Raw genomic sequence first — 144,179 nt, forward strand, 5'->3', positions numbered from 1 at the left:
TTTAACATAGTCCAACTTTTATCCTAAAGTTACTTGTCCAAATGTTTCCATCAACTATACCAAGAACAATTTTCTTCACGTACTACTACTCCTACTAATAAAAATATAGGGGCATGGTTATTTTAATGCATCTGGAGAGATCTGCTTCTATGCTCACAATATTCAGCAATAAGCAAATGGTGAATGGCTCTGTTACTAGGGATGCATATTCCACTCAGATTTGGAGAGATTTCTCTAATTGGTGCAATTAGTCAATTGTATTCCTCAGAAAATGGCTATGGATATTTTATATTTAACTTGGTATAACCCCATCACCCCGAAGCCACACAACTTAAATAGCAAAATAAAACAAAAACCTTTTTAACAAGTCTTAGAGTCCTAGATTTCTGCATGAAACAAATTTTCAAAAGTACCTTAAATAGTTATAATTTTCAACATTTAAAAAAAAAATACATTGGCACAAAACTATTACCCTATTGCTCTTATTTACAATGAAAGCAATTTGAATTAGAAAACAGGAAATGTTACAATTTTTCTCCCCAGTTTTTTTAGCAAATAGTAAGAAAATATTTCTCCATAAAATCCGACATCCATAACACTTATCATTTTATATGATATTATGCCTGAAACACATTTTCATGTTTTATACAGAATGAAACACATACAAAAATATTTTTCTTTTCAGCTTGATGCAGATCCTCATAACCCAATGCAAAGCAATTAGCAGTATTAATTTTTAGGTCATATAAAATATTAGTAAAATATTAATAGCATAGTGGGCAGATGTACTTTGAATATTCATTTCAAAGACATAAAGATACTTTTATTATTCCATTTATCTAATTTAGACATTTAAATTTCTTTAATTTAATTTTAATTAATTTTGTGACCCTACCAAGGAAATATAATTTCAAAATGTATTTGTTGGCATGGATTAGTAAGTCTTAAATCAGCTTGGAGGTAAGACATTAAGATGGTTAAAATTTCTGTCTCTATGTTGCATAAACATACCAAATACCAAAATTTTGCTCCAACATTACTGTATCTTGGTGTAGCAATGTTTCTTGTAGATTTAAATTACCTTGGCAACCAACAAATCTGAGTGTATGTACAATATTAATAATACACATTGCTGAGCCATCCGATTTTTCCCTTCAACAATCTTACAAAGAGACAATTTATATATTTAATGATCTTACTATTGCACATATATATTTGCAATAGTAAAATCATTAAGTGGCTTAATTAATGGTATAATAGGTATAATAATTTAATATATTTTAACTTGTTCCAAATGCAAACCAATCTTGCAAATAACCAGCATGATGGTATAGCAATTAAAAATAGTATCTAAGTCAACACCCACTTTCCAGTTACAAAGCTTCTTTTTAAGCAAACATGACTAGATGTACGTTTATTATTTGCATTTACCAAAAACTAGCAGTAGTAAGAACGACCACTGCAGACATTCCATTAAAAGGTTTACATTGCTTACACCAATGTGTAAGACAAGTTTAGATGACTGCAGACCTTCGATGCCTGTTCCCACATTGCACTTTATTGTATGAAACTCCTCTTCAATCTCTTATTTCTACAGATAATAACAGTCCATCAAAAGCCTGTGGATCTTTCCGTTATTTCATCTACAATAATCTTGATTCCATCACTCCCTTCACTTTCACTGCTGTCAGAAATAGAAGTGCATTTCGCATTTGCTTCAGTTTGTGAAAACACAACTACATTTCTACAGATTGGAAAAAGCTCTTTTAAGAATGTGGTAGTTTTACAAGATTCAATCTTGCTTGAACCACAAGATGGGTAAAAAAAGAATAGCTGATCAGTTCCTTGATGGTAGTACTGTGGTGTGCATGTGTGTGTGTAGGCAATAAAGAACTATTAAAGAAATATGCTAGATTTGGTTTGTGAAGAAACAGTACTGCTTAGCTTACAAACCTATTTAAAACAAATGTAAAATATTTTGTTAACTCCTTCATTTCACATCATGGCATAGGGTTATATAATAACATTTAAACTAACTGGGAATTTCCTCAATGCATCATAGTTGGATCGAGGCATCATGTACCTACAGTACAGAAGTTTCTCCTATCCATGGAAGACTCTTAATCTAAGGTGAGGGATTCCTCTGTGGAAGCAGTTATGAGAAATAGATACCTCTATTTCCAGCCCTCTACAAGTTCTAAGAAAGTACAACTGACAGCAGGAAAAGGGGATTTGGAGAAAGTGCCTCCTGATCTATTGACATATCTGTAAGTTTCTCCCACTACAATATAAGAGTGTGTGTGTGTGCATATCTATACATATACACATACATGCTCATTCACTCTCTTTCTATACATGCACACATACACACAAATGCATTTTATAAACTTCATATTCTCATTCCATATTCTGCATATCTCACTTTAAAAAAAAACACCTGGCAGCAAATCAAAATATTTAACTACAGACAGATTTAAGTTCATAAAGAATTAAATTGTCAATGTAAATAGGGAAGGATTATTCATTGCCTAGTGGGTTTTAACTGCCTAGAAACATTTCTGAACGAAACAAAAAACAAACCTATATGCAATCTGTTCAGCTACTGCTAATTCCAATGGTATATGCCAATTCCTGAATAAATTATCACAGAAAGACCTAAAGAGCTTATCGGAAAGCTCTAGGGGACAATGATAAAACTTCAATGAAACATTTTTCTTTTTAAAAAAAATATAAACATCACTTAAGAAACAACAAACATGAACTTGGAGAAAAATAACTACGATAGGGAAATCTCACCGTAGATCTTCACATTTCAAGCAGAAGATCAATACAATTAAAATGTTATATCCTAGTCAAGTTACTACTTTTCAATGCGAGGGAAAAACAGAACAAATTCTAAATCAATACATTGACTTTCAATTATAAATTGCTAGCAGTTTACCAGTTGAAAGGAATGTGTCAGAATTTCCATTTCAATTCATAGCAGTAAACGAAGGTTATATACTTAATAGGCTAGAGTGCTTTTGCTACCCACAGTAAATGTACCCATAGGTACTTATAGAGACAAAAGGAACAGCATTTAGGAACAGTATTTTTGTGACCCCTTACTGTACCATATTCTAAGCACCAAGGATCATATTTCAAAATGAATCTAATTATGATAGCTTCCCCTTGAGGGCCACAAGTCCCTTGCCATTAAGACATACACTGTAAGTCTCAAGGCACTTAAGGGGTTAAGACAAAATACACACATTCATTCCCATGGGTAACCCATCAATGTTTCAGAACAAACTGGTGCTATAATCTGCTGAGAAACAGAAACAGAACGTAGTAGTACAAAGAATGTTCATATACCAACTAAACAAAATGTTGGTTCAGCGGGCCACTATGCAGCTATTATTGGGTTAGATCATACTGCAGCCTTCCATTAGTAATCAGGTTAGGTTCTAGAAGGGCACAGGGAAAAATGTGCTGTTTCAGTAGGCAGTGTTAATAATAAAAGAATATTGCTAATATTTCACCAAAATAAAAGGTAGCAAATAACATGACAACTTTTGCATTGGAAGAAATAGCTTTGCATGTATTGTGGTAAAGAATGAAAGTATTCCAAGCTTCTTTTTTTTCCTTTTTCTTTTTTGTAGTATTTCGAACAAAAGGGCTATATGGCACTGCAACCAAGTCTGGAAAATTATCCAGAACTCATGGAGTTCATTAATTCTGTGGCTTGTTTGAAGCAAAGCATGAATGGAGTCTTTCAACACAGAAAAATCATAGTGTTTTAGAGACTGATTTTCAGTTTTAACTTAAAGTGCAATAGTGCTGAAGTCCTTTTCAGTTCTTCATTATTTTCAGACATCATTTATTTCAAGAAACATTATAGCACAAGTACAGTTTGTGTCTTATGTAGAATATTCTCTGAAATCTTCTTTTGCTTCCTATTTGTTCAGTGATGTCTTTAAAGGTCTAACAAGTTCTTCTTTGTATACTTTCAAAATAGCCTCACAAACAAATCTGTATTGACTCTGGGGGGAAAAAAGTGAAATTATTTATATGGCAAAATGAAACATTTTAAAGATTAACAATAAACTTTCAAAATACCAATTGTTCAAAATATTTAAGTATCTAAAACTCTTAACACCAATGAGAAATGTAGTATTCAGAATCTAAATCCCATATTCCTTTTAAGAAGCAAATCTGAACTCTTCCACCTTTGAATGATATTCTTTGTATATTTTATGCTTAATACCTTATTAATTACTCTTCCTGATTAATAGAATTAAGAACTCTAGTTTCTTTAATATATAAAAACTCTACTTATCCTGCTATTTGCTGTATGAACTACTTTCCAAATTAAAAAAATAGGCTAATTACAAACAAAATTCAGGGTGTTTGTACTATATTTTTTGATATTTGCAATAATATAATTTTCATCTGTGCACAAAAATCAACTTTAATTATGCCAGCATAAAGCATTAGCTCATCATGATTTCATTAGCTAAGTGTTGCTTGATTAACTAGACTAGTTTTTCTTTAACATTAGTGTAAAAAGCCACTTGTTGTTCCCTTTGCCATCTATCCTGAAGGTCATTACATTGCAATATTCTATAGCTTTAATGAATAGCACTTTATTCCAAGACCTAACTTTTCAGATTTTAATTTGCATATATTAATTACTGATACACTAATGGTATGTCTAAAGTCATTTCATTATCAGTTAGGCAGCAAATAACTTCATTAAACAAACAAATTAAACAAACAAGCAAATCAAGTAAAATATGTGATTGTGACAGGGGAATCTAGAAATCTGATTCAAATACTGTACTGATTTTAAAATAAGAACAATGAAAAATAAGATAATGCCATCTTGTGGATATTGTGTGAAAATGTGCACATTTGCAAAGGAAAAGTAAACTTAATTCTGATTCTAATTTTATTAGTACCATATAACTGAAACAACAGTGTACTAACTTATTCATATGTATTTACTTACAAGATATAAATGGTATAGTACTGATTTTGTATTTGTTATGTGTGTCTTTTTCTCTTAAAACTACTAGTTAGTCAATAGTATCTAGTAAACTCTTTGAATTAAAGCCTATACTTCTATGATGACATGTTATCCTGAGCCAAATACTATAAACATAAAGGAACACACACCATAAGAAAACTGTGAGTAATACAAGCAGCCAAATAGGATTAACATATTTTTCAATTGTGTGCAGAAAATTAGGTTGTACATTAGCCAACATTTTTGCTTTTAGGAAATTATAGGTAAGCTGCAATATGAGATACATGGTTTTTTTAAGATTAAATTCACCAGAGTATAAGAATCTGGCAGGCCTTCAAATGTGAAATCTTGCTTAATATGCTTATATGCAAAACAGAGTTTCATGTCCATGGTATGAATCCATACAAACAAAAGCAATAGCCCATATTTGCAGCTGGACTTTTCTGTCTTCATATGTCTTTTTAAAATCTGTTCAACTGTTAAAACTGTGATGGCACATGTGAGGGAACACGCAGAGCCCTCTCTCTGGGCACGCAAGCCGTTGCCCCAGCTCAACTCTGCTGCACCTGTGCTTGCGCGCCTCCCGCCAGCCAGCTGGTCTTTGGGTCTCTGCCGTGCATGCATGGGGGCGGGGCACACACGGGAGTCACAGGCATGCACGTGTGCGGGGGCTTGCATGTGCATACGCAGGGGGTGTGGGGAGGTCGCAGGTTGCATTTTGGGGATGCGCACGCACTTTGGCCGAAAAGGTTAGCCATCACTGTGTTGGAAGAATGTGGTATGAAGCAAAGAATCTGCAACAAGAGGGAGAACTGGCAAAAATTCAAATGGATCATCTTGGGTAAAGAAATTTTTTGTTCACTTACATCTGTTGTCTTAAGACAGTATCTTTTTACCATATGGGATTGCATAATTAAGAAAAGGCTTTGGACTATTTAATACAAGTCTGATTGTGCAACTGGTTTTAACATGATTTAAAATCATTATTTCAGATGGTCTTTTCTGGAAGAGTTAACTCTGTATATAAAACTCAACTGTCCTGCAATGCAGTATAAAACAACTATCCATAACTTATAACAGTTGGTATTATGAAGATTTGCACAATCAGCTGGATGTTTAGATTGCATTGAACACTTTTATCTACCTATCAAGACTTTCTGAAGGACCTGGGAAAGGCAGATATTGTTTGATGGTATTAAGGATATTGTCACAGCCTGTAGGTTGTTCCAGGTAAAGCTGCCCTGTGCAATTTTCAATGACAATGGTGTTCAGATGGTGCTCCAGTTGTTTCGGAATTGCATCCAAAGCACCTATTACTACTATCTTTGCTTTCTTTTGCCATCATCTTTTTGAAAATCTTTGTATTTTGTGATTTTCTCCCCCAGCTATTTTAATAACTATTGTGATTTGCTTAAGAAAAACATTGCAAAATCAGGTGCGATCATGTGATCCTTCACTTAAAAACTTCAAGACTCAACAATAAATTTTCTAGTCACTGTTATGGTCAAAAGTTGAGCACTACTGTAGACTGGACTATAGCATTCCCTTCCAACAAAAAAATATGGTTCCTGGTATGTTATCGGTAATAGTTTATTCTGTTTAGCAACTTACAGGTGTTTGGATCATCATTGCCCTTTGATCTCTCATTGTTCTTACAATATCCAAGGGATAAACAGGTTGATTACATTCAATAAGACACATTGCTGTTTCCATTGTAATAAGAACTCCAGTTCGTCCAATCCCTGCACTGCAAAGGAGAGAAAGGTTATTATTTTCAAATCTCATACTTTTAAAATGTTTAAAATAGTTCTATAATATATATAAAGGATATACATACATACATACATACATACATATATACATACATACATACATACATACATACATACATACGGTCATAATTGTCCCAAAGGTGCTTTTTCAAAGAAAAACAAGAAAGTCCAGTTGCCTTTTGAAAAAGCACCTTTGGAGCATAAATTACCACTAAAAATAATTTGTCACACATTATAGTAGATTACTTTGGGAAATTTGTAACTCTGAAAACTAAACACTTTAAAAAAGTACAATTGTGTTGAGGGTTCCATTATTTTAATAATGACATTAATTTCATAGCAGCTAAAATAATCAACCATAGTAACATTCCTATACATGGCTCCTTGTGCACACACACACACACACCTTGGCTTTTCCATTAGATCAAACCTCTTCCAGTCTTTCCCATTGCCTGGCATTCTTATTTGACCACCCTGATGTGAAAAAAATTCTATTCTGAGGATGGGCTTTTTGTTTTGCTCCAAAGAAACTAAACCCTCCTTCAGCGTCTTTCTTCCCAATCAGAGGTGGGGGAGGGGAGATAGAGGGACATGGAGCTTGGGCTCCTGTTTGGTTTGCCTCATTTGTTTGAGTCTTCCTTTAGTGGGAGATATTTTTTAAGGTGGGGGAAAGCAATTGCCTGCAGACTAACAATAGGATGTGTGTGTGGGGTGGGTGGGTTTGCTGCTGCTTTTATTCAGGAAAAATCTAACAAAGGGTGGAAAGAGGTCCAAGGAGAAACAAGGATGAGCAGAATGGCACATCTTACTTGGGCTCACTTTGGTTGGAACCTTTCCATTCAATTCCTGGAAAGTTTTACTTCTGCAGATGTAGCTGAGATGCATTTTGGCACGTCCTCACTCTGGAGCTGCTTGCCATCCTATAAGGCAGGCAGGCTGCAGGGCCGCTAAAAAGGCAGAGACGGGAGATAGGCAGATAAAGGGAATTGGAGACAGTCCCCTGCCTTACTGAGGTTCAGGGCTGGGAGGAACAATACCTAGTATGACTTGGATTGGGATGGGTACTTGTTTAATGATCCAGGATTCTCGGTTAACAGTAGCAACAGGGAGTAGCACATTGCCATCCATATCACATGATATCTCACTTTATGATCACATTGCTTAGTGACAGAAAGTCTGGTCTCAATTGTGGTCAAAGGTTGAGGACTACTGTATCTAGTGCAACACAGGATACTCAAAAGTAACCAAGGAACATATTATTGACTAATTACCTTATTTAATTGCTTATCTCAATGTCATCCTAACTTTTGTGTGTCTCACATCATTAGTCAGAACATTGCACAATGAACTAACATTATCAGCACTGGAAAAGAGGCCACAGGAATTTCCATAATGACAGAATACCTGCAATGAACAATAACAGGTTCTTCTTTCCCAGCCCTTCTTTTCCGGACAAGACATACAAAATCTAAGAAATCACTGGAATCATCAGGAACTCCATGATCAGGCCATGCTACGTACTGGATCTGAGTGAGTGGACGATCCTCATTTTTCTATTGAGACACAATATTTTCTCTAAAATAAATAGGCATTCAATATTCTCCTAAAACATACTTAACTTTTGAAGTAAATTCCGCACCAGTGCTTTAAGTTATTAGTGTCATGTGGCATATAATGACATGACATGAAATGAAACGCAAAATCATGGAAAGGATAAGGCAGAGATTATAACAATTGTAAATTATAGAATTGTAAAACCAACTATATTGTTGAGCTGATTTTAGATAAGAATTTATAAAGCTCCCTTCAGAGATAAAACTGAAAAATTAGGCCTTGGTATTCATAGGAATTGCATACCAACATTCACACATGAATAACAAAATCCCAGTTAAAAACTTATTCAGCCTATGGGAACAGAGATAATCAAGTTCTGGAGCACTTCAGTGTTTCTAGAGTTATGAACATCTTGAAAATATAGTAACTAGTATATGACTTGGAAAGTAATCAGCTGAAGGTCCATTGGTTGGATCAAGGAGGCAGTGCTGGACAGGAAGTAAGCCATTTTCAGGTCTGGATGGGGGCAACCAGGATTGCCAAGGGTACTCTCAAAGGCTCTGAAGGCAAAATATCTCTGTGCTCAAACAGAAAGATATGCATGCACCTTTTCACAGATTACTCTGCTGAGCAGCATTTCCTCTGTCCACAGGTTGAAGGCCTTTTCCATTTGTTTCAGATGGGAAGTGGACAAACAGAACAGGGCCTTATGGATAATGGCTTTCCTCTTTTTTTATGAAACAGAGAACAGAGTCAGTGATTTTGTAATGCTCCAAAGCAGATGCTGTGCTCTTACATCTACATCTACTTTTCAGCAGAGCATTTCCAAAAACCTATCATTCAATTATTGCAGGAAGTACAAGACCATATGAAGTATGTTGCACCTTAAAACTTTCATATATGAAAACTGAAAAAACTGTAATAAATGGAAAAAAAATCAAACTTTGAAAGCCCCCCTCAGATTACAGGTAGTCCTCAACTTATAACCACAATTAGGACCAAAATTTCAGTTGCTAAGTGACACAGTTAACAGAGTCATCACTTAACTAAAACTGACTTTACATCCATTTTTACTGTGGTTGTAAAGTGAATCACCATAATCACTAAGCAATTCACTCTGGTTGTTAAAGCAAATCTGGGTTCACCAATTTATTTTTGATTGTCTAGAGCCAGCTGGGAAGGTTGCAAATTATGAACACATGAGCACAAGATGTGGCAAACCATTGTAAATGTGAGCTGTTTGCCAAATATTTAAATTTCCATTTTTTTCAAGGCTATCATAACTCTGAACCGTGATTAAATGAATAGTCATAAGTCAAAGACTACCTTTCTCTATGAGGTCCTGGTTATAGTTTCTTTAGCTTATGTCTAAATCTAACTCTTGTACTGCTAATATGAATGTGCTTTTCTTGTTACTGCTACCATACTAGGACTTGTTCCACGGACCGGTGCACGTCCGCGGACCGGTGGTTGGGGACCCCTGGTCTAGAGCCAGCTGGGAAGGTTGCAAATTATGAACACATGAGCACAAGATGTGGCAAACCATTGTAAATGTGAGCTGTTTGCCAAATATTTAAATTTCCATTTTTTTCAAGGCTATCATAACTCTGAACCGTGATTAAATGAATAGTCATAAGTCAAAGACTACCTTTCTCTGAGGTCCTGGTTATAGTTTTTTTAGCTTATGTCTAAATCTAACTCTTGTACTGCTAATATGAATGTGCTTTTCTTGTTACTGCTACCATACTATTAGTAGATGTGTTTAAACATCATTTCTTATTCTTTAAAAATTATTTTTGGAATAAATAGCAAAATAATTAAAATCTAATAATGATAATGATAATATTGACAATACAATAATAATAATGTATTATTATTCCTTTGTTTGAAATAAAATATTAGCAATAATATGCTAATGTTTTAGAATTCTCTCCATTGTGACAGGGAAAAAAAGTTAAAATGATATGGAAGAAATGAAGTTATATGGCGAGTTGACTTCCAAGAGTAACACTGACTAACAATCGAGAAGTAAACAATACCCCAATCAAGGAATCACCAACTCAGACAAACAAACTGACAGTAAACAACAGGCTAATAAGGAACCAGCGAGACCATCCCACCAACACCGACAGTACAAACCACTACAACAACTCCATTTCTAGAAGTGATGATGTTACTTAGTTTGATAATGAAATGTCTACAAGAAAACAACCAAATTCAGAGAATACCAAGGACCCCACAGTTCAACCAGGACCTACAAATATTCTTTTCCTCAGTTGCATTCAATTAATGGATTTCACAAAATTGGATCAATTAAACTGAATGTCTCACCTCCAAGTTAAATAATGTCATCTCTCTGAAGACATAGGCAGGATTTCCTTCTTCTGAATGACAGGTGACTTGGAAATTCCCATATAAAGAGCTTCCGCCAGGCTCTGGCCAGTATTGATGACATTTTACCTAAAGTCAACAGATGATTATTATTGCTATTATGGTTCATCACATAATCAGCTACGTTCAGACTGGATTTGGTATTTTTATCCACCTATCGAATCCTTCCCAGAGACCTGGGATAGGTAGTTTGTTGGGGTTAAAAATACCAGGATGTAAGCAGTTCCAAGTAAAGCTGCTTTTTGCAATGGACTAATGTAATGGTTGCAATGGACATGATTTTGATGTTATTTTTATTGTTACTGTTATTGTTATTACTACTACTACTACTACTACTACATACAAGTAGTCCTTAATATAGAACATAACTGAATTTATGTTGATGATGCAGGTCACTTTTAGAAACTAGTAGTATAAAGTAAAAATAAAAAAATATATAGTAATGCAATTTTATATTCCTCAGATGATCAATCCTAGTGATAGCCGTGTTAGATTTGGTTTAACTGGATAAGATTCTTTCATATTTTATAAGTACATTTAATATAAGAACACATGCTTTTCAACCTGTTGGAAACTGATTGACATTATTATTAAGTATCCTCATAATACTGATTATTTCTTTTTCTTAGCATTGCTTGCAAGTCCAGGGTTGTTGTTGTTTTTTTGAGTATTGATCTATTGATTGCAACAAGATTTCACCAATCAGCTTGTCACCCAAGCCTGAGCATCTCATGGGCTGAGTGGGACTGGTCCAAAGTCACTCAGACTGCTTTCATGCCTAAGGTGTGGCTAGAACTCACAATCTCCTGGTTTCCAGTCTGTTGCCTTCATCACTACACTAAACTGGTGCTCCATCACAATATAAATGAATTTGATATCACTAATTTGTTCACTCTGCAACATGTTGCTCAAAGCAATTACTAATAAATGGAAGACTCAGCATAAAATATTATTAAATGTAGGATGTATAATCATTCATATTCTTGAAAAGGTTAAAAAAAATAGACAACTAGTACTGGTCTTGGCCCCCTCCAAAATCTTCTAAAAATACAATAGCATTTATTGTCTTTGTCCAAGAACTAACTCAATACACTACGAGTAGGTTAAAGAAAAAAAAGGCATTATCACTTGTAAAAATGATCTTTAATAGGCCAGAACAAAATCTTCTCTGAACATACAAGTTGCAGTAATATATTAGAATTCTCACAGGTAAAAATCCTTATTTTTTGTTTGATTCCAGAGGAATTTTTTGTTTGATTCCAGAATATTCAATCAAGACATAAAGCTGTAACTAATGCAATGTCTTAAGATTCCTTTTTGAACTAAATGGCCTGGCTAAATCTTTTAGCCATGTCCATATATTTTAAACCTGAACATTCAGAAAAGAAGTTTCAAACTAACTCATAACTTGTTATTTTAAACTTATTCTTAAACCAAGAATTAGTTTTCCATTTTTAAGACTTATTTCATTTATACTTAATTACTTAATTTATAATTTATTTTGACAACCTTCCTGGAAATGTATGGTATGAGTCCTCTTTTTCTAGTAATGAATGTTTCTTAAGAGTGAATAGTACATAGTTCTAAACAGTATACTACAGCAATTTATCTTAACATGGGATCATGGAAAGATAACATTTCATTTTTTCCCCATTTTAATGTAGAGCTATGGCATACCATCATAGCACTATTATAAAATGTGATCTATGTTGCACAATTTTACCTAATTCAATTTGAGAAAATTATTAAAAATGACCAACACCAATATTTAATCAAGTAATAGTTCAATCTCAAATATTGACAGTTTAGAAAGAAATTTTTTTCAAATAAAACCCAGTCTTTTGGCATCTAGTAGTTGTAAAAGTTACAATTGAGGACTTACTCTGCCCCTTTCCACTTGAGTAGTTAACATAACAACCATCGAAGAGCTTTGTTCCCAGATCATCTGCCAAAAATCTGGGCAAGTGTTGGGCAAAGGACCTTGACAGGCAATGTATTTATTGATTATACTAGAAGAAGGAATTTCCATCTAAAAATAAAGACATTTGCAAAAACCATTTAGAAATGTCAAAATTTTACATGCTCTTAATTAGATCAAACTTCATTTCAAGAGAAGGCTAGAAAATATATTAAAATATGTACAAGAGTTTCTGCATCTATAGTGAATGCAGGAACTTTGACCACTGTGTAACTTATTGAAGTAAATTAAATAACTATTTCTATAGTTTTACATATAAAACATTGAGCTACTTTACCTTGGAAACAAAAAATAAAAGAAAAAATATAAATGCCAACTCACATTTATATAATTTGCATTGATGTAATCTTCATTACTGTTTAAAATGACCCGTGTAGCATCATCTGAAATAAAGATAAACATTTAATTTTCCAAATAACAACTAAAGGCAATTTGTTTACTTACACATAAAATAGTACTTACAAGGCGAAATGTCTCTGTATCTATTTTTGGAAATATTTTGAGGTAATTTGGCACATGACATTGTCATCCCAGGCTTCTTCCTATAAAGTTGCTAAATAGCAACAGATGATTAGATAACAAAAACAGAATTTCAGTAATGAGACAGCATGTACAAGTAACATAACAATTCACAATATGTTCCTGCCTACCTATATATTATAAAGTAGATTTATTTATTTATTTGTGTTTATTTATTTTGCATTTAAATTGTATTGTAAGTTAAAGGTAAAGGTCCCCTCGCACATAAGTGCTAGTTGTTTCCAGGTCTAGGAGGCGGTGCTCATCTCCATTACAAAGCTGAAGAGCCAGCGCTGTCCGAAGACTTCTCTGTGGTCATGTGGCCGGCATGACTAAATGCTGAAGGTGCACGGAACGCTGTTACCTTCCCGCCAAAGTGGTCCCTATTTTTCTACTTGCATTTATACATGCTTTCAACTGCTAGGTTGGCAGAAGCTGGGACAAGTAATGGGAGTTCACTCCGTTACGCAGTGCTAGGGATTCAAACTGCTGAACTGCCGACCTTTCTGATCGACAAGCTCAGCGTCTTAGCCACTGAGCCACTGTGTCCTTGCACTGTAAGTTAAAGACCCTTAATTGTATGAAATAAAAACACCAATGGTACAGATTTTTAAAAATACAAAAATAAAAAATGCCATCGGTCCCTGAACACTTTAGGACAGTGGTGGTGAACCTTTTCGGCACCGAATGCTGAAATGGGAGCATGCGCGCGCACCAGAAAACGGAAGAGCAGCTTCCTGGTGCACACATGTGCGTCGGCCACATGGTATTCTGGTTTGCACATGCAAAGACTAGCTGGCTGGCACGTGCATGCGCGCCAGGGAGCTGCTCTTCTGGTTTCTGGTGCTCCCACATACGTGAAAACCACCTGGCCAGCGTGCATGTGCACGCTGGAACCAAGAAAAGCAACAGGTGATGGCTGGCATGCCTGGAGAGATGGCTCTACGTGCCACTTCCAGCACGTGTGCCATAGGTTCACCATCACAGCTATAGGAATACCTGTTTTAAGTTGTTTGTAGATGCCAATTAGGGATGAGGCCAACCTAATTTCAGCCAGGAGACCTTTCCAAAGGCCAGCACTCTCACTGAGAACTCACCTCCTGACCTCTATCTCTTTCACTTCCTAAAAGTGGGGACCCACTAGTTACTTTTTTTGAAATTATCATATAGTTTGGGTTGATTTTAGTTGGGAAAGGTGGTCCTAAACGTAGCCTGATGTTAAAGGCTTTTAAGGTTTTACAAATTAAAACTAACATTTTAAGTTTCACTCAGAAGTTTACTGATCCACAGAACAGCCTTGTGTTAGTGAATTCATGGGCTGCTATGTTCTGGACTATTTGCGGCTTCTGAATGGTTTTTAAAGACAGCTCCAAGTACAATATGTTACAATAGTCCAGATGGATGGCAATACCAGCATGAAACACTGTAAGGTCCTCTCACACAAGATAGGACACTATTGTAGTATTTCTCTCTGTTCCCTCCCTTTCATCTGAACAGATGTGGCTTTTTCGCAATGTCAGATATTAAGAAGAAACAAATGAACAAAACTGAAAGAGCAGTCCTGTAAAAATAAACTATCCACCTCTGCCTTAAAGCATACAGTTTAGATTAGACCAAGGTAATATCTAATCTACATTTGCAGATCTACATTTCCATATATTTTGCAATGGATACAGATATTTATATAGCTTTGTAGTAACTCTGTACTCAATAATAATATTATTATTTTATTCAATTGGGAATGTATAAAAATTAGCTAGGGAATGTTCAGAGAAAGCTACATTTATTAAAACGTTTGTCTTCAATGTGGGGACTTAGATTAATTGGATAATTATGCTATCCTAAAAATTAAAAAAAAATCTAAGAAAATAATTTCAATGAAGCAATGCAAATTGTTTGCCAGGTATTCCTTAACCTAAATTGAACCTGTGGCTTTTTAAAAATCCAAAATTCTCAGGTAGGAGGTGCACAAACAAACATAAACTCTAGAAATACATTACTTACATCAAACTGAGCCAAGACTGTTCCAGTGATAAGCCCTTCTGCTTGCTGAAACATTGATTCTCTCAGAGCATTGTCATCCTGGTGAATTCCATCAAGTGGGGACTTGTCAGGTATGTACTGGAAATCTGGCTCACTTTCTAGCTTTTCTTCTACTACTTCGTAAACAGCTATAATAAACCAAAAGTAGCAGAATTACTAAGACAAGGAGTCAAATTGTATTGTTTGGAAACAAATATATTTAGGTACTGCTTTTATTGAAAACATGACATTACAGCATGGTATACAAGATCTAAGTATTGTGAATAAAATTAGGCGTGAGGACACCGATTAATTTTTGTTAGGATTTAAGCGGTCCCTTTTTGCAGACAACTATTAGCATATATCGGTACAGGAACTTAGAAACATGAGCTTCAAAATAACATGAGAATCTATTTTAATACTTTACATGAGAAACCAACTGCCTTTGGATTTTTTCCAACTGATAGCCAGCTGGCAGAATACTGCTGAACTTTTTGTCTAAACTGGTCAGATAAGAACTGGTGCTTGAGCTCTTTTTCCACCTTTCTTCCCCATTTCCCTTTCTTTGGATATTCCATTTTAGACTGGAAACTGGGAGACAGTGACTGATAAGCACTAAGCTAGAAAGCAGGAGTCTGTGAGTTCAAGTTCCATCTTAGCCATGGAAGCCAGCTGGGTGACTTTGGGCCAGTCACTGTCTCTCAGCCCAACTCATCTCACAGGGTTGCTGTTGTGGGGAAACTAGAGGAAGATGTGTTGGATATTGTTCCCCGCTTTATTTATAAAAATGATAAAAGGTGGGATGTCAACAAACACATTTGTATATTGTTCTTGAAATATTTACTATTCTTGGAACTTGAAAAATGCTCCAAATAGGGTCAGCATCTACATCTCAGATCCTGACCTTTCTACAGGTGGCCCCTGATTTTGATCTGTAATCAAGTATCCTGATACTAAGGAACACAGGATCTTTCTCCGGCCTTCCTCACATCAAGAGATTCCATATTAGGGTTTACTCATGAGTCACCACTAACTATCAGGGAGCCTCCAGTTACTTCTTCAAACTTCTCTGCAAAGCAATAATAAAGCTTACAAGATATAAACTTTTGACTGACAAAATGATTTACACTATTTAGCCAGATGCCATTACTCTAGATCTATATTTATATATAGACTCAGTCTTTATCCTCAGCTAAAAAAATACTGGAACAAACGAGACATCACTCAGATTATCGGGACCTATGGGACTCCAGAGTCTTTGAGAGGCTCCTTGCAGCCTTTCCAACTATGAAATCCAAATGACTTGGGCTTGCTCAGACTAACTTGTGAAATTCAGAGTAAGTCATCACAGAAGGAATTATGGGCTAGGTCCAGTAGAAATTCAAATATTTCAGGTAATTATTCTCGCTATATCCTTATAGTCTTGAAATCTCTTCAGAGGATTCCTTTAAACCTTTATAGTAGATCTAGGAATCACACAGTAGAGAAGCATCACCTACCCAAGATTTGAGCAGGCGAAAAGAAAAGATGTCATTTTGCTAGATTTCATGGTATTATCATTTAATAATTATGCTCCATATGTTTCCTGTCTGAAACAGCATGCATTTGACACTTATGTGCCAGACAGTATTTGTGGAAAACAAGCATATTTTATTAGTACTGGTTAGAACAAAAACAAAACTGGAAAAAAATGTGGAGGAGGAAATTATGGTTTTTGCTTTTTAATTTGAAACTCTTTCATTTAAACTAATGCTGCTTTTAGCAGTTTGACAAGTTAAAATAGAATACATAATCAAGTTTCTTTGTAATGGCCACAATATAGAAAATTGAATTCAAAACACATACACAAATAATGAATTAAAATTATACTTTCTTGCTTGTTGACCAAGTGCAGCAATTTCAACCTGCTTAGCTCTTTTTATTTCTGGTTATATTTTTCTACTAAATGTTCCTATATTGTCACTGAGCAATAAACCAGAATTAAGTATTTCATACTCAGCCAACAAGATGCCACAATGGGTTACACAGAAGCTCATTAAGAAAATGTTATATTCATCTGGCTTAGAGAAAAGTTAAAAATGAGATACTTAAATGTAAAATGCACTGGTTCAGACTATAAGTCACATTAGGTTCAATGAGGCTTGCTTCCAAAGAAATGAATATAAGATAGCATTCTTAATTTTGGAACACTAACTGCCCAGAGCTAAAGCAGCTATAAAAAGTAAAGGAAGATTTCTTTTTAAAAAGTGGAAATTTTGCCAAAACGATGAAAGCACAAAGGTCTGTAACTTTCATTAAGATGAGCAACAATTTATTGGTATAAATAATAAAAGAAAAAATTATGAAATGATCAGAAGCAGGAAATAGACAAGATAGGCATTTCTGTAAGGATAATAAAATTTGAATAAAATAGAAATAACTATTAGAAAAAAATCTATGGTTTGATGCATTCAAAATATTTATCATTTCTTAGTAATCTATTTCAATTAATATCACCAGAAGAGAATTAAAAAATGTTGCAAAATGCTCCAGGAAAGTAAAATTTCTTCTTTAGGAAAAAGTAACTTATGAAAAGATACATCAGACATATGCATAAAATTATTAATGAATAAGCAGGAAAAGTTCTCTCTACAGACATAAAATTGATAGCTTTAGATTTGGGCTGGGGAAGAAGAAAACTTATTCATGTATCAATTCAAGGAATACAAAGCAGCAAACCATGATGATAACTATGGATGCCCATGGTTCTTTAAACAAATTAACAGTAAATACCTGAAAGAAAATCTTGCTTATAAATAAGCGATATGGGATGATGAAATAAATGTGTGTAACTTTAGAGAGGGTGAAGTTACTAAATTTATTTACACTTCTTGTGACGAAGGTTCGAAATCATTTCTTTATATATTTTCTCCTTATTCTCTTTTTCTTTCCTTTATCTTGAACTTTAGTTTCTCTGTACTCTAAATTTAGTTCGTATATGATTTTACTATTATAAACAAAATTATTTTAAAAATATATGCACTATGTAGAACTATTACAATTCTGAGTAGTGTTTTTAAACTAAACAATTATTCCAAAGTAATAAGGCATAAAATAAGGAGTCCATGTGGATTTTATTCCCCTTGTTATTGCCGACTATAGGGGATGGTGCTCATCCCTGTTTCAAGGCCATTGAGCCAGTGGTCTCCAAAGACATTTCCGTGGTCATGTGGCTACCATGACATCATGGACACTGTTACCTTCTCAATGAAGTGGTACCTATTTATCTACATTTGAACACGAAATGGTATCTATATATCTACTTGCATTTGTATGCTTTCAAACTGCTAGGTTGGCAAAAGCTGGGCCAAGGACAGACGCTCACCCTGTCACATGGCACTCAGGTCTTGAATCTAGCTGCTGGTTTTTCACCCAACAAGTCTAAGCCACCCTAATAAAGCATAAAGACGAAAGCAAATTCTTTCTTATATTGTGTATGCTGAATTAATTTGTCGTATCTACAATGTTCAACAATCTCAACATTTGAACTAGAAGATTAGGACAATTATATAATGTTCACAGAATTATTTAACCATTGTGTACCCTATTAGAGGTCAAACACTGACTTGGCTTTTTTTTTCTTAATACAGAAAACACGCTGATAATTTAAATTACATTAAAACTATGGATATATAAGGACAATAGCAGTATAAATCTCACAAATGTTCTAATAAAAGCATAGCATAACAGGAAAAAACAAGCATGTTTTATACAGGTAAAATTACTCACCATTGGGTCGAACTAGGAGCACAAGTTCCCCTGAGTGCCGCTCACAGCTAGCTTTAATAAACATAACAACTTGATCGTGGGTGTGTTCTGATATATCCCTGCCATTAATCAATACAACCTGGTCTCCTTCATTCAAACGAGGGACACAAACATCTGCCTGCAACATGAAACAAAGTTTTATTCTAGCAGATATGAGAGGTGCCTTTTCTTTTTAAATTAACAGCTGAAAAACAGAAAATGGAGATACTGAAAAATGAGATATAATGCAAAATCACAGTCCAGTGTACTTGGTTGTGCATACTTGGTTCAATATACTTTCCCCACTGGAGTAGTTTTAGGAAACATTTTGGAAGCTTTCACTTTTTTTTAATCAATTGCAGATTTGTAGCAGCATGTGAAAAGCCAGCATCATATAATATTTTATATGAAATGGACTTGTTTTCACTAACCATTACTTATCAAAAACAGATTGAACTATACTTATGCAATAACAGAAGCTTTTAATATTTCTCTCAAGGCTGTGTTTGGAGAGGAAAAGCAAAAGAGTACACTCAGTATCATTATATTATGTTATGTACTTCAGAGTTACACATCTAAATTCAACTGTTAAATAATCCAGTTTATGTCATATCAACATAACAGACACAAAAATATTGCTTACTTGTTCATTATTACTTTTCATATTTATATGTTGCCTTTTCAGAAAAAAAAGTTTCTGACATTTCTTGAGATTATCCTAATAAGTTCTAAAATATTTTGTTCTGTTTAAGAATAAAATTGGATACTAAAATAAGGAAAGCTAGGTAGATAAGATGGATAGATAGGTCCAAGCTACCCGATGAACTGTCTTGTCCTACTCATGCCAGCAGAGAGGACCTACTTTGAGTCCTATTGATCAAAGAACTCCAACTATTGGGATCCAGAAGAGCCTTCTCTGCCGTAGAGCCTGCACTTTGGAACATCCTATCCTGTAAAGTAACTTCTGTTCTCACCCTCCTATCCTTCCACAAGAGCCTGAAAACCTGGCCCTGCTGGTTGACCTGGGGACCCAAAGGAGGAGAACCACACTGGAGGTGGTAGCTACTAGATCAGTCAAACTCAATTTCACATCATGGTTGTGTTTGACCTCGGAGGGCTGGGGGTGGTGGTGGTCGTGGGTGTGTGTGTCTATGGTGGGTGTAACATGGGACTCTTGTCAGAAGCACCTGTGGTGATCAAGCGCTAAGGCAGGACTTCCCGGTGACCCCCCCCCTTACTCTCATTATAATCCTTCCTTCCTCCCTCCCTACTTTTTCCTTACCTCTTCATTCTCCTTTCTTCTTCCTTCCCCTCTTTCCTTATTTCTCCTTCCTTGCTCTCTTCCCATCTTTTTCTTTGGCTATCCTATTTTCCTTTCTCCTTTCCTGTCTCTTCTTGCATGCTCAAATGCAAAAGGAGAAATATTTCTCCTTTTGTTTTTAGTTTACTTTGATAGCCCTCTGCCAGCGAAAACGGAGCATGTGGCCCCCAGTGCCCCATTTTTGGCCTGGATGGCCTCCTGCAGCCCTCTGCCAGTGAAAACAAAGCCCAGGAGGGCCGCACATGGCCCCCAAACTCCGTTTTCATTGGCAGAGGGCTGCAAGAGGCCATCTAGGCCGAAAATGGGGTACGGGGGGGGCATGCACACCCTCTCAAGCTCCATTTTCACTAGCGGGTTGGTCCTTTGCTGTTTCCAGGCCGGCCCCACAGTCCAGATCTAAGCACCCTGCAGGTCAGATCCGGTCCGTGGGCCTTGAATTTGACACCCCTGTACTAGATTGATAGCAACCCCCCCTTACCCCCTTACCCCTGTTTCTCTACCCACCCATCTTTTGGGTTATCATATTGATGTATTCTAGTTGTATTGCTTTTTCATTGTTTATTTTATGGTTCTATTATTTTATTTCTGTTCTGTTTACACTTTCATGTTCTTTCTTTTTTTTTTTATAATAAACCACTTACAGTAGCCCCACAACAAGATAGGTAATAAATACATTTAACAATAAAACAATAAAAAAGATAAAATTGTACAATAACTTTTCAGAGTTCCCTAATGTAATCGTTTTAACATATTATTCACATATCACAAACAGAAATTTTGATTATTCACTAGCAAAGCACAGAATAATCTATTTAATACAATTAGGATTTTAACTGAACTACAATAAAAATAATCCTTTAACTATCCTTACCCCTGATCTTTAAGTCAAATGTTAAGGTTAGCAGCCCCTGACTATCCTGACTTCCACCAATTGTTTAATATCATTTTAAAAGAATCTAAATAATTGGGATCGTTACCTCTAAAAACATGAAAAGTGCTTATTTTTTTTTATCAGTTTAAAGTTTCCTGCATTTAGTTTTGTTGGAAGACCCCCAAATATTGTATTAGAGGGAGAAAATATTTTCTCTACATTTTCCATACCATTTTTAATGTTGCATCCTTAGACAATGTTCACTTTACCCACTGTGTTTCCAACACTTTAAGCATTACACAGAATCTTATAGAGCTGGGATATTGGAGCAAGGTGAATATGAACTTAAATTTCTACAAATGTGGTCCTTGACTTACAAACGCAATTGGGATTGGATTTCTGGTAGTTAAAGTTATTATGGTAGTAAATCAAAGCAACATGAGCAGACCAGAGTTTATATTTTTTACTGCTATCATTATGTGACTCATCACGATCTATGGTCATTAAGCAAACACCATATTAGTAAATGAGAACTCCTTCTTCTAAAAGGGTATTTTTTTGCCAGAAACTGGAAAAACCTTTGCAAATCACAATGATGTGATCATGGGATGCTACAACCTGATCCTAACACTGTGCTGATGCCAAATGCTTGAAATACGCTCTTGTGAATGTGGGAAGGGTGTGTATGGAATAATAGCTTATGACATCCAGAAATGCTTTTTAGCCATAAAGCACCTGTTCTGGTACTATTGTAATTTCAAGCAGTTATTAAACAATTGATTATAAGTCAAGGGACCATCATGACTTATATTGAAAATTGATGAAGTATACAGAAGGGGAAAATTATAAACCAAATACAGGTAGTCCTCAACTTATGACAACTGAGCCCCAATTTTTTGTTAAGTAAAAAATTTGTTAAATGAGTTTTGCCTCATTTTACAACTTTTTTGCCATACTTATTAAGTGAATAGCTGAAGTTGTTAAATTAGTAACATGGTTGTTAAGTGAATCTGGTTTTCCCATTGTCTTTGTCAGGTCGCAAAAGATGACATGACCCCAGGACACTGCAACCATCATAAATATGAACCAGTTGTCAAGCATCCGAATGTAAATCACATTGCACCACGGGGATGCTGCAATGGTCGTAGGTGTGAAAAATGGTCATAAGTCACTTTTTTCAGTGCCATTGTAACTTCAACCAGTCACTAAACGAACTGTTGTTATAAGTTGAAGACCACCTATACCTATTTACTTTTATGAGCAACTTTTACTTTTACATTCCATTTTACGTCTCTTTTTTTATATGCATAAACCTCAAGAAACAATACAGCAAAGTATTAAGCATTAAGCTTAACACAGAAAACTTATTTAATGCGCTTTGGAGGTGTTAATGCTATACTCGATTCTAGAGGTACAATTTAAGTAATCTTATGTTCAATAACATTATCATTTCAGAAACCATAATTAATAGTGATATAATTAATATTAGATTTTTAATCTTTAAAGGTTTGTTTCCTAACTCATCATAGTAGAATTAGAATTATTAGAATTAGAACTTTATTGTCATTGTACAAGTACAACGAAACTGTGGATGCACCCCAGCAACTGTTCGCAATATAATAAAACCAAAGCACTTAAAAATGAAGATAAGAAAGATAGAGTACCCACGTCTCCATTTGGAATTTGAGAATACAATATCTACGAATATACACAAAATATACATCCAACACTGACTGTAATGCTTAGCCGAGTATAATACACAAGAGATGGATTGTACTGTAATATGTTATTATACATCTGAATAGGTATTGAGATTTCACAACTTTTCACATCTTAATGAGGTAGTGACTTCGTGTTTATTTGCGGTTCGGATGGCCCAAGGAAAGAAACTATTCATTAGTCTAGCGGTGTGTGATTTTATTGACCTAAAACACCGTCCAGATGACAGCAGGTCAAAAAGATAATTGCCAGGGTATGAGGGGTCTTCTATAATGGCCTTGATTCTGTTTGGCTAAGTCTTCCAGGAGGCAGAGGCACCAATGATCTTTGAGCTGTGTTTAGCAGTTTTCTTGTCCTCAAATATGGATGAAAGCCAAAGATCCAGATCCTGCAGAGTGCAGCGCTTGAGCCTTCTTCACTATGGCCTTGGGTTAGGGGACCAGAAGATATCAGCTGAAATATGGATGCCAAGGAATCTGATCGAGGGACAGTTTCCACTTGTTCTCCGTTGATGATGAGTGGGTCGTGGTCCTGTCCATGTTTCCTGAAGTCCATAGTCAGTTCTTTGGTTTTATGGACATTCAGTGACAGATTATTCTGTGAACACCAGATAGACAGGTTCTCTACTTCTGCCCTATATGCCATCTCATCCTCTCCAGAGATGAGACCAATCATGGTCGTGTCGTCCACAAAATTTATGATGGTGTTTGTTGCATGGCTTGGTGAGCAGTCAAAGGTGTACAAGCCATATAGCAGGGGGCTCAAAACACAACCCTGGGGGGAACCAGTACTGAGTGTAATAGTGGAAGAAAGGTGGGGGCCAAGTCTAACAGACTGTGGTCTGTTTGTCAAAAAGTTCTTAATCCAGGAGCACGTGGGGGTGGGGACCTGCAGATTATACAGTTTGGCTACTAGTGTATCTGGGATGATAGTGTTAAACGCAGAGCTGTAGTCCACAGAGAGCATCCTCACATAGCTCTGATTGTTCTCCAGATGACTCAGCGGTCTATGAAGTGTGATGGCCACAGCATCCTCTGTAGATCGGTTTGCTCTATAAGCAAACTGATTTTGATCAAAGGAGTAGTAATAATCTTTGGTTAATATATAAAGCAGTCCTTGCTTCATAACTGCCCTGATAAGTGACTGTTCAAAATCATGATGGTTCTGAAAAAGTAACTCTATGACTGGTCCATACACTTACTACTCTCAGCATCTCCGCAGTCACAAGATCTGAGATTCTGGTACTTCAAAACCAGTGGACTGTCACAGCATCCCATGGTCACCTGACTGCCATTTTAATACTTTACAGCTGGCTTCTGATAAGCAGTCAATACAGACACCAGCAGTAAAATCACAAGTCACGGTCTCACTTAACAATTGTGGGTAATTTGCTTAACAACAATGGCAGCAGTGAGATCATAAGTCTCAATCAGTTAAGCAAGCACCATATTTATTACATAAATACCACTGTATCTAAATTATATAATGTATTACTTGCATCTTATAATACAATAAAATACTTAAAAAAAATCCTAAGAACTAAGAAGTTTTTTAAAAATCTCCTTTGATTAGGTATATAAAGTAAATTCTTACATCCCAAGTTTCCATTTCCAATGTTAAAATGATGCATCAGAATTTGCTGTTATGAAAACAGTTTTAAAGAAATAAAAAATTAAATAAAAGTACTACATGTTAAGCATATGTATCATTGCAAACTTTCTCTAATCAGACTTACAGGTGTTCCTGGGGCCACCCTAGACACTATGACAGGCATCTTCTGGTCATATCCACCCTTTGAGAGAAATATAAATAATGAAACAAATGTAAATAAAGAAACTCGAAGTATTAAAGTAGCCAAAGATATAATAAAATTTTTAATACCTTTACATTGAAACCAAATCTGCCATTTTCATCAGGTCTTATTCTGATCAGAACAAGATTGTCATGAGGAATCCCACCATTTGGCTGCAAATGAAAACAAAGTAATTTGGGTAATGAAATGCCTGTAAGAAAACAAGCAAGCTCAGAGAGCATCAAGAATCCCTCAAACAAAGTATTGTTTACTCTAATGTCAACTTCTATTAAAGAGCCACAGCTGAATTTTAAAAAGATGTATAATTTCTTATTACTAAACTAATTTTTAATAATTGGAGCTCAATTGTTTTTCCTGGAGTTATGATCATGTAAGCAGAAAATTATACAGGGAAGACAGAAAGAATATGTAATCTGATTTTAAACATACTAGGCTACACTGGAAAACAATCCAGAAAACATAGGTTGAGCCCTTCTGCTTCTCAGAGTCTTTCAGCTTTCTGAAATAGACTTTAGATATGTAGAGAGGAAGGAGAATCTTTTCCTGATAGACAGACATGGCTGAATGCTCAAAAACAGGGATTCAGTATTTGGAGTTTTAGATAAGTACCTACAGATTGCAGTTCACCATGATATCCCATTGCTACGGAAGAACTGTGTGCAAAATAAACAGAAACATAAACCTTTTTTTCCTTCTAGGCAAATCTCTTTAGTTTTTGGTAAGGTTTTTGCCATTGCCTCTTTCCTAGGGCTGAGAGAAAGTGGCTGGCCCAAGGTCATCCAGTTAGCTTTGTGCCTAAGGCAGGACTAAAACTCTTCTGGTTTCTAGCCTGATGCCTTAACCACTACATCAAACTGTCTCTCCAATATGTAGCTAATACAAATTAACATACAAGTAGCATTTAACAGATTTATAAACTACAATAATTGAAATCAATGTACATAAGCCCTATAGTTATTAATATATTCAAATCAAACAAGTGTGGAAAAAAAAATCTTACAGTAGATTTTTCGGGAGACGAGGAAGAATCATCATCATATGTTTCATTTATATGGTTATCCAATTCTATCTGTGAATGTGAATAATGAATTTGGTTCCAACTATTCTTTTTAGATTGTTTAGGTGGCAGTGCAGGTGGTTGGCCATCTATGGGGGACTCTTGACACCTACATGAGAAAATAAAAACATGAGAAATAATAACATGAGAAAATAAAAAAGACATTGTGAAAGTTTATTTACATGTTAAAAAGAATGCATTTCTAAGACAGTTTCAGAATATGGGTGTGAGAATTATACTACCTCAGCAATTGACATAAATAACTAATAGAACAGAAGATGGTACCTAAATGTAACATGATTAGAAGCTGGTCAGGGGAAAAAAGGTTTCCTATTTGCTTCTGCCCACTACAGCCTGCTATATCTTTGAGAAGAATTTCTTAGAAAAAGGCCACAGACCCAAGAAGGACTTATGTAGGCCATAAGGCACAGATGTCAAACTCGCAGCAACACTTTGCCATCATGTGACATATCGCAACATTTTTTTCCTTCATGGAACTGGGGTGGGCGTGGCTTGCCTGTGATGTATCCGGCCCACGGGCCACCAGTTTGACACCCCTGCCATAAGGCATTGCAGTGGGAAGAAATCAGGTAGATAGTTTATACAAAAGCTGTAATTTCTGCATATAATTTATCGAAATCTAGACCAGTCTTCCAGTGAAAACACTAATTATTGCATATTGTTTATATTCATGATTTCAATTGCAAATTAGGAAAAAAATGGAACTTGCAATCAAATATTATTTTGTGCACATATTGTTTCATACTGTTTTATTTCCCTTCACCTCAGTATCCAAATCTGGTCAGTTTTCCAATCTTACTTAATATGTATATTTTTTCTTAAATGATAAATTTTTCCCTGTATGTTTCAGTTTATGTGCACGTATATATGTCTATACTTCTGAGCTTCCCAGAACATAGTAATACAATTCTCTTGCAAAGGATTACTTTTGCTAAGTGTCACAGACATATACATAGAGGTGGAGTTCATTATTACATATAGGATAGCTTCATAATACACTTACTTATAGGAAGTCCCCCCCCTTAAAAACAGTATTTTCACTAATACTCCTAAATTAAAAATGTAAAATTAAAAATAGGGTCAACAGAAATAGTTCTCTTTTTAAACAGAATTGTTCTATATATATTAGACAAGAAATTTTGTTCCAGAAAGTTAATTCTGCTACTTTCTATTAAGCCACATATATACTTTATATTCTACTTCAGGGTTTCCAATGATATTTTAAGTAAAAACCCAGTTTATCATGTGCTTGCATGACAAAGAATGGCTGATTTCATTTCATTAAGAAAAATATCTGGGTTTCCCCTTTGGCATTTTCCAAAGGGGTGGGGGCACGTATGCTGTTTGTGGCAATCTCAGATTAAATGATAGATCAATGTTTCCAGATATGCTCAGGAGGAATGGGGAAGGAAAACCATAAACGTTTACACCATAAACCAGGAATGATAGCTTATCCAACCACACCTACATCCAATGTTACTGAAATCCAAATGCACAGTAGAAATCTTTATGCAGTGTCTTGTAAAAACAATTGGCCTGATAATATACTATTATTTTGCAATTTAACAAATCTGTACAATATTTCATCTGTAGTTTACATGTTGCTAGACATTCTTTTATCTAAAGTCTTAATGACAATTCATTTATTCACACTGCAAAACTGACAATTTCAATACAATTCCCACAACAGCATATTCAAGTACAAATAACCAAGGTTGTCACTGACTTGTTTTAAGATTCATTTAAATTAGAACGCTTGTGAATTCACTATTTTCATATAGAAATGCAAAGTACAAATGATTTAACATATTGCTACTGATTTACAAACCAGCATGCAATTTTTCTTCCCAATTTTCATTGTAATCTGATTAAATCCTGAGAATACATTTCCTTTACAATACCCAGGATATTATCGTGTTTAAATTCTTTTTCAAATTGATACGGTAAACAACATTTACAACGTATACACAAAACTGGACTAATATACTATGATTCCAAATGTAATACATTGTAATATATTACCATAATAAAGTGTGAGTATTAAAAATAAACTAAAAATAAACTTCCTAATTTTATTTTTGCCCAGTTAGCTATTAATTTTCTTTGAATGTTTAAAACAATGGATGTTTAAGTGGAATATTTTGAGTGAAAGTACCTTTCTGTATTGTTTCTTTCAACAATGTGCATAATCAAATAAACAAATGTAAACTTCCTATTCAGCTAAGTGCTATGTCACACAAATCTGATACTGCACCTTCCAATGTTACTATATCTCTTAAGCACAAGTAATTATTAGTACAATATATATATATATGGATTCTAATAATTTTTCCAGCAACTACTTTAAAAGAAATTCAATATGTGGTATTCTAACATACTAATATTGAGTCATGATCCATTTTATCCAAGCAAAAAATGAGAAATAATTTCTAATTGTTTAATGCATATTTAATATTCATATGGCTATTTGAGTGTGCGATTTTCCACTGTTTAAAAATATTTACAGAACTATATAGTAGATAAGTATTATCTCCTACTGAACGTGTGTGTGTGTGTGTGTGTGTGTATGTGTGTGTGTGTGAGAGAGAGAGAGAGAGAGAGAGAGAGATGGTTACTAGATTGCTTATATGAGACCTTATAGATTTATGAGATTTGCTATTAGTATGCTATATATTTATATTCTATATAAAATTAGATCCCTTATGTTACTTTTGTTCTTACTTACAAAGTATAATTAAATATAAAAATGAGATCTGCCAACCTTACAGCTATATGGAAGAAATATGGAAGTGCCTACTATCCCTGTCCTATTGTTTCTTTTATTTTTCTTATATGTATCCATTTCATATATTCATAACTATGTTTATACTTATACCTATTATCTTGTAAGCGATTGACAAATCAAATAAATCAAATAAAAAAATATATGGAAAGACTATATGTCATAGCAGTACAAAATGTATTTGCAGGATTACAAAAATCAAACTTACGGTGATGATTCTAGAATTATACTATTGGCCTGTGTAGAAGAAGGCGACCGATGATTTGCAAATACCTCACTGGGTGAAGTATGGACTACATGGTCTACTAAATGTCCAACTGAAGATGGCCGAAAACGGTTTCCCTCTTGAGTAAATGTGGAGTTGCGACTGAGCATGGAAAGAATAGTTATTCATTAACCTATTAGTAAAGATTTGTAAGTTCTGTGCTTTTAAATAGTTTTACCACATTTTTAAAAGAATAATCAAATCAGTTTCTATAAATACTACTGCTTGCACTCCTAAATGCATGCTCTCCCATTGGTGTGAAAAGCAGTCAATTAGTAGTAGTAAATCAAAATTTGTAAGAAATATATTAGAAATCAGTAAGACATTTGTCACCACAGTACTGAAGGCTATCTGTAACACTGACTGACATCTATGTAAATGATATATGTGTGGCATACATCAATAGATAAGGAACCAACATGAATCCTAAACAGTGTCCTAATATTACAGCCTTTACTCCTGTACAAATATTATTTTCCTTCTGAAGGATTTTTGCAAGATCTTTATTTAAATTAAATAAAAAAAAACCTGGTCTCCTTCCTTTTCATGTAGTTTGTTAGAAAAAGAGGAAACTGAAAAATAGCCACACAAAGAGGACCTCCCTGATTGTGGTTTAGCTTGTACAGGAAGTAAAATTCATTACCTTTATAGACAGATAATAGTATTTGTGCAGAGTTCTGAGTTCAGAAATACAGTCTTCTGCACTGTCTGATTCTGTAAGACTATTTATGTAACTAAATTATTGGAAGTTCCATTTGAACAGAAAGAGAAACCTGGATAGATATGTTAAACTATAGTTCAGTTATATAAATGCCCTGGATAAACTATAGGCTTATATAACTGAAAAAATGTGAAAGCATCTACTTCCTGATTTAAATCAAACATAGTTTGTCATCATATTTAAATCCTAGTTAGCTTAATCTATTGTTTATTTCAACACATCTCACTTTCCTGTTTCCAATTTTCTGCTCCTCACAGCAGGTTAGATGGGATAAACCTATGTAACCTAAAGTAAGCCCAGATTAGCCACATTGTGCTAAATTATGCTATAATTTTTAAGGAAAGCCACAATGTAATCAAGAAATGAAAAGGACAAACTATGGGTTATTCAAGACAAAAAACAGTCGTTTTAAACTGATTTCATCAAAATAAGTAATATGACTTGAATGATGCAAAATACAATCAAATGTTATGTCTAGAAGCACTCTCTTAAATACAGTGAAATCTAGATACAAGAGATATTATACAACTATAGAAAATTTGTTCAAAAATGGTTTAGATATAGTTAAAATTAGGTCTATTACACATAATATTAAAGGCAATATTATCCTCATCCTTAATGATGCTTTATATTTACTTCATGCCCAAATAAAATCTGTCAACTAGATGTGAAAAATATTCTTAAATTATTTATAAATAAATCAAGATTTTTTTTTTCCAACCATGATATACTGTAAAATCTCAAAGGGACAAAGATCAGGTATATCTGGTTTAATTATAATTCTGAATATTATTCTATTAAATTTAACATACTGTTTACATCTCACAGTAAAGGGTACTGAATAAAATTATTATCAGTGGGAAGTTTTCTTTTCACAGAATGAAAGTGGGAAATGCAAGCACTTTTTAAAAAATGTAATATATTGAGCTATTAGCTAAATCCTGCCTCAGTTACGTGTGTGCTTCACTGTGACATTATTTTAGCACACCAGGGAAGAATGTTACAACGATTTACTTTTATTAATCAAATGAGAAACAGGTAATCTGTTGCAAAGGGATTATTCAATTTTACTTACTGATTAGGGGTTCCAGGTGGAGAGCGGGATGGTAAACTTTGAGTTTCTAACCTGTCATCAGACAATGAATTTCTGCTGACAACCTCCCAGTCCATCCCACTTATCAATTTGCGAGCCAAAGGTTTACTTGGGGATCTAAAACAAATTTATACAAAATTATGTAGAATGATGTATCTGAAACTATTGGAAATTGAAATAAAACAATAAAACTAGCCTTCCTCTTTATAAGTACTGATATGCAGTGCATGTTATTTAACCATTTCTTCCAAAGATAGACAGATTCTCATGGGACTATTCACAAGAGGAGAAAAAAGCCAAATGCAATGAGAAGGATAACTAAAGACAGAACAAATTTATTGCTAAGGGCTGAGAACCATCTAGAGTGCCACATATGGGGTGGGTGGAGTGGGGGTGGGTGGAGGGGAGGAAAGCTGTTTGTGAAAAAAACAGCTTCTTTCTTTTCTTTCTTAACTCTAAATGAGTCTTTCATTGCAATTACTTGCATAATTTACAGCTACATTCAAACCAAACCACTTGCAAAGGAGAAGTCTAACCAACTTTATTATTAATAGCATGGACACAAAAATCCAGACTTTTAGAAGAATTCTATTTCAAAGTTACAAGCAGTGCTGAAATTTGTGGGTTTCAAATGCAGTGAACACATGCAACATAAAAAACAAAGACATGTGACACATTTGTGCATTAAAAAATTCCAACTCTGAATAAAATTTAAGAATTTTTACTGACTTAGTTGAACTATAGCTGAATATGACAATTTTTAAAAATCTAGCCATAATGTAGCTGTGAAAGATACAAGTGATTACACATTTTTCAACAACTCATAGAAATTGATTTAAATGTGTGATACACAGATTTATCTAACAATCATTATAACATCAAGTATATTTATTTACGCGAATGTTCATTCTTAGTATCCATATTTTACTAGCTCAAATGTTATTGTTTTCTAAAAAAATGTTGTTTCAAAAGTTTAAAAAAACAATAAAACTACCCTACTGCTATGAGTTAAACCATTCTAAACTGCTTTTAAGGACAACAGGGATAAGCACTGTTTTCTACAAAACTTGATCTGTTCATCCAAAATATAAAGAAAAAGAAAAATATAAGGCAGCCTGGATAAAAATGTTACTAACTTTTTACAAATTAAATGATCATGTATTTTCTTTCTTGGAATGATGCAACTCTTCAAAAAACTCACCTTAATGATCAAACAGAAAATTGCTTCTGTAACTTGATAAGCCAGGCAAAAACACTGAACTGTCAAACTACATTTAGAGCATTATTAAATGTTTGAAACTCACAGTCCCACCCACTCATGTCTGTTACCAAAACTTCCTGTTCTTTGTGGAAATTTCAAAGAAACATTTGCCACATTACAACAGTATGTCTCTACTACCACAGCTTTATATAGTTTCCTCTTCTAATACCAATGTCCTTAATGTCCATTTAATAACTAATCAAAGACAACGGCAACATGACTGACAAGACAACGATGATAATGCTCACTTTGTAAAGGTTAAGGTTTGGACGCAAAGAAAGGCTCCACTCTTCTTTAGTGTAATCAAGACAACATTACTGAACCCTTAATAATTTTTGGGATCTTCCATAAAATATATACAGTAATCTACTCTTCTGGCTTTTAGATCTTCTTTTCATAAAGTTTGTCTTTGGCATCTGCAACACATCTTTTCCTTTGGAAAATCCATTTAAAAATCCATTTCTTTCTTTGTATTCTAGCACAATAGCCTTTTCTGAATTTCTAGGGTAAGTATATAGGGTAATCCTTGACTTACAACCATTCATTTAGTGACTGTTTGAAATTACGACAATATTGAAAAAAGTGACTTCTAGCCAGTCCTTGTACTCATGACTGTTGCGGTCACATGATAAAACTTTGGGAGCTTTGCAACTAGCTTGTATGGTTGCAATATCTTGAGATCACAGGATTGTCATTTGCAATATTTCTAGATAGTTTCCAACAAAGTCAATAGGGTCAAAGTCAATTGCTTAATGACCACAGAGTTCATGCAATGACTACAGTGCTTTACTTAACAACAGCGGCAAAAAGTTGTAAAATTGAATGTGTCTCACTTAATGACCACCTTATTTAGCAACAGAAGTTCTGGTCCCAATTATGGCTCTTTCTAGGGATGATGATTACCAACTACCTTTTAGAAGCCTTGGGCTGGTTCTGGTTCTTTCTCTCTTCATCTGCTCTGCATGGTCTAGGAACACTCCTCTCTGACCCTGGGAATCCATTTGCCATTTGATTCTTCCTTCATGTTGAGAGAGTCAAAGCTTTTCACTCAGTTCCTTCGATCTGATTTTCTCCTTCTATCTCTCTGTTGCTTTCCCCCTTTTGCTCACTTTCTTCTATGGTAATCTTCATTAACTTGACTAGAATTTTATTTTTTATTGCCTTTCACCTGAAATTGCTTTTCTGTTTTTGCTACTGGTAACCATGGAGGGATATTTTACAAAATAGTTAATAGTGTACAACTGTTAGTGTCCAGAGACTGCAAGTTTGAGAAACTGAGGCCCATAATAAGCAACTCCATATCAGTCCATTCCATTTTTCTTGTGATTGAAGAGATGGGATAGTTGACCTTTTAAATTCAGATTTCAGTTATTGTTTCTATTGGTAGAAATTATTCAGAAATTATATTGCTAATTTTTGGCAATGAGTTATTTTTAAAGATTTTTTAAAAATACAGCCTTTATTTATTTTTATAAATAACTCAAGACAACGAACAGACTCAGTATACCTTCCCACTCCTATTTTCCCCACAGCAACAACCCTGTGAGGTTGGTTGAGCTGAAAGAGAGTGACTGGCTTAAGGTCACCCAACCTGCTTTTTATGCCTAAGGTGGGACTAGAACTCACTGTCGCCTGGTTTCCAGAGTGTTACCTGAACACTAAACCAATCGGATCTAGATAAACAATGAAAAAATGCTCCACAATATCACTTTTGAACTATATTTCTGGACAAGTTTATGGCCCAACGAGAATAGTACCAGGAGATGGAGATATTCTAGAGGGAGTTAACTGAGCAAACAGAGAAAATAAGTTCACTATGTGTAAAGAATAAATGGAATTCTGATTTTTTTCAGATCAGGAATTCCACTGGATCTTACTCAACAATGCTGAAAGCCAATGGAGTCTTGGCTGGCATCAGTTGGCATGTGTCAATGGGAAGTATGGCAACAAACCCAGTCCTGCTCCTTCTTTCATGGGTCTAAATTTTTATGTGTCAAGAGAACTTCTATCCAGGGTTATTATACCCAAACAATTTTAAGAGTATGGAGAAATCTAAATAAGAGGCTATATGAATATGTTTATCATACTGCATGCAAATCACTGTAAATTGCTTACCTGGCAAACACCCTGTCCTTGTTTGCCCTTTCTTTGCCATATTGTACAGACTGGACCTCTGTTCTCCCACTGAAAGGAAAGTGTAATATTGAGATTGTAAAGAAAAATGTAAGAAGTACTTTACTTGTCTAAAATAAGAAAATAAAAGAATTCCAAAATGAAGAGTAAAATTTATAATTGTATTGCCAGCAATAAACAAAGAGACCATCTTCCTGTAATCCTACAAATATTTTTAATGTATATTTCATATCTGTATTACTTTAACTGTATTGCATTTAGGGATACCCATCTGTCCTGAATTTATCTAAGTTTTTAAAAGTGTTGGAGAACATCGTCGTTACAAATATGACTTCCGCTCAGGTATTTCTAACTGGGAGATTCTGAGACCTGAACACTGCCTTAATTATATGCTATAATGATAATTATAGCAAGTCTTGGTACTACCTATTTCCCTCCTTGGTGTGACCACACAAAGTAATCAATAAATTTTCCACCTCATTTTAAACTGCAGCCAAACTGGGGGAGTCACCAATGTTTGTAGGCTAACATAGTTCAGACTAAACTAGTCCTTTGTCAGGAGTGTAATATCTATGTAGCAACCTCAGCTTTAAAAAAAAATTCATTAGACAGAAATATGCTTGGATGCAGTGTGGGTGACTAATCTGTGCATCCAGGACTGAATGCTCCTGGTCTCCTTTTTGTAACCCAGTAGTCATGTGTATGGTAAAACCTGCTGAAAGAGCAGTTTCCTTTTATATTATAGAAATATGAATACTGCAGGGTAAGCTAAAGTATACAAATCGGTTTAAAAAGCAAAAATAAAAATAAAGAAAACTTCTAAATCTTCCTCTTGCACCCAACCTCATCTATGCGTATAATATATGCTCCCAAAAATGTTGTGATATTTGGCAACTAAAAGATATTGCACTTCTTTGGGCTACCGAATTAAGAACATATGCTATTTCAACAGCATATTTTTTATTTTATTATATTTATATATTTTATGGTAAGTTTTCAACTATAACATTTATTTCATTTTTCTTATATCATCACATGAAATACAGATGCAACTTACCAGTACCGAAACTTTGACCCTAAAGTAAAATAATGTGCAAAAAAGTTCTTCTGAGGTGGCAGTGGTCTGTCCAACCGGAAAAAAGTATGATGTTCTACACAAGCTTTCCATAAATTCTTACATGCTCGGTAATTCACCATGTTGAATCCCAATAAAGTTTCTCTAGATTCATGCTAGAAAGAAAGGATTAATATTTGTTAGTCAGTTCCAAAGGACTCTTATTTAAGTACTACAATGTATGTAAGATGGACATATCACACAAATTACGTAAATAATATTGCTTCACAACCCCGTCCCCCAATACACATACCTTTTAATTGGTAAAGTTTGGTACAGGATTTGTTAGAGTGAACGAACATGAGGGTTTTGGGTTCATGAGCACCAAAAAAGGTAAATAAAATCCACATTTTTTCCATCCCTGTCAATCTGTATAATTTCTCTGCCATGGGTGATATATTAGCTGCCAGCAGTTAATGCTCAGAAGCAATTATCAGCTTCCTATCAGCCTAAGCCAGAGCTTCTGCTTTCCTAAGAGCTAGGAACCAGCTAGCAATAACAGAAACATTGTTAGATTAAAAGTGACAACATTAAATAGACAGGGACCAAAGGTGCTGGAAGATGAAAGGCCAATCTGTCCAGAGGAAAGCTTTGTGACTATAGTCACAGATTGATGATAGCAGATTGTAGCATTTTTTAAATCTTCCTCCCCACAAAAGGAGGTTATCAACAATTTCAGAGAGCTTCTTATCATCAGGCTGCTATAAATTAGACATGTTTGGCCTTTTTCAAACTTCCCCTGACTCTGCACAAAGAATAATTTCAGCCAGATTTACTATATTAAAAATAAACTTGCCTACCATTGACAATTACAAAATTAATATACTTTCATATTTTAATCAGGTATGAAGCTCTGCAAAGAATATTTTCAAAATAAAATGTAATCTAGTAGAAAATATATTAATTAGAAGTATCAATACTCACCAATTCTTTTCTAAGTTGAATGAAAAACTGCTTGCACTTAAAAGAAATTTTTATGATTTTCAACCTAAATGAAATAAAAATTACAATAAGCTAATAATTTCTTCAGATGTATTAATTGGACAAGGATGATAATTGAATTCAACATTCACAAAACAAATATACATCATTTCATTTACCTAAATCTTTTCCAACCTAAATTTTATTACTGTAGCACTATACCTCAAAGAAGACTATTAACTACCAGCAAAACTGCCTTTTCTTGTATTTATTTATTTATTCAATTTATATGGGCTGACCATCTCTTGATTATGTTTATCAAGTATAAATTATTTCTACATACAAAAGCTATGAATGCAGAAAATAGTTCAGATATGTATATTGAATTTAGATTTGTGCTGTTAGTACCTTCACTCATTCATTCACTGTCATATTGATTACATAAATTTTGTAAGAAGGAGAGTTTAGACATTATTCTCTGTAATTTGGTTTAATAGCCAAGATTGGCAGGCCTGCTCTGCCTCCCACAACTTTATCTGCCCCTCCTGTGGTTATTGAAAGAAAGTGAATTTTCTTGCATTGTACTAAGAATGTTATTGGTCATCAAAGAATGGAAAATGCTGGAGGGAAGATGGTATATTTGCTCTACTGTAGCTCATTAGTATCATTGGAAAATACCATACTGTTGCATGAAAAACAGGGGAACAAAAATCATTTAAACTCAACTTAATCATGAGCAAGGAAATATTTTTTTAAAGTTACATAATCTCGAATACGGTACTATAGGTCTTTATTGGCTCAATAACTGGAGTAGATAATGAAGTGAACAAATGGAGCAGATATGAGGATGGTATAGTTATCCTAGCCCTGCTTGAACTCTTAATACCATCAATCATGGTATCTTTCTAAACCAGCTGACAGAGTTGGGAATGGGAGGCACTGTTCATCAGTGGGTTTCCTTCCTCCAAGGTCAATTCTAATTGGTGTTGGAGGGGGGATGGTGAAGGGAGAAGTCCAGTTTTAGGCCCTTGGTCTGTTAAGTGCAGCAGGGCTCAACTCTCTCCCTGTTTCTATTTAACATTTATATGAAACTGCTGGGTGAGGTCATTTGTCAGCACAGAGTTAAGTATCATTATATCTCTGCCTTGGGCCACCCAAGTGATGCTATCAAGATGCCTTCCCAATGCCTGGAGGCTGTACTGGCTTGGATGGGAAAGAATTAGTTTCAGCTCAACCCTAATGATTCTAACTGGCTGTGGGTTTTAGGATCCCTCATATATGATGATCAGGCATCTTTAACTTTGATTGAGGCACTGAGGTAACATTCCCCCAGTCAGAGATAGTGTGCAGTCTGGGAGTTCTCCAGAAATCTTGGCTCCTGCTGAAAGAGAAAAAACAGATCTTGTGTGGCCATCTGCACCCTATCAGCCTTCCCAGGAAAACTGGACAGAAAATATAGCCAGATGAACCAGTTCTACCTTATTGTAAGATTACATTAATAGAATCTTGCAAGTCTGAAAGTAAAAATCTGTTCTTTCCTTTACAGCATGAGAAGCTAGGGAGAGTGACTTCTGAGCCTCTTTCTAAGCCCATTATGCAACTACTGACTATACCCTCTATCTGTTTCTGGGCAGCTTTTCTTCCTCTTGTCTCTCAAGGTTTTTCCTCATATATCATTACTGGTCCTTTTCTAGATCAAAGGACACTGCTCACAACCACTCATACCTTAGTTATTGCAATGTGCTTTGCATGAGTTTATTCTTAAAGAACATTTTGAAACTGCAATTGGACAGGAAGGCATTGAATGATTAAAGAGTTGATTAAAAATGTGTCCAACATGTTTTATCCCCTCAAAATTTAACTTATAAACTCTGCAGCATATAGTATAAAAATATACTATATATTACCATTCTGAGGCATTTTTTTTTACAATTCTTAGTATACAAAAAGATGACCAACTTAGATCTTATGTATACTTGAAAATATGTGGACAAAGGGTTTAAAATTTACATTAAATTATAATCTAAAAGAACATTTTATATGATGATGTATTGCTGGTATTTAACACCAGATAAGCTATATAACCCCCCCCCCCCCCCCCCCCCCCCCCCCCCCCCCCCCCCCCCCCCCCCCCCCCCCCCCCCCCCGCCCCCCCCCCCCCCCCCCCCCCCCCCCCCCCCCCCCCCCCCCCCCCCCCCCCCCCCCCCCCCCCCCCCCCCCCCCCCCCCCCCCCCCCCCCCCCCCCCCCCCCCCCCCCCCCCCCCCCCCCCCCCCCCCCCCCCCCCCCCCCCCCCAGATGTATAAAGGTATGTCAAGTTAATGTTGGAAGTGTAAAAGTAAAAAGGGACTTTTTTATAATCTATGGTGGACATGTAATAAAGTAAAAAAAGGAGTATGATTCATATTTTAATACAGAAAATTTTGAAAATGAAGATAAAGAAACCAGAAATTTTCCTTTTGGGCCTAAATGGAAAAAGACCTGGAGAAAAAAAATGGAACTTTATTACTATATATGTTGATAGCAGCAAGACTATTGTATGAAATGAAAGGACACTTCGATTCCTACCATGGACAAATGGTTGCAGAAGCTGATGGTTGGCTGAAATGGCAAAAATGACTATTTTGATTAAAGAAAAGAATATAAATACTATTGTTTCCACATGGAGACCCTTCTGAACTTTGTGCTTGAAGTGGAAAAGAATGAAACTTTGATTTTGGGTTTTACCGATTAGACTGACAGATCCTTATAGAAATGGCTGGTTTATATTATCATGAAAAAACAAAAAGTTGTGATTTAATGTTAACACCCTATTTTACAGCAACAGAGAGAGTTGGAAGTCAATGCTTCTTTCTTTCTTTTTTCTAATCCGTCCTCATTTTTTTTTCTAATCTTCCTCCCTTCTCTCAATTATTTTCCTATTCTCTTTCATATTTTGTATCTTATTTTATCTTATAACTCAATAAAAATGTTAATGAGAAGATCTTATGTATACTTAAAAATGAAAGCTATCTCTCAAAGGTCCCAGGCCTGACCTGAGAAAGGACCACAGCAACATAACCAATATATGGTCCTTGTTTAACAACTAATTATCCAGTGACTGTTTAAATGCCAACTACACTAATCAGTCTTAGTTATGATCAGTCCTCACAGTTACAACCACTGCAATACCCCTGCAGTCATGTTATTGCAACCTGTAACTTTTCCTGCTGGCTTCTGACAAATGAAGTCAAGAGGGAAACTGTCAGGATGTTGCAAGTTGAGGTCACATGAAGTCTTTGCTTAACTTACTTATGACCATGTCCCTTAATGATCGAGTTTCCAGTCCTATTTAGTGTCATTCAGTGAGGAATAGCTGTACATAGGAAATAATAATGCTTTTAAAACATATCCTTACCATGTAAAGGTGTTAATTCGTACCCTGTTCTTATAAATGAATATGCCTCCTGACATTACTCCAATCATAATTTCATTATTACTTTGATCCTATAAAAAGAACAGGAAAATTATGAATACTTATTAATTTCTTGTGTGAGATATTACAACTTTTATTCATTTGTAAAGAAGCAATAAGTCTTCCTTGATAAGTTTCTAATGTCATTAAGGAAAACATTTTTTCCACTTAATATCACATTCTGGCTTTTCTGCTTTCCCCATACTCTCACTATCAGTCAATGTCCTAAGGTTCTCCTGTATTTTTCCCCAATAAAGAACTATTCTATATATATTTAAACACAATTGATCTTAAGGAACTAGCTCACGGAAGAAAATTAGAATCATCACAAACTTTGAAATAATATAGTAACCTGCTATGTTATGAAAATACCTGTGTAAGAGGCCCTAGCGTTGCCAATGACATGCTGCTGGGCTGGGGTCGCTGAGAGTGGCTCGGGGTGGCTGTGGCTTTGCACTCTACTGCAGCACCCTCACAACTCACAGGCCTTGCAGGGCCTCCACCCTCAAAAACACTCTGGATTTGGGACTCTCTCCATTTAATGACCATGAGTTTGTTCAATGACTGCAATTGGGAATGCTGGGATTGCATCATTGAGCAAGGAAGTCAGGTGATATCTTGTTTAACAACCATTTCACTCAGTGACCAAGATTCTGTTCCCAATTGTGGCCATAAGTCGAGAACTACTGGTAATATTATAACTGAATATTCTGATTAAGCATGGCCATTTTAAAATATCCTGATACAGATATCATCACAACATTATGCTATGTATAATAGGGAATGGTTGCTAGCTTTCTTCCAAAACTTGTTCTTTTTCTGGGCTTAAGAAAAAAATCAGTATTTAATTGATTAACCAGCAAATATATTAAATTAATTCTTATAAGTAAGTTTATTACATGGTGCAATCATCCATTTCTGATTAAAAATCACGTGAAACACTGAACAAACATACTTGATTCTATCACGAACTCTGAACTATAAGATCACATGCATTTCCTGATTTTCTAAGCTCTTTATTACTATAGGTAAGAACTGCCTCTATGAAAGAGGGCAAAGTTTATGATACCATGATCTTAAAGGCAGCCATTTATTGTTTGTGATAAGACTTCAGAAGCTGATACTCACTTCTTATATTACATGACATTGTATTTATACACTTAAATGGAATTGGGGGGAGAGGTGGCAATGGGAAAGGGGAGGAGAACAAATAGTGTCTTGGTGAAAAATTGTTAACTGCTATAGTTGAGATTGTGAAGTGGGGGGTTACTTTGCATAAGCATCTATTCAAACAAAGGCTCAGCATATGCCTGATTTCGTCTCTTTTATTGGGCTAAAATGTATGTGTTAGCAATGGATTGTATGCTTAGCTGAGCACTACTATTAAGAAAATTAATATGATTCTTCCATCTTCTCATCAAGTGCAGAGAAGAGGAACAGAGAAAACAACTCAAAACTCAGCACTCAATAGCTACTTCTAGCTACTTACTTGCTACTACAAACTTTCCTTTTTTAATTTTAATGAGTTATGAATTTAAATTGTTATAAGGTGCCTTACTGAAAATTAAAAATTGTAATCAATACAATTTTTAAGCACACCACGTGAAAACAACATCTTTGATTGCAATTTAGAAGCATATTACATATTTACTCATATGTAAAGGTGGACAAAATTGCAGCCTTTTAAAATACTAACTACTTTACGAGCCAGGTTTGTGGTTAAGAATTTTTATTAAAAGCTTTTAAGTGCACGGGTTATGTAAAACAAAACATAGGTGGATTAAATTTTGAATATATGACTTTATACGCTTTAATTCATGCTCATTTACCCTGAATACTGAAAGGTATTTAAAATTGATAATTCGTACAAAACAAGTTTACAGATGATATCCATTAAAACAGTAGCAATTAATTCAAACCTACCCTTGCATAGTGCCGTTCAACTCCATAGAGTTCTAAGGTTCGGGCAGTACTGAGATAACTGAACTCTGCTTCAGCTGGAGACAAACCTCTATATGGAGGCAAAAATAAGCAAGCTTTAAATTCTTTTACAATGCTTGTAAAATCCAAGCCCTTGCCTAAAAACAAAAATTTCTGCATGAAATATGGAATTGCACAAAGGGAAAACAAGGTTAATATTACTTACATATACTTTTTATTTAATAAATTATTTTTTGATTAAGTAGTTTCATACTGGAAGCTCTGTAGATGCCAGAAGAATGCACTTTCAGTATTATACAGACACTGTTGATTGCAAAAGTATATTTTTGCATACCTTATTTAATAGACACCATTAGCAGGAACTCAACATAGCTATAGTATTAACAAAGGACAAGGGTGTGCTCTTTCACAAGATCTCTTTTTTATGGGTCTGCAATTATATGTTTGCTTTAAATGCTTTAGTTCTTCATAAGAAGTGAATAGCACACCATGGAAAAAGCTAGCTTATAATTCAGACAGCTACTGTTGATCTGCACACACCTAATAATTTTGAGGGCATAGAATCAGTTGTGTCATTTTTTTTAATTATAACTTTATATTTTTGTCATGCTTACATATGTTGCTGATGTAGTTTGGATATTTCTTTTTCAAAGTCTTGAGGCTGGCCAGGGATGAAAGAGTAATCTGAGAGGTAGCCTGGGAAGTTATCCGTAAGGTTGTAGTCTCCCAGTTCAGCTGAAAGTTAAAATAAGCTATTTATATAACAGCAACCCTGTTTCAACAACTTGCAGAACCAACAGAAGATATGGAAATAAAAACAGTTTATCTCTTTAGATCTTTCCACAAATGAATCAACTTGAATGTAATCCTATAAAGACAAATATATATGAATCATCTCTTGAATATTAGTGCCAGAAAGACCAACCATCTGGTGCAAGTTTGCTTGAAAACAAGTCCTATGAATTCCATATGAATAACCCTCAAAATATTTTTCATTGAATCACAGATATAATTCGATTGAATTATTTGATATACTAGTACCAATATAATATTAAATATCGGATGATAGTACAGGTAGTTCTTGACTTAAAACAATTCGTTTAGTGACTGAAGTTACAACAGCACTGAAAAGGTGACTTATGACCGTTTTTTACACTTGCAACATCCCCATGGCCATGTGATCAAAGTTCAGATGCTTGATTCACATTTATGACACTCATAGTGTCTCATGTGAGGTCACATGATCACCTTTTCCCACCTTCTGACAAGCAAAAACAAGCAGATTCACTTAACGACCTTGTTACCATCTTAAGAACTGAAGTGATTCACTTAACAACTGTGGCAAGGAAGGTTGTAAAATGGGACAAAATCCACTTAACACCTATCTTGCTTAGCAAATGAAATTTTGGGCTGAATTATGGTCGTAAATCAAGAACTATCTGTATTTCTATAAGGAACATTGAACAGTATTAAATATTTTGGGGGAAATGTTTATTTATTTATTTATGTGCATTGTCTACCACAGTAGTATAGACAAAATTGCATAGGCAGGTGCTCCTGGAACCTTTTCTTTGAACAACACCCAATTTCAAAGAGATAAGGTATAGTTCAATTTATAAAGCTACGTGCCTCCCTGGGAGTGGCAGTTACTGCAAATAAAACTTCAAAGAAATGCTGAGCTGCATACAATGTTCCTAGACTTATTTTTAAATAACTCCTTTCAGACTGTTATAAAAAATAATGTATGTTTCTGTTGTACTAGTGCAATGATGGTAAACCTTTTCGGCTTGGCATGTCAAAAATTCAAAATAAATGCTCATCTTGTCTATGCTAACATATAAACACTCCCTCCGCAAACAAATGAGAAACAATTCTCTATATTCCACCCTCCATCTAGGCCACCCTGAACAGTATTCTCGATGTGTTAGAGCTGAGCTGGACCTTAAATAAAGGCCCAGACTTTGATGTCAGTCCTAAAGTCACTGCTGCCACTCAAAAAGGCTGCTTCATACCATTCCTCCAGACGCAACTGAGGATCTGCCACTTACCTTCAAGCAATGTTCTCTTTCTGTTTGCAGACTCCTGTGGCCTACCCAGGGCTGCTCTGAGTTGCACAAGGCCTTTCCTCTTGAAGCAGCTTCAGAGAAAGCTCTTCCACAGCTTCTGCAGCCTCCAAAAACTGTGTGAAAGCACACCCTGTTCTAGTGCAAATTCCAGAGGCTATGCGAGAACACATGCCATTCTCTGCTGCCACCAAAACTCACACAAGTATGGGGCATACTTTACAGATTAATTGTTGTCAGGTGTTGAAAGCTGGCGTGTCACCTAAAATGTCATGTTGTATCACCTTTAGCATACATGTCAGTTCACCATCACTGAACTAGTGCAAACTTTTTTTTCCAGAAAACCCTGTGCTCGCTAGAAATATATTGGTCCAATAACATTCTAATATTCCAGATTTTTAAACTGTGTTTTCTTCTATGTTGAAAGTTTTTATATAAGTCTAAATAAGTGAATATAGACAGTTAGATAAGATTAGACTCATACCACAAACCTCAAAATAATCATATGTGCCACTATCTAAAGTTGAAGTATGCATTGTTCACCTTTAAACTTTTTTTAATATTAAACAGAACATGGTATCCAAAAGCCCTATGACAGAAATAAGAAACTTGTGACATATATCAGTGACTGTCAATGGATCTGTACTACATTTGTGTGTGGCAAAAGTATGTGAACCTTTGCTTTTTGTAAATGGAGTGTCCTCCTTGGGCAGCAATAACTGCAACTAAATGTTATCTAATAACTCTTGATCAGTCCTGCACATTGGCTTGGAGGAATTTTAGCCCATTTTTCCTTATAGAACAGCTTCAACTCAGGGATGCTGGAAAGCTTCCACACAGGAACTATCCTCCTTCCACAACTTTTCTATAGGATCAAGATCAGGGCCTTGCCTTGGCCGTTCCAAAACATTAACTTAATTTTAATTAATCATCCTTGGCCCTACTACTTTGTATTTTAGGTCATTGTATTGCTGCATGACCTACTTTCTCTTGAGCTTCAGTTCATGGGCGTCCAGTTCATAGGTCCATCAATGATGGCATCCTAGTCCACAGGAAACAAGCAAGTCCAAGCCAAATTTCACAGAGGGGATAAGGTTCTTATACTAAAATCTAGTATTTGCCTTTTCACTCAAGCAAGAGAGTTCTATTTTGGTCTTATCGATCCATTGAACATTTTTCCAATAGCCTTACGGTATTTCACAAACTGTAAACAGGCAGCAACGTTATTTTTGGAGAGTAGTGATTTTCTCCTTGCAATATTGTCATGCACACCATTACTGTTCAATGTTCCTTTAATGGTGGTCTTATGAACACTATCATTTGCCAATGCAAGGCAGGTCTTTAGCTTCTTAAGATATTGCCCTAGGGGTTTTTGAGACCTCCCAGAGTATTACATGCCTTTCTCTTGGTGTGATCTTGACAAGTTGACCACTCCTGGGGAAGGTAACAAAGGTGTTGAATTGCTACTATTTGTGATAGTGGATTGGTGGAGTCCAAATCTTTGGAAGTAGTTTTATAATATTTTCTAGCCAGCTGAACATCAACAACTGGTTTTCAGAAGTCCACAGAAATCTTTTTTGTTCGAGCTATGATATACTTTTCACATACTTGTGAAGATGAGACTTTAATAGTGAATATCCAGAATTGTATTCTTTAAAGAATGCAGGACTTTCCACATTCATATCTGATAATCATTACAATGACTGATATATATATGACTCTAATTTCCCCTTCAAATTAACTGATAATTCTAAAAATTATCACCTAACTTTTGCCACACACAAATAGTAGCTTTGGATCATTTTCCTCAAAGAATAAATGAGCAAGTATAATATTTATAGTTCATTTATTTAACTGGATTCTCTTTATCTAATTTTAAGACTTGCACAAACAGATCATGTTTCAGGCCACTTTTATGCAGAAATATTAAGGGCTCAAAAGAGTTTACAAACTTTAAAGCAACACTTTACGTACACATTATTTCCCAGATGAAGTACATAGAAATCAGATTGACTATATTATTGGCAGAAGGAGGTAGAAGAGCTCAATTATTAACAACAAAGACATGGGCAGGACCAACTGTAGAGCAGATTAGATATTGCTCATACGCAATTACCCAATTAAGGTAAAGTGGAAGAAAAAAGCCAAGCAGTTTCCATAATATGACTTTGAGCCCATACCCACCATTTTTAAGGAGAATACTAGGAATCACTTTGAAGCTTTGAACCTCATTGATAAGGGTTCAGAGGCACTAAGGAATAAACTTAAAGAATTTGTTAAGAATGAATGTGTAAACAGATTGCCAAAGATCAAGAAACAGAATAAGCAAATTGTATGTCAGACCAAAGAGTGAAAATTGCAGAAAGAAAAGAGATAAAGCATCACTGTCCCCCGTCCCCCCAAATAATCATCGGAACAAACAATGAAGAATTTCAAATAGCTATTAGAAGAGACAAAACTGTAAATGAAAATGGAAACGGACATGCAAAAATGCGTAAGTCTTCCAAAAAATCCCCAAAATGAGAAATAAGTTCCAACTTCAAAACGGTACACTAAAGGATGCCAATAGACAGTTCTTTAACAAGAAGAACAATGTTTAGCCGATGATGGCAAAGAATCAGGAGACTTCGTAGGACCTTTTCTAACTAAAATTTTTAGTACAAGTTACAAGCTTTTATGAGCTACAGCTCAATTCACCAGAGGAACAGATAGTAATTGTTCCAAAGAAGATCAAAAAAGATGGAAAGAATACACTGCAACTATGCACAATAGAAATTTCAACATCGCAGATGCCATAGAAAATACTCCTACTTACAAGAACATCTAGTACTAGAAGATGAAGTTAGATCAGCACTCTAGCCAGAACCAGTCAGAAGGTTACATTGATAGAATATCTACAAAAATACATGAAACAACAGAAGAAAACTAAATAATGGTTCTAACCTGTGATCGCAAATCTGGAAAAACCCAGTATCTAACAAACTGGAAGATATCAATCTATATACCAATAGCAAAGAAAAGGATTTAGCAGAGCCTGCAAACCACAGTATACTATCCTTAGTTTCACATGCTAACAAAATAATGCTTAGGATCATCCAATGCAGATTAGAGTCCTGGTATATTCCAGGAAAAGGAATAGGCCAGATGTTCAAGCTGGATTTAGAAAAGGCTAAGGAACATGAGAAATTATTTTTGATGCACGCAGGACATTTGAGAAAGCCAAAGAATACCAAAATAAATCCGTGTGCACTTAATTGATTTTTAAAAAGTCCTTTAGTTGTATTCGTCATGTCATGCTGTAGAAAAAAATTAGAAAATTGAGAATTCCAGACCACCTCCTGGAGGAAACATAAATAACCTGTCATGCTAAAAAAGAAAGGACTAAGATTAAATGTAAATATAAATTAATGCAAACTGTAATTTTCTCTGTGGCAGTCTATGTAATTGAAAATTTTACTTTGAAGAAGCAGAAAAGCAGAAAAGGACTAATGCTTTTGAACTATGATATTGAAAAAGACTCTTGAGAATATTGCGGATAGTCAAGAAAATGAACAAATGGATCACCAAGAAATCAACCAGAATACATTCAAGGCACAATGTTACTAATAATATTATGACAGCAACCATATTCTTACCTTTTGGGGAATAAATCAAACAGAGATTTTTTTAAAAATTGTAAGATTGCAATACAAGCCATTTCAAGAAATACACTTAATAAAATGAAATATATATTTTTAATATAAAATCTGTGTTAGATAAACGTTGAAAACTAGCATAATTAGGGAACCTAAATATAACATTTAAAAAAATCTTAAAGCATATTTAAACTATAGAACCTGCTACTATTAAAATATAGTGATGGCCCCCCCATTTAGCTAGTTTCAAAAGCCAAATGGACAAATGAAGGGTTGTACTAGTATGCTTACTAGTCTGGTACTGATTAGCACTTTGAGTACAGGCAGCATGTCTAAAATGTTACCTGCTAGGGAGCAATATTGGAGAAGAGTTATCATTTTTCTATTACATAGATCTGTAAGTATCATGAATTTGTAGGAAAGGGGCACAGTGTAACATAGAAATGTCAGAGAAGACCAGTATGTTCTCAATTTTAAACACTTACATATGTACTTACACTGAACAGCATAGGAAGCCAAGAGTACAGCAGTATTATAAGGACAGGGCAATCTGTAAAAAGTAAAAAATAAAACCTAAAAATCTCAACCATGAACTACAATATTTAAATCCAAACTATTTTATCAATTTATTTAAATTAGGTGAACCTGCTGAACTGTGTGGATATATTTCCTTACAAAAACTTTGTACATGAACTGAATCATGATATACTTTCCTATTTTAAAAAATAAAAATATGCCTATCAATTGATATTTAAATGATTAAAAGTATACATTTAACTATTTTGGATATGAATAAACTGGTATGTGCAGGTACTCCTCACTTAATAACCACAATTGGGACTGGCAGCCCTATTGTTAAGCCGTGCAAGCACTCAATGAAATATCACATGACCACATAGAATTTACAAAATCAGTTCCAGTGTGGTTGTTAAGTGAATCACCTGTGGTCATTAAGCAAGTCATCATGGATTTTACTGCTGGTTTCTCCGTTGACTTTGCTTGTGGTGAAGCTCACAAATGGCAATTATGTAACTGTGGTAAACTGTGATGGTTGTAAATCAGGCTACGTTGATGCACTGATTGCAAAGTGCCCGAATGGTAATCATGTGGGGACACTGCAATGTGACATAAGTTCAAGGACCAGCCATAAAGTTACTTTTTCAGTGCTGTTGTAACTTTAAATGGGCACTAAACAGGGTAGTCATTAATGGAGGACTATCAGTATAGACATATCAAAATGCTAAGGCAGGATTCTAAATAATACTGGTTTGCTGTGTTTAAGCTGAATACTGATGCAGCCTTTCATTGATTCTGTGTTTCTCTTATTACAACCATAAACAAAGGAAATTTGCTTATTAATATCAATAGCCTGACACCCAGAAAAGCTAGGATTTATAAATTAAGAACCATGGTTTTTATATCCTAGCCTGATAAAGACTGGCAAGATCTCCAAGTCTATTAACATATGAAATCAGAGTTTGTCTTTTGTAGTTGGCAACTCAGGGAGAGGCAAATATAAATGAGCAGTTTCTCAGAATGCTAACATGTCATTCAAAACAAACATGGTCACTATCTGTTTTAATAGAACATACTGTCTACCTGGAAGGAATAGAAATTCTACATCCTCTTGAGAATTGGAAGTGCAAGAATATTAACAGACAGGTAAGAAAATTTTAGCATTTAAACAATATTTAGTATAATTCTGAATTCATTATAAAATGTGATGTCCCATCAGTACATATACACTTACAATATTCTAGCACACATTTTAAATTTTTCACATAATGCATGCAATCACTTGATTATAGTATTATGTCATGCTGTTTAATGAATGCTGCCCATCCCTGCCCTGAATCACAAGACACTCAAGTTTGTAAAACAAACAAATCTTACCTTCCAGTAAGAATATCTTGTTTAATTTGCAAAAAATACTGGTACCTTAAAGAAAAAGTAAACAAGAACAACAGGTTGACAAACTTACTATTATTTTTTTATTTAACAAAATTAAAGTATCATTTGACTTTGGCAACTGCATTTTATGAAATACCCTTATTTTGCCTAGTAATAATCTCACATTATTTCAATCCTGAGCCACAAATATTCTCCTTCATTGATATTAGAAAGTTATGAATGGATTAAGACTCCCGATAATTGAGATAAGTCTTTGAAATTAAATACAATTAATTTTTTCCACTGATTTTTTTTTAAAACATAGTAAGATAAAGACTTTAAAAATTGGACAGTAGAGAGACTACAGGGAACTTAAGATTTCAATTAAAGGAAATGTACACTCATATTCAATTTAAAATCACAGAATGAGTAACAAAATTAACACTGGACATATTGAAGTATATTTTTCAGTAATGGATCCAGAAGTTAATTTTAATAGTGTCTGCCTCTAAAGACAGACTGTGTTTAAAATATATTATGGATGAGGAACAAGTTCTACCTGACAAGATTGAGTTAAGAATGACATGATAAAAGATGTTACATTGGTCATTCAAAAGAAACCGGATGATGTCTTGACCTGGATGATTTTCTTATGATGGATTTACCAAAAAAAGCTCCTTAAAGTTTTGAAGAATTTTGTGAGAAAGACAAAGAAAAATTGAAAGACAAAATCAGGTTCTAGGTGCCTTATTTAAAGGAACCGAATATCAAGATTTTTAGATGTAAAAGGAAGGAATATCAACTTGACTTATTTTATCAAGGTTAAGGTAGATACTGCATGTTATCTCTGGTAGGTCTTAGTGGACTTTTGCTGATATCAGAACTGAAATATGAGCTTTATGTATTTGTTTACAGACAAGAGATGGGATATGGGAAAAAGAGATCATTTGCTCTATTTAAGAGAAAGTGATGTTACTAAAATTCTTCATACTTGTAATGAAGGTGTGAAGTCACATCTTTATGTATTTCCTTTCTTTATTATATTCTTTCTTTTCAATTTCTATTTTCCCCTATTTTTTTTCTTCTTTCCTGCACTTTCCAGTTTTCTTTTGTTTTATTTACTGAGTTTGTATTATTTACTGTTACATTTATAATCCTTCATAAAATTACTATTAAAGGGACATTACATTTGAAACAGTATAACTTCTATACGCATTTGTTATTTTATACTATGTGTTTGTCAGAAAAATGGTGGTACCCTGGAAGGCTTTCAGGTATTAAGGGACAATAAAAGCAGATTAAATAAATGCAGTGCTGCAGTTATGCAAATCCTCAATGAAATTAAATTCAGTTGTCTGATTTTTTCCTTACAATATACATTGTAAACAATTTCTGTGCTGGAACTCAACTAGGATTAAAGATACCTTGCAAAAACAAATTGCAGCAATAAATGCTTTCAAAAACTTTTCTTTAAAAAATGTTCTTATAGATATTTATCCACATTAAACATACAACTGATTTTTTTAAAGTTACCAAATGTGTATGAATTTAAAAAGCATGAATCTGTCCATCTTGTTTACATCAATACATTGAAAACTTCATATAATTTGAATATATGTGTATGAATATTTTGAATAAATGTTTATGAATAAGCTGTTCAGGATATTTACTATATACTTATATATTTACACAAAGAATTATGTACTTTTCTACCTTCTAGTACTCAAGAAGATTCAGCATCTCATTGGACTCCCACAGTCCTCTCTTTATATCAGTGGGAAAACATAGCACAGTATACTTCAATATACTCCCCACTCAGCACAAATGGGGCAGCCTGATTTTTGCCAAGAAAGAAGGACCTGTAAATACTCAGGAATCAAGTCATGTAGAATTTAAAGGTAAAAGCTAGCACTTGTTCTAATGCAGCAGCTGTAGCCTCAGTGGCACATTGATAAATGTCCTATTTCTACTCAGCAGACAGGTGGTTATATTTCTGAGCAATAATGTAAGGCAGGGCCCACATGGAATGCATTGCTTTAGTCCAACTAAGAGTGAAGAATGCTTGGCTGACTATTGAAAATGCCTCCTTGTCTCAAAGACCTGCAACTGGGCCAATCAGTGAAACCTTGGAAAGGCCCTTGTGTCCATAGTTCAACCTTCTGTTCCAGCAGAAACCTGAATTCAAAGAAACCTCAAATCACAGACCAGTTTCTTTAGGGCCAGTGGAACCCTATCTAAAGTAAATAGTGGAAATGAAATCAAGCCAGATCTGACAAACAGGACTGACAGTTTCTAGATGCCGAGTCAGAACTTTGATAGAACCCAGGTTTAACTTGAGATGAATACATACTATTCATTTTCATCATTACACCAATAATAAGTCCCTCTGAACTGACACACAACCTACCCAAGGGTTTCATGTAGGTACTAAAAAGCATGGGGGAAAAGAATTATGGATTTCACATTGAACCAAATTGGAACAACTATGGATGCAAAGGGGGAGGGAAAAATAGAACTGACCACTCAAGAATGACTGCAAAAGATCCAGAAAACTGGATTCTTCTAGGACACTCTGAAGCTGAAGCTCCACTATCTTACATAATGCCTTCTATAAAATCAAATATATGTAAAGTTAACACCAACAGCATTATGTTTTACATAATAAAACAAAGAGGTAACTGATTTAAAATAAAAAAGACAGATACCTTGTATATTCTTCTTGAAGCTTACTAGGATCGCTTACAAAAAATTTGACTCTGAAGTTCAAATTGTGGGGTGATCCTCCTAAAATGAACCAAAACATCTGATTAGAACTTGATGTTTTAGCTTACTTGGGGTTTTATCTAAATTTACTGATGATTTTTATTCAAAGTAGATAAAATATTTTGCTCACTTTTCAACTGTTTCCTAATTGGCTTGTTTGGATCCAGCCACCTCTGAGTGAGAAAAAAAGATTTGGCTTATTATATTTTTTCCAAAACAAGATACATTTTTGCCACATTTCAAAACAAGGAAATATTAAAGACACAGTTTTTGTTTGCAGTGATACTGAAATGAGCACAGAGTTCATAAAATGCATGGCATATTCATCCTGGACAGCCAGCTGCAGGTAAACTCTGGGACCTGTTCTGGAAACCCTGAACCAGGACTCACAGATTATATTATATGTAGTCAGTGTGGCTAACAATGCAGGATAAACATACCTTGTTTAAAGCTTACTATCCTTTGGGGGATGGTATGCCAAAAATTTAAATGTCCCCTAATCTATCATCAGAACATTTTACACCCAAAATTAGTCTATAAAACAACAGTTGAAATCAATGTCAAGGGGACATGGAAAAATCCAGAGAACAAGATTATTTCAGTTTCTCTTTAAGTATATCATTTTTAATAAAGAATCCCATTTAACCCCAAAGGAAATTATCTTCCTTATTAGTTTTAATTTCCGGATTAGTGAAATATATTTTAATTTTTTTATTTATTACATTCATCTGGAAACACCTGTAATGAACACGTCATGTTGGCTTTCCTCTCCACCCCCCAATTTGACAAGAAACCAATTTGAGACAAATTGAATTTAGATGTGCACCCTGGTGATTAGAAAGAACAAAAGGCCACATGCATCCTGTTTAAAATAGTTCTATTTTCTTTAGGAAATTACGCTTGTCTAATTTTGCTTCTCAGTACTATGAGCCAGTGGGTGTGTTACTAATTTATGTATGCAATATTTTGTGAATGCTTTTCTAGTCAAATGATTTCTAGAACTCATTCACTGCAGACTCAATCATCAAAGATGGATTAGACATTCATGGAATGTACAATCACTATGATTTGATTTTTATAAAAATCAACAAACAAAACTGCCATCCTTTGCCAAGAAACTTTATGGTATAACTAACACACACACACACACAAATGTACTACTTTACCATATGATTTTTGGAAGAATTTGAAAAATTACAAATATTACATTAACAAAAATGAGCAAACATGATGGAGAAAGTAACAGGAGGAAAGTTATTTAGATTAAAATAAATTGTGATGAAAATACAGCAGTGTATATCAATATATAAGATGAATATTAAGAATACCAAGAATAATTAGTGGAGAACTTTTTATTTTAAAATCAAGCTGGTTAATTAACTTTGTTAAAGCTGTTTGGTAATACAGCAAATCCTTGATTTAATGAATTTCAGTTTAGCAAACTTTGGAGGAAACAGACATCATCTGTCTTTATACTTTTGTGCACTCATAAACTCTCATTTTACATACAACAGGCATGTATAAAATTCCATTCAGTTATAATAGATGATCAGCTAAATTGAATATATTTTCCTAAGTCTAGTCACATTATTTAATAAACTCTGTTAGATTTTGGTGCTGTTGTTATGCACATACCTTTGGGGGATGGGATTTTTTTTGTTACAAATTACTCTGTTTCCTTCCTAACAATAAATTAAATCAAGTAAGAAAACTGTCAAGACAGAGACAAGAGCAAAATTTAATTATATATGTGTGAAAAGGGAAAGGAAGGGCCCACTTTGAGAGTAACATGTTATAATTAACCTTGATACTTTTCTTACATATCCCATCTAATGAATTTGCCATGTTATTCATGTTATTAATGTGATTTCTCTCATAAGATCATTAACTACTTTGCAAGAGATTAAAATATTTACAATATTCTTATCTAAGTGTTTTCATTATTATAAAAAGCTGGAGTATGAGCATGCCTCTGGAAGTGCCCATAATGATCTCCATATAACAGCAATGTATGAACCATCTGTAAGAATTATCTTAGGCTACAAAACTAGCCAACCAAGTTAATTAATGATATATTTATTTTAATAAACTCAAAAAGAATAAATATTCCTGATGATCTACAGTAATTAACAGCAAACTATAGTTCTGATTTCAGAATAAATGATGGTGTTCTCAGGACTGTTCTCAGGACACTAGGACATATAGTTTGAGAAGTGCTATGGGTGCAATGAAAAAAAATGGTGAGACATTAAGGTTTGAGAAAGTTTGGGGATATCTGGTACAATATAAGATACAAATGGTAATTTGTGAAAATATTTAAGATTATAAAAATAATTACCTTGAATCTCTTCATTTTTTGCTTTTTCTGATTACATTCTTTCTGTTTATGTGAGGACTTTGTGTATGATTTTATCATGATTTAGAAAACTCTTCATGGTTATTTGCATTTTGGACTAATTTCTATTATCTCAAATATTCATCTACTTTTAATAGCAGGATATTAGTCTATTATTGTGAATTTGTTTATGGATTTACTTATAGGTTCTGATTAGACCATTATTAATAGATATCTGTTCATTGCCTTATTTCTTATTCTGTTCTTGGATGAAATTAAAAGCAATGATACATGATTTTAGTGCAGAAAAAAGTCTGAATGAACTAAAGATTGCACGTTGTTTTCCTGTTGCAGTCTGCCATATGTACACACAAAGGGATTTTATGTTTAATAAATATATTACACAGACCTCAGGAGCAAAAATAAAAGTAAAAGGAAGAATTTATGTAATCTGTGTTAAACTCTCAAATTAGAATATACAACCTTTGTATATTGAATTGTACAGGTGAAACTCTGGAAAAATTAGAATATCGTGCAAAAGTTCATTTATTTCAGTAATGCAACTTAAAAGGTGAAACTAATATATGAGATAGACTCATTACATGCAAAACAAGTTAGTTCAAGCCATGATTAGGCATAATTGTGATGATTATGGCTTACAGCTCATGAAAACCCCAAATCCACAATCTCAGAAAATTGGAATATTGTGAAAAGGTTCAATATTCTAGGCTCAAAGTACCCCACTCTAATCAGCTAATTAAGCCATAACACCTGCAAAGGGTTCCTGAGCCTTTAAATGGTCTCTCAGTCTGGTTCAGTAGGAATCACAATCATGGGAAAGACTGCTGACCTGACAGTTGTGCAGAAAACCATCATTGACACCCTCCATAAGGAGGGAAAGCCTCAAAAAGTAATTGCAAAAGAAGTTGGATGTTCCCAAAGTGCTGTATCAAAGCACATTAATAGAAAGTTATGTGGAAGGGAAAAGTGTGGAAGAAAAAGGTGCACAAGCAGCAAGGATGACCGCAGCCTGGGGAGAATTGTCAGGAAAAGACCATTCAAAAGTGTTGGGGACTTTCACAAGGAATGGACTGAGGCTGGAGTCAGTGCATCAAGGCCACCACACACAGATGGATCCTGGACATGGGCTTCAAATGTCGTATTCCTCTTGTCACGTCGCTCCTGAACAACAAACAATGTCAGAAGCGTCTTACCTGGTCTAAAGAAAAACAGAACTGGCCTCTTGCTCAGTGGTCCAAAGTCCTCTTTTCTGATGAGAGCAACTTTTGCATCTCATTTGGAAACCAAGGACCCAGAGTCTGGAGGAAGAATGGAGAGGCACACACTGCAAGATGCTTGAAGTCCAGTGTGAAGTTTCCACAGTCTGTGTTGATTTGGGGAGCCATGTCATCTGCTGGTGTTGGTCCACTGTGCTTCACTAAGTCCAGGGTCAACACAGCCGTCTACCAGGAGCACTTCATGCTTCCTTCCGCAGATGAGCTTTATGGCGATGCTGACTTCATTTTCCAGCAGGACTTGGCACCTGCCCACACTGCCAAAAGCACCAAAACCTGGTTCAATAACCGTGGGATTACTGTGCTTGATTGGCCAGCAAACTCGCCTGACCTGAACCCCCTAGAGAATCTATGGGGCATTGCCAAGAGAAAGATGAGAGACATGAGACCGAACAATGCAGAAGAGCTGAAGGCCACTATTGAAGCATCCTGGTCTTCCATAATACCTCAGCAGTGCCACAGGCTGGTAGCTTCCATGCCACGCTGCATTTGAGGCAGTAATTGCTGCAAAAGGGGCCCAAACCAAGTACTGAGTACATATGCATGCTTATACTTTTCAGAGGTCCGATATTGTTCTATGTACAATCCTTGTTTTATTGATTGCATGTAATATTCTAATTTTCTGAGATTGTGGATTTGGGGTTTTCATGAGCTGTAAGCCATAATCATCACAATTATGTCAAATCACGGCTTGAACTATCTTGCTTTGCATGTAATGAGTCTATCTCATATATTAGTTTCACCTTTTAAGCTGCATTATTGAAATAAATGAACTTTTGCACGATATTCTAATTTTTTGAGTTTCACCTGTATATTCAACTTTGTTTTTTCTCAGTCATTGAAATATCTATTGTTCTACCTTGCTCTATCCTGGAGTGTTACCAAATGTCAGAGACAAACTGGTTAGATAGATTAAACATGTGAAAAAAATATCAAGAGATATGTGATCCATTGTCTCTAAAAGAACTGTTGAAAGATCAATGTTTGGATCCTACAAATTTTGATAATTAGTAACCAGCCTCCAATATTTTTCTAAAGTCCCTAGAATAAACAGTAGCAGAAAACACTAGGCATTCTTTGATAGAGCTAATTGAGATTTCTTTCTAATATCAATTCACATCTGTCTTAAGATCTGAAATATTTCTGATAACTGTGTAGCCTACGCCAAGAACTAGACAAGATAAGAATTGTCTTTATTTTCATTTGCCTCTCAGTGGCACCTGTTACCATTTAATTGGGCCAAAGAACTCAGGAATTTACAGAGAGAATAAACTGAAGATATTTATATTATACCAGAAAACAAATGTCCAAATTTATTTTATTTTAAGGAGGAAAAGAAGTGAAACATGACCAATAAATTGCTCATAATAATTTTTCTACAGAAACTATATGTGTGCACACACACACACACACACACACACTACATACACACACAGTGTTATGATCAATAAAACAAAATCTCAAATGCCAAGAGAAGAGAAAAGGGGAAGATATAGTATAGCTTACAGGGTTATCAGTAGAATCATCAGCCACTTGTAAACCAAAATAGTCTCTCTCAGTCAGATCAAGATGTTTGAAAACTACATCCAACAGAACTTGTCCCTGATCATGTTTCTGTAGAAAGAAAGAAAAATAACAAAAATAGTTTACAGATAAAACTAAAGTTTCAACCAAAACTTAACATTCTGCCAGTAATAATTTGGACTAGCCCCAAATAATATAGAAATTCAGGAAGAGATATTTTCAAACATTTAGCAAACCAAACATATACCCACACAGAATACACATTCTTTCAACTCTTTTGCTTGTAAATTTTTTGCAATGGAATTTCCACAAAAAATCAAGAAAAATTCTTTTGTATATATTTTCATTTATGTATTAAAAAACTAAAGGGGGCAAAGATACAAAGGGCATCCTTTAAAAAAAGACAAGTGACAAGAGGATTTTTTATTGCATTTTTCATTGATTCTTCATATTTTCCTGGTCTATTGAAACAATTGTTAAACATTTAATAAGAAGTTAATACTGGTTGAACTAAACGTCAAATGTTTTAAAAATTGCTTCTCTTGTAAAGTACAATTGAATATAATTGCACATGTCAAAATGATTATATGTCAATGTCCATTTCAGAGTTAAATGACCTCCACTTCTACTAAATTTCATTGTAGACTTAGAACTTGTAGAACATTTTCAACAGTCTGCCCTGCCCATGAGAATATAAACTAGTCTCTTCCTCTTATATCTGACAGGTATGCTGTTTAACCACACCTTTATTTCCTTTGTTCCTTTTAGACTCTGTACTTGTACCTTATTTCATTACATCTTTCACACTTTGACCTGCTGGCCAATTTATGCATAATTTCCTTTCTGTGCATATTAAAATTAAATATCCACCAACTCAGTGGCTCTTGAACTTTTTTGATCCAATTATCCCATTTCTCAGTCTCAAATGATGTTATTACAAAAAAGCAGACTCTTGTTTTATAAAGCATCTCAGGAACAGCAATTCCAAACTGGATCATCGACTCACAAACAAGCTATTACAAAGTGCTCCATTACTCCCAGATATGCCCAAATTACCCCTACCGGGAGTAATTACCCCGTTTAAGAACACTGCACTAAATGATAAAGCTTTTCACATGAAAGTACAAGTACACACAGTTTTCTATTCCCAGATTTTTAGTTCTGCGCAATATTTCTACATGACTTGGGGAGAAAATATATTTCCCTTTATGAACTTCAGTCGTAGAACCTGCTTATGATCAGCAGCAAAGACCAAGTAATTAACAAATGAGAGAAATAGGTAAACATTCCTGCTTGTTATAACTGGCTTATTTATAACATTTAAATTTAATTGCAAAACACACTGGGAATATATTGGAAAATAATACTAACAAAATTAGAATGTCAGATTTTGATTTTAAAAAACCAACAGTTTTGCACTATGTTAATGTTGAATCTTGTTGTAATATTTTATTTTATAGTAAATTCAAGTTCATTAGTTTACCACTGAAGAACATATGATTGTGAGTAAATATTACGTTGTGTTATAATCTGCTTTTTGGGGAAACAAAGATATACCTATTTTAATTTTTAATTGTACAAAAATATTAAAATAAAAAATGTATTATTATGTATATTTTTATTTTAACTTCATTTTATTTGGGAGGAATATTGAGACATGTAATTCAGCAACGTTCCATTTTCAAATATAGCAGGAGAATTCTGTCAACTTTTGGAGAAAATGGCTATATGACTGATGTGCTGCAAAGGTTATAAAAAAGATCATGGGGAAATCACTTTAGGTTGCAAGGACAGTTCTCCATATGAATTCACACACCCTGCCAATTTCAACCCACAAAAATGCAAAACTCGTAGACAGGAATGGGAGGAACAGAAGGACCTAGGTAATATTAGCATCACTTCCACCCAAACAGGAAGGCCCTTGTTGTTTTAATCCAACAAATGCCACAGACAACTCACATCTTCATACTGTATATTCCATAAATACTTCTCAGAGTCTCAAAAGCCACACCTTCTCTTTGCGTGCTTCTAAGAAGATGAGCCATGTGTCAGTGTATATGTGCAAGTTCTCAGAACACAGGTATAATATTCCTTCTGTGCATATTATCAAAAAAAGAAAAAAACCCAGCATAATATAACCAAGTAAGTAAAAGAGGGAAAAGACAGAAAACAAGGAAGAAGACATATTGACTACTAATAGCCCAAGAGATATCTTTTTTTAAAAAAAACCTAGAATTAGATCATGGTCAGTATTTTAAACAAGATCAATAAGAATTTGCAAATTTGCAATCTGCAAAGATTCCACTGAAAAAGGTAATCAACATTCACTAATGAGAAATCAGAAAAACGAATTATGAAACATCACCCTGAGGGAGAGAGGGAGGGGGAGAGAGAGAGAGAGATCCAGCTTTTCTATACCTTGTCAATTTAAAGATGCAACTCTAACGAAAAGCTCTTTTGGTGATTTCCCCTTCGCCCATTAAATATATGCATGTAGCACAATTATATATGAATGTGCATAAAATCATAGGTATGGGGGGGTGTTTGTGTGTGTGTGTGTCCAGAAATCATATTCTCTCCCCCCCACCAAAAAAAATAGAGCCAAGAGTAAAAAAAAATATAGGTAGTTAATTTTTTTTGGTCCTAGCACATATTCTGCCAACTGCAGGGTCCACTTTATTTTTCCAGATCAACCTAATACCGATTCATTGGTTGCAATTGGAATTGACCAACTGGCTTACCACTTGAGCTTGATGTTGTGGGCTGAGAGACAGTGAATTCTCAAAGTCACCCAACCGGCTTTCATGCTTTCCTGAGAGAACAGAAGACTCCTGCTTTCTAGCTTGGTTCCTCAACCACTAGACCAAATTGATTCTCTTGGAAAATAAGATATCATATTATTTTGTTTTTGATAAAATAAGTATTCTACTTATAAAAATGTCCCCACCATATATCAATCATCCTCTTGCATACAAGTAAAGCAGTGTTAGATACATACACCTTCCTTTCATCAAAAGCAAGAAAAAGGAACTTTGTTGAAATAGATTAAGAGAAGATTATGTTAAAATATAAGAAAGGCCAAATGAAACTGAATGGAAATGTGAAAAAGAGAAGAGATAACTAGTTTGGACAGGCAAGAAAAAGGATAGAAATCCTACTTGTGTGTTTCAGAAAGGATTAAAATGCATGAGCAGCATAGATAAGCTCCACACCTCCCAAGTTGCTTGGGAAGCTGATCTTCAAGGTCATCCTCAGCAGGGACATCTTCAGCCATCTGTACCTCCTGCTCATTCATGTTTTCAACAGCTTTTTCTATTCTCAGTGAATGTCCATCACATATTATATGTGAAGGAAAAAAATACATAAATAAGATAAATACTGTATGCCTTCTTACAAGTCTGCTCTCTTCCTTGATCTCAGTTTTCTTACTTCTAATTCTTATTTTGAAATTACCACTGTACCAACAAATTAATATATATTAATACAAATCAATTCAAATAGATTTTTTATTTATATATGACAGTAAGAACAAAAGAAGCCCTTGGTTCCCCAATAATTAATCATATATAATCCATGGAACAAAAAACAATCCATTATCCAGGGGTGGGATTCTACCAGTTCGCACCTATTCGCTAGAACCGGTTGTTAACATTCTAAGCAGTTCGGAGAACCGGTTAGAAGAAATTACTGGCCTAATCCTGTAAGGAAGGCAGGAACGAAAATTTTTGATGTTGCTTACAGAAACTGTCTCTCTGTTAACCCTTATTACGTTCTTGGCAGGACTAGACTTTCTGTCTCAGGAACTTCTCTGGAGGGTTTTTTCCCCTCCTTTGCTGGTACTTTGCTTGTGTGGAGTGACCATTCAAAGTTACAGTGACACTGAAAAAAGTGACTTATGACCATTTTTCAAACTTACGACTGTTGCAGCATCCCCAAAGTCATGAGAGGCCAGGCGAGGAGATGCATGAGTCGATGTGAGTGATATTGAGTTGGCCATGCCCAGCCAATAATATGACCACCAAGCCATGTCCACCCAGTCACATGACCACCAAGCCATGCCCACCAACTAAGCCACGCCCACAGAACCGGTTGTTAAAAAATTTGAATCCCACTCCTGCCATTATCACTGTTATATGCCTGAGAAAAAGAAATAGCTGTTTGCCTATGTCACTTTTGCTAATCTATTGTTGAACAGATTATAGATTTTATGAATTAGAAACTTCAGTACTGGTTTTTCTTGCATTATTAATCCATTTCATGAAACTACTGTTAACAGACTAAAATCAAACTATGTTGGTTTTCATTTTGGTTCTTAAACCATCATTGTTTTTCTTCCTAAACAGGTTCAGGACAGAAACATCTGATGTTAATTTACAAAAATATTCTAGAAAATCCCAATAAAAGCAGCAAGGACAAAGGCAAAACAACTGTTATACCATATTACTGTTTTTGCCATTTTTAGTGGTAGATTATCAGAACAGGAATATGTACCACCAATCTTATATGCTAGCAAGAAGGCCAAAAAAAAAAGTTTTTATTAGTCAAAGCAGTTTCCAAATCATGGAAATGTAGTATTTCACTGTATTCTGTACTGCTGATACCACTGTGTTATGTTTCTGGTACAACAGCAATAACAATAGTGCTTAGACTTATATACCGCATCAGTGCTTTATAGTCCTCTCTAAGTGGTTTATAGAGTCAGCATATCCCCCCCAACAATCTGGGTACTCATTTTACCGACCTCGGAAGGATGGAAGGCTGAATCAACCCTGACCTGGATAGAATCGAACTCTTGGCAGTAGAATGCAGAGTTAGCCTGCAATACTGCATTCTAACCATTGGGCCACTATCTCTCTTAGCAATAGTGTCAGTACTGAACTCCTGGCAATGAGCAGAGACAGCCTGCAAAACTCCATTGTAACCACAGTGCTACTGCACCACCATGGTTTAATACTTTAAGAGGAATCTTTATATTGTTAAAACTTAACAAATGCAAAATACATTAAACAAAAATGATGGGAAGACTAGAAACAAAGCCTCGAAAGGAGAAGAGGCTAAAGAAAATAGGCAAGTTTAGCCCTAAAAATGTCAAAATGGGTGAGGAATTTAAAGAACATGTTTCAGGTTCTTAAAAGAAAGTCATGTTTTTAGGAAAACACAGTGGCTACATTCTATCATCCTAGTGAGTAGAACACAAAATAATGGCATTAAATACAGGGAGGCAAATTTTCTTGACTGTCAGGAAAAATTGCAAATGGTAAAGACATTTGGAGTGAAAGTAATTACTGTGAAAGCTCTCCTTTACTGGATATATTTAAACAGAGATTTGATAGCAAGTAGTCAAGGATGCTTTCATTTGGTTTCTTGTACCAAAGTTGAGGTTGAATTTGATGACATAAATGCCCCTCCCAATTCTATTATTCTATTTTGTATTAAATGTTATAAAATTGTTAAAAATGAAATTAATATTGTATTATAGAAATGCTTCTTAAACACTGTACTTACGTTAAGCCTGAATGCTTGTACAGTATTATCTAGAAGAAGAATATTGCAGACCACCTCTGTATGCTGTCTATCTCGTGCCAGCTCAGATGCTCGTACATTGTAGGTTCTGCCAGCAGGCAATCGGAAACGTCCAGTCATTACTGTCCACACAGCGTCTTTAAAAGGAAAAAATAAAGACTTATTATTTCTAACCTTCTCAGATCAGAAGCACAAGCATGATTAAGCAAGCAGAAATGCACCTTTTTTAGTGTTCAAAGCTTTAGATCTACTGCAAATAAGCTGGAAACAATGGTTCAGATTAACTATCCATGCCTCTATAATTCTGGGTGTTGTGCAACATATAAATTTAATAATTATTAATATGTATAAGATCAATTCTTTCATCTTAAGTTGAAATTTTGTGGCAAATGGTACTATTTGCTTTGTAGTAAACAGCAACAAAATCCTAGAAGTTGCACTGATTTTAAATGCAAACTCTTTTGAAACAAAATGGCACATGAAGCACAACGTTGATTAGTGTTTATGGACAAATCAGTGGAATTCTTTTTAACATATTTATCCATGAAAATAATATCATAAAATATAAGTTATAATTAAATAAGATATTTATATATTAAATGTATTCACTACAAAAATTAATAAATGCCAAAATTCCAAATGTTAAAAACAAAGTAAAGATTTTAAAAAGAAGTTTATAATACTCAGGCAGCAATGTAAGATTTATCACAGAAGAAAAAAGTGCCTCATATTTTACTTATATCATAAATTTGTCACTTCACATATTATGATCTTCATAAACTTCAGAATTATCACTCTTCTACAGTCATAGGATTTAATATTAAGTTAACATATTTTAACCTGTCATAAATATAGTCCAACCATGTCTAAAATTCTCCTTTAGAGAATTTATACAGGGCTTGGTTTATGGTAATAAATCCCTTTATTATACCATATTAACTTACTGGCATGAAAAATTTATAACTTTATCTGCAAAAAGAATGTCTATTATTACAAATGTAATAATTCTTTTAAATAATTATAATTATTAAATAATTATTTAATTATGTTTCTATACAAACCACGTCCCCAAAATTTATATTTCAGATATAAAACTACAAAAATATTTACATAATTGAGGTTGGGTTTTAGTTTTTACTAATTCCAATTTAAGGCTGAACAACAGACTACTCCTTAATATTGCTATTTAAATATGCATTTCAGATTACTGAAGTTATATTGTTCACTCTGTAGCATCCATTCTTATATTATAATGAAAGCTGAAATTTGTTTGTGATGTGTCATTTAGGTTTGTAGGTGAAAGAAAAATTGTCTGTCATGCCCTTGGAGTCTGATTCTGAGGGGGAGATTGAGCAGATAACAGGAAGTGGGAGTGTGGCTCTGGTAGAAACAGGGGTCCAGCTGGGCATTCAGAGGAAGACCCAGGGCCATCCCCTCTTCATCTAGGGCATGCAGGGAGGAATGGAGAAGGGAGCAACACGGCTTACGAGAGAGAAGGCCCTGATCCCTTTCATTAGTTGCAGCTGGGAGAACAGGATATAAGTGGGGCATTTGCACACGGCTCCTGGCTGGAAGCAAAGCATGCATTATCTTGATCGAGCCTTATCTGGGTTTTGGCGTCCTCCCAACTCTGGATGCTGCGTTATCCTTTGAAAGTGTGCAATTTATCATCCTGGCCTGCCGTGCTAATTACTTCAGTGTGGTTGGTGTTGTTGTTTTTATTTCTAATTATCTTTACTTTGGGTTCGGACTGCATTTCTGCCCTTCGTAGACTGTTTTTTGAAGAGTTTGTTATCTAAGGACTTCCAGTCGGCAGCCTTAAACACTCAAAGAGCCACAAAGACCCTAACCGGAAGCTCCCTGTTCAATTCTGGAGCCAACTGGAAGTCCTGTTTGTCCACCATAGAATCTCCTCCTAGAGCAGCATTCTTTTTTTCTCTCTCTGCTGACTGGAAGTCCAGTTCCCCCACCATAGTTTCCTCCTAGTGCAGCGTCCTTTTTCCTCTGCTGATCGGAAGTCCAATTCCCCCACCAGAGAGTCTCCTCCTAGCATGGGATCCTTTTCTCTGCCGACTGGAAGTCTGGTTTCCCCACCATAGTGTTTCCTCCTAGTGTGGCATCCTTTTTCCTCTACCTGTCCTCACAGAAAGCACTATCAATTGTGGAGCCAACTGGCGACAGGGAGCCGCATCAGAGGGATGAAAGAGCCACATGCGGCTCCAGAGCCATGGGTTGCTGACCCCTGACCTAAGGATATCAAAACACACAAGCACTTCCTTAAAGCTATCAACCCCATATTCTTTTATTAATGTAATACGTGTCAAATGTTAACACAGTTACAAAATGAGTTTTGGTGTTTTGAATTCTGCTGTAAATCACCTACCATATTAGCCGGCGTATAAGACGACTGGGCGTATAAGACGACCCCCCAACATTTCCACTCAAAATATAGAGTTTGTTATATACTCGCCGTATAAGACTACCCCCTCTTCCGCACACCTTCCACTTTTGCACTTTTTATTTTTTGAGGCACTTTTGTGCACCGTGGAAATGAATCCCGTGAAGCCGAAAGGAGCAGCCAGCCTTCAGGCCGATGTAGGCGGGCCTCCTTCTCCCAGCTCCCAAGGAAATGAGGCGCTCAGCGGCCTCCGCTCGCACCGCCCGGCTCCGCTCGCACCGCCCGGCTCCGCTCGCACCACCCCGGCTCCGCTCGCACCGCCCGGGCTCCGCTCAGGTATCCAGCTGGGGCTGTCAGGAGTTGTTACTGCTGGCGCGGCTCCGCGCGGCTCCAGTCCCGCGTTGCCTCGGGAAGGGAAAGGCAAAAAGGAAGAGCCACAGCGGCGCTTTGCAACGGCAGCAGCGGCTCCTGGTTTTGCCTTTCCCTTCCCGGAGGCAACGCTGGGACTGGAGCGCGCCAGCGGTAACAACTCCTGACAGCCCCAGCTGGATACCTGAGCAGAGGCCGGGTGGTGCGAGCGGAGGCCGCGCGTGCGGTGGAGGCCGGGCGGTGTGGGCGGAGGCCGGGCGGTGCGAGCGGAGGCCGGGTGGAGGCCGGGCGGTGCAAGCAGAGGCCGGGCGGTGCGAGCGGAGGCTGGGCGGGAGCCCGGGCGGTGCGAGCGGAGGCCGCTGAGCACCTCGTTTCCTTGGGAGCTGGGAGAAGGAGGCCCGCCTACATCGGCCTGAAGGCTGGCTGCTCCTTTCGGCTTCACAAGATTCGTTTCCACGGTGCGCAAAAGTGCCTCGGCCGCGGAGCAGCCGCAGTGCTTCCCAATTACTATTTGCCGGCGTATAAGACGACCCGGCATATAAGACGACCCCCCCACTTGGAGGCATGTTTTTCAGGGCAAAAAAGTCATCTTATACGCCGGCAAATACGGTACATTTTGCTGTATTTCTGAAGATAAGTGAAGCTTAAGATTTAAGGGTAACATTCAACATTGCACAAATGTAGTTCTGTTTACATAGGAATATTTTCCCTTCATTTTCTCTCCTGTATAGCTTCTTTATGCTTGATATTCAGCTATTGGGGGGCCCTCAACACTCTAGTTTGGAGAACAAGGTGGAGGTGTATCAACTTGTTCTTATTCCATGAATAAATGCCTTCTCAGCATCTGCAAAATATTAAGCTAATACATTCATCCTAATGCTTGCAAGAGTTGATAGGGAATACACATCTGAATTCCTAAAAATTACCATTCTAATATAGCTTAAGACAAGTTTCAATTCCTTTGTTTTTTCAAACTGAATTCCAGCTGCTTTGTTTCAGCTGCAGACACAGGTTTTCTGACAATTAGAAAGAAAGAACAGATGTATGGTAGGAAGGTTGCAAGCCACTGCCATGCTTTCCAGAGATGTTAGTGAAAAATAGTATACTATATTAAAATCTGTCTGTTGGAATTATGCCTATGAATATTAGAATGGCTGTCTAGAAAAAAAAGTTAGTGCCAGAAATTCCAAGAGTGCTGTTTAATGATTGTTCAGCCTGCTAAGTGGAAAATGTGATAAATACTGAAATTATAATTAAGATTACATTCCGTAAATGCAGAACATAATCCTTAAATAGCTGTTACAAATGTTATTTTCTACTATATTTTAGATTTTGAGAAGTTTAAGAATTAATCTGTGATTGTGCATTATATCTCCTCTCTTATTTTGCATTATGCATTTAGTTATCTGTTGAACTGTGTTTCTCCATGTACCAGTGGAGTGGACAATGCTGGGGAGATTGGGTTTTCCCCATATAGATCCATATATATTATCCTAAGCCAAGAACAAAGTACATAATGGCTTGGCAGAAGGAATTAACAAGAGTGTGAAACCAGTTGTATCTAGTGACTTTATAGCATTTAGTCAACATGTTTTGGGGATGCTTGAAAGGCTTACAGCATAGCTGACAAGGGAAAAATGACTGTAAAGATCTGGTAATATGAAAAGGATGTAACCACTAGAAGGTAAATATTAAGACACAGATATCACCGATTTGAAGAATTTTCTAGAAAAGAGAACACTGATATTTACAGGAATCTAAGATCTGCAGCACTAGCACAACAAAACAGAGAGCTAACGTAATTTGTTTGCCATCAATCCTCAAAGATTTTATATATAGTGCTGATACTCTGAATTGTGCTGTGAGCAACTTACAGAATATAACTGTTCCTTATCTAGTTGCTCACACTATACATAGTAAAAGTATGCATGCCAAAAAGAGGTTCACTAGTTGCACCGCATCCCTTTTTTGCCTTCAAATTTCCTCTAGTTTATTAATTCAAGAAGTTCCATTTTTCTAAGCATTTTCAAGAAACTATAGGATTTCTTTTTACTTGCAATGGTCAAATATTACAAATTTATTTTACTTTTCATTTTAATGCAAGTAAACCTCAAAATATAGTAAATATTTTTTGGTATACATAGAAAATAAAATTTCAGTTTTGATTGAAATACATAGAAGAATGTGTTTTGATTTTATATGGCTGTCAAATGATTTATTATCTGAACTAAGGATGGGTTTGTTTTTTAAGAATAGAATGGGTAAAAAGAAATGAAGCTAATATTTTGAGAAACATGTAGGAAAAAGCAATACAGAAGAAAAACAGCACAGCCAAAAAGATTGTTGTATAATCCTTGGATGCACCAAGCCATCAATTTTAATATTCATGAAGATTTTGAAAATTCATAATCACAAGCATTATGTACAAAATGTAAAAATTATATTCTTGTGCAATGTTAATTTGCTGCTTCCCTATTGAAATTAAATAGAATACTGTAAGATGATACTACAGAAGTACTTAGCATTCACAAAAAAAGGAAAAGTTATTTTGCGAAATGTAATAAAAGGAATTATATGATAAAAGCCGCAAGCTGATAGTTTCATCAAATAACTATTTTGAAAACAGAAATATTTCTCAATTGTTACAAAACGAACCCTGCTAAGGATAACTCTATTATGTTTATAATTCTTCCTATGTTTTTGTTTCTGAAATGTGCTACCAACATTCGAAGATTAATTAAAGTAAATTATACAGTTTTTAAAAACCAAGCTAACATATAAATATATTTCATAACAGAAGTTGAATGCAAGTTATAGGCAGATTACTGTGAACCAGGGGATATGTGATATTTATTTAAAATAGATATATAAAATGATGTGTTCTTCTTTCACGTGACCTCAGTATTAAGTATGACATAACGACAAAACACAAAGTACCTGATATTAACTGTGGTTACTATTAATAAGTTTAAAGGACTATAATTTTCTGAGTAGTTTCAAAATTCACCTATAAGATGGGAACGTGACTTTTTATTTTATTGAAAAATCAGCATATTTTAATCAAGATACATACAGCATTTAACTAGCTCTATTGTGTGGCAAACTATTGAAGTAATCTGGAAAGCTTTAAGATTTTTTTTCTTGAGGAAAGGAACAAGTACTGCTGATCAGAGTTACCATGCATGCTATCAAGAGTCAGGCACTATTATTAAACTTCATGTCTCCACAGCTATTTATATTTCTGTTTTGAATATGCCTTAGGAAATATTAATTTGTATTAATAGTAACTTGTAAATCTAATCAAGCAGAGAATTCTGAAAGTTAATGGAGACTCAAAAGCATAAATATGGGATTTAACACTTTTTTAATGGACTTTCCATTTCTCTCTTCCTCCACTTAAGGCTAAAATAAATTTTGTATAGAATTTTCCATAATCAGAAACAAGTATTTCTGTGATAAACTGATGAAACACTCACCCCTCTCTTAGAAGAGTGAAACATTTTAAGTAATATTTAAAAATATCTTTCTTGCGTCTTTAGTTATCTACCACCTTGAAATAATAAGTGTCATTTACCCTACTGCTACCTGAAACTGCAACATAAAATTAGAATAATCTATCGAATGCTTCTAGACTTCTACACTTCCTTGAATGATAGCTTTCCTTCCACCTCTGCAGTCCTGAAGAAAACGATAACTTAGCATCTCAATAATCAGGTACAGCAGTAGAAAATGAGAAAACATAAAAGTGATAATTAAATTTAAATTAAATTATCAGTGATAATTAAAATTAAACCTTCTATCATTCAAGCTCTATTGTGCAATTCAGTTGCACCTTCAGATATGTTCAACTAAAAGCTACTGTGGAAAGTTGGCACTCACCCCTCTCTTAGAAGAAACATTTTAGGTAATATTTAAAAAAGGCAGACTATTATATGTCCCTGGATGAGAAATTGAGAAACATGCTCTTGGAGATAGAAACTCAGAGCCTCAGCTCCCTGCCCCCCCCCCCCCCCAAGCAGGGACTGAGCTGGGGCAACTTGAGAAATGTATGTTTGGTAATCCATTACTGCCTGAAGCAAGGTCTGGCTATGAACAAAGGCAGAGCAAAGCCATTCAGCCACAATAGGAATTGTCCAACAAGCTCCTTCATTGCATCACCCAGCAAGCTTCAACCCAGTCTGGGACTCAAAGTTAGCTGTGACCCCTACAACAACCAATAGAATACATATTCTTAGAATAAATATTTCTCTCTCAACTCCATGTGGTCAGCTGAACCAGAACCATGTGCTTGATGGTTCTCCATTAAGCCTCCATGTTTCCAGTGTCTTTCTTCCCACTTTGAACTGAACCAGATGGATATTTCTCCGCTGCGCATGCAGGGCAAGAGGTCTGGGAGTGTGATTTTAAAAAAATAGTTGAGACCTTCTAACTTTATGAGATTTTTTTTTCCATGGGAAGTTGGAAGGTCTGAACTACCGTATGTTGTTTTTTTTACAGACATCTTGCCCTGCATGCACAGTGGAGAATGGAGCTGGAAAGCAGGTTAGTGAAGGAAAGTGGCTGCCTTGGAGGGGGAGGGGGTGTGTGAGGGACCTCTGTGTAACATATGTGTTTATGTGTGTGAGATGGGGGAGGGGGAAAGAGACGGGTATCCTGCGATCCCAAATAAAGAATGATCAGTCGGTAGAAAAATGGGGGTGGGTGGGATTTTCCAGCAACTTTTTTTGGATTTTCCCAGGGTCTCTGCTGCTTCTGCTTTTGGCTGCAGACAAGGAAAGCAGCAGAAGTCTTTCTTTCTCTCCCCCAAACTCCGCCATAAATGAGTCTTGGTGAGACTCGTCGTGTCACTGCAGCCTCTTGGAGCAGGATGTCTTGAAGGGTCCCAAAGACTCATTTCTGGCAGAGTTTGGGGGAGAGAAAGAAAGACTTCTGCTGCTTTTCTTATGTACAGCCAAAAGCAGAAGAAGCAGAAAGAAGCAGCCCGGTGGCCGGGCGAGGTGCATGGGGCAAATTCCCTCCTCCACCCTTTACACCCTCCCCTCACTACCTCGTATTGTCCGCAATGCAAGCGATGTGAGAAACTGGTGTGCATGCACTTAAACAGGGCCAAATTTGGGGGACAGGGCTTAATTTTAATGCATGCGCACAAAACAGTGTTTGGTCTTTTGGGGGTGGGTCGTGTTTTATGAGAAACACGGTGTATGTATGTATGTATGTATGTATGTATGTATGTATGTATAGATAGATAGATAGATAGAGAGAGAGAGAGGGGGGGTTTCGCGGGTATTTATATGGATGGTATTCAGCTTTGTTCGGGTATTTTCCCACGTCATTATAGTTGTGCTTTTAAAGTTGTAGCAACGTTTCGGCAGAATCTCATCTGCCATCATCAGCCTTCTGTATTGTGTTCGTCTGAAAACAAGACACAAGACGAACACAATTTAGGAGTGCCCTGCAGGTAGCCTAGGCTAGAATACCCCGATAGCCGATAGCAGCACCCCGAAGGCAGAGTCCCCAGCCGCTTCAGGGCGTGGCTGCCCGTGTCCCCTCCTTTAGGCAGTCTCTTTCGGGCGATGAAAGCTCCCCAAGTGCAGTCAACAGCCACTTCAATCGGCCGGTAGAAGCGGCCTCGGGGCGAGCGCACACACACACTCCCCTCGCCGCTCTGCCCAGAGCCAGGCAGGGATGGCAGCTGGGCGCTTCTCCCGGGGTGGGCCAATCCTGCGCTGTGGCCCCGGGAGATTCACCTTCCCATGTGGAGTTGGGCTGCCCTCTCAGGCAGGGGAGGCTTTGTCGTAGTAGGGCGTTGTTTTTAAAAGAATGGGCTTTTCCTTCGAACGATGCCCGGGAAGGCGGCGACAGGAGTGCTGAAGTCGAGTGTCTCTGCCGGGCTCCGGTTGCATGGAGGAGCCCTGGCTGGCCGCGCGTGGCTGCACCAAACACCACGTGGCTGCACCAAACGCCACGTGGCTGCACCAAACGTCACAGCATTGCTCTAAACGCCGTGGCAGCATGGGGAGAAGGGAAAGCAACGGTGGCGGAAGGTCTCCCGATACGAAGTGCCCCACCAACGCCGAGGTCAATGCAGGCAGCACCATATGCAACAAAAGTACTTCCTAACGACAAGCCTCCCCCCCCGCCATTCCCCCCCATTTCACATGTTTATAGGCCTTAATTTGGGGGGAGGGGCTTAATTTCATTTTATGCCTATAAAACATGCTGGGACTTCCTATTGGGGGAGGCCGTATTGTTGGAGAAACACGGTATTCAGGAATAATAAAGACAGAGAGGTAAACCATTCAATCGCCCAGACACCTGGAATGTAGTGTTTGCACCACGGGATGGTCTTGCAATGAGTTGTTCAAGCATTTCTAAATTCCATTCTACTAACTGGACTCCATACCCTCTCTACTGATGCTAGCACCATATACTACAAAGATTTTTTTATTGTGCCTATATACTGACTTTCTTCATACCAGAGAAAAGACAATAGTTTGTTTTCTCTTATCCCACCAGAGTCATCAGATAGTTTAACTTGTTACCTTTGCTGTTTCTGTATCATGTAAATATTAACTCTCCATGCCACTAACTAGAACTACAACAGGGAAATATATAGCTTTTTCTTTTAAAGAAATATCTTAAGCCTCATTTATTTTTGATGTCTAAATGAATATTGAAACCTGTCTTTTTGATACATTTGTAGAATTGAGTAAGTTAAATGCTTCAATTCAAAATCATGAATAACCAAGAATTGTGCTAATAAAGAAGTTGCCAGCTTCTTTATTAAAGGAGAAAGTTTAAAGGAAAGCTGAAATTATGAAAGCAAGATAATTCTTTCTCCAAATAAAATTGCTCTGGAAGAAAACAATCTGGCATTATCCTAACATACATTATCGTCAAATGTTTAGACAAACTACCGTAAATCTTAAGTTTGACTGCTACATTCCGGAGAATATGGTTCAGTTCAGCTGGCCAAGCATCCTAAGCAAAACAGATGTTGAAAATTGAGTTGATAACGTTTCAAACATTGTTGGCCTCTTTTATTGAGATCCAAAATGATAAAACACTGCACTACAATTAAAAAAGGGAGAGAGAAATGAGTTTATTCTGGATCAAAAGGAAAATCAATTCTGAAAAAATTTACTGGTGTTTTCTACAATGTATCCAGTGGTGGGATTCAAATTTTTTTACTACGGGTTCTGTGGGCGTGGCTTGGCGGACATGGCATGGCTTGGTGGGCATGGCATGGCTTGGTGGGTGTGGCAGGGGAAGGATACTGTAAAATCTCCATTCCCTCCCCACCCCATTAACCTGCTTTCCAGCTCCATTCTCTTGTGCAGGGCAACAAAAGAAGACCTAGCCGATGGGACTTGGGAGGCAGAGAATAGATGGGAGCAGGGCCAGTCAGAGGTAGTATTTGCCAGTTCTCCGAACTACTCAAAACTTCTGCTACCAGTTCTCCAGAACTGATCAGAATCTGCTGAATACCACCTCTGAATGTATCTGTATGAAATACCTTTTCACGTATGCAATTCTAAAATCAACATTAAAAACTGACCATAGTCAGAGCATGACTTAAGACACACCCTTTCAAATAAATAGCCACAATTTGAAAAGCTTTGAAAATGTATACTGTATCAAAAATTGTTTTAATATAATAATTATAAAGTCAACAATCTCATTTATATAATATTGCCTTATTATATAATAACAAAAAATACTGCATTGAATGGCTGTTTTAATTTTGTGCTGTTCTTCAAATATTTGTTCTTTATAAAATGACTATTTACTTCCAATAAAATTACTTAATGTTTTTCATTATGCTGTACTATTGCCTAACTTCCTTATCATTTGTTGTACTTTGATAATAACATAGCTTACTTTTATAAGAAATGGTAAAGTAGTCAATAGGAAAATCATTATTAAATCAAAACTCTACAGTGGATCATAAAATAACCCTCCCTCCAATATATTAGGATCCCAGTCAAAAAAGGTTAAAAGAATCCTCAAAATCAATCAGAAATATCTATTTCAAATAAATTTTGCTATTTGAGATTATAATATAGTTTTGTCATTTTGGTATTAGTTCAGATGAAGTAGCACTATAGTGATAAGGTACTTGCCATATGGTGGGGATTAAGGAGTTTTAGTTTTGTTAGAATGGTTTAATACAAGTCTATGATGATTTTCATTTGATAGTCACTATTATTATAATGATTTCTTTAGATAATTTGGTGACTGAGACAAAAGCATTAACATAGTATTTTATGACAACTGTACATAATCGATTATTTGCATTACATCATATGGCTTACTTTTCATGCAATTAATTTAGCCCATATTCAATGTTTCAAATTAAAGACTACACTTTAGAGGTCTTGGTTTACAGAAAGCAGAGTATACTGAAGAATATAGTGCATTAGCAAGCTTTAAAGGCTATCCTTAAAACAGATGCACATATTCACACACAAAACATAAAAACCAACCATCCCTAGGACACATTCAGAAGTGTTAAATTAACCGTACTTCATTTTAAAACACATAACTCACTTCCTACAGGGCAGCATATACAAATATTAGTGCATAATGTACCAAACAGCAAATGAAAAATGCAGCTGCCTCTAAGAGGATTAAGGGCATTAAAAATGAATTAATTCACACCAAGACAAAGAATGCAATGAGATCTCAAATCAACAACTCATAAGATTCAGAGCAGCATTCACATGAACATAAATAATGTAAATATAATAGAAACATGCATTGATTAAAAAATACTGGCCAGAAAAAGTATAAATCTCTTGCATAAATTAACTGTTCATAAAACAACATTTTCATTGGAAGTTTGAAAAGATTAATAAGAGCATATGTAGGAACATTCACAGCTACAAATTTGGAGCTCCTTTGGTGCCATTAAAAAGAGAAATCTGTTGATAAAATGAGATGCACACTATATACAATTTATGTAGTTTAATTACACAGTCAAAATTAAGATTTCTTTTCCTGTTATTAGGAACACACAATTATTATTTATTATGAACACATAGAGCCATTTTGGCCTAGGGGTTAAAGGACTAGGTTAGAAAGCAGATTGTGAGTTCATGTCATGCCTTAGCCATGATATTATTTTCAATAATATAAATTTGAGTCAGAACATTAGTTTTAAAATCTATTCTTCATTTTGAAAAAAGTATGAGTTCTTTTATTTCAGAATTTTATTAGCAATATCTAATCATTAAGCTAATTAACATTTTTCTGTAGAAGAAATCACACAATATTCCTTTTAACTGAGACCTCTTCAAAAAAATGTTACTCCGAACAGTCTTGCTTATAAACATTCACACTTATGTTACCTAAAACATTTTTTAGATTAACTAATGTTATTAATGGTGAAGGTTATTACTTTAAGGCAGCCAGTTTACAAATTTGGGCTATTCATCTTAATTTGCTTCAAATATAGCAGCCAATATGCCACCTTCATGAAGCTTTATTCTGATCATCAAGTCCATTCTCCACCTGCCATCTAATTTCAACAGCAAAATATTTGGGAAATTTGTCAAGAATCAATGAAGAATAAGTATATATTCCTTATTTACATTTTGTTTCTTGTCTGATACTCCATGGGACTCCCAAATGGGCAGCATCTAGATATTATGGATTACTGTACCATCTGAAGATTTCTTGGACTAATTAAATTAGCCACAATATCAACAAGTGTTTAATTTCTAGTCTTATAAATTTATAATCCCATATGTTGTGTTTTATTATAGAAAAGTCACTAATCTAAACAATGTAAGTGGATAGTTTACACTTGAACAAAATGTCAGATGAGGGAAAAATACTTAATTAGTTAAGTATTAATTAGACATTGGTTTAAATATTTGAATTCTTCAACAGATTTTTCTCCTAATCTCTGGCATCTTTAACAAGTGTTACAGTTTTAAACAAAGTTAAAATAGCCACAGATGATGGGAAAGTGAAGGGCTTTATTTTAATTCAATCAGAATATAGCTGCAAGAGACGGTGGAGGTCTTCTAGTCCAGACCCCTGCTCAAGCAGGAGACCCTATATCATTTCAGACAAAGGACTGTCCAATCTCTTTTTCAAAACTTCCAGTGATGAAGCACCCACAACATCTGAAGGCCAGCTCTTCCACTGGTTAATTGTTCTCACTGTTAGGAAGTTTCTCCTTAATCCCAAATTGCTTCTCTTGATTAGTTTCCATCCATTGTTTCTTGTCCTGCCCGCTAGTGCTTTGGAAAATAGATTGACCCCCCTCCTCTCTGTTGCAGCCTCTCAAATACTAGAATACTATCATGATGTCCCCCCTTGTCCTTCTTTTCTTCTAAATTAGTCAAACCGAAACCCAAATCCTGCAAGCATTCTTCATGTTTTAGTCTCCAGTCCTTTAATCATCTTAGTTGCTCTTCTCTGCACTTTTTCTAAAGTCTCAACATCTTTTGAAGCTTCATCATTTCTGACTGGATGGAGGTGGTGGTGGGAATGGATAAAGCTGAAGAAGCTTCTTGGATGAGAAGTGACATGTCTTCAAAGAAAAACCAGAAAGTCCAATTGCCTCTTGAAAAAGCACCTTTGGGACAAGCATGACCTGAGACTGAGAATCTCCAGAGACATTTGAAAGGTTATTTCCCAACTTCATTAGTAGATTTCTAGAAAAGTACTATAATTACACATTTCAAATTCTTTCTCTGGTCCCATTCCAAAAGATTTCAAGGCTAGGCAAACAGTTATAGAAAAATTGCCTTTTCCACCATGTTGTCAATTCTACTGCTTGCCTACCCTCATCACCATCAATACAACCTTTTCTGAATATTTAAAAGCCCACATCACTATTCACACTTCCCATCTTATATGCTTTAAGAGGTCATAAGAGAAAAGGGGCATTGGTCCTACCTGATATGCCTCTTCTCAGGGAGTCAAAGGGAGAATCCAGGCTGGGTTGTCTCAAGCCTCGTAGCTCTACAGACCAAGTTGAAAAACTGAGGACACCCCCCCCCCCTCGTAACAGTCCCCAGTTCTGAACGAAGTCAAAGCGAATTCTGCTATCCATCATCCTCTGAAAGATAGTCCTCCTGATAAAAATCCCTCTCCTGACTCTGACCAGACAGATTTCAGGGTGGGATTGGATTCTCCCTTCGACTCCCTGAGAAGAGGCGTATCAGGTAGGACCAACGCCCCTTCTCCACTGAGCCAAAGGGAGAATCCAGCTGGGACACACCAAAGCTGGCTGTTGGCTGTCCTACGGGTGGGAATTGGTCTGGTCTGAGGTCCCCACCTCTACATGTACACCCTGTAGGACTTGCCTGCCAAAGGCTGCCTCGGCCGAGACAAAAGAGTCAATCCAATAATGTCTGATGAATGGGGTCACAGATGACTACATTGCAGCTCAACAAATGTCTAGAACTGATGTCTGCGTTGCCCAGGCCAAAGTAGTTGCAGGGTGGTAGAGTGCATGGTGATTCTCCTGGGCACAGGAAGAGCCTGCAACTCATAGGCTTTTGCAATACAGGCTCTGAGCCAGAGACCCAAGGTGGAAGGTATCACCCTGCGGCCCAAAGTTGATGGCTGAAAGGAGATGAACAGGGACTCAGTCTTCCTGAAAGCTTGATGTAAATGCGGAGGGTCCTCCTAACGTCCAAGGTATGCCATTTCCTCTCCAGAGCATGTTTAGGCTCTGGGCAAAAGTCAGGCAAAATCAACTCCTGTGAACGATGGAATAAGGAGTTCACCTTGGGCAGAAAGGTGGGGTCCAACTGCAGAACCACTCTGTCCACATGAAAAACACAAAGGTCCTTTCAAACAGATAAGGCCCCCAAGTCTGAGATACGCCTGACCAATGTAATGGCCATCAGGAATGACACTTTGCATGTGAGTAGACGCAGGCTGGCTTCACACAAAGGTTCAAATGGAGAAGTCAGCGCCTACAAGACCTTCGGCAAGTCCCAGGTGGGGTAACTGTGAACCACCAGCGGCTTCAAGTTTATGGCTTCTTGAATGAAGGCTCTCACCCTGTGGTGTTGGACAAGAGTGTTTGAGTCCTTGAATGAAAGCACTGAGGCCAAAGCGGCCACCTGTCTCTTTAAGGTATTGGGGGAGAGACCTCTGTCCAAACAGACTTGCAGAAACTCCAATACATCTGCCACCAACACCGAAGTGGGCTCCAATTGGTGGCTGCCACACCAACCACAGAAAATCTTCCACATGGCACCATATATTCTGGTCGTGGAAGGTCAGATTTAAGTGTCTCGGAACTGTCACCATGCTCTGGTGACTGGCAATGGGGGGTCTGAATCTAATATCCAGGTGATTAAACCCCCCAAATAGGACAATCCTAGAGAAGACTGCAGGAATTGTCCCAAAGGGATTGGAAACAGCCGCCTATGCAAACGGCAGTCTGAAGCACCGCGCGGCTGCCATGGCTATCAGAATCAAAGGCAAACAGCTTTGGAGACAGACCAAATGAAGGGACTGACTCCAGCCGCAGCCCTGCCCACACGGGCTCTCAGGGGCATTCTCCATCCTCAATCCAACCAATGAACAAAAAAAAAAAAATCAGTCCACCAGCAAAATCAAAGCCAATTTTAAAATAAAAAAAGTAAAAGGCGCAAAAGGAAAAAAGGCGCAAAAAAGCAAAAACAAAAAGAACGGCTAAACCAGCAAAGCTGGATAGCTGTCAAACCTTTCCCCTAATGCCAATAAAAAACTTAGAATCCCGGGAGTAGAAATATTCTTCAACAATTCGGATCCCCGTAAGGGTGGTCTGAACAAATTGAGACAGAGAACTAGGGACCATTACCGGGGGGGTTGTCCTCAGTTTTTCAGCTCAGTCTATAGAGCTACGAGGCTTGAGACAACCCAGCCTGGATTCTCCCTTCAGCTCAGTGAAGAAATATTAGTTTCAATTTCAATTTATTATGATCAAAGATCAGTCAACATTATAATTTCACACAATACCTGAAAGAAATGGGTAGGTTATCCTATGTAATCTGTATGTCCAGTAACAATTACAATTTGACCCAGAAAACAAATATTTGTTATGGAAAAAAACCTAAACTTAGACCATTTTTCATTGTGATACCAAAAAAGTAAAGTCTCTCTTAAATTAAAGTCAAGTCTAAGTAACTACACAATCAGTGAGAGAGGTGCAGCGCAGGTAGGGGGCAGTGTGAGGGGCACATGGGTGGCTGGCATGATGCAAGAGCAGAAGGGCTGGAGGAGTATGCATGGTTGGGAGAACTTACCCAACCACTTGCTGGGACAATCCATGTAATTGCTGCTAAGTACATACTCCAATCTATTTCAAAAGTTTCTGTGTTAATTCAAACTTGATAAGGCAGATAATAAAATCCTATTTAAACTAACACTATGGCATGCATCACAAATGTACAGATTGTTTTATATCTATTGATTTATTCAATCATACTCTGCTGAATTATGAGTGTGGTTATAAGAGCTGTTACGTTCCAGAGTTATTTATCATTGCTTTTAAAATAACGAACCCCCCCCCCCCCACAAAAAAAGATAATAGCCATTTATTTTTTCTGTAACATCTTTAAGCAATAATCTGGCTTTCCTGAATGTCTATCTGTATCTATTGAGGAAAGCAGTATACTGAATAACTAAAAACTTGAATTTGGTAGATCAGAGATGTCACGATTACAAAGAGGTTGTGGAGTTGCCTTGTTTTTAATGGAGTATCATAATCTCAAAAATATCACATACACAGTTGGGAGTCACATACACAGTTGGGAGATGCTTCTGAACAATTCTCCCTTTTTATTATCTTTTAGATGATATGATTCCTTTGATGAAATGAGTTAAATCTGGAATGCATGTGTTAGTGGTTTCCAGATTGACAACTGAAACACATCTATGTGAGCTGTCACTGTGCCTAATCCAAAACTTCAACTCTATAGAACTCAGCAACCAAGTTGGATTCTAGAACAACTCAATGAAAACCCATTGCATTTTGTTTCCAGCTGAAATACAAAAGGCTGTTCACAAGATAGATGGGCTGGATTCCATGCTACTTCTCACAATGCCTCTTTCTAGATGACTACCCTTTGTTTGTGGAGATCGCCTTAGAAAGGTTTCCCGACACTTGCCACAAGTTCATCAATGGGAATTCCAGTTCTTTGTGTTGCACGAGTTAAAGATCTTTTAATACAAAAGCTGTAAAAAATAAGCTTTTTAAATGAGGCTTTTAATTATTTTAATTTTAGGTCCAATTATTAACTGCAAGATCTTAGTGTCTAATGCTAATATGAGAAGTTGATTATATAATTAACCAGTTAAATGACTTATATATCTTATACAGTTAGCATTAACATAAATCTACTTAGAAAATATTCCCCTAATAATAAGTTGTTACCATTTTAAGTTTGAGCTTAACAAGATACAGGAAAACTCACAATGCTTGTATTTCTGGAAGAAGGAGATTTTAGTTGTACAAACATGGCTCTACTAGGTAGATGAGACTAAAAAATAAACTCTACAGGAAGATTGCAGCTACTTTAACTGAGACTGGTTATAATATCAGAATCTTGAAAATCTGATTGTGTTGTATTTGGTACTCCTTATACCTGCATGATCTGCTTCTGAAAGTTATTCAGACATTCTAGGTTTAGAAAATGTCTTACCCCTTATTGCCTTGGTAACAGAGCTTGCAGAAATGCTTTACTAAACTACATATTAAGATAAAGTAGGATTACATACCGTATTTGCCGGCGTATAAGACGACTTTTTTGCCCTGAAAAACATGCCTCCAATTGGGGGGGTCGTCTTATATGCCGGGTTGTCTTATACGCCGGCAAATAGTAATTGGGAAGCACTGCGGCTGCCCGTGGCTGAGGCACTTTTGCGCACCGTGGAAGCGAATCCTGTGAAGCCGAAAGGAGCAGCCAGCCTTCTCCCAGCTCCCAAGGAAACAGGCTCGCACCACCCGGGCTCCGCTGAGGTATCCGGCTGGGGCTGTCAGGAGTTGTTACCGCTGGCGCGGCTCCAGTCCGCGTTGCCTCGGGAAGGAAAGGCAAAACCAGGAGCCGCTGCTGCCATTGCAAAGCGCCGCCCGCTCTTCCTTTTGCCTTTCCTTCCCGAGGCAACGCGGGACTGGACCGCGAGAACTGCGCCAGCGGTAACAACTCCTGACAGCCCCAGCCGGATACCTCAGCGGAGCCCGGGCGGTGCGAGCCTCGTTTCCTTGGGAGCTGGGAGAAGGCTGGCTGCTCCTTTCGGCTTCACGGGATTCGTTTCCACAGTGCACAAAAGTGCCTCAAAAAAAAAAAAAGTGCAAAAGTGGAAGGCGTGCGGAAGAGGGGCGAGTATATAACAAACTATATTTTGAGTGGAAATGTTGGGGGGGTCGTCTTATACGCCGGGTCGTCTTATACGCCGGCATATACGGTATATTATTAAGCCACAATGTAGGTTGTTTATTTTTGTTTAGTACAGTGTATAAACCCAACTTTATTCATTATGCTTTATGCTTCAACACTATGAACAAACCACTTCACTGGTTTTTTTTTCATTAGTCTATATTTTAAGCAAAGTGTGATTTAATAAAATGTTTTAATCCAGCTATGATTCACCACTGTGCTCAAACTGAGACAATGAAGAAAACCATCATTTCCTACATAAATATCTCAAGATCTTCAAGTGGACATTTTTATTAATGATCAAAAATAGAAGATCAGACAATCCTGGCAATGACATTGTTTCAGACACAGTTGAAGCATCTGGTCCTATTGTATTTATTTTCAAAGCATATGGTAGTAATATTCAAGCTGTTTTATTGCAGTAGTTAAAAATAAGCAATGAAAAAAATAATCAAATTTAGAGAAACCTTTCTATTAGCAAATATTGATAAAATAATTTCAGAGCAGAGCACATTTTTAGGTAATTTGTAAAACCCAAATCTGTATTGAGCAAAGTGACTTATCAAATAGGTGAAAGAATCACAATTATGGAAAAGCATCCTTCTTGTGGAAACTGGTACACAAAGAAAAGAAAAAACTCCCAGTCTAACCATCTTCTGGAAACTGTTAATGTTGATTAGCTAGGCTATGAGCTTGTTTTGTTTATAATCTGGAACAAACAGGATTACCTAACATATCTGTGCAATTGGTTTGAAGGTGGAGAATGAATGAAAATTTTATCTTGGAACTTCTCCAATGCTAATTAAAAAGTCAGGTATTTAGATCACCCAGAACTATATTCTAGCTGAGGGGTAAGAAATCTGGTATTCTGATTATAATTCTCATATTCAGTGACATATAATAGAAATTGTTCCAGAAATAAATCAGCAAGACTAGATTGTTACCTGTTTCCTAGTCTATTGTCCTTGCCTGTTTTTTGTTTTTTTTTATTTTACTCTAGAATTTTATTTAATTTTATTTATATTTCAGATTTCTTAACCAACCATCTCCCTTGGAGAGGCACTCTGGGCAATGTACAATAGCTATCTTCTTGAAAATACGCAGTTGCCTTACAAAGGGCCAGACTAGGTGCACCTTGTCAGGAGGAAAAAGACAGCTATGATCAGCTGGGGGCAGTGAAATTCAGGGAAGTCAAAAGGGAGAGATGGGAGGGGAGAGATGGGGTGGGAGATAGGCAGGTGGTGGGAGTTTGAAGTGAACACAGCAAGACAGGAGAAGCATTGTGCAGCTTCTTTCTAAATCTCTGCACTGACTTCCCCTGTAGTGAGAGCTACCTTAGGTTGCCTGATTAATTTCTGGAGTTCTCAAAGACTTCTCTCAGCCTCTTGCGTTCTGCTGTCAGACTGGGATGATCTGACCTGGGCAAATTGGTGGGTGTTTGAAATCTTCCCTGCTTGTAGATTATTTTTGGAAGGTGATGTCCAATTGTCTGCAGATCTTTTAAAATCTTTTCCAGATTTAGAGGCATCTACCGTAATATGTTGCCTTCTTTCTGAAGGTCCCAGAGAGTTCTTTTGATCTAGACATTGTGATACTACACATTACACACTTCAGCAAGAGAAAGCAATTCAAACTAAATTCCTAAGGTTTAAGTAAGACAAATTCGTTCCAGATCTTCTCTAATAATGCTCTAATCAGATTGTACCAAATCAGGTGAACCTGATTTTAATTTTAGGTATTTGAGACAGTGATAAATGGAGTGGTACTGATTTCTCACAAAAGAATATAATGATAAGAAGGAATAACCTTGAGGAACAGGAGTAGGAACTGCAACCATGACAACAGGTAAAAGAACTTCCTAGTTCACACAAAATAAAGGGATGAAGGTGAGGAAGCACATTCAGACTGGCAAGATTTGGTTACTTTAATCTTATAATAAAAGTAACATTAGCATACATGATTTCTATAACTATATATGTTCAGGTGACTGTATTGGTATTAAATCTTAATGCAATTGTCAAATCCAGTCTATGATACAGAATTACTGGCATTCAAAGTATAAGATAAGGTTACTTATCTGTACCACAACTAAATTCAAATTTGAATTATATTCATTCTACAATTAGAATGCAGAATAAATTATATTCATTCTACAATTACATACTTTTAGCAGAGCTGCATATTACATAGTGAACTACAACTATTGAGCAATATAGAAATAATTATTTAGTTTATTGCATTTAGAAATGCTATATGATCACCCTTTAAATAAGTAATTCAAAGTTACTTACCCATTTACAAAAAAAAAATGAAACAAGAATCCCATAATAAAACAAAACTAAAGAAAGAAAAAACTGAGCCATCATACAACAATTTTATATAACTAACTCATGTATATGAGGATATCATCCCAATCCTAATATCTGAGGATAAAGCCAGATCTTAAACGGCCTCCCGGAAGGCCAAGCATATTAGAACCCTCTGAATTTCAGAGGGTTCCATAAGTTTGGCACGGCTCATTCTTGCAGAATGATACTGTTTAATAGAGGAGAGCAGATATGTTGAATGGGCAGAACCCTCAAAGACAGGAAACTCTTTAGGTAACGTGGTCATGTGCCATGGAGGGCTTTAAAGGTGACAAACGCCACCTTGAAGACGGACTGGAAGCCAATGTCGCTTAGGCATCTTACACAGGGGAATTCTGAAGCACCCAAAATTGGACGTGCTGGACCAGTTAAAGCTTCCAAATGTTATTCAATGTAAGCCCCATGTAAAGCACATTGCAGTAATCTAGTCAGAATATGAGTAAGGAATGAGAGACAGAAAGCAGAGCTTTCTATTCCAGGAATGAGTGCAACCGGTGCATAAGATGAATCTGTGCGAAGGCTCCTCTGGCCATAGTGGCTGTGCCCACTATGTCCATAAGTGTGCAACTCCACGTCCTAAAGTTGCAACTCCTTCACCTGGGCTTATTTTTCAGCTTTACATTAATACATGAATAAAAATAACACAGATTATATTGTCACCTTTATTTCTATAAAACAGATATGTGTCTGATAACAGGTTGGTTGAGTTCTCTATATGGGTGGCTATATTAAGTGACTCACACAAATATTTTAGCGCAATACAAGAAAAGCTGACATACCTGAAGAGCTAGGTATATGCGTGAATAATAAGAGATAAAACTACCTTTTATAGAACAGACTTAATCCATGTATATGAGCATTTTTAAATGATCAAGTAACCATTACCAATGCCACAGAAAGCTTTAAAGTAATTCTGAATTGAATTTGAATCCAACAAAATGTATGGAGTGAAAAATTTCTAACCAAATCTATAAACATTTATCAAGGTACACATTCCATAGCCAACTTTTAAAGTACAAACAGCTTTTTACAACAAAATTTCCTATGTCCCACCAAATTTCCTATGTCACAAGTGCCACCACCTTAAACAAATAAATTTTCATGTGTACAGCAGACAGAAAGGTCAGCTGCACTAGCAAAATGTCACTTAGTCTAAAACAGTTGCATTATTAGTACTACCGGTATTAATATTATTTAATATCATAGCAATTTATCCTGGTATTTATTTTAATTGGCATTATACAGAATCAACATAGTCAATGAATAAAACTGATTACAGTGTTATTATATAGTGTAGGTAGTAGTAAGTATGAATTGGGAAAATCTCTTATATAGACAGATAGGTGTGTATGTATACAAACCCACATAATACTAGCTGTTCTTTGAAAATAAGGCAGCATTTTATTTTATATTAAATGCAAATACATAAATATTATAAAATGCTATATGTATTTACAAGTATTGTTCTCCAATTATAAGCTTTCTCTCAATTAATTAAGCAATTTTATTCAAGCCAATTAAACAGAAGTGTAACTAGGATTAAATTGTCAATTTGCGATGACAACAAGCTATCATTCTTCTTCTTCATTCATATATCATAATGAGTAGAAAGCTTCTAGTAAAAAAAGAAACAGTGTAACTAAAATCATATTTAATTCAAAACAGCCAAAAATGTAACAATGGCACAAAGATTAGTAGTATTTATATTGCATTGCCCCTCTTGGCAAGTAAGAAAAAGTTGTTCCAAAGGTTAATTACAAATATTTACATTCCATAAATATGTACTCAGAAGAATGTCTTATTGATTTAGTGTTGTTTATTTGAAAGTAAACTTTAAGCCATGCAATTAAAATGATTAGCAGAATTGTACCTTAAGTATATGGCATTTAAAGTTAGTACAGGAGTCTTCAAACTTGACAGCTTTAAGACTTGTGGACTTCAACTCCCAGAATTCCTCCTCCAGTCATGTTAGCTCAGGAATTCTGGGAGTTGAAGTCCACAGTCTTAAACTTGCCAAGTTTGAAGACCCTTGGTCTAGTAGAATATACTTCTCTGAGAAACTCTTTAGAATCTACTGATTATTTACTGAGGAACTGAACTAAATCATTAAATTTTGGATTTATTAGTACAAATAAACTTCATGGTGACAGAAAAGTTCACAGAAAGCCAAGGTCCTAAAAAATGCAATGCTTTCTCACCTAATTAAGAATTGGTTTAGCTTCCTAATGATACCTACTAGTATGTAGCTGGTAATAATTTTATAAAAGAGAAGTCTGTGAACATTATAAAACTGACTTATGTTATAAAATGTGCTTTATTCTTTTATTTAAAAGACAAAGGAGATTAAAAGAAGAATGAATAACATGCTGAAAAGCTTTTGAAGAGCTAAATGCAGGTAAAATCCCTTTCCAGGAACATGGGATTATGCCAAGAATCCCTAAAACTTGCAAAAGTTGAATACTGTAGTCACATCTATATATTTCAGGAAAAATGAAATAAGGATCTTCCGGTACAAACACACCACATTATTAAGTTATAAAAGATATTAAGAGCTACTGATAACACTTGCAGACATTGATTTTATTAAAACAATGATATCCAGTTTCCTTTATTATGCAATGTCTGAACATCTTTCCCCATTTAATTATGCAGTGTGCAAGGAGACATGCCACCATGTATTTACATGACAGGATTTATGTTCTAATATCTATGGGTAGTAGGTTGAGCCAACAGACTAGAGTTGGCAGTTATGTAAATGGGCGTTGGTTCTTACCTGATCGCCCCTTCTCGGCGAGCCGCGAGGAGCATCCAGAGACTGGGATGTGCTTCTGAGTCCTCTTCTTGCAGGCTGAGCTTTAGATGAGGAGCGCTCCGCCCCTCACGTGGTGTTGCGCAGCGTCTCCCCAGTTTTTGCGATAACGAGAAGAGAGGTTATTAATTCTTTCTAATCTACTATTGGCTCCTTGGCTGAAGCGAGAGTCCCCACCAGACGGAGAAATTAGGGTGGGGCTGGATGCTCCTCGCGACTCACCGAGAAGGGCGTATCAGGTAGAACCAACGCCCATTCTCCCTCGAGCCTCCGGAGCATCCAGAGACTGGGACATACCAAAGCTGGGCTGTCCTACGGGTGGGACTCCGTCTGGCCGAAGGCCCCTCCGGATCACTGATGACCCTCTGTAAGACCCGTGGCCAGGCCTCCGCTGGGCGTCGTCTATTTTATAAGTCGAAAGCGGGGGCGGGGGGTCCGGTGGCTGCCGACAAAGTCGCGAGGGGGCGGCGTGGCCCAGGCGCGGTGGCGCCTTCTGGTGGAGGGGTTATACCCCGGGGTGGGCGGGGGGAAGGTGGCGCCTCGGGTGGCCCTGGTCAGCGACTGGGTGGAGGGCCAGCCCCGTGCCTGGGTTGAAGGAGGAAGAGGTTCGACTTCTCATGGATTAGTCGCATACCCGAGCCCTTCTAACATCTAGGAGTGCAGGACCTCCCTGCCCCTGGAGGCCTGGGCTGGTAGAACCGTTCCTGTGACCTTGGGAGAGTTGACTTTGGGTGGAGGTGGGGTCGGGGCGAAGGACCCTCGGTCTGCTGGCGCTGTCGCTCCTGACTGAGGAGCTGCTAATTCGAAACTCGGCGAGCAGAGTAATAGCTACTAGAAAAACTACCTTAAAGGTGAGAAACTGAAGGGATGAATCCCTCAAAGGCTCGAGAACGGGACGAGTAAGAGAAGCGAGGACCTTGTTGAGGTCCCATGTGGGGAACCTGTGAACAGTGGGAGGGCACAGGTTGGTGGCGCCCCCTAAGGAAAGATCTAATCGGGAGGTGATGAGAAAGGGAATCGTAGTTATCACAGGAGACCACGGTTGAGAGGGCAGAAACTTGTCGTCTCAGGGTGTTAGGTGCGAGCCCCTTGCGAAGGCCTTCCTGAAGAAAATCTAGGATCTGAGCCACAGAGGGAGAGAGGGGATCCACCTGAGACCCGCTACACCACTGCAGAACCCCTTCCAAGTGGCATCGTAAATTCGTGTAGTGGAAGGTCGCCTGGCGTAAAATAGTGTCGATGACTTGACTCGAGAGGTTCTCACTAGTCAGACGGATCCGCTCAACCTCCAGGCGGCTAACTGGAGCCATTGAGGCTCCGGATGCAGAAAGGGCCCCTGAGAGAGGGACCCTGTCCGGAGGATCCTCCATGGGGCGCTACCGATAAATTGCGGAGATCCGCAAACCACGGTCGCCTGGGCCAATAGGGAGCCACCAGGAGAAGGTCTGCCCTCTCCTGAAGAAGTTTCTGTATTACTCTGGGAACTAACGGGAGGCGGAGGAAGGCATATAGGAGCCCTGGGGGCCATGGACAGCGCAGAGCGTTGTGATTCTCCGACCGGTGAGACGGATACCGGAGAAGAACCGAGAAGCTGAGTGTTGGACGGGGAGGCGAAGAGGTCTACCACCGGAAGGCCGAATATTCTGGGCGCTTCCTCGAATAGGGATGGATGTAGACGCCATTCTGCCTGGTCCACCGTGGCCCTGCTCAGCCAGTCCGCCTGAGTATTGTCTACTCCGGAGATGTGTTCTGCTTTTAGTGATAGAAGGTTGGATTCTGCCCAGCGGCAAAGGCGCTCGGCTTCCCTCATTAGCTGAATGGACTGGGTGCCCCCTTGCCTGTTGATATGGGCCTTGGCCGTAACGTTGTCCGTGAGCGAGCGTGATGTTTGCGGATCTGAGGAAAACTGCGCAGGGCCAGATGGACAGCGTGAAGCTCTAGCCAATTGATGCTGCACCTCTGCTCGGTCGGCGACCATCTGCCCTGTACCGAGAGCGAGTCGAGATGGCGCCCCAACCGGACAGGCTTGCGTCTGTAGTGACGGTGAGTCGATGAGGTTCCGCGAAGAGGTGGCCTCTGTTGATGGCGGGATTGGTCCACCAGAGAGAGAGCGTGAGGACCCTTGGAGGGACCCTGACTCTGGCCTTGAGTTCCTTCTTCCGGATTGTTGGAGCAGGAGCAGGAACCACTGGAGGGATCTGCTGTGTGAGGACGGGCCCAGGGAACAATAGAGATGCATGACACCATTTTGCCCAACAATTTAGAGAGGTCCAGCAAGGCCACCCTCCTTGAACGCCTGACCTGTGTGACTAGGGCTTGAATGCTAAGGAACCTCTCCGGGAGAGGAAAACTCTTTGAGAAACCGAATCAATTATGGCACCCAAGTGGTTGATTGGGTGGAAGGGTTAAGTTGGCTCTTTTGCCAATTGACTAGAAACCCGTGTGCCCGTAAAACGGAGAGGGTGACCCTGGTATCCCTGACTGCCTGGGATTTGGGCGGGATAGAATAAGAATATCGTCCAAGTAGCAGTGAAACGGACGGGCAGCTCCTGAGATGAGCCGCCAGGGCCGCCAGGACCTTGGTGAAGGTCCGGGGCGAGGCCAGTCAAAGGGTAGGGCCCGTATTGATAATGAAGGCTATTGTGACAGAACCTGAGGAATTTGTAATGGGAAGGCCTGATTGGAATATGGAGGTATGCTTCGAAAGATCTATGGAAGATAACCAGTCTCCCGCCTGGTGCCTAAAAGAATTGATTGCAAGGTGTGCATTTTGAATCTACGCTGGATAAGGTGACGGTTGAGCCGTTTCAAGTCAGGATGGCTCTCCAACCCCCAGAGTGTTTGGGTACCACAAAGAGATGGGAGTAAAATCCCTTTCCTCTCTGATCCGGAGGGACAGGTTGAATGCCTGGATGTCAAGAAGATGATGGATGGCAGCCTCCATTAGTGCGTTTGGAGGGATCCTTGAGGAGGGGATGGGAAGAAACAATCAGGGAGCGGACCTGAACTCCAGGGCGAGACCAAACCTGATTGTGTCCCTGACCCATGCATCGGAAGTGGATATGTCCCATTGGGCGCGAAGTGGCTGGCGGCCGCCAATGGGAGGGAGGAAGAGGCTCTACCTTCTGCGGTAGGGCCTTCCTCCCGATCCCGAAAAGGTCTCTTGTAGCCGCCACCGCGTCTGGTTCTGTCGCCGGGTCCGTGCGATCCTGGGATCGGAAGGAGGGGTCTAGGGTATCTGGGCGGGAAGGGGGTTGATAGAAGGGCGGGAAAGCTCCTCCGAAGGGCTGAGAGCCCCTGGCCTCCGATCTTCGAAAAAGGGAGGGCAGATACTTTCTCTTACTGCGGCCCTCGACCAGTAGAGGTTCCAAAGCTGGGCCAAACAGTTTATCTCCCGTAATGGGAGCAGTGGCCAACTTGACCTTATTCTTTACGTCCGCCTGCCAGTGTTTGAGCCATAGCATGCGGCGAGCCGTGACGTCTTGACGTGATGGCCCTTGAAGAAAATTTTACCGACTGGTAAGTGGCGTCAGCCGAGAACTCGGCTGCAGCCACTAACCGCTATATCCTGGTGAGCTCTCAGATTGGAAGCAGGATGTGGTCCTTGAGCTGGCGTAGCCAACGGATAGAGGACCTTGTGAAAAATGGCGGCCGTAGCTGATTTAATGGCCCAGGCGTCAGATAGGTGAGCCCTGCGCAGTGCCAGCTCCGCCCGCCTGTCCTCAGGTTTCAGGGCCTCTAGGGCCTCACTAGGGGTAGAGGAAGAGGCTAGACCCACAATGGGGTCATCAACCTCCGGAATATTGAGAAGGTTAGACAGAGCCGAATCGAGATTAAAGAATCTCTTGTCTTGGCTAGAGGGAGTGGGAGGGGTCCCTGAGGAGGTAAGTTGCTTCGCTACCAGATCCACGAAGATGGGAGGGATGGGATGACCTCAGCTTCCACCACTGGTTGGGTGAAAATGGAGTCTTCCGGGCCCTCTGGGACAGGGGGTTCTGCAGGGGGACTGGGGAAGAAGGCCAGAGACATTCTTGGCCTTAAGGAGGAGGGACTTGAACATATGCGGTTTGAACAGCCCCCAAAAGGTGGGTTGGTCGGGGAAGGAGCCTCGTCCTCCGACATCTCCCCCTCCATGATGTCAGCCTCTAAGAGGGGTTCACTGTGGCGGGAAGATCCCATCCGGGAATCCTCTTCCTCTTCCCTGAAATCTCCAAAGTCCCCTTCCTCCTCCACCTGGGCCCCAATCGGAGGGCTGTCCCTCTGAGAGAGTACCTGATCAACTGGGGAGCTGGTTGTGGAAGGGATCTGATTGATAATGCTTAGTCGTGCTCGGAGGCTCGCGGAGAGAAGCCTGATCTGGTCATGTGTTGTAGTCCCTCTGCTATGCCCTGGCGGATGGCTGATTCCATCCAGGCCCTGATGTGAGGTGGAACCTCGGAGGTAGAGGTTCATCGTGGCGCAGACCAGCGGCTGTGGGTGTAAAGGTGGCCTCGGGGTCCGTCTGAGTCGGAGGTCCGAGGTCGGAGACTTGAGCGAACTGCGCCTAGGTAGGGAAGAGGGGGTCTGAGGGAGAGGTTGAGCAGAGGTAGAAGGGGTTGGAGGAGGAGGAATTGACGGCTCCGGCGGGACTCCTTGAACGCCGGTCAAACTCTTTTTCCAACGGCTTGTGGCGCCTCAAGGCGTCACGTTGAAAGCGGCCTTGGAAGGTTCCTTGTCCTGTCTAGAGCCCTTAGGTTCCTTGTCCTGCCTGCGCAAGTAGTGGGACTTTGCCTTAGCCTTCAAGAAGGACGTTTAGAGGAATTGTGCGTCTGCCATGTTAGATAACAAATACTAGCAAAGGCGGTTGGCTCGCCCAGAGCAGGCCTGGATGAGGCCGGGTGAAGGTGAAGCTGGCCCTCTCCCCCTTTTGGAATTTTTAAGTACAGAGATAACAGTAAGGTAGCTAAGAAATATAGTATGTACAGAAAAATAGATACTCTAATTTGTAATTCTTCTTTTCCTTTGATTGTTTTTTTTTTTTAATATTTATTAGGTTATTTGTGCCAAATATATATACAGGTTATTCGTATATATTTATATATCTACGAAAAATATTATTATACAAAACAAAAATTATATATATATATATATATATATATATATATATATATATATATATATATATATATATATATATATATATATATATATATATATATATAATTTTATTTTTATTTTTAAACAATAACCGAACAGGGACTTCGTATATCTCTGTACAGGCCGGATCAGTCAAATAAACGCCTGAGGCCTATGGTAGAAGAAAGGGCCTCTGGCAGCAGGCCTCCAGACAAGAAAAATAAAACCGGAGGGGGCTGCAACTTCGCCCCGGCTTGGGCTGCGGGAGGCCAACAAGTAATAAAAGAGCGGGCCAGGTGGAGAGATGGGCAGCTAAGCTTTAACCCAAGGCCTGGAGCTCCAATTCACCAGCTAAAGTATTTAAAAATGGCGCCCGACCACGATGCGGAGCCAAAATGGCGGCCGCAAGCTGAACCGTCGGGACGCCTTCGGAGACGGAAAAGGAGGGCTTTGCTGGTCAGCTCAGCTCCTAGGGCCCTAGGGGCGATGACCCTCCCGATCGGCATTTAGGGTGGGGGGAATCCAGCAATAAAAGAAATGCGTGCCACAAGGCAACGCGGAGGCAGCGACGCGATCTGATAAGGGTGGGGGGGTCGCGCTATCGCGCTGCGAGCCCGCAGCTTAGCCCCAGGGACGGGAAATTTTCCCTGAAGTCCAGACCTTTGCGCAGGAGGAGGAAGGAAGGCAAACCTTATGAAGACGAGAGTTGGAATAGGCAAGAAATAGGCAAGAAATGTACGATCAGCCAAGGAGCTCTCTGAAAACACAGCCTGACTCTTCGAGGCTGAGCAAAAGACTGGGGAGACGCTGCGCAATACCACGTGAGGCGGAGCGTTTCCTCATCTAAACTCAGCCTGCAAGAAGAAGGACTCAAAGCACATCCCAGTCTCTGGATGCTCCGAGCGGCTCGAGGAGAATAACTTCTTCAATAACTTCTTATTTCAAGCCACCAAGTACAGCACAATGTTAATTTGTGAGAAAGGAAGAAAAGGCTGCAATGGGTTTAAGAAACACATCTCACACTAGCAAAATCCAATAAATTGTTTCGTTTCACTTCTTTCATGAATGCAATAAAGTTTCTTAACTATCTACACTATGTCTGTGACTATTCTGTTAAGCACTAGCACAGAAACACATTTCACTGTGTAAAGCCAGAAGATACATGATTTACTGCTTAGTTGAGCCGAGGAGAAGCCCACTCCCTCCAAAGAAAAAAGAAAAAAAGAGTTCTTTACCATATCTAGCTTTCCCATTTTTTAATACACTGAATAATAAATCTAACAATCCTTTGCAAAAACTAATTATGGGTTTCAGTAATTTTTGTAAGCCAACTTTCCTTATTTAAAAAGGGAAGGATATCAGATGAAGGATGTCTATCTTCTAATTAAAAGAAAGAAATTAATCAGAAGTCTTGCGAAATCAGTGCTTTAGGGCAGGGGTCCCCAACCGCCGGTCCATGGACCGGTGCCGGGCGGAACAAGCCTTACCGGGCAGCGCTGGTTGCTGGGCGCCGCCATCTTTTTGGTAAAAAAGCAATTTTTCATCAAAAAGATGGCGGCGCCAGCGCCTTGGTGAGCTTTTCGGGTAGAAAGCCATTTCTACCGAAAAAGCTCACCAGAAGCGCTAGCGCCATTTTTTTGACGAAAAATCACTTCCGGTGACGTCACGGAAGTGATTTTCGTCAAATAAGCGGCGCCAGCTAACCGCAGGAACCGGGCTGGCGCCAGCTGGCGCGGAACCGGGCAGCGGCGTCGAAAAGGTTGAGGATCCCTGCTTTAGGGGACATATTTTAAAAATCTATTCTTTTTTACTTTTTGCATACACCTCTCCACTCTCATATTATGTTAAGTGAATTTGCCTTTGCTCCCTAATTGTATCCTTTTCTCACCAATCTTTATTCTAGCTTTCCATTCTTTTATATTCTATCTTCCCCATTTCAATTAATTAATTTACTATCCAAGTCTCACCATAAACAAAACTGAGCTATATGTCAGTGGTGGGATTCAAGTTGTTTTACTACCGGTTCTGTGGGTGTGGCTTGGTGGGTGGGGCAGGAGAAGGATACTGTAAAATCTCCAGTCAGAGGTAGTATTTGCTGGTTCTCTGAACTACTCAAAATTTCCGCTACCGGTTCTCCAGAACTGGTCAGAACTTGCTGAATACCACCTCTGCTAATATGCGGCCTACTAAATTATTGAACTGATAGCCAACAAATTTTACTGGGCATATTGCCTAGGCCAAAAATACTACACTTAGTTGTTTAACATTTCAGTTCTGTTGGTGCAATCACACCTTCAAAAGTAATAGTGTCTCAAAGCACAGTATCTAGACACTTTTTAAAAATCTCAAAATTTAAAGAGCACAGTTCCAAAATTCCTGTACCTCTTCTGTGAATCTAAGGAGATTTTAGCCCCTCAAAGAGATTATGGGTAGTCTTCGACTTACAACCGTTTGTTTAGTGACCACTCAAATTACAATGGCACTAAAGAAAGTAACTTATGACCAGTCCAGTGTAGGCAATCTCCGTAACTGAACATAACTATCAAACCAACTGCAGCTTTAAGAAATGCTATACAATTTTCCATACCTAAAAACTGAATTGTAAACAGATTATATGAAGGGTAGACATTTGCAAAACTTAAATATTGGTTTCTGTCACTTTAAGCAATTGATAATTTTCACCCAAGAATTTGCTACTGTTTCCCTGAAAATAAGACCTACTCCCAAAATAAACCCTAGCATGTTTTCTATTCATGCACCCACAAAATAAGTCCTACTTAAGCGTCTGTACAGCTGGCCGGGTGCCCATTCCGTCAGGTTGCTCACGATGCCACCGACACAAGGTGAGGTGAGGTGAGGTGGAGCTACCCCACACCAGCTTACCTCATAGTCCCCATAGCCAGGCTATCCATGCCCTGACAATTGCCTCACGCACCAGCAGCCATGTGCAGGAGTCTAGCCACTTCTTCCAGCACTGGAGAGACACCGGAGCAAGAGGCCAAGCGATGCACTGGTGCCACAGTTGAGGCGAGGGGATGGAGCTGCTTCATACACCCCACATCAGCTTATCTCAGGGCCCTTGCAGCCAGGCAATCCATGTCCCAACAAGTGCTTTGCCTCACAGCTGCAGCACCAGCACATTGCTCAGCCTCCTGCTCCAATGCCGTGCTGGAAGAAGTGGGGGGCAATTTCATCCCCCGCCTCATGGCAGTGGTACTCAAAATAAAGCATCCCCTGAAAATAAGCCATAGTGCTTATTTCAGAGCCCAAAAGAAAATAACACCGGGTCTTATTTTTGGGAAAACATGATACTATGCAATTTGCACCAGTTAATTTATACCAAAAAGTTTGGAAACATGCCAAGATTTCTTCCCATTAAAACCACTCAAATATTTTTGTGCCAAAACCTCTCTGTCTTTACTCATACATTTACCATCGTGCTGCATGGTTATTCTAGTTGTGCATCCTGTCTCCAACTTCTAAACCTGCAATAGTTGGTACTTTTATTATGGGTTTAAACAGACCATCGATATCTTGTCCAAAAGGAAAAGGATCTGTCTAACTTCAGAAACAAAGTTAGTTGTATTACATTGTGTTGAAGCTAAATGGCTTCTTCAGCCCTAAGATGAGCTTTTAACTTGGGCAAAATTACTGTGCACAATATAACAAATGTTAATTCTTATGCTTTGATGCATTCTGACCCTTTTATCTGCCAGATATCCATGAGCATGTAAAAATACCAGCAAAATGGATACAATTCTTTCACTGCACACACAAGCCAAGACAAGAAAGCAAACATGGTTCAGTAACATAGTGCTTAATAATAAATGTATGAGAATATTTACATTTGGGTTATAAAATTTTATACCATGCTCTGCAACCCCTTTTTTCCACTGGTTTAACATCTTGCTAGGGAAATTGGTAATTCATGTATAAATGGAAAGGCACTGTGTAACCAAAGATTTAAAATCATCAGCAAGCATATTAGTAAAACTTTCACAAGAGACAAAGCTATTACATTGCACATACTTGTACCTGCAGAATATGCATTCATCAACACTTGTCCATTCTTTACTCGATACATCTTATTACTATATGTTATATTCCATGAAAGAAACAGCCTTAGTAAACTATTAGGTATTTGGGGTGATACTATCAGAAAGAATGGCCAAAAATGCTTTACTTCTTTTTTTGTTTTTGGTAGGCAGGACAGTTATGGATGAAAATGGCAACAGGCAGACTTTGGAAGTCATTACTGCATTCCCACATTTAACCCTCCCCTTCCCAAACTGTTTGAAATCAATTTTTTTTTTCCTTTCGGGACATTTCTGACTTTTAGAGGGATCGGATTGTTTTAAATGTAAGAACAGGATCATTTACCTTTCAGGAGAACTTGCATTCACTTCTCCACCCTTAAGGCCTACCAAAAGCAAGGGCTATTGAGAAATTAACATGGGAATGAGAGGAGACTTTCCACTTTTTCCAGATTGGATTCTGAAGAAAGACTGTGTCATAATTTTGAGGTGTGCCTCATATAGTGGTTTCTTGAATGGCTTTGATGTTAAAATATAGACTAGGAATCTGAGGATTGTTCTTTATTGGGGAGGGGGCAACTGAGCCCTTGTACAGTCCTATGATTAGCATTTGAGCAGATGTGCATGTTAGATATTTTAGCTAATGTTTGTTCCAGCTGAGGATGACAAAAACATTGTAGTCCTGTTCAATGTATATAATGAAAAAGGTCCAAGTATAAATCCCCACATCTCCAGATGGCAAGAGATTCCATGAGAGTGAAACAAAATGAAATGAAATTTATTAAGCAAAAGCTTGAAATGAAATAAGGTAAAAAAAAAAAAAAAGTGGGGTGTGTGTGTTTCATAATACATTTAGCCTGCAGCAACATTTACTTATGTTATTTTGTAGAAATCTCCAACTTTCCAGAGCAATTTTTCAGAACAACTTTTGAACTAAAATTGTTTTTCCCTCTTTGGCTTAAAGTATCTCACTGGGAAAAAAAATCACCCATAAGTAGCCTGGACTGAATCCAATGACTGGCCTCTTAAAAGCTATTATTTATTGCAAAATTGCTTGTCAAATAAAATACAACTGGTTGGACTTGCATCATATAAGCCACATTATGGTTTAATATGATGTGTGAACTAGTGAATGGGTTGGAGCATCTTACAAATGAAGAACTGCTGGCTGAGCCGCTCTTAAATTGAAATTCAGCAGCTATTAAATACTGTACTGCAGGGCTGTCAAACTCCCGGCTTGTGGGCCAGCTGCATCACATGCTGGCCACACCCACGCCCAGTTTAGCAAAGGGGAAAAAAATTCCAATACGTCACGTGATGCTGACCTGATGACATGAGTTTATTATTACCTTTATTGTCAGAGTACAACATATGTACAATGAGATCGGCTGAGCCTCCCTTCATGCACCCCTCCCCCAGCACAACTCAGTGACTCAGTGACGACAGAAGTCCCAAACCCAGTCCCAATCTTATTACGCTATATGACTTTGTTGCACAATGCACCGGCCCTGCAAGTCTATCATACTATGTTGACATGAAGTTATTTTCCATTCAGTTTGACACCCTGCTGTACTATTATCTTCCCCATTCCTGAGTTTACAAAAACAGGAATCACATAATGACACTGAATGTCAACAGAAAAATTTCTTCACCCAAAGCATTATTAACTATTATCATTAAATGAGATGTAATGAGGAACACTTAGAACATTACAAGAAGTCCTTGACTTATGACCCCATTGAGTCCAAAGTTTCCATTGCTAAGCAAGAGAGTGGTTGAGTTTTACCCCATTTTACAATCTTTTTGCCACAGTTGTTAAGTGAATCATGCAAATCTGGTTTCCCCCATTGACTTTACTTGTTGGAAGCCAGTTGGGAAGGTAACAAATGGTGATCACATGACTCCAGGATAGTGCAGCTATCATAACTACATGCCAGTTATCAAGTGTCTGAATTTTGATCACGTGATCATGGGGATGCTGAAATGGCCATAAGTGTGAAAACCTGTCATATTTTTTTCAGTGCCGTCGTAACTTCAAGCAGTCACAAAACGAATGGCTGTAAATCGACAATAACCTGCATTGTTTTACAACAGTGGTAGTCAACCTGGTCCCTACTGCCCACTAGTGGGCGTTCCAGCTTTCATGGTGGGCGGTAGAGGTTTTGCCCCCTACTTTATAAATCACCATTACTGTGGAACTGGTGGGCGGTTAGAGAAAATTTTACTACTAACAGAGATACAAAAGTGGGCGGTAGGTATAAAAAGGTTGACTACCCCTGCTTTACAATAAGCTATTAGGTACCTCTTTAACTCAAAACATTAGGGATGCAGTGGCTCAGTGGCTAAGACGCTGAGCTTGTCAATCAGAAAGGTCGGCAGTTCAACATTTTGAATCCCTAGCACCGCGTAACTTAGTGAGCTCCCGTTGCTTGTCCCAGCTTCTGCCAACCTAGCAGTTTGAAAGCATGTAAAAAATGCAAGTAGGAAAATAGGGACCACTTTGGCGGGAAGGTAACAGCGTTCTGTGTGCCTTTGCTGTTTAGTCATGCCAGCCACATGACCATGGAGATGTCTTCGGACAGCACTGGCTCTTCGGCTTTGTAACAGAGATGAGCACCGCCCCCTAGAGCCAGAAACGACTAGCATGTATGCGCGAGGGAAACTACCTCTACTCAAAACAAGGATTTTTCTATAACTGAGTCCAGAAAAGAGTGTGGTTTTTTTGGGGGGGGGAGAATCACAGCAGGTGGGTCAACATCAAATCAACATCAAGTACCTTTCCTCGCTTTGGAGCCAAACACTGCACACTTCTAAACGCTGACACTCAGTTCTGTTGTATATTTAATTTTTGAAATCATTTTTTCACATTTTAATATTTAATTCAGCAATAATTGTTAACCAATCAGACAATCTATATACTACTTCTTTAAAGCTGTTAAAAGTTACTGAGACGTAGCCTTGGCACATTAAATTTGCTATTCACATTGACCACTGGAATCAATGAGACACGATTAGTTATTTCAGAAGACACTACTGCAGCTATGATGTCATTAAATTTAGTCAAGAGACAGGCAATAGTTGAATTATGAACCAAAAGTTTTATTATTTATTCTTTAAATTTATATAGCTGTCCATCTCATCAAACAACTGATTAGTTATAATTTCTTACCCTTACCATTCCCTGTTATACTTTGGTTTCCATTTGCCTACTTACAACATTATTCTTCTATACATAATTATGTTATAGCAGTTTGGTTAAAAGCAGTATGATTGGTGGCTTTCTATTACTTTACAAGCAGTGATGGTACCAGAATGCACATGGCACAAAAGAAAGAACAGTTGTTAGACTCCAAAGAAAGGTTTGCTTGTTCACTAATGTTTATAGTGTGAATAATAGGTGGCACAGTCAGTCATACTGAAAGCTTATAATTAGTCAATTTGAAAATAAAAGGACCCAAGATTAAAAAAAGGAACCCAAATCAATATAATATTTAGGAAGATATTTGATGCCTTCTTTAACAAATCATCTGTAATTTATGTATTGTACTAATCAGCTCAATATATGTTTTCTTCTAGACATGCTACTTTTCAATATCACAGTAGTATCTTGCTAATGCCAGATACAACCATTTTTCTTAACCATTTATCATAGCACTCCTAACACTGCAGTAATTCAACTCAGTAATTCAAAATCAAATTTCTCTAAAACCTCCTCCCTATTATAAAGGAAACTTGCCTTCTTTTCAACCTTTGATATAGATTAATTTTAATACCATTGCCTTTTCAATAGCACACTATTAGTGATAGTTGTGACATTAAAACAGTTTCTCTGGATTCTCCTGTAAGCAAAAGGATGGTCAAGCCAAAGGATTTATGCAATCCATAAAGGACTTTTGTGCTGTATCTTTCGTGTTAGTTGTAATCCCAATACAGCAGCAAAAGAATAAAATAAAATGGGATCATTAGAAGGAAGATTTAATTATCCAACAGCATCAACACAACAGACATTACTGAAGACGACTGAATCCTCCATGTTTCTCTTTATACCATTCCCATTAACTGTATTATTCCCCAACCAGCATATAAAACAGCAGCTTAATAGAAAAAAGGGGAACACAATTTCTCTGGGCTGGAAGAAGGAATAGGTGATTTAAAGGTTTTTGTAGATGTGATCCTATATATACTTTAATGTTAACTGCACATGCAGTAGAATTGTAAATCAAACAATCAATAAGTTACCTGTTGAAAAAAGACCTGGATGCATTGCTACCAAGGAAAAATCCAATAAAGAAATAAATTGTGTGTGTTTGTTAAATGTAATATACTACAGTTAGTCTTCTGGTTATAACCATTCATTTAGTGACAGTCCAAAGTTACGGCATTGAAAAAAGTTGAGATATGACTTCATCACACTTATGACCACTGCAGCATCTCCATGATTATATAATCAAAATTCAGGTGGTTGGCAAGTGGTTATGAGGGTTGCAGTGTCTTGGGTCATGTGATCACCTTTTGCGACTTTCTAACAAGCAAAGTCAACAGGGGAAGACAGATTCATTTAACATCCTGTTGCTAACTTAACAACTGCAGTGATTCACTTACCAACTGTTGCAAGAAAGGTCATAAAGTGGGGCAAATCTCAATAATTGTCTTGCTTAGCAGAAATTTTGGGCTCAATTGTGATCGTAAGTTGAGGTCTACCTGCACAGTATTCATCAGAATCATTCTGTAGTATACACTAAATATCACAAGATCAAAGTTAAAATTAGATACATTAAAGTTGAAATTAGAAATAAAATAATCAACAACTACAGTGTATTTAAAACAATGTCTTATGCGGGCCTTCTAAAAAGCTACAAAAATCCCCTCAATACAACGCAGAATGATTTCCAGGAATTCAGAGTGACTACAGAGAAATCTTGACCCCAAGTTACCAGAAAACAAGCCCATAGCATTTCTAGGAAAAACCTAATGGTATGAGGAAGAGCATTATTATGGGATTCAATGTATATAAAATAAAAAAAGAAATCCAGCACTTTATAATTAGCTTTAATTGAATTTAGGTGTGGCAATTCCATTTACTGGCTTGCCACTATAATAGGAAATTGCAGCAAGTTCTGGCTTCCTTGTACATACAAGATATATTTGTGGTGATTACATATTTATAGCAGAAGCAGACTGCTAGTTTTCTCCTGAGGAGAGGATTCATACCAAATCTAGCTGGAGTAGTATTTTCCAATGCTATTTGTTTTAATGGTTGAGCAAAGAGAAGATCCCCCCCCCTTTTTTTCTTCAGACAGCAAAAAGAAAGAAATCATGTCATATGTATTCAGAATCTATACACCCAAATGCTACAACAATGCCCAATGAATACATATTACAAAAAGCAATTTTATTTGTGGTTTGAAGTATTTAAATCTACATCAGTCAATGAGATGCAGATTTAGATGACAAACATATTAAACACTATCATTTACTCCAAATTTCAATCCAATCCAAAATAACGATACCAACATAACTCAACCATTATATGCAATATTATATACACAATGCTTTTTGTTACATTTTCTTCTATGCTTTTCTCTTGAGCTAAATGAGCAAGTAACAAGCAACATAGGAAGACACAAAGATATGTCATTTTCTGAAAAAGTAGCCTATAGTTCTAGTTGTGTGATACAGTTCTTTTGTAGTCCAGTTTTAATGTAATGCAGGCAACATATCTCCTACTCACAATCAGACTAGTCACTATATCCAGGTCAACATACCAAATAAAAGATTGTCATATTTAGATTCTTAAAAATAGTAAACTATGAATTGAATCACACACACTCACACACAAAGTGATGATTCAACTTCTAAGCCTGAATCTCCAAAATTTTCTGGATCTACAGAAATGGGGACTAGAAAAGGGAAAACAGGCTTTTGTTATTCTGTCATAATAATATAATATATAATATTATATTCCACATAATATTTTGCATCATCACATAATTTGGGTACTGTAGTCCCAAAAACATAGATGTAAAAAGAGGTATATACAAAATATAAATGCATCCTTTGCCTTTTGAAAAAAAAATATTTGCAGAATAACTCTAAAGAAATGTTTTTTTCTCCCAAAACTAAAGGTTAAAAAAGATTGAATACCAATTAAATTGCAAATAAAAGTGCTTGTTATTAACAATATCTAAAAGGTCTTCAATTTGGCTTTAAACCCACAGCATTCATTAAACAAATATTTGTCATCATTTAATCTTATAGTGAGGGTAGCCTAAATCCACAAGGTAAAAGCAGTTCATTCCCATGCTTTTTTATTGACTTATCATATAAATGAAGTTCTCTTCTCTTTGCCTTCCTCTCAGCTTAATCCATATAAACAAGTAATCTGATACTGACACCTCCCATTTCATCCAATCCAATGGTTTTTCCTGTTACTTTTTCCAGCTCTAGTACAGGAGAAAAAACTGAGCAGACTTACAGAATAACAGACCACTACAACCACTTAATTAAGCAGATGTGATAACCCATACTATATAACAGAACCTTGCAAACCTGTTTGCACATGTGAATCACTTTTAATTGAACTGAATACATCCCTGATTCTTAGTAAAATATCAAAAGGTCTAATTTCTATATGTTTATAGCATCTCTTCAATAAAAGCAGAACATGACATTACATTTGTACAACAAATCTTTCCCAAATATTAATTGCCTGACACACCAAAAAAGCAAAAATGAAATCAAGAGTTAAAACAAGTAGAATACATTATCAAGTCAAGTTCCACTCCTATAACTGTATCCATGCAATTTTCTTGGCAACTTTATGGAAGTAATCTACTATTTCTTCTTTTAAGAATTTTTCTAAAATTGTCAATCTTGCCATCAGCTGTGAAATTCTCAGACAGCACCCATCCACACATTAAGAGTCAACTCTGCCTAGCTTTCAAGACCACCCAAGGACAGCTAGATTGTTGCCACTCACTGAGATAATTCAAAAAGCATCATTTAACTGACTTCCTCCAAAACATACAACTTGTAAAATACAAACATCCTAAATTTGTTTTATCATTAAAATGACTGGTACAATGTATATTTTGAATTTATTCTGTAAAATGTATTGAGGAAAAAATCATAAATATAAAATTAAAAAGAATGAATACAAGTATAAGAATTGTGCAGTTATCCGAATTCAAAAGGAAAAATGCAATTCAGGATATCCATTATTTCACATGTAGCAGAAACATTTTAAACCAATGTCTTTTTTTTTTTGGGAGGGGGGGGGTCTCTGCAGCTGAAAAAAGCAATTGCATGAGCCCAGGAAAAGACATAGTTGCTTTAAGGTGTTCCCAATAGCTGATTCTTGCATGCCCATTGTGTGCATTGAGACACTTTACACATTTTGAATCTAGATCGATGCGGAGCTCAGCAAAAATTATGATAGAGTTAATATATAGCAGTTTGATATAGTGCTTAAGGTGCTGGCCTAGAAACAAAGAGACTGAATTCTAATCCTGCCTCAGGCATGAAACTGGGTGACCTTGGCCCAGTCATTTATTCTAATCCCAACACATCTCAAAGGGTTGTTGTTGCTGAGGAAAATAAGAGGAGGAAAGAGTATTATGCATGTTTACCACCTTGAGTTTCTTATAAATGAATAAAGGTAGGATAAAAATCAAACATAAATGTATCTTTATACTGTATAATGTGCTTGTTATACTAATAAAGCTATATCATACATCAAGGCTAATTTATATTATAAAAGGTGGTACACAACTAAATTGCAGTAAGTAACTTCATGTGCTTTCTATTTGAGAGGAATACAACCTCCATCAACAACATCCAAATATGGCCAAAGAGTTTGAGAACTGTAGTCCAAAGCATCTGATGGGTATCATTTATTGACTTCCTGGTATAATACACTGAAGATTTTGCAAATGTCTCAAAATACAAATACATTGCTTTCTTAGTTAATACAAAATAAAAAAGATTATAACCTAAAAATATTAAGGTAAAATACATATAATTATTTTACTTGGTTTTCAGTTAATACATGCAAACAATAGTTTTGGATTTTCAAAAATCAGAAAGCTGATATTGGAGTTACACTGTTTTACTATTTTAAGTTTCTAAAATTCTAATTATACTACTACTTTTACAAATGACTTTCATACAAGTATATCATTTTTACACAAGTATATCCCTTTGATATTAGCAATATCTAAATTTAAAATTATAGCCCATATATATTCATTTTTTTCTTTCCAAGTGACAACACAGCATGAAGTAGTACATTCAGCAAGTATGTAAGCTAGGCAGAGAAAGAATCCAGATAGATTGGAATTTTGATAAGCAAGAAACAATTTTCTATATCAGGGGTGTCAAACTCCTGGCCCACGGGCCGGATGCATCATGTGCTGGCCACGCCCACTTTAGTGTAGGGGAAAAAATCCTGATACATCACGTGATACCGCCATGACACAAGTTTGACACCCCATTCTACACTACTAATACATAACCATAAATAAGTTAATGTATCAATAGAGTGCTCTAGTTTAATGTTAATATTTAAAACTCTTTTCATACTTTAAAGTTTCAAATTGGAATCCCTACATAACATGTACAATCACTATTTCTGGCTTAATACATTTTTTTTCCAGTGAGAAAAGGGGAAAAGGCAGTTTTACATGAGGTATTCAGATAGAGCATCATATTTTCCTCTTCCCAAAGGTTTACTTCAGAATTGTAAAACAAAACTGCAAAGGGTCTTCCTAAAACATTTTGATGATTTTACTATGTTATTTTACTATGCTTTATCTATGTTGTTGCAGAAGTGGTTGCTCTGAGATTGTGATATTGCCCCATCAAATCCTTACAGATGTAACTCAATATTTAGATAAGCATCTCTTGAACAGGTAAAGTAATATAACTAGTTTCATTTTTAGCTCTCAGAGTAGCTATAGAAAACATGCTTTAAGGTAAAAGACTTGAGGGCCTTTTCAATTTTTTTTAAACATAACATTTCATCTATTTTAATTTCCCTCTGGAAAAATGCATTCCGTTTTTATATTATAAATCATTTCCAAGCCTTTGCTACTTATTTTCCAAATATCTTTTTACCTCTGCAACTAAGTAATTCAATTGGGGGACCCCAGCATGCCTTCAGTCAACCTATTTTTTTTTTTTTTTGTCGTTTCTTCACTCCCTCTAAAGAATAACGTAATCCTTGCTGCTACTGCTGCTTGCTGCTGCCTCTCCGGCTAATATAATCGGACGCAACGCAACACGCTTCAGGACAGCCATGGATTTTCGAAACGCACATAATTTTTGAGTATGTCAGTCACTCTGCCATTGCTGTGGCACACCTTCACAACATCAGAAAGAAAAATAACAACAATAAGAAGTCATGGGGGATCTTTTCGCCGTCTTTTGCCAAGCAGACAAGACACCAGCTTGTTAACTCTAACCGCCTTTCTTTCTCCCACTGTTTCTGGAGCAATTCGGATAATCGGATAGGGGGTTTCTTTGAAGGGACGTTGTGTTCTTCCGGTGTGTGTGTGTGTGTGTGTGTGTGTCAGGAAATTCAAAATCGTCGGACCCCAAGGCGAGAGAGTAACATCGATCCGACGACTTTCCAAACACATCGACCAAGCAACCCCAGGCACCTTCCGCGTTGTTGTCCCACACAGTTGCCTATATGTTAGGGTCAGCTCATAATTCACACTCAAGACCCGAGCAATCCGCAGAGAGCGATTTGGCGGCTTCCTCTCTTTTAACCTTTTACTTGTATAAGAGAACGACGTAATACTATTCGGAGCGGTAGGAACAGGGGGTGGCGGCGGGGAGTTTCTCCCACGTTAACCTGACAAGTTTCTTTTATATATATATAAATATATATATACAGAGAGAGAGAGAGATAAATTTCCTTACCTTCATATATAACAAGCCTCGTCCTTCCAGAGAACGGCAACGAAGCAACAAACCAACTCGAAAGCCGAAAGGTAAAAAAAAAAAAAAAAAAAGTGGAAAGCAGGAGGAGGGGGGGTATTCCCCCCCCCAAAAAAATAGGGTGAGTTCAAGCCCTCCGCTCAGTTCAGTTTAGTTCTTGTGCCCCCACGCAACAGCAGGCCGAAAGGAAGGGGGTCTCCCGCAGCCGTTGCCCCCAGCGCCCCACTCTCAACTCAAGGCCCCCCCACATTCCTCCTGCAAGCAGAAAAGGCGAGGATGGAGGGAGAGAGAGGAGAGGCAGGCGGAAGGCGATCGAGTCTTCCCGCCTCCCCAGCCACGAGCGAAGAAGGGGGAGGAGGAGGAGGGTTCGGTCGTCGCCTCCCTCCTCCGTCTTCCTCCCCTCCCCAGAGGGGAAAGCACTGTCCCCGTCTTACCCCCACCCACCCCCAAGGAGGATTTCTTTCCTCTTCTCTCGCTTCCTTCGCCCGGAGCCGGAGGGTGAGGAAAGGCGGGGGGGGGAGAGAAGAGGCGGTAGCTATCCAGCAGGGCAATGCCTGTCTGCGCTGAGGAAAGAAGATTGGGGGGTGGGGGGGGGCGAGGATTGGCAGCAATCGCTGGTGCTCCTGTCGCCTCCTCCTCCCTATTCCTCCCCTCCCCAGAGCCAACCTCCCTCCTTCCTTTTTTTCTCCTGCCTGCCCTCAGACAGGCAGCAGCATAGCAACCAACATGGCAGCTGCGCAGTCACCCAGTCGCGAGCGGACGGCGGGGGGCTGAACGGACGGGACAGCTCTCGCGAGAGCTCCCGACTTTCTACCTCCTTTTTTTCTTTTCCCCTTCTCTTTTCCCTTTCCCCGCAGGACGCGCCTTCTTCGCCAGGCCTGGTTGCTTCTGACTCTGCGTCTGCCGCGGAGATTGGATGTCGCTTACCTGAAGCCCCGCCTTTTCCTTTTCATTGGTTGGCCAGGACGTCTGTTATTGTCTTAAGCAAAAACCTTTCCCTCGTCGAGGCCCTGATTATGTTTCGGGCCGCTCAGGATGCTTTTGTGGGGTTGTAGCATTTGGTGAGAACGTTGCAAATAATAATAATTATAATAATAATAATAAGGAAAAGAGAGATTGAAGGCGCTTGTATTACAGAGCAGAAGTGACATCTGCTGGTATGTCTGAAGAGGGGGCGACTGTTCGAAAATGTATATTTGTGTAGTAGATCCATGTGTGTACATGTCTATCATGTTTTCCTGTTCATTTCATTCTTCGATGGTGGTTGGTTGGTTTTTCAAATAGAAGTCTAAAAATTAGGAAAAGCAATTTAAATCTATCCATTAATTCTAAAAAATAAAGCTCCGGCTTCAGTTGAGCGTTGGTCTTTCAAGTCCTCTGTATTAAAAGTATGTATTTGAATTCAATTTTTTAAAAGCTGTTTTATACGCCCATGATCATTTCCTTTCAGAATTAATGGATAAACAATTTAAAACAGCCATGGAAGATTATTTCAATATACGATTACCACAGCGAGATTATTACAGGCCTAGTAATGGAAAGATCCAACTCTACCTGCTGGTGGGTGAAGTCTGCAAGATTTTTTTTGAAATGAATAAATTCTTTAAAGATATCATCTACGTTTATTGATGACTTGAAACCTCTTACAGACTTTTTGCATGAAAATGAAAAAAATGAACTTGTGATGTATGGTTTTGATGATTAGACAGTTTAGAAGATTACAGAAATAAAAAGTATACAATATAAGTGAGGAGAGAGAAGCTGAAACACAATTGAGTCCATAATTTATGTTGCAAAGTGAGACATTTATTAAATGAGTTTTGCCCCATTTTATAACCTTTCTTACCGAATTAGTAACATGGTTGTTAAGTAGATCTGGCTTCCATATTGACTTTGTCAGAAGTTTGCAAAAGTTGATCACATTACCCCAGAACATGGCAACGTTCATAAATATGAACCAATTGTCAAGCATCCAAATTTTGATCCTATGACCATGGAGATGATGCAGCGGTCATAATTGTGAAAAATAGTCATGAGTCACTTTTTTCAGTGCTGTTGTAACTTTGAAAGGTCACTAAAAACCTTATATTAGTCAAAGACTACCTATATATTTGTATAATCTGTGAAGATTATAAGAAGCCACTTCTTCACATCTGGCTTTTCTGTTTCTTCAACTTTTTCTACTGTTTATTATGTGTTTTCTTTCTTTTTCTCTTTTGTTCCTTTGTTTTATCTCATATATATATGTGTGTGTGTGTGTGCACATTAACAGTAGAGAAGTAAACACCTCATGATGCAGTCCTATAGTCCTTAAATTGTTTAAAATTCTGAAGCTTTTTATGTATTAAAACCTGTGTCTTGTTTGAATAGACACTTATAGGATTAGCCCCAGGACACATAAATTAAGTCTTCATTTTTATGTATGCAAAACTGAACATTGAGGGCACCCGCCCAGTACATGCAGCCTTCTCTTGCTTGCACATATACACATAATTTCATTCTGCTCTTTTCTTACATAAATGAGAGCAAAGGTTCCTTTTGCAGACATAAATACAGTGTCTTTTTCCATAAAGGGACAGACAACCTTTCTTTTCCTTAATACCATAATAAACATACCCTTCTTCATACACCTAACAATATACATACATATGTACCTCAGTGGGAAAGGCAAAAATAAACTGACTTCATGGTAGCCATTGCTTCAAGGAACTTGTGGTGTCTTGGGATGATGCCACCCATCTTCACTAATGAATTTTTGTCTACTGCTCTACAATTCCTCAGATGGAAGATTTGTAGCTCTGAATCAAAAGATAATATGCAGCATATCTGTTTTTCTCTTTTTAAAGGATTTTCTGTTGTGGGGAAAAAGAAGAGGTGGTGAAAGGCTATGATACTGTTAAAAATGGAAGATGAAAATGTTTGGAGCCCTCTCCCTGCCCTATAAAAGTCCTTAGGGTACTAAAGACAATTGCCAATAGAATTCACATCCCAAAGAACCCATAATGCTTGAGGGAGGGTAGTTTCCCCCTGCTAATTACTTCAATGATAGGTAGAGGCAGCTGGACAAAAAAAAACCTGTCCAGTATGCAGAAAGAGGTAGATCAAAGAGGGAAAATTGGGCATAAAAACTGTGTGTAATGAAGAATTGCAGGCATAGATGGTGCAGATTGCAATGGTTTAAGGGGGAAAGACAGGGAGAAAACATAGAATGCTGCTAGACAACTTTGATAGAAAAAAAATACCTGTTCTTTATTTTGTTGGGTTTAAAAGATGACCAGTAGCAGATGGAGCTCTTGAAAAAGTGAAGTTATGAACAGGAATTCATAGGAATTTTTTTTAAAAAAAACACCACTTGGCAGCTGTGTCCTATACCAATTGAAGACCCCAAACCATTTTCAGAATTATTATTTCTAATGCATTATTTAAAAACCCCACCAGTTTTACAGGGTATTTATAGGGAATTAGCTAGAGAATTATTGATGCTTCTTGTGTTAATATCACATTCAAACTGTGGAGTGTGATACATGAGTCATTTAAAAGGTTATGAGTTGTTTAAAAGGTTCTTAGAGGTTGCAAGATATATATATCTTTTTGAAAAATCCCTGACGTTTTCTTCATAAAAATTTTAAATTTGGAAAATAGAGCAGTCAATCATAGGAAGCTCTGGTGATAATATATGATTTTTCCCAGCACCACAGTTTTATGTTTTTTGAAAACCTATTTATTTACTTACATCATTTCTATACTGCTGACTCTCCAAGGTCTCTTGACAGTTTACAGAAATTACTCATGAAACATAAAAACATTAAAAAAAATCCTATCCCTAGCAACATCCAGCATCCAGTAATAACTCCCTTCTTTCTCATCATTAAAAGTTCTGCAAGAGTGTTAGGGAAGGCCAGATCCTTGGAGATATATATGTTCCAAAATACTAGAGCATATCTAGAAAAAAACCCAAATTCTAGCCCTTTTTTCTGATTTCACTGGCAAGGATGCTCAGTCAGCATCCTCATTCTGGCTGAATAAACCAGACGAGTAAGCTTTAGCAAAAGCAAGCAGTTCTGTGCATACTGAAGCACCAAGGTGTAAAATTTAAAACAAGCATTTCAAGTTGTACCCTGAAACCTATTTCCAGCCAATGCACTGCTCACAAAACCAGGGTTCTATGGTGCCAATGGCACTCAAACTTATACAAATGAGCCACTGCATTTTGTACCCAGTACAGCATTTGCAGCAAGTCAAATACATTGCAGGAATTGATGCTGTAGGAAGGGATGTAGTTGCTATCTCTGGGCACAAACAATTAATTCTGCATGTATTGATTCATTTAGTACACTTACTAAAAATGAAAGAGAACAGCCTTAATCTAATAATTATATACACAAGTACAGTGGTTAAGGTACAGAGTTAAATGTGTTTTTAGGTTAAATTTGGCCTTGTTCAAATTCACTCAGTAATCTTCAAAACAAAAAATATGTGAAACTGTGTTAGGTTTTGCAAATGTATATTCACCAGCATTCTACCTGTTTAAATGAAGCGGCATTATTTGCCACTGAAAAAGAATAGCTGTCCTGCATAAATAAATTTTAAGTAAGACTGTTAGTGCCCTAGCTGCACCTCCTCTTTGGAAGAGGTGCTTCAGAACACATAGGTGCAAATGCAACTCATTAAAGCAGTTGTATCTATTTCAGGATTAGGGTACTGTGGAGGAAACCTCCCTGCAAATGGTCCTGAGGGTGTGTGTGTGATTGCATTAAGGAATTGCAGTATTGCATTCTGAAGGGTTCCAAAACATTTTACCAGCATAACCTTCTCTCAGATACTGTACTACCATTCCATGCACTAGAAGATGGAGAAAGCCAGGTCTCTATAAAAAGATTTTCTCCACAGAACAGGCAATCTGCACAAAGCAGTTTAAAAATAAGGCAGCTAATGATGAAAGCTACTTTTTAATGAATTACAATTATGTTTGCTGGTAAGAACTTAGTTTACTGCATTCTCTGTTGATGATCTTGTTTAACCTTACCATGAGTCATCCTTTCGGGCTAGTAGCTGGTATTTCATAAGCTAAAAGATACTATCAATTCTGCCCAACCTTTGCATAATGCATTAATAATATGTAGGCTGTTTGGAAGTGTTCACTCCACAATGCCATGAGTTTTAGTTTTCAAGCTAAACTACAAAAATGTAATTATAAGTAAGTGTATTAAACTCAAGTGGATCTTTCTGTATGGAAAGCTGTATGCAAAACAGGAGCAAGGCTGAAAAAAGTGATTCAGAAATAGCAGGCATTGCCTTAGTCGTATTGTTGCATGTAAATGATTAAAAACTTAGTAATGGCTACAACTTAGTAAAAGCCCCTACAATGGCTTTTATTAGCTAAGAAATATTTCTGTAGTGTGTTTTTTTTCCCTTCTAGTACTACGACATCTAGTACTACCACATGTGTATGACTGCACATTGCAAATATCTCCTGGATGACAAGATTCTGGCAGTTTTGATCAGAGATCTTACTTTTCACAGAATATCCTGTGAGGTTTGTGGCATGGGTACAACTAAGGCTGGTAACTAGTCTGCATCTCTGTATAATTGCAAAACCAAAGGGAATGTGGAATGTGGAAAAGAATGGTGTGCAGCTGTTTGATAGATTGTCATTTATTGGATCTAGCATATCTATGAAATTTTTCAGACTTGGGGCATTTGTTTAATATCTTGATACTGGATTTTTTTGGAAAACATTGGTTTTAAGCATCTTAGACGGTTTAATCTATTTTTTTATTGATATAATAGATAATTAAAATTCAATTATTTATGGTAAGAATAAATATTGAATAAATATTATACTTCTAGTAATAGTCTAAGGAGGATCCTTACATTAATTCTTCTGACAGTATATATTTTAACAGATTGTTTAAACATTACAAAGATAGTCTTTAAGGTAGACACCTGTTTGTTTTTAAATTCTAGACTGCAAACTTCTGTGTGTAAATGGAAATGTTCTTTTACTGGAATCCAAGTGATTTTGGACACAACTACACACATAAACATTCCTCTCTTGAGGGGAACTTACTTCTCCTTTCAACTTTTTTTTCTAGAATTAAAGATTTCAAGAGCTATATAAAGCACTTAGGGACAGAAGTTTAAATTTGACCTCTCTTCTCAATTGACACTTTGAGATGATCTGAATTAATCAGTTGTAGACAGATGCTGTATTGTACTATGCCATGCACTTTTCCTTCCTCCCTATTTTGGCAAAAATGACTTTAATGCTGTGGACCAGGTTATTTTCAATAACTTCTTCAACATTTAATGTAGTGCAAGAAGAATTTAGATTGCCGTAAACCTTCTAAATGGCAATATATTCAATTAAAATACTTTTGATATGCTAATAACTTCTGAAACTCCTAAATTACTCATTTTTCTAGGTTTTAAACGTCTAAACATACTATTTTTATAGGCAGCTTAAAATATAATTAAGATGGATATTGGTATGAACTAGGAGATATAGATTTGGAATATCCTATTTTAACAAAACAATAGTCTTTGTGTTTTAAAGACTGTAAAATATATTTGCCATGACCTTGAGGTGCGATTGCAGTAATGAATAAAAAGCAGGAGAACCTGTAGCAGAACAAGGAGATGAAAAAGAAAGGCATTTGGTTGACAAGTACTTTATTACAAAACCTCAAACCTGACATTTCAAGTTGAAACGTAATTTTCAGAGAATTGCTGAACTAGGAAAAGCACTCAAAACAGACTGTAACTGAATTGGAATTTATGTCGTGAAAAGACTGATCAATAAGATTCAGATTTGGCAAGAATGCATTTAGTTAAAAACCAAGTCAGTATGAGGTGTATATGATGGAAGTAAAAGATGGATAAGATTTAATGGAATGCTTAGCAAATGGTTCCAGATGGACCATGGAATAAGGTAAGGATGTGTGGCATTCTGACTTGTTGAGCTGATTTTTGGCAAAGATACCAAGAATGCTTTTGGTGACATTAGATGAGTATTGCTTGGAGATGTAAATATAAGTACTATAAACTTTAGTATGGAGACAATGCCATATTGTTGACTAAGACTTCAAATGACTTGCAGTAAACTTTAGATGGCATAGTGCCATGAAGAATATCTGAAAATTAATATGTCAAAGATCAAACAGAAAGGGTGTGGTAATATTTAGTTTTTTGCACAGAATGACATTTGTGTCATGGTTTCACTGCTTGGCAGAAATTGTGTGTGTGTGTGATTAGTACAATGAATGCTTGGGTGTCACCAAACTAATTTGTTCTGTAGGCCACCGCACTTGAATTAGAGAAGCTGGGAGTGAACTTTTTGGATGAAATAGCATTACCCCAGTCCACAATGATGGTGCCATAGCAGTCATGAGAATGAAGCTTTCTACATCCAGTGGAATGCCAAAGTGACAAATGGACAAGATCAAAGATGCTATTAAAGGCAAAAAATCATCCTTCAAGAGGAATTAGTGAGCAATTCTCACCTTGGCACAAGTGAGAGTGTAGCAGGGATCAGTGCAGAGGTGGTATTCAGCAGGTTCTGGCCAGTTCTGGAGAACCGGTAGCGGAAATTTTGAATAGTTCAAACAACTGGCAAATACTACCTCTGACTGGAGATTTTACAGTATCCTTCCTCTGCCATGCCCACAGAACCGGTAGTAAAAAAAATTGAATCCCACCACTGGATCAGTGCTTTATAACTTTATAGCTGGTATATATCACAACAGAGTAGTGATATAAACTGGGAGAGTGGTTTTATCTGTTGGTGATATTAAGTTTACAATAAACAATTGAAAAAGAAAGATTGTAAAGTCCTGCAAAAGAGGCTATTTGGATGAAATGAGTTATTTCAAAATGGCAAATATCATTCAATGCAGACAAGCGTAAAATATTTATGCTGACATAAAATTACTTCACCTGTATGTTACTGGGTTTTAACCTTGCAGTAGGAAGGAAGAGGAAACTTGGAGTTATGGTCAACCATGTGGTGAAAAGATCAACTGCTGTTAGAAGAGAAAAGACATGCAAATTCATACTTGGAATCTTTAGAAAGAAAATGAACATTGCAATGATAAATGGGTCTATGAAGAGATATGTATCATTTTGGTCACTCTTTAAAAATATAGATTTAGAAGACAGGACAACCACAATGTTCAGAGTTGGTGTAAATCTACTATAAGGAAAACCTACAGCAATTGGGTTTCATTAGCGTGAAATAAAGATGAGTAAGGGGTGGTATATAAGATCACATATAGCATTAATAACACAGAAATTTTTAGTCCATATCCGACAGTGTTGGAGCTTGACATATCCATTAGACAATTTTAAAAGAGTATAGGTAGGTTCAACGGTGGCTAAGCCATCAATGGCTAATAATACTAATTATTGTTTAGTATGCCTGAAAAATTAGCAGGCTGTAATAATTGGCTGTTGGAAGGAAAAATTAAAGTCCAGATTTGTGAGCTTCCCAATCGCACCCAGGTGGTTACTGAACTAGTTGGACCTATGGCTTGAACCAGGATGATTCTTCTGTCCTTACGTGTGTGGAACAATTCTTTTCACAAAGAGATGGGACATTTAATATTCAGGACTTGTCCTCTTCATGAAACTCTCAGGTATCTAAATTTAGCTGGAATTTTGGAAGATAACATTAGACTTATTGGCAGGAATGATTTTGATACCATCTGTTATATTGTCAGATTTGATAAATTTGATCAGTATTGATATGCAATATTTACAAAAAATGTTAATTTGATAGACCCTGAATATTGTATCTTTCACTGCATAAAATTAAAGTTTTAAAATATTATTTAGGGTAAAATTCAAGGTGATATAAATGAAGGTTTATTTGCACAGCAGAAATTTGCTGCCTGCTTGCCTGTGTTTCCTAAATATGCTCTGGAACCAGAGGTGGTATTCAGCAGGTTCTGACCAGTTCTGAAGAATCAGTAGCGGAAATTTTGAGTAGTTTGGAGAACTGGCAAATGCCACCTCTGGCTGGAGATTTTACAGTATCCTTCCCCGCCACGCTCACCAAGCCACACCCACAGAAACGGTAGTAAAAAAATTTGAATCCCACCACTATCTGGAACCTTTTCTGTTACTTCGGAAAATATTTGGATATGCAGAGAGACATGGAATGAAAGATTTCCCCTCTCCATGTTCCATAGACATAGTTCTGGAAAAAAAAAACACCAAAGGGTTTTATTACTGGATAGCGTTGTTATTGATTTCATAATAGTAATAGCAATTTGTGATGACTTAATTTAGAAAAAAGTAATCTGAACTGAAACTTCTCCCATGAGCTGTTCAGAGCATCCAGAAGCGGGAGGTGCTTCAGTCTCTTCTGGAAAGGCTGGGCTTAAAACTCCGGGACGCTCCTCCTCCTCCACGGGACACCTCCCCAGCATCCCCCAGTTTTAGCTCAGCCTTCGTGGTAAGACGTTGTGCACTCCCTGACTGGAACAGTTTTCTGATTCAGGTTTGCTCTTGGGTTATTTCGGCTTGTAAAAATCTTCCCCATTTAATTTGGCTTTTTTCAGGCTTGTGCCTCTATTAGGTTGCCTCGATCAGTTTAAAAACAGTTTCTTTGTAACTAGCGGAGCCTGCCACTCCGTGGGCAGCCTGAGGCAACTGCCTCAGGCAATTACCTTATCTAACTTTCCGATCGTCTTCTCTGCGATCGTAGCGGAGCGCTCGCAGCCGCGGCTCACTTCGCCTTGCCGTTTTGTCTGACAGGAGCATTTAACTCGCAAGTTAGAGCCTCAGCAGCAGCGGCTCGTTAGACTTCTCAGACATTAGCAGCGGAGATTCTGGCTTCCCGCCTTTTTCAACGGCTGGCTCAAGTTCACGCCTAAATATCACAGGCGCCATTCTCCGCTGGTTTCCCTTTTTGGGGACCAGGGCAGTACCTTCCCACTTCATTCTCCCTGGGTTTAGCTCTCCCTTGTCTAGCTGATGTTGGATAAGCAGGCTAGTCATTAAACAGGAATTTCCTTGCAATTGCCTTTGGATCATTTCTTTGGAGTGAAGCTGCAAGTGCCATTTTAAACAGCGGGACGTTTCGTTTTGACAGGAAAGAATCCACCTCAGATCCTGTATAGCTGGTTTCCCTTGTTGGGGACCAGGGATCCAGAAAGTTCTCACTTGGAGCGCTTGGGGGTTTCCCTTGTTGGGGACCCTTAGATACTGTTTACCATATGCACAGTTTTACATATAGATATAGGCATATGTATATGTATATGGGCATGTATATATATATATATAGAAGCACCACTTCTATGACGTAGGAAAATACCCGAACAAAGCTGAAGGCCATATATAGATAAATATATATAGACTTACTCTCCTGGAGGAGCGTTCTACTTTCAACCACAGGGGAAGGCATCACCCCAAAGTACAAATATTAATAACAATAATAATAATTTAAAAAAAATTAATTAAAAATTAAACTTAGAGGCAAGATGGAGGCAGTCATCCACAATGGAAGGTGACAACACTTTCCGCTCCAAGACAAATAAGTCCTGAGATAAGCCAGTGGGCCCCAAAAAGGCCTCTAAGGTGGCGGATAAGGATGCCCATAGACGGCACCTAGCTTTGGAAAGGCAATTGCAGAAACGAGCCAGGGAGACAGACAAGATGGCTATGACACAACAATCTGATCAGGACCCAAGTCCATTGTTGGGGCCCTTGGACTTATCTACCCAGCCCAGACAGGCTGTTTCTAGACAACCCCCCATAGGCACATCTCCTCCAATGAGCACTGCCCGGCTAATCCCAGAGGCAACCTTCACCCCTATGGTCGTCGGCCTAAGACAGGAGGAGGGATTACCTGAAACTATCCCCATCGAAATGAGGCAATGGATGGATCTGGCGATTCAAAGGGGCATTGTGGCTGGAGTTCAGCAATCCATCAGGACCAGACACTTCTTGGCCGCTTCAGATGCGGGATCCCTGTCCACTTGATCCTTTGCGCATATGGGACAACATCAAACTCAGGTATTCCCCAATATTCCTAACATACCAGCCCAGGGTCTTTGGGAGGAGGTGGAATTTGAGGACCAGGATGTTCCCATGGAGGTGGGGTCGATCCATCAGATGGACTTGGGGTTGTCAGAGGCTGACCCACTAGAACGGGAATGTCAGACAACGAAGGCCTCATTCCGGACCAACCTACCTTTTCTGGGCTTTTTCGCCCGCACCTCTTTAAATCCTTACTGTTCAAGGCAAAGAACACCGCTAAACTAGGCACATCAAACCCTCATCCATTGTCAACAGGGTCTCAGGACGAATCCGAGGATCTAATATTCTCACAACCGGCTAATGAGGCGGAAACTATTCCTGTCCCTCGTATGTTTGCTGAATTAGTACAAAATCAATGGGCAGCAGCAGCATCATACCCAGCCCCAACAGGGTACAATAAACGATATTATAATTTGGCACCAGAGTTTTAAAATTTTCTCAAAACGCCAGAGGTGGATGAGCCCATTGTGGCACTGGCCTCTTCTTCAACCTTTCCCAACGAGGCCGAGGAAGCCCTGAGACCGGAAGAAAAGAGCAGAGTTGGCACTCCGTAGGGCGCATGTTTCTGACTCCTGGGCCATTAGGGCAGCTACAGCGGCGTCCTTTTTTACACGGTCCTTCCTACGATGGCTCTTCCACTTGAGGGATATATTGGCGGCATGAAATGTCAGAGCCCACCAGGACATACCTAAAATTATTGCAGCAGCAGAATTCTCCGCCGACGCCACATTTAATGCAGTCAAATTCTCATCTAGGGCCATAGCATCTCACATATCAGCACAGAGACTGCTATGGCTCAGGCATTGGCAGGCGGATACCAAGCATAAATGCAAGTTGGCATCAGCCCCAATATCGGGGGATAAATTATTTGTCAGTGTCTTGGAGCCCCTCCTTATAGAGAATAGAAACAAGAAAAAGGTGCTTCCCCCTCTTTTTCGGAGGTCTGAAAACAGAACGCCCCAGTCGTTTCAAAGGGGTTCCTTTCGGCCCTACTATCAAGGCCCATACGTTCCCAGATCTCAGAGAACATCAGGCTACAGGCCCAGTTTTAGACAGGATAGGTCTGAATCTTCTGATAGAGGTCAGCGGGGAGGCCAAAACAGAAGAAACCCCAGAGGCACCAGACGCCGGTTTTTTCGTCGCCCCAAGTGAGTCCTTGACAGCAGTTCCCATTGGAGGGCGGCTAAAATTGTTTGCTGATCAATGGGACAGCTCTACCTCTGATGCGTGGGTCAAGGACACTATTAGGTTTGGTTTGGCACTAGAGTTTCAATCCTCCCCCCCGAACTTTTTCATTAGGAGCCCTAGGTCCATGGACCCCATTAAGAGGCCGTTGATGCAGGAGGCTATCAATCATCTTCTACATATTCAGGCCGTTAGAGAGGTCCCATCTGAACAGCGGGGTCAAGGCTGTTACTCTCTATTGTTTGTGGTCTCAAAGAGTTTGGGAGGCTGGAGGGCAATTCTGGACCTCAAACGTCTGAACAGTTCATTGGTTTATCGAAAATTCAAGATGACTACTGTCCAGTCCATTCTGCTCAGCATCAGAGAGAAGGATGTCCTGACCTCTATAGATCTCACAGCGGCTTATCTACATATACCAATTAGACCTGCTCACTACAAATATCTTAGATTTTGCTATTGTGATCGGCACTACGAATATATCGCCCTACCATTCTGTCTGGCTTCGGCCCCTAGGACTTTTACCAAGGTCCTAGCGGCTTTGGCTGCCTCACTCAGGATCAAATCTATTCGCTTACAATGTTATCTGGATGATATTTTAATTTTGTCATCTTCCAGACATCAAGCAAAATTGGATACCAAGATTACTCTGGAGACCCTTCAGGGTCATGGCTTTTCCATAAATTGGGATAAAAGCCATTTGATCCCCTCAACTAGGTTAGTTCATTTAGGGGCAGTGATAGATACCGTGGACGGCAAGGTCTTTCTCTCTCAGGACAGGTTAAACAGTATCCAGTCTTTGGCCAGAGAGATCAGAGCCTTAAAGAGGGTTTCCCTGGCAGTGCTGTTAGGGAAACTGATTTCTTGTATTTCCATTGTGCCTTGGGGTCGATTCCATTCTAGAGAGCTGCAATGGTTCCTGCTACCTTTCCAGCGATCCGGAAGAGCGACTTCCAACCTCTGGATAAAGGTACCGCACAATGTTCTCCGATCGCTCCGCTGGTGGTCGGAAAAAACGATAAACAAGGGGTGTCCTTTCAAGGAACCTTACAGGGCAATGATCACAACTGATGCCAGCCTGGTAGGATGGGGAGCTCACTTCCAATCCCACACTGCGCAGGGAATTTGGACTATTTCTGGACAATCACAAAGCATCAACCTGTTGGAGCTGCAAGCAGTTCACCTGGCCTTATGCAGTTTTCTACCCCTTTTCCAATCACGCCACGTTCTGGTCTTGACGGACAATATCACAACCAAGGCCCACGTAAACAGACAGGGGGGTACCCATTCCACACTTCTGATGCTGGAGACGGCCAAGTTGTTCAAGTGGGCCGAGGCCAATTTATTTTCGCTCAAGGCAGAACACATAGCAGGGGCCTTAAACACACAAGCGGACTGGCTCAGCAGGGCCACGATAGATCAGGCAGAGTGGCATCTACACCCGTCTGTCTTCCAGGAAGCAGTGCGGAGGTTTGCGTAACCGGTGATCGATCTATTTGCCTCTCCTCTCAACGCCCAATTGCCCTGGTATATTTCAAGGTACCCGACTCAGGGGGCGGAGGCCGTCAATGCTCTGCAATGTCAGTGGCCTCCCGGACTTCTATATGCATTTCCTCCACTCCCGGCAATACCCAGGTTGATCCAGAAGTTATTGGAGGAACGAGCGGAATTGATTTTGGTCACCCCTTACTGGCCCAGGCGAATGTGGTTCGCAGACTTACAGGACCTGTTGAGAGAACAACCTTGGAAAATTCCACCATCGAAGGTTTCCCTCTCCCAAGGGCCGATACTTCACCCGAACCCACAATGGCTCAGTCTAGCCGTATGGAGGTTGAGCGGAACCGTTTAAGGACCCAACAGATTTCAGAGGATGCTATTGCCACCATTCAAGCATCCAGACGGTCCTCAACAAATTGTATATACGAGGCCACGTGGTCCGCTTTCTGTCGCTGGTGCCAGGAGTCTAAGATCGACCCAACTGCCCCATCAATAGGACAATCATTGGACTTTTTACAGGAGGGGTTGACCAAGGGCCTATCTCCAAATACTTTACGCAGACAGGTGGCGGCTTTAGCCTCGGTGATAGCCTGGGGTGACCTCTGTTCCATAGCGCACCATCCACATGTCCGCAGCTTTCTTAAGGGTGCTGCAAACTTACGACCTCCTGTAATTCACCGCTATCCCACCTGGGACCTCAACAAGGTGTTAACCGCACTTACAACTGGCCCGTTGGAGCCTTTAAGAACCGCTAGTCTTAAATTCCTGATATATAAGGTGGCCTTCCTAATTGCAATCACATCAGCAAGGAGGATTTCTGAATTGGTGGCATTGTCAATAAGAAAGGACCCGTGTGTGTTTCATGCGGACAGAGTGATTCTCCAATTGGATCCATCGTTCACTCCTAAAGTAAATTCAGCCTTCCACAGAGCACAGGAGTTGGTGCTTCCACATTTTTCTCCGAAACCATCTCATAGACTGGAGCATCAATGGCATCGACTTGACGTTCGAAGGGCCTTAAGCATCTATCTAGACCGACGGCGGCATTTCGAAAATCTGAGGCTCTATTCCTGTCCTTCAACCCATCCACTTTAGGACAAAAGGTGTCGTCGACGACCATTGGTAGATGGTTGAGAGCCACCATAGCTAAAAGTTATGAATGCCAGTCCATCTCAGTTCCTAAGGGCATTACAGCCCACTCAACAAGGAGTGCGGCAACATCAGCAGCATGGGCCGCACGGGCTTCCATAGACGAAATTTGCAGAGCGGCAACTTGGGCTTCACCATCTCCCTTTGTCAGAAATTATAAAATTGATGTCTATGCCTCAGCGGACGCTTCATTTGGCAGAAGAGTCCTGCAGAGGGTCCACAGAGTTTAGGAGTGGATTTCGATCCAGACGGAGTCCCTCCCTAAGGACAGGCCAAGCTTTGGTATGTCCCACTTCTGGATGCTCTGAACAGGTCATGGGAGAAAGGGCGTTGGTACTTACCTGATACTCCCGTTATCTGTGAGCTGTGAAGAGCATCCAGCCCCACCCATTTCTTTCCGTCTGATGGGGTTTCGTTCCAGTCAGGGATCCAGATTAGGTGATGAGTTCCGGACTTTGGCACTCAGTCTTCGCAAAACTGGGAGACGATGGGGAGGTGTCCCGTGGAGGAGGAGGAGCGTCCCGGAGTTTTAAGCCCAGCCTTTCCAGAAGAGACTGAAGCACCTCCCACTTCTGGATGCTCTTCACAGCTCACAGAGAACGGGCGTATCAGGTAAGTACCAATGCCCTTTCTAAAACAGAAAGGAGTAAAAATAATTAGTCAAGATAGTAGTGTATAAGGTTTCTGATTTTAAACCAAGAGGTACATTAAACCTTTGATTTAATAGACTCCATTTAGTAGGCTTTGCATTTAATGTTTCATGAGTTTTGTCCAAATTTCAGACAATAACAGGTTTTTTTTTCCTAGCAATGTTTGCTGCTTCCCCGCAAAAGTGTTTTTACTGTTATCAAATAAAGGAAGATTGTTCATGTACAAGAGTGTTTTTTGGCTCACAAAGTCCCATTTGCCATTTAATGGGCATTCAGTCTTAATGGACAATATTAGACAATCCATGACCAAGATATTCTCTTACTTAAGCAGAGAAACGGCAGCCAAAAAATGCAGTGGGAACAAGAGTGACTTCTGACTTCCTGCTGACTTCTCTATTGATGTTGTTTGTATTGAAAATACCTCCTCCTTGACTGTCCCATGGAACTGCCTGCCACTTTGCTGGGAGGGAGGTGGAACAAAGTGAGCCAAGGATCATGAAGAAAACTGCATTTGCATTCCCCACCCTGGTGTGTCCTCAAGAACCCCCTCCAAGAGAGGAAGAGCACTTACTTTTCAATCACCGGTGTCCCTCAGCCAGCCCTACCACACCAGCAGGCAAACCACTCCTTTGTCTTTCCCTTGCTGCTCACGGCTGTTAAGAGAATTCAAATGTCAGCTTGATTCGAAAGCAACCAGGCATTGGCTCCCTGTCGGTGTTGCCACCATCAGATTGTGATACACCCTTACATCTTCCCTTGAACCAACATAATCTGCAGATTTCTGGGAAGTATAATCGGAAAGCATGGTAGCATTGAGGCAGCCACAACTTTGCCAAATTTCAATTCCACAGAAGTGATCCCAGTCTCATATTTTGGATGCATTCTGTAAGTTAGCCCATTTGAGGAACCTTGGTTCGAAAATTGTTACCCTTTGAGGCTTTGTTTCACACTGTTGAAAGGTAGAAAGAGACACAAGAGTTTTCATAGTATATAGATGCTTCTCCTCTATCAGCCTGTTAAATGGAGTGTTTATTATATTTAAATGAAGACTGATAATATATCCATAACAATTTTCAAAAAATGCAAGTCCGGTTTCCATCCCATGTAAGGAACATCCCGCTGTTCCTTCTAGACAAATTTCAAGAATATTTACAGAGTTCCAGGTGAGCAGTCTGTATTTAAAAACATACACAGCTACTTCTGAGTTACTTTCTATAAAACACTCCCAGTTTGTGATTTTGCAGCAATTCCTTTCAAAAGGCTATAATGAGATAGGAGTTACCATCTTTTGTTCCAGCACTGAGAGAACAGAAGTTTTCTTGAAGACAAAAATGCCCCCCAGAGGCTCCCCTGAGGCTAGGAAGGCCCCCCAAAGTGGGGTGGGGGTGGTGCTGCCCAAAAAACCCACGCCCACCCAATCACATGGCCACACTCACCTAGCCACGCGCACAGAACCAGTAGTAAAACAAATTGAATCCCACCACTGGAATGTGGGATGGGTATAATTCAGTTCAATTTATTCAATTTAGGGATCACCCAACTTTAAACCTACTCTGGATTGCTCACAATAAAAGGACTTTCAAATACCATAATAATAAACAGGATAGTGAACCTAATCCAGAGTGCCCACATGTACAACAGCTTCCTTCCAGCCTGCCACCACAGCCCAAGGCTTGGGACTAGACAGGTCTTCAAGGCCTTCCCGAATGCCAACAGGTTAGAAGCTGCACAGAAATTCATTCCAGACAGCAGGAATCACAACCGAGAAGACATGTTTCCTGGGTTCTCGTGGATCTCTCAAAAGGCCGTTTTCAATGCCGACTCCTGAAGGCTTCTCTAAGGGGAAGTTTCCTAAAGGCCTCATTCAGTGCAGTCGCTTGGAGAATTACTTTTTCTCCATTAACGGAAGAGATGCTGTGAAAATTAACTGCACATTCTCATGCATTAACATTTGAGGTAATTTCACTGGAGATGAATGCGGTGCTGGCCTCCCGCCTGGTGCCATTCAAGCCGAATCCTGTGATGTGTGTTTCATTGTATATCTCATGCAGGATTCAGTGAAGCATCACTGACATCAATAGGAAACTACAGAAAACATGAAAGAAAATGTGTCCTTTTTTGTTTTGTTTTTGAGGGGGAGTTTTGCTTTTCTGCTACAGTTGAGTACCAATAAAAAAAACTGGCTGTGAGGTAATATGGCAATACTAGTAGAATTTTGCTAAAGGATATTTTGGGGGGGTAAACAACGAGTTTAGTCTAACTATCCTTAGTTCTTCAGCTAAATATATATGCAATATAATATTCAACCCTACCACACCTGTAATCAGGATTCTAAAGATTTTTGCCAATATAATTCAGATTGCAAAGCATGCCTAGACCATTTTTACTCCCAATAACATGAACTCATTTTACATGATTTATTACCAGGTAGGACAAATTAGCCACTTTAGCATTCAGGTATTGGAAGTGATAGTTGATTGAAAATGTGGACTGAGGCGCCAGGCAATTTCCCCATTTGCTCATGGGATCTCTGATATTAAAGGTGGAAGATAGTACGGTATTTACTGTTAAAAATATAAATTTAAGTACACGAATAACACGGGCAATATACTTACCAGGAAACACTGCACACTTTACTGCTGACTCTTTGTACATCTTTATATGTCAGATAATGTTAATATAAACTTAAAATGCTCTGGGTTGTTTTAGGATTATAGTCAAATAAAAGCAGTACATAGACAAAGGGCAGGTAATAAGGCATGAACTCCAAGTGGTACTGAAAACACTTTCACACGAACATTGGAAATCTGGAGATGGAGAACCTTGAAAACAGGATGGGGACTGAGATATGTTTGGATGGGAAATGTATCTGCATCTTATAAACCACAGCATTTTTTTTTAAGTCATGATGTAGAGATTCTTACTCACAAACTGTAACTGCCACTACTGAATCTTGTTTTAGGAACCTCTCGAGTCTTTGGGTGTTCCAGTAGAACTGGTTCCCAGATGAGTGTCAGTCAAATCAGCTGCTGCACGCCAAAGCCCTTGATTCAGTTCTGCATATCTTGGCAGTGCACAAAACTAGACGTGCCTGTTAAGCAAGGCTATTTGAGACTTACAGCTCAGCAGCAGAGCATGTGACTTAGACTTTGTCTACTTGACAGAGCATAAGGTCCAAGGTTCATCATTTCTACTGATTAGAAGGCTTTTATAGCAAGACCAGGAAAAAAAAAGGCATACCTGTGCTTTGAAAAATTAAAAAAGACTGGATTCTCAAACCATACCAACTTGGAGTGTAGTTTAGGCTTGGCATAATGTGGAACTAATCATGGTAAACTGCAAGCCATGATTTGTGGCTCAGTGAAATGTATGAATCCTTTTTGTAGCTTAGCAAAACTAAAGTTGCACAAAACCCTGTTTAGGATATCTAAATCAGGTTGCAAACATGTACAAGGAATAGTCATGACCTATATGTACCAATTTATACAGTGCAGCGAACCAGTTTGAAGCAAAGAGGTAATTTGCAAATGCCATTATACCAGGAATTACTCAAATGGAAGTTTATTGTAGGTGAATCAGATATGTTGAATTAATAAACCATGGGTCACATTTCTCTCTATTTGTAGCTGAAAAGGAATGTTATACTTCTCAGTTCAAAGGATTACTCACTCAGCCCTTCCTACAGTTCATACCGGAGAGCAAGCTAGGTATCATTAAATGAAGGTGTTGCACATTCGCTGAAATCTCAAACATTAGCAACAAATGAATACAATCAAAGACAATTATGCTCTCAGTTGTTGCATAATCTTGACTATACTCCAACCTGGGGAATGTTTCAGGGTGTGGCACCTATTGGAGGTTTTCAGGCAATGTTTGTGTTTTAGAAGAACAGGTCAGTCTTGACAATCTCAGATACTTGTTTATTTGCCGTTGGAATATTTTTAATGCTTGCCAACTTTATCCACTGCTTCTGAACGGCACTCACTAGGGAGGGGAGGAGCCCTGCCATTCCTTAGGGGTTGCCAGATTTGCATATTAAACTATTTTCTTCTGTGTATAATATCTCCCAATTATGGCACACTTTCTTTTTAAAATAAAATCCAGTTGGAGTTAATCACTACTTAGCAGTATGCAATTTTCTCTGCATTTAATAACCACACAGAAATCTTGTATCACATTTAGTTGGCTGAGAAGGCTGATAATTTGGAACATCACATTTTTAACAGCAAAAATCTAATGAATGTTCTTCCACCTTAAAATTGGAATATCATTTGATTTTGGCAGTCACTGTGAAAGATCATTTTGTTTCTTTCTTTTTGCCTGGAAGTCATAAATCTGTTTTGTCTTGCACAAAGAGGAGAGCTTTAGAGGTGAAATATAAAAGTTTTCCTTCCCAACTGATTTTGAAGAATCAACCTAAGTCAGTACTAACTACAAAACCTTTGGCATGCTTGGAGACTTGAGAGAATGACATGTAGTAGGAGAACAGAATCAAATTACATATGTACCTTCTAACTAGTCAAATATTTTGGCAGGGAGGTAACGATAATCTAATGTTAACTCCTTCTGGAGAAGACATACAAATATAAAATACATTCCTGTGCAATAAATGAAACATTAATCATAACCATGTAATTGGACTCGGTCATTCATGTCATATGATTACTGGTTTTTATACATTGTCTTTACTTTAGTAAGTGGAAGATAACAAGGATTATTATTATTTAAATGAAAAAATCCTTCCTTCCCTCTCTCCCTTCCGCCACAGTGAATTCTGTAGCCAAATAGATGGAGGAAGGAAAGGATTTTTATTAAACTACATAAACACATTTCTGTTCTTATGCGTAATATTGCCACTAATTTTTTAATTAGTGCCTGTTTGCTTGGTTGAGGTTTAGTATGATGTGTTAACATAATCACTGTGGTTTGTAAATTATGTTTTATAGCATATTGAAACCAGCCAGTATGACTCACTTAACAACTCATGGCTAAAACAATCATAACTTAATGCAATGTGTGAATAATTTCCTTGTCAGTTAACATATTTGAATATATATGTGTGTGCGTGTGTGTGTGTGTATATATATATATATATGTATATATGTATTTAGGATTTTATTTATTTTTACCTATAACTCTAACAATGTAAACTTCTTACATTGAAATACAGTTGCAATCTGTTTGGGATTCTTTATAATCTCTTAGATTCTAAAATATTGGTAATGTTTGGTAATTTAAAATTTAAATTTAATTTAGCTTTTAATTTAAATTTAAATAGAAAATAAATAAATAATAGATAGAAAATTAAATAAAATGTAAACACTGCTTGGTAATTTATGTATTAATTTGCTTCGGAAAAAAGATTACATTAATATATTCTTGACACTTTTTTTAATTATAGCTTTAGATTGGCCATTCTTTGGTACAGAAGCTAGACTGAGAAAAAAGTTACCTATTTTCATTGGAAGATCAGCAGGATCTCTATCTGCCTCGCACCTGCCACAGTGAAGAGACAAAGAAAATGTTCAGTTTACTTCAGGTTTACTACTAAATGATAATCATACAATGATCAGCCAGCCCTTGATGAACAGTTAGCTGTACTCATAAGCTTTGCATAATTCAGAGATTTCATCTAGACCTGAGGCCTAAAAATATGCTAAACTACTGAAGCTCTCCTCAGAACATCCATGATGGGTAGATAGCTTCCTTCATTTGAAATAACACAATTAGCTATCCAATCAACTTTTGTTCTCAACCTAGTCAAATTCAGCCAAATTCAAAAACTTGTCTGGAAACTTCTTCCCGAGAAGAAAAGCATAACATTTCAGTTGACATCGGGATGTAATATATTACATTTAAACATTATTCAGTCACAAAATCCAGATCGATTGGGATGAATTAATACGCAAATTATTTCCTGTTGTTTTAATCCTGTTGTTTAATTGTTTTACAATTTATCTATTTATTTATTTATTTAAAATATTTATATAGTTTCCCATCTTTCACCCAACTCTGGTGACTCCCAGTCAGATTTGGGTTGATATGCATTGCATTGATACAATCAACATTAGACATTTGTGGCATGTAATAGCATATATTTTTCTCCTCTTAACTGATGAAGTATAACATCAGCCATTCCAAACAAGTTCAACAGTGAAACTGTGGAATTAACTGTGTTATAATCTGCATCCATGCTTTATGGCCACGATTAGGTTTATAGGCAGGCTGGAACATGAAAGCACAAAATAATTAATTATGGATCTCATCAAGTGCATGTTAAGATGGGTAGGAACTTTTGATGTAAATATTTTATAATTAATTTATTAAACATTACAATTAAAAATATAAGAACTAATACAAATTAAAAATTAAAAGAATAAAAATAAAAAAAATAGAAGGGGCAGATGTCCATAGGATGCTACAACATCACACATAATTGTGGGCAGATGCTAAGCACCCAAATTGCAATCACTTGTTTATAGGGACCATGTGATGGCCACAACTATGAGGACCTGTTGTAAGTTACCTTCATTCAGCATCATTGTAACTTCAAATGGTCACTGAATGAGTGGACATTAAACAAGGACTACCTGGACAGCTTAGCTGGTTGCATAAACCTAGAAATAATGCCTAAACTTTTACCTGCAATGAACTCCAAATAGACAGACATTACATGATCTTATTCATGAATTTCTGACATCAGAATAGAGCCAATCTCACTACTAAAGAATGCACCAATGCAAGTCCATTAAGGACACATTTGTTATGTTTCTTGTAAAGCAATTTTACAATCAATAGTAGTTGCAGAACAATGGATATTATAAAAGTTGTATCTTCAATTTAAAAAGACATGTTTAGTAACGTCAGATATGCTGCCAATTGCAAGGTTTGGGATGGGGTGGGGTCACAGCCAAAATGTTTTCCTGTGTAGCTTCATCTTTTCCTGGACACCATTGTCACTACTAATTTTTTCCCTTTCTGGATCTAGTAGGTGTTATAGTGATAAAGAAAAGGCAAGATACAGTATATTAGAGCTAACTGCTCATTGTCTTTTATTGTTCATTCACTCTCATGTTAAAGAGCTGGAGGACAAAGATCAGGAAGCCCCGTGAATTGGCAATAGTCCTGAGGAACTTTTGAGGAAAACTAGAAAAGTAGAAGTTGAAACTAGAGTTAACTGAATTCAGCAGTTCTGTTAATTCAAAATCCAGTTCCAAACATCCCAGCAGACTTTCTTAAATCTGCATTTTCTCAGCTAAAGCAACAGATTCCACAGTCATAATGATCTGTATAACTAGGTGTTTTGTGAAATTGCACAACAAAGCTTATTTATAGTAGTAAGCAAAATAATAAGATAGATGCTTATTTCAGCATCACCAGTTGGACTATTCACACAGCTAGTAGGCCATATATACTATATTAAAGTCCAATAAGACTTAAATATCAGTACCTTGCTTGAGTTTTAAGATTAGCACCAGTTCTAATCAAAGGTCATATCCCAAGATCTGTATCAGAAGTGCAGTTAATTTTGTTATAGTGGCAAAATTGACAAAGAAGCAGGGACAGTGATCGAAGAGAAAATATTAAAAGAACAAGGTTTGGTATACCTGTTTTCATGTAAGTTTGCACATAGTGACATCAGATTAAATATGATTATGATTTTTGATTAAATGATAACATAGAAAGGGAGAAAATAAAGAAGCTAGGAAAAGTCTTGTAAAACTATTTCTCAAGTCTTGTAAAAGCATCACAAATATATTCATGTATTAACTGCAGCTAGAATTGTATTTGCTCAGAATTGAAAAAGCAAAAAAATTCCGGCAGAAGGAAAGGTGATTGAGAAAATATTAGAATGTGCAGAGATGAATAGATTAACACTGGCAATCAAAGAAAAAGAAGAAACTGAATATTATATGGCATGGGATTTATTTTATCAATGGTTGGAAAATAAAACAAAATAAAATAAAATAAGTTAAAACTGAGTAGATGAACACATGGAGAAATAAGCTAAGTGTTATAAAAATAATAGATGTAAGAGATAATAGCTTATAAAGAAAATGTGATTATTGTTGTATTGGCAAGAAAAGTATTAATTATAATTGTTAGCACAAAATATATGTACCCAGTTGACACACTGTTTGAATTAAGGATGGATTTATTGTAATGTAAAATAAAAAACTAAAAAAACCAACAAATATGTTCATGTCATATTATACAATTAAATTATTCACATTTCAAAATTGAGTAAGTGAACATGCATGACTACCTGTATTCCAAATTTTTAAATATTCTTCCATTTGAACTTCCCTATAATAAAAACCTTGCCCAAATATAGAAAGAGAAAAAGTCCTCACAGGATTCATCTTTTGATGCATGCGCAGACCTGAGCACTTATATAAAGAATTGCTGAGTGCCGGCTTCCAGTTTGGGTCTCTTCAGCGACAGACCGAAATCCGTGATCGTGCACGGTTTCGATTTGTGCTTGCCGCTGGAGCGCCCCGATCCTTTGGATTCGGGGCTGAAGCTACCCCATAGAGGTGGTGAAGAGGGGGGAGATTGCTAGCTGAGTGGAGGGGAGCCACATCTCTCCTCCTTGGCTGGTCTAAACTCCCTTCCCCAAAAGCGGTTGCAGCGGTGGTCAGAAATGGCCACCTCAAAGAAGAACCTGACTAGATAAGATTGTGCAGGAGGAAGACAAAGAGGAAAGCAGGACAGACCAGGCTAAACAACAGAGAACATCTAAGCAAGATACCCTGAATCTAAAAGTACCTAGAGGGATACTTCTGAAAGAAGATTTTTAAGTGGCGAAGGAGAGAGAAAAGGAGGTTAGAAACCCTTTTTAAAAACCTTTATATTGACAATTACAAATGGTATGGAAAGAAATTTATATTAATCTATTTTGACACTAATAGGCAACCTTAAGCTGAAATCTAAATGTCAAAAGGAGAATAAAGATTTTTTTCTTGGTCATTTTAAAGCCCTAAAAAGGAGAAGAGTGGAGGCAAAATGGTGGGACTTGGAATAATGGAAAAATGGAGTGCCACCTGGAAAAATAAAGAGGATTAACAGTGAAACTTTGAAAAGACTCCCAAGGATACATTGTAACTGGAATCTTATTAAAAGATACAGTAACCCACGGAAAGGAAAAGTAAAGGAAAGAAACAAGAAGGAACAGTCTGGGATCATTTGGTGATTAAAAAAAAAGTTTTTGGCATTGGTTTTTTCTTTCTTTTCTGTTTTTACTTAAAGTCAATTGGGTGGTTGTTCAAAAGTGTTTAAAATGCCACCACTCCTGGAGGAATTGAAGATGAGTCTTAAAAAACAGAAAGAAGATGCAGAAAGAGGAGGAAGATCCTTTGGCTTTGTATTTGAATTTTTTGAAATGGAGATCCTGAACTATGAAAAGCAAAAGGAAAAGCTTCAAGAGCAAGAAGAAGGGCGGGACAAAGAAGAAGCCATTTTCAATTATCAAATAATGCATAGTGTATAAGGGGGAAAAGGGGGAAAGGAGTTAAAAGTTTGAGATCAAAGGGAACAGCCAAAAAGAAAAATAGTCTGAAAAAGTATAACAGCAAGGAGAAGCAGAAAAGAAAACTACAGAAGGGAAAATTAGAGAGAGAAGGGTATAAAAGGGGGTGGGAGATAGAAAGAGAAAGAACTTATGAGGGACAAAAACAGGAAATAAAAAGGGGAAACGTACTAGGATTAAAGGTATTTGCTCAGCTAGAAAACACAGAGACAATGGTTAAATTAAGTTAAAAGTGAGGATTCTGCAAAGGTATAAAAGATAGTGCTGTGACAGTAGAATACTGTAATGAGTTAGAAATGAAATAAGTAAATAATCTATGAGATAAAACTGTATTGTTATGTAATGGTATGTTTATTTATGATTAATGCAATAATAAAGAAGAGGGAAACATTGCAATTGTTTCTAAAGATTGATAACATATTGAAAAGAAATGTGAAAGATTTATAAAGAAATTTATACCAGTTCTTAGAATGAATTTGAATAATTATTTTGCTTATTAATAGTAAATAATTTATAAGATAAAACTGTATGACTATCCAATGGTATGCTTATTAACAGTTAAATAATAATGAAGAAGGAGGGAAACATTTCAATTGTTCTCAAAGATTAATAGATATTGAAAAGAAACATGAAAGATTTACAAGGTTCATACCAGTACTAGAATGATTTTGAATAACTATTTTGTTTACTAATGTTTATATATATATATTGTTTATATATATATATATATATATATATATATATATATATATATATATATATATATATATATTTTATGTTTTTAGAATTTTTCTTTTACATTTTCAAGGGGAAGTACTAAGCAGAGTCTGAATGATGAGATCTACATGATATAAAATAGATATTAGAAATTTGAATGTTATAATTTTAGAATGCACAAATTCAATGTTTAATGAGATTTCATATGATAATAACAATAAGATTTAAAGATGTTGCACTTCGATTGGCAATCATAGGGGGAATTTTGCTTCTTAAGAATGTTGGAAGAGAACATATGAAATTGTAAACAAGACAGATGAAAGTATAAGTACAATGAATAAAAAGATATAGAAATTTAGGTAAAAGAAATACAATTGAATAAGAAGAAAATGAGATAACCATAAAAGAAAATTAAGAGAAGTAAAGGGAGAAATAGTGAGAAGTTGGAAAAACAGTAATAAGATATGAAGTTGAATACATAAGATGAATATGCATATGAAATTATGTCTGTATGGAAATGTGATAACCCGGAACGATTCTGTACTCAAATAAGATGTTTTATTTGTTTTGTTAAAACTCAATAAAACTTTATTTAAAAAAAAGAAAGAATTGCTGAGTGCAAAAAGCCCCACCCATTTAGAGGAAGTAATTCTTCCAAAAGTTATTGGAATCCTAACAATATAATCATGATCATAAAGAGAGCCCTAGTGGCACAGTGGTTAAAATGCAGTATTACAGGCAAACTCTGCCAACAGCCTGGAGTTTAATCCTGATGGTGCTCAGGATTGACTCAGCCTTCCATCTTTCCGAGGTTGGTAAATGAGGACCCAGATTATTGGGGATAATAGGCAAATAATCTACATTGTAAACCTCCCAGAGAGTGCTATAAAGTCCTGTGGAATGGCATATAAACCTAAATGCTATAAGCCAATCATCTGTTTCCCAGTTGAAAACACAAAAGGGTAGCTTCTCCATTCTAAGGAGGAGACACATAGCTCTCTCACCATTATTTCTCAACCTGGGGAACTTTAAAATGTGTGGACTTCAGTTCTCAGAATGGTCATGCTAGCGGGGGAACTCTGCAAGTTGAAAGCCACACATTTCAAAGTTCCCAAGGTTGAGAATTGCAGAAGGAGCAGAGGATGCAGCTGCTTGCTACATAAGCATTTTGATGGACGTCCTTTCCCCCAATATCTCTAACAATGGTTGTAGGTTGTTGCAGAAGATGGTCAGGAAGAGGGGGAGCCAAATCCTAAATCGTGCAGACAGGTTTTGAGGAACTTCAGTTTTGAAAGCCTCAAGGGCTGACCCAGTTTTGAGTTAAGGGTAAATTACTGCAGCTCCTCTACATACTCAGGAGTCCAGGAGAAAGAGAAAGGAGGAAACTGACAAGAGGCTTGTTTCTCCTTGTCTTCTGCAAGGAGCCAGTCAGAGTACATGATGCCACGTTATTTGTCCTGGTCTGATTTATTGCATCTTAGAAGCTGGGAAGTAAAAGCAGGAGTTTGTACTAGGAACTGTGTTCAGAGAAGATCAGTGTGATCCAGTTTTAAATAAATTGACAAGAAAGCCACTTCAACTCTCAGAATGAATGAACCAATGTCATCCGATCAGAGCTGGTTTGAAAAGGATGTAAAAGGCTTGAGTGATGGTGCCCTACTTTTGCTTTGTTTTTAGTTAATTATTAAATTTGCTGCCCATCCCACCACAAGGTTTTAGTATTATTTCAGCTATATACTACAGTATAATATTTAGTATAGTTCAGCTGGCCCCTTTAAGCTGGCACTCTTGACATAATGAGATTTCAAAGATACAAGCTTGCTTTTGGATTGGAACAAATTCTTCACCTGACTCTAGCTGGTATGTTATTTAGTGCTAGATTGTTGAACCTGCAAACAACACAAATTAAATTAGGAAGTGAAGTTAAGAGGTACAAATTACCAAAGGCAGAACTTCATATTTTGTTCAGCTCTAATTTTCCAGTTTGAGAAGGCACAAAAGCTAGTGAAGGAGTTTCTTGTGAAAAGAGGACGTTTAATCTTTTCCATACCCAAAAACAGTTACCTCTTGAGATTACTTTCTCCCGCTCCACAAGGCCAAGGGGTATTAAAAATGAGGCATAGAAGGGGAAGATTAAGTATTCTTTTCTCATTTGCTGCTTCTTAGTTGGAAATGCCAGTTTTATTTTATTTTATTTTATCTTTTATCTCATATCTTGTTCCTTTAAATTTTTTTGGTTACAAGGAACTGCCTCCACAGCTTGATCAGGATGAGTTGTTTCTCACTCAGAGTAGATACTACAACAGCCGGACCAAATGGGTACTGATGTTGGTTTTGTTGCAGCTGTTGCCCTTTGTCTCCTCTTTTCTATCATGTCATCAGCAAGGATGCCAGCTGGCAGGGGTTCCCTGGGAAAGTACACAAGTTCCTACGAAAACACAATGGCCTAGTCGTCCAACATTGGAGATTATGCCAACATGACTTTACCTCTCAGTTAAAAAAAAAAAAAAAAGACCAGAAGGTAGAAAATGAAAAATGAGGCTTAGCAGTCTTGGATTTGATCCTCACCGTTGGGGGGGAAAAAGGAGGAGAAAGTGGTATAGGCTACATCAGCATGTAGTAACTGGAATGTGTATCATAGGACACTAACAGAGACTTGTGGCTTGAATCTCAGAGCTTCTATCACTGCTGAAACTCCTTGGAGAAAGAGTGAAATTAAGAGATTGGAGCCAAAAGGCGATTAATGCACCAGCTGCAGCCAGTCCTGATTTAGCTGGACTAGTTCTTAGAGATCATTTCTAGTTCTGTAATCCTACATCTCTTTGTCTACTCCCGTATCTAACACAAATATCTCATCCCAACTTTTAGAACCCACCATGGCCTTTTTAAAAAAAGTCCCTTATTGTCCAGTTGAAATGTTTTCTGCCACCTAAAGATGTTTTGCTTTTTCACTTCTCCATGCTATCTCTTATAAAATGGCTTTCTACCATGCCTCCATGATGCCACCTATTTTTCCAGATAGTTTTCACAGCTCAGCACAATTCAACCTGAGAGTGGATACCAGTTATCAAGCATGTGGGCTCGGCTTTGTATGTATGTATGTTCGCACGCATGCATGCATATGTAGGAGGAAGGAACCCAAATCCTGGGCTAGATACACAAAACATGCAGTCGATGCTAAAGAATTTAGAAATCTGTTAGAAATCAAGAGGAGAAATACTTTGAAACCTCCCTGGCAGTCTTCCCCCCACCCTCCAACACCAAGGCTTCCCCAATTAGATAGTAAGCATCATCAGTCAGATTGAATTTCCTAATACCTCCCTAGTTTGTCAAGTTAGGGAATTTTTGGCCCATCAGCTCAGATTTTTTTTCTACCTTCAGCTCAGTTCTAGGAAGCTTTCTATTTCCTAGAAAGGAAGGTGATTGGCTATTCCTACCCAAAATCCAGAAATGCCATTCCTGAAACACAAATGGTAATTATATAACCATGTAGTCTTGCAGGTGGAAAAGAGACAAATGGGAAATTCCCTTCTAAAACTAGGGAAGCTTAATAGTTAGATATAAAAATAAATATTCTGGCTAAAGAGTTGGCCTCAACAATGTTAGTCTTCTGTAAAGCTTTAAGGATCTGTCTATGCTTCTGAAATTGGGAGGACAGGTGTCTTGCTTTGTATATTCTCAAATTAGAGCATATTTGTTAGTGTTTTAATGGTTTTTATTGTATTAAAATGTTTTTAATTGTAATATATTTTTGTGAATTGTGACTTACTCAGACTCATTTGCTGAGATGGGTGGGTATAGAAATCAGTCAATCAATCAATCAAATAAATGGAAAACAAGGGAAGCAACTATAATGCATACATAGAATTCCAATTAAAATCAGCCACGGTAAACTACTTACACCTTATTACTTTTGAGCTCCTTGAATAAGATTTCATTAAGGACACACATTAACACAGAGAGGATGCTGGAAAAAGAACATTTTTGGCTTGTATTTATTTTATTTTATTTTATTTTATTTATTTGATTTGTCAATCGCTTACAAGATAATAGGTATAAGTATAAACATGAGTAAGAATACAGGAAATAGGTACAAATAAATGGGATCAATAGGACAGGGACGGGAGGCACGATGGTGCACTTATGCATGCCCCTTATTTGGAAGTTTAAAGACAGGAATTCATTTTTTCTCCTTGATTTTATTTCTGCTAATCCTTAATAAGTAGGAGCAAGCCTTTTGGGGTGGGGGGAGACTAGTTTTTGCTTTGTCCAGTCACGGGCAGCACTTTATCAATGATGTCCTAGAAAATAAGAATTCTCTAAAGAATAAACCCACCTTCCTAATTATCACTGATGGAATTATAGAGAAAAAATCTAGGTTTCACTGTTTCCTTTTCTATAATGGCATTACATGGGAAAGTCTGGGAAAAAGAAATGCAGTTCTATCTATTCAGGCCATCTAGTCTGAAAATTGGTTCCTTTATCAACTGCTTTAATGAGCACTATGATACCATGCCAGCTTATTATTTAGTGTATTTAGTGAGTTAATACAAAGTAGTTGATTTTGCTGTTGACAATTGCTAGTCTGTTCAGTTCATGCTTGTGTGCTATCCAGAATGCACCACGGGGGGTAGAGTAGCTCCACACTCAAAAGGCTTGATGATGTTCCCAGTGTTATCCAAAGTTTTCCCCACTAATTGCATTCGTATTGTCACTGGAAGTGCCATCTTTTTTCCACGGAAATGGTACCTATTTATCTACTTGCATTTGCATGCTTTCAAACCACTTGGTTGGCAGATGCTGAAGAAAGTGACAAGAGCTCACTCCATTACACGCTACTAGAACTTGAACCACCGTAGACAGACCTTCTCCAGTGTCATTAAGACACTGAACCACTATGCTTCACAGAAAAGGAATATATCAGTAGACAATCTAGGGCTTCATTGTACTTCTAGCAAATTAAGACATATCTCATTTTGTGGGTCACAGAGCATCATAGTGCAGCACAGTTATGGGCTAGGCAAATAATACTTCTACATTGTAAACCTCCCAGAGAGTGCTATAAATTCCTGTGGGATGGTATATAAGCCTAAATGCTATAAGCCAATCATCTGTTTGCCAGTTGAAAACACAAAAGGGTAGCTTCTCCATTCTAAGGAGGAAACACATAACCCTCTAACCAATATTTCTCAACCTTGGGAACTTTAAAATGTGGGGACTTCAGTCCTCAGAATAGTCATGCTGGTGGGGGAACTTTGCAAGTTGAAAGCCACACCTTTTAAAGTTCCCAAGGTTGAGAATTGCAGAAGGAGCAGAGGATGCAGCTTCTTGCTACATAAGTAGTTTGATGGAAGCCCTTTCCCCCAATATACTTGCATTTGCATGCTTTCAAACCGCTTGGTTGGCAGATGCTGAAGAAAGTGACAGGAGCTCACTCCATTACACGGTACTAGAACTTGAACCACTGTAGACAGACCTTCTCCAGTGTCATTAAGACATTGAACCACTGCACTTCACATGCAATGAATATATCAGTAGGCAATCTAGGACTTCACTGTACTCCTAGCAAATGAAGACACATAGGATCTTTTCCCATTTTGTGGGTCTCAGAGCATCATAGTACAGCACAGTTATGGGCTAGCAATATCTTCTTTCTGCCTTGTCCTTATGATGTGGCTTGGCTTCTTCTTGTCTCGAGCCCATGAGTGAAAAGGGCTTAAATTGTCCTTAGCAGTACAGTCCCAAAGTAGTGTTTTCTCACCTATACCATCTAAGGCAGTATTATAACAGGTAAACTCTAGTTTTTCACATCCATTACCTTAAACAGAAATAGATTTCAGTGAATTAAGTCAAAGCCAGCTGAGGCATTGGAAACAGGCATGCCAACATTGTTAATTCTACCCTTGCAAAAATCTTACCACTGTTTGGAAGGTTTATTTGCTGATGATTTCACAAAACAAGTACCAATGCTTTCCCTTTCAGCTGAAGAAAGAGCTAATTTCTAGGCACACATTACTTCCTGTTTTTAGATGCTTTACTTCCTTAAATATAACAGCACTTAGCAGTAACACTTAGATTTATGTATAACTTTATAGTGCTTCATAGCCCTGAGATGAAGTGGCATCCTGCTAGCCAGGGTTGCTGGGATTTGTCTGGCTTGATGGGTCATAACTTGTGCTGGTTTTTCTTGGTCCAAAAACATTAATTTCAGGTTACCTTTAACTTGTGATAGGCCTCTGTAGGAACCTTTGCCAAATAGAATTCTTTGCTAAGCATTAAGTAGGCTGAGGGCAAATAATTTTCTGTCGCAATCTCTATTCCTACAAACCCTCTGTGTCTACACACACACACACACACACACACACACACACAGATGGATTGAAGGTGATCAATTTGTAACTTTTGTCCATTAGGATAATCTATGAGCAGATTGCTCAGCAGCCATTACCTTTATGATGTTTTATTTTAGCAATAAACAACATTCTTTGCAGCACAGCTAATTCAGAAGAATGGACAGAAGAGGGGTATAAGTGATTTCCCCGAAGCTATAAAGTCTGGCTTTCTTGCAGGAACTTTTGATGCTTCCCAGACTACTTGACCTTTAATTTCCCAAGGGAACAAAAGGGCAGTAAACCTGTGCAACTGAATATTTTAAATACCAATGTGCAACATCTGAACCTATATTAAGTTTACTTTTTAAAATTTAACAGTAGGAGATTGTTTTCCTAATTTCCCTTATGCAATGGCACATCATGGTAATCCATTTCTGGCAGTTTTTTTTTAAAAGTGAATAATTAATGCATGATGGGAAAGTAAGAACTCTGGCCCTTCTTGTTCTGTTATAAAGAAGCAATGACACAAGAAGTAAACTAATTGTAGATCCGCTTAGTTCCAAGTCTGACTTGAACCACAAAGGAACTAAACTTAGCACAAGGAACATGCGCAGGAGCTTCTGCAAAAGAGGTTCAACTTTTGCTCATTCCTGTTTTTCTAAATAAAGTAACTTATTTGTGAAACTTTCAATACCCTTCAGTTACACTAGCTGAATTCTTGATCACATCTATTCTGTGTTGTTTCTAATAATATGTATGATGACTTTGTTTCCTTTAATAGAATGATAAATAATGAAAAAAGAATATTTTTATGTAATTTAGGGCCTTGTTGTATGTTAAAAATGAAGCCAAATGGTATCTTTTGTAATATCCCAGATTTGTGATACAGGCAAACAAGTGGGATTTGTGATACTGTCAGGCAAGATTTTGAGATTAAATGTATCATTCCCATGCTCCTCTGAATCTCACTCAGGCAGACAAGGTTAGGCTGGTCTGATCATTTTTGCTACTATTTCTCCCAGATGCTGAATTTCCTGAACTTAAAAAAAAAAAAAAGCTTCCCCTCCCCCCCGATTTAATATTTGAGGACTACACTTTTTCTACTACCACTGACTGCACTTTTCTCCTGTGACTCCCTATACAAATAGAACAATTGTGTCTATAATTCGTAGAATGTTTGGACCCAGGCAAATTCGTAAGGCTTCCATCCATCTATCTTATAAACTATATCTCTTAAGTGGACCATTTAGTTATTACTTTAGCCTGCTGAATAATCCCTTGTTTCTGTTCCATCATCCAATTATGCTTTAGTTTTAATGTTATTCTCAATTCTCTACTGGTAGATCTCTCATAGCATGTGCCATTCTTTATGTACTGTATTAAAGAGCTGTGGCAGTGCAGTGGTTAAAATGCAGTACTGCAGGCTATTTCTCCTGACTCCCTGCTAGAAGTTTGGCAGTTTGATCCTGACCAGCTCAAGGTTGACTCAGCCTTCCATCCTTCTGAGGTCGGTAAAATGAGGACCCAGATTGTTCGGGGAAATATGCTGACTCTGTAAACTGCTTTGAGAGGGCTGCAAAGTCTGCTATTGCTATTAAAAGTAATGTTATGACTTATTGGGAAACACCAAATTCCATGAAAAAAAAAAACTCCTTTATGTGATTAACCACAGAGATGTTTCTTTTTCAGTGATTTTTATACTGACTGAGAGCACTATTTGTAACTTTTCAGATATTTCTAGTCCTAGGATGGTTCTTCATACATTTGATACTACCAATGCTTTTTCTATCATACTGATTTTCACTTTCAAAATAGGTTCACAGTCACCCAGTGTGGCTATTGGACTTTCAGTACCTATCTTTAGATCTATGGCTATTGAGGAAAAGTCTGGCTTAGCCTTTAATCAGTTGCAGTTACTTTCAACTCTTAGACCGAATTGCATGCTAGTGTCAATCTTATATTCAGTGGGGAATCTGCTAGCAAGAATTGTTTGAAGCCAATATCCTTTCTCATGCCTGGAATTATTATTATTTTTTTGATAATTTTGCACATTTTATCCACATGGTTATTCTTTCCACACTTGCAACATTGCTGCTCATATGTTGGACCCATTATTTCTAGCCATGCATCCTACCTTATAATGTTTGCATTTGCTATGCTCTATTTCCAAGCTTTTTTTTGCCTGAGAGTGGGTTTCTGTTTTCTTTTGCTTTTGAGTTGTGTTTCTGACTTAAGTCTTTCACTTGGATGATGGGCAATATTGGAGCATTATCCTTGCTATATCCCATCATTTTCAATGTTGAGTGAGTTCCACTGCTTGATATATATATATCAGAAGTGTTTTCTAGCTACATGTTCAGCACACTAAGTAAATCTTTTTGCACTATTTCGCTCCTTATGTACAAAGCAATATGATCTTTGATCAAAGATTCAGTCTATGCACCAGCATCACAAGATTTGCTCCTTAGTTAGTTTTTCATATTATAAATTCTTTGACTATCTCAAGCTCCTTTTGTAAGCATGACTGGAAGATAAATCTTTCATATGTTAAATTCTTTCACTTTTTTGCCACAGGGCTTTTTTTCTTCCTCCATGAATATAAGGGTGCAGTACAATTCAAGCGCATCTGCTCCAGACACTGTCATCAGGAGTGCTATTTTCTATTTATCCTCTTCTTCATGGAAGCCTATTGCTCTCAGGTACAACAGAAATCTTAAGTGAAGGCCTCTCTGCTGATTTACCACACTGCATGTAAAACTTTGATTCTGCTGAACAGCCTCAGAGCGTCCATTTAAAAATAAATAAACAGAAACCATCACTATTCAGCTTACCCAAAAGAGGGTGCTATTTTTAAATGAACTCTATGTATTGCTGCAATTTGCCTTCTAGGCATCTGCTGACTCTATGGTTTGATTGGGCATCATACTCATTTTTAAAAAAAAACCAAACTTTTTTTCTTGGCAAAACCAGGGTTTCCATCACTGCTAGAGGAATTCAGCTTGACTTCTGATCCCATAGGTTGCTACTTTATGGTGCAATGACACATGAGATGAATCCAGTGTTTATTAAGATCACCTTGGATTAAACTCTGATGGAGTTTAACATGTTACAAAGGTTCCAAAAGTAACAGTCATTATGTCCTAGCTTTGACATTAGCCTTGTGCTGTTGTTGCTGAATGGCGTTGTCCTGATTTCTGACTACTACTTGTAATAAGTGAAGTGATTAGCTTTCTCATTTGGCTTTGCTACCTTTCAGCATCTCACCAACCAGCATCAAAAAACATGTACATGTTAGCACACAAGTTAGCCTGTCTTCACAAGGATCATTTATTTGCTCCTCCTCTTATTCCCTGCTTGGGCATCTCCTGGCTTAAATGGGAATATATAACAGCACAAATGACCCCAGGGAGAAGGGGCTCCCAATCATGCACCTAGCTGGGCCTATAGAGCTGGAGAATTGTCACTGAGTAGATAATACAGACAACCAGGTTTTTACACCAAGGCAGAAGAAAAGGATTTTGACTGAGAAATATAGTGTAGGGTAAATGGCAAATAAGCCACACATGCCAAGTTCAGCATCTCTTATTTTTTTGAACACTGCGATGAAGAGAAATGAGGCTGCTACAACTAAATATAAGGCTACATTTCAAATCTGTGTTAACGTGAAATGGTGAAAAATGTTCCTTCTTTCCCAGATAAAGCAGTGGAGTTCTGCTTTGTTTTCCATCTTGTTGGAAGGCCAGAGATTTACTATCAAACAAAAGGTGGATTGCAGTTGATGGATATGAAAGGAACACAAGAAGCAAGTGTAACGGAGATATCAAATGATGGGTGGGAGAGAAATGGCTGCAGATTGGGCTGGCTAGCAACTGGATGAGAGGAAGGGGGCTTTCCCACCCCTAACACTTTTCAAATACCTCCAACCATACTTACAATCGGTCAGCTGAATTCTCCACAGTAATGGAAGGCAAAACAGAATGGCTTTTATACAATTTGAGGTTGTAGTGATTTGAGTTAGTTCTTACACAGTCAGCAGAAAACAACCTGCCTGTTGCCAGAACAGGAGATAGATGGAAATTGGTCCTCCCATCTAGCATAGACCCATTGCATAGCTTGAGCAGGCAAAAGAGGAGCAAACATTTGAATATTATCTCCTTAATACCAGCATTGTTAAAACTCCTCTGTAATGGTTTTTTCACCTTTGTATAATACATTCTACAAATCAGGAATTATTGGACGTTGGTATGTCTGTTTGACTTGTTCCAAGCTAACAATGTCTGAATAAAGAGGAACTGCACAACAGTGTTGGGGTTCAGGGATTAATGAACATGGTCTAGAAAACAGATTTATTATGATTGGTTGGCATTTTTCAGAGGCAAAGTAGCCAGCTGTTGCTGACCTGAGGCAACTTAGCAGAGACTGACTGGGGCTCCTTTCTTTATTGCCTGACTTCTGATTGGCCTTTAGCCGGGGTGATTTCTGATTGGTGCAGGTTGGCGAGAGCTGGTCTGTCACCGGTGGCCAACAAAATATCAGGAAATCTGTTCTCTGACAGTCACTAATTCCTGAAGCCCAATACTACCTAAGAGATACCGTCTGTGAAAGCCAACACCAGCATAAGAGGGGAACTGTTCCTTTTATATCAACACAGCTAATAGTTATTTAAAGTTCTCATAATGGGCTGGGAACAAAATAAGTGCAAGGTCATGGCAGCAAGAGGGGAAATTAATGTTCATAGAAAAGTACAAAAGTAGTCTTGAAAAAAGTATGCAACAGTCATTACAAAAACAACAGCTTTGTCTAGGAAGACAAGAGGGGTGAAGAAGAAACTCAAGATTGTCTTTCTTGGATATAGAAAGAGAAAAGAAGAAACTCTGACAGGCTTTCAAGATTCCATTATTGTAGCCTACATTAGTATTTCTCAACCCTGGCAATTTTAAGAGATGTGGACATCCACTCCCAAATTCCCCAGCCAGCAGGAAGTTGAAATCCATACATTTTAAAGATGCAAAGGTGGGAAAACACTGGCTTATATCAGTAAAGTCCTAAAAATTCTTACAGTATCTATTTCCTGAACTGGCCTATTCCAAATGTTGTCCTCAATTGTACTGTGATTAAAGGCAAATGGAGCAAAGCTGGAGTCCATGTTTAGTTTAAAAATTAGTAGATGCATTGTCTACTAATAATAGCCTTACATTGAGTTTTCGTATGCGTGTATACACTGCATAATAGCCTTACATTGAGTTTTCTCTCTTTATTATCTCTTCTATAAGCAAAAATTTAAAATGTAAACTGCCTGGACCAGCCTTTCATTTTTCCAATCCTTCTTTATCTAATTTAAAATGTATCTGTGTTAGCAGACTATATTCTGATTTATCCAGGGAACAGGGTGTGATGAACTTGGGTGTATCTTGTGGGATATTAGGCAAGATTATTATACAAAAAATGCCCAGTGCAATCAGGGAAAACTCACCCTCTCAAACATGTAAAACAAAATGGAATTAATGAACACAGGCTTCCCAAGTGAAAACTGAAGAAAAAGCATCACTGATTGACAAATACAGTACCACAAAGGATTATTTCTTACTAGCTTGATACCCATGCTTTACTATGTGGTCAGACTTAGTTTTTGGGGAGGAAAATAAGGGGGGAAAAATTCTGCTTCTGCCTACCAGCATCCATCGGTATGCATCTGGCTAGCATCCTGTCAATGTGTAAGAGAGTTAAGGTCTGTTTGGAAATGGAAACAGTATTTGCTGTGTGAGCAAGAAGACAGCAAGGAGCCTGGGCATGGATTAGCTCAACTGTTCTGTACTAAAGCTGCTTGGTGCTGTGAAACTAAAACTGAAACTGAGACTCCTCTCCTCTGCTTGTGTTTTGCATTTGGAACAGATTTCTTTTCAGGTGTGGAGGGGGAGTAGAATTCCTTAGCATCAGAGCGTGTTAATAGTAATATACGAAATACTAATGCTCTGATGGTCATTTTGAAAAATCCTTTCTTGGTGAGCACCAAGAAGCCAAGAGGAACATATGTACCAAATTTCAAGTTTATAGGCTTTACAGTTCTGGAGATTTTGTGGTGATGCGGGAGTGGTATTTCGCTTTTATATATATAGATTCATACACTTGATACCTCAGAGCCAAATTCAATAGTAGACTCGAAGATTAGAAATATGCTGTCTGTTCCCATGTAATATGAATCACCTATATCACCTTTTAATACAAAAATCCTTCAAACTGTATACTAAGATGGGTACTCCTCCCTCCTCCCTAAACAAAGCCTACATTTGCCTTCTTCAGCTGGGCAAAATGCTCAGTCACAGTATAATTAGTGGGCTGGCATCGTATAATGTTTTCTTTTTAGCTGGGCAGCATAGCTGTTAATGTCACTAGGTGAGAGTTGGCACTTTGCTTTTACATACGGTCTGACTGCGAAATTGGAGTGAAATCTAACCTGTCCCTAAAACCAGTGCATGGACAAACGCTGAAACCACAAAACTCATATGTCATTAATAGCAGAGCCAGCATTACATTCTTGGTACAGGAAAGTGGAAAACAGACACACCTTTCTTTGTGGCAATACTGTAGAGGAATCCCTGCATAAACTTAGGAATGCCTCTAGGAAGCAGTATAGTCAGATAAATCTTGGCACAAAGGGAAGGAAAAAAATATGCCTTCACCTTTTATTCTACAATAGGACCTTGACAGATTGCTTAACTTCTGAGGCCAATCAAATGAGGGGAAAGAACAAGCATGAATTTAGCAAAAAAAAAAGTAAAAAGGGAGACCTGTCTCCCCATTTCTACTTCTTTTTCTCCTCCTAGTCCAGGTTAGCCCACACTCACAGAGGTAACACACAGACATAGAAAACAAACAAGGAAGCTGTGAAAGTTAGCAGAGAAGGTATGGACTGTGAAGGAAAGTTCTGTCATGATCTGGCAAACTTGTGCAATGTTTGCACAATCTGAAGTGCCAGATCATAACTAAAGCTACACCTGCTAAATATGCAACTGGGGTCTTTATTGGAAGCAAAAGTGAAGGAGCTTCAGGAGAGTTTCTTCTCTACAATACATCAGGAGAGGTGAGAAATTCACAAATGGGCAGCTGAAACTTTC

At 37.7% G+C, this 144,179-nt stretch overlaps 1 protein-coding gene and 2 long non-coding RNA genes across 8 annotated transcripts in view; 2 read left to right on the forward strand and 1 right to left on the reverse strand.

Moving 5' to 3' along the window:
• Positions 1–589: 589 nt before the first annotated feature.
• Positions 590–105,858, reverse strand: PTPN4 (protein tyrosine phosphatase non-receptor type 4). Of its 6 annotated transcripts, none has more exons than XM_026665478.2 (27): positions 104,951–105,858; positions 62,526–62,680; positions 57,003–57,110; positions 51,997–52,039; positions 51,809–51,887; positions 49,107–49,151; positions 47,711–47,763; positions 42,130–42,250; positions 41,498–41,585; positions 39,518–39,606; positions 36,126–36,189; positions 35,145–35,317; positions 34,070–34,138; positions 30,676–30,810; positions 28,823–28,981; positions 25,755–25,920; positions 24,823–24,906; positions 24,677–24,733; positions 19,013–19,169; positions 15,227–15,393; positions 13,166–13,256; positions 13,025–13,086; positions 12,608–12,754; positions 10,666–10,794; positions 8,185–8,333; positions 6,620–6,755; positions 590–4,022 (listed from the first exon to the last, which is right to left on the reverse strand). In XM_026665478.2, exons 2-27 carry the CDS (start codon positions 62,661–62,663, stop codon positions 3,936–3,938), a joined length of 2,796 nt encoding a protein of 931 aa, XP_026521263.1. In that variant the 5' UTR covers positions 62,664–62,680; positions 104,951–105,858; the 3' UTR covers positions 590–3,935. The 6 variants fall into 6 exon arrangements, with proteins under 6 accessions (XP_026521263.1, XP_026521262.1, XP_087806415.1 ...); XM_026665477.2 differs by having other exon boundaries at positions 47,699–47,763; positions 104,951–105,736; XM_087950289.1 differs by lacking the exon at positions 30,676–30,810 and having other exon boundaries at positions 104,951–105,736.
• Positions 105,859–105,908: 50 nt separating this feature from the next.
• LOC148133191 (uncharacterized) lies at positions 105,909–106,580 on the forward strand. The gene is made up of 2 exons (XR_015746570.1): positions 105,909–106,029; positions 106,419–106,580. It is a non-coding gene; the product is annotated as an uncharacterized LOC148133191 (long non-coding RNA).
• Positions 106,581–143,594: 37,014 nt separating this feature from the next.
• Positions 143,595–144,179, forward strand: part of LOC148133192 (uncharacterized) — a 5,663-nt gene continuing 5,078 nt past the window's right edge. The window contains exon 1 of the long non-coding RNA XR_015746571.1: positions 143,595–144,145. This is a non-coding gene — a long non-coding RNA (uncharacterized LOC148133192). The remainder of the gene's footprint in view (positions 144,146–144,179) is intronic.

This window comes from Notechis scutatus, chromosome 1, assembly GCF_049901735.1.
Source record: "Notechis scutatus isolate UNSWTSFEM ecotype Mainland chromosome 1, rNotScu1.2, whole genome shotgun sequence".
Taxonomy (NCBI): domain Eukaryota; kingdom Metazoa; phylum Chordata; class Lepidosauria; order Squamata; family Elapidae; genus Notechis; species Notechis scutatus.

Coding starts and splice junctions, on each gene's coding strand:
- PTPN4 (XM_026665477.2), bottom strand. CDS start 62,663: ATGACTGGACGTTTCCGATTGCCTGCTGGCAGAACCTACAATGTACGA. Junction 34,139..35,144: donor GGGTCAAAGTTTCGGTACTG/GTAAGTTGCATC, acceptor CTTTCCTTTCAG/TGGGAGAACAGAGGTCCAGT. Junction 13,257..15,226: donor CAGTCTTGGCTCAGTTTGAT/GTAAGTAATGTA, acceptor GTTGCTATTTAG/CAACTTTATAGGAAGAAGCC.